The following is a 136,150-nucleotide window of genomic DNA, read 5'->3' as shown; positions in this document are numbered from 1 at the left end:
TTTTGAAACTTATTTTATTTCATAGTTAGTGGTTACAAAAAGAGTTGAGTGTCTTTGTAGTGAGGTTCATTGGGTTAAGAAACATTGCAATCACCTTAAGTAGTGAGATTTCACCATTAGAAGGATAAAAAAGCTTTCTTTAGTGTTTCCTCTTGGGATTTATTAAGAGAGTGGGAGAAATTAGACTATGTGCCATTTTATCCAGCGATTGATATTAGAAAAATATTGATCCTGCAGCTTTAATGATATGTTCAGATACAGCCATTGACTAATCATTTATTTCTCAACATCTTTTTTTCATATAATTTTTTTTGAATTGTCATCAGAAACATATGTGTAGCTGTGAGATTTTAATTTTTGGGTTAATTAAGTTTTTAGTCCCTATAAATATTCAGAATTTTGTTTTTAATCCCTATAAAATAAAATCACACTTTTTAGTCCTTATAAAATTTTCCTTTAACATTTTTAGTCCTTATAAACGAGGGCATCAGAAGATGTTTAATCTTATCTTCTTTTTGAGCTTTGTGAAGATTGATATTTCTCTTACAACAGTAGCTCCTTGAAGAAAGTTACTCTTGAGGTATCATAGGTAAAAATATATAAAAGAATTACTTACATGAGAATTTTTTTTATTGTTTCTTTCAAATTCAGAGGTTCCTCACTCCTAACATTTATTTACTCAAAGCAGTACTGATATCCTCTATACGTTGCAGAAGCTTGTGGTCAAAAGGAGAAAATAATAATCAGAATACTAAACTATTTAATAGTGTAGACTCCTATTTTAGAACTTTTCAACATCATATTATTGTCACTTCTGTTAGTAACTTCTATTGATACTGCAAAAGATTTTTTATATTAGGAAATTAAATATACAAAACAAATCTTTGAGGAGAAGCCTTGATGAGACCATATCAATTTTTGGTATAACTTCAAATCATACGCACCAAAGAAAATTTGCATTCAAGTTACCATGGATGCACTATGATGTGAGTAACTCTTGTACTGAACCTGCCATAGATTACTCCCTCGTACTCCCTCCGGTCTAAAATGTAGGGAAATTTTTTTTTTGTGGTCTCAGTATAGTAAAAGCAACCTAATAAATGCTACTATTCCAATTTTACCCTATTTCCATGAGTTCAAAAGTCACTTTCATTAATTATTACTAAAACATGACAAGGGCAAAATTGAAAAGTTGTACATTTTTTAACATGACTTCAATGTAATCAATTCATTTTCTTAATTGGTGTGCTTTTTTTTTTCCCTACATTTGAGACCGGAGGGAGTATTAATTAATGGTCGTTCAAATATTGAGGATTACTCTTGCGATATCATGGTAAAAAAGTATATACAACAAATAACATGTGAAAGTGCTTTGATGTTTCTTTCAATAGGCTTGAGATAGAATGTTTAACTTTTGTATGACATAAATTGAGAAAATTAAAACTTCATAAATTCTTTAGTTATGAAATGAAAATATAATATTAAAATGATAAAGTGAATCTAATAGTAAGAAACAAGATCACTCAACAAACTCAGGTGTCTTGGAGACCCCTGGCTACAAGTTGGTAACTACAATTAGAGTTACCTGCCAAAAACTAGATATCAATGGAAGAATTACAACAAAACAGATTATATTTTTAAGACCATCCGGTGTTATGTTATCCGCAGTGGCAATGCACATCAATGACTTTAAGTTATGCTCTTCCACTTGAGGGGCCTTAAAAATTACAGAAGAACCGTCACATTTGAAGCTTAACCAGTTTGGATAACTATCACCTGGGAGAACACAACCACCACGCATACTCTGTGCAAGGACAAAAGGGTCAGAATTTAATCGAACAATGTATTCGTTGGATCAAAAGTGGAACCTAAAAATCAGAGGGTCATCACATTGGACTAAACACAACCACATAAGTGGATTAAAGACATATGTTCAGCCCAAACCTTAAGGCATGGGATATATGGTCCCACCACTTATATGTAGCTCAACTATCAGTCACATTTTTATCCAATATGAGACTTACTTACATTTGACAGACTAACAATATTAACAATTAAATGCACAAAGGAGAATGAGTGAAACCTGTAAGATTTGATCTTTCAGAATATTTGCAATTTGACAATTCATTCCCATTTGAATGAAAAGAGATTTGGAGGGATTTCTTGATACTTGTGTAGATGGTTCCAATTCTTTAGAATTTGCGGCATATAAGGCTTCCAAAATAATTGCAGCATCATGAGAAACTTGAAGTTCCGAGCTACACTTCACCCAAAGACTGCGAATACTTGGAAGGTACTTGGAAATTGATGATAGGTCATGGGAACTACTACGTGGTACATCGAAAGGAACATGAGATGACATGATAGCTGATGTTTGAAAATGGAATGGGAGATTATTTGTTGAGGACATCCAAGACTTAATGATGGATGGAAACACATCACGTGAGAATCCTTCATGGCCGCACAAAGAAATATATACAATACTTTTTGACCTTAAAATTGAAAGGGGAACTCTTGTTATTGCAGTGTTATCTGCAAGCAAAGTAGTTAAAGATTCCATTTGTTCTATGTCCTCTTCCAACTTGGTAATCTTTAAACAACCAGAAAGAATGAGAGTTTTCAGAGATTTCAACTTATAAATGCTTCTTGGGAGGCTACATAGGCTAACACAGTCTTCCAAATTAATCAGAAGAATTTTCTTGAGATCTCCAATGCTAGGAGAAACCTCGGACAACCTCGGACAATCTGCGAGTACTAGCTTTTCAAGATTAGGCAAATTTGAGAAGTCTGGGGTCTGCACCAGGTAATGAGAATGACTAAGGTTTAGGATTTTCAGTATCTCCATCCTCTGCAAGAACATAAATATTATAAAGAGAATTTAGAGAAAAAACATACAAAATAAATGGAAGTTTTTACCATGAAAAGTGAAAATAATGTGAAATGCAAAAAACAGAAATCATAATTAATACCTGGGTCTCTTTCCACACAGATATCATTTTACTGTTTTCTAACTCTATGGAAACTAAATTTCTTTGACAAAAGTTTGAAGGTATGAATGATAAAGGAAATCCTTTCCAACACAGTCATCTTAGTTTTCCTGAAAGATACTTGAAATCTCCATCAAGTTGTACTCCAGCAAGTTGAAGCAATCTTAGTCTTTCCATCTTCTTAAATGTTTTAGTGTTAAAACATTTTGAACTAGTTATTGGTAACTTCAAAGCTAGACCCTCAACAGCTTTTGTTCCCTATGAAATATAATTGACCAAAATGTAAAACAGATGAAAAAACATGTGACTAAACCGACCGTTTGTTAGAAGTCATAAATCACAATAAATCTAAATTATCAATGAGACTAATTAATATTCGAAGTTCTTGTGTTAATCAACAAACTATATTCATGTTAACAACTAACTCATAAATTATTTTTTCTTACTTATGTGATATATATGTGATAAATATTCGAAGCAATGAGGTGCTTACAATTTGTTGAAATAAAACACCAAGGACATCCTCATGAAACCATAACCTGCTACGCTCCTCAGGATCCTTTGGTGATTTTTCACGAATGATTTCTCTTCCCATATCCCTTAACAAATCATGCATTCCAAGTGTATTCTTATCATCGACAGTTACAAGGCTTCTCTCAACAAGGACACTTATTCCGATATCAGCAAAAAGCCCACACCCATTTAATATTTGTGTAACATCGTTTCGGTCCATCCAATAAAGAAACAAGCTATGTCAAGGAATATTTCTTTTTCGCTATCGTCATTTAAACCATCATAGCTTATTTTTAACTTCCGTTGTACTTCATCATTGGGAATTATTTTGATTTTCTCCAATACACACTTCCAATCTGCTACTCCCCTTTCAAACAAAAAAGAACCAAGGACTTCTAGAGCTAGAGGCAATCCCCCAGAGTAGTCAACTATTTCTTTACAAATTTTAAAAAAATCTTCTGTAGGCCTTGGTTGCTTGAATGCATGCCAGCTAAAAAGCTCAATTGATTCACAATCATCCATTGCTTCCAACATGTATACCTGATCAACTCCATTTGCTCTAAGTATACGTTTATCTCTGGTTGTCATGATTATTCTAGTCCCTGAACCAAACCATTTACGACTTCCACACAGAGCATTTAGTTGGTCCAAACTATCCACATGCATGATCAAGTACAAGAAGTACTCTCTTATCACGGAGCATATCCTTTAATGTATTTTTCCCAGACTCGATGTTTGGTATCTTTGTAGTTGTTTTTTTGAAGACATCAAACAGAAGTTGTTCTTGTAAAGACACTTTTCCATCAGTATGCTCCCATGTTTCCCTAATATTTGCAAGGAAAGTCCTACCTCTGAAGTTGCGACAGATTTTGTTGTAAACGGCTTTTGCAATGGTTGTTTTACCGATCCCCCCATACCCCAAATCCCTAGTAGCAGAGAAAAGATGAATATATACACAGGAAGGACCACGCAGACATAAAGTTGTTGTCCAATAGTCACTAAAAATTAAATTGTACAGAATTCAGACACTTTCATATTAAGTTTTAGACAATACAAAATGCTTTTTTTTTTTTTTTTTTTTTTTTTTTTAAAATAAATTAAGCGTGATTGAAGTATTATATACTCATACCATCTTATTTCATTTTTTAAGAAAACATTAGATTATGTCCGTAATTTAAAAAAGAAAATTAAGCCCACCTCACCTAAACACTCTATCCAAACACACCCTAAAAGAAAAAAGAAATATCGAGGAACTTAATGTAAACAAAAGGTCGGAAGCATATGAAAGTCAAGAGAATGCATACATGACTTTTTTTTTTAAAAAACACAATCTTTGTTGGGTTCATAGAGAAGTTGTTAGATCCAAGTCAAAACAAACCAACGTTTGGAAGGTTTGTTCCACAAGGAAAAAAGTTTTTGAGAGTTAGATAAAACACTTAAGCCTTATATCACTATATTCAGCCACACTTATCTATTTACCCCAGTGTGAGTGTGGGTTTGTAAACAGTAAATTGAATATTTAGGTCACATTATTTTCCAAATATACTTATGATGAGACACTATTTGTTGAACTCTTAGAAATCGTGGTTGGAGCCAACACAACCTCACAAAACACATGTACATTCATCTTTTTGTTCGATATAATACTCTCTCTATTTTGCATAATTAACAATTTAGTTATTCGATTCTAAATCCACGAGTTTTTCCCCCTAGTAGGACTTTTTCTACATATAACCAATTTATTTCTTTGCATATTGAAAATTACCTGGAGTTTAGAACTACAAATCCAGCAAAGGCAGCAGCCCCATGAAGAGCCTCTCTCCATTTCAGCGTCTTATCTTTCTTCTTCTTCGAAAGTTTGCTCAAGAGACTTTCAAAAGCTTGTCCAAACTCACCAGTTTGGTGACGTACCTCCAAGGGATCAACATCATAGAACACCGGTAGCACTATCTGTGCTATGGTTCTGTGACACTCATTATCTTCACCAACTCATCAAGACACCATCGTGAATCTGCATAATTTCTTGAAAAAACAATAATAGAAATTTTAGAATGTTCAATTTCTTGCGGTAACAATGTTGAAATATGATCTCCTCTTTGAAGTGAATCTTCATCCATGAAAACTGTAATCCCGGTGTTTCGAAGTGAAGTATAAAGATGTGAAATGAAGGAAGAGCGAGTATCTTCACCTCTAAAACTTAAAAACACTTCATTGTTGTACCTATCAGATCTAATTAGATTGTCAACCAGAGATATTTCTGGCATGGATTTTGTTCTTTTGATAGATTGTTCTGACATGGATGAATATGAAAGTGACGGAATTGTTGGAAGGTAAAACCTTTCTAACAGATCTAAAAATAATGACGAAGAAGAAGAAGCAGCTAGCTATATCAACTTAAAGTCGTCGTCGGTTTATTTATAGTCTTCGGTCAACCTTGAAAATGCCACACTACCAAATTATTGAGCTACTGGTTGTCAAGAAGAACCACACCTTAACCTTATCCCATTGTGAGAGCAACTACCAATCAAGTCCCTTCCTATACAAATTGAGTACAAGAACCATACCATCAACTCATTAATAATAAATAAACATTATAGAAAATATCCCCCTAACCCGTTTCCTTTTCATCATATTAGTTTCAAATGTTTAAAATAGATTATAATTTATGAGGTATAGGCCTTTCCAAAGAAGACAAAGTCAATGCATATGCTTTCCCCACAATAATACAAACATAAAAAAATCTATAATGTATAACATACACTCTTATTGTTGGATTTAAATAAAAGATTCCTTCTTTATGCCAATATAGATTATTGTTAATAAGAATTCAACTCAAATCTCACAAATGATCTGATTAAAAATTTAGTAGCTGATATAAGAATCTCGTTAGTGGATAATATATGCATATAAAAAAGATTTCCCGGACTCAACTCACTTAGATTTTTAATGATGTATATAAAAAAGATTTCTTCATTATTTTATCAATATTTTATTACAAATACAATACAACTTATTGGTGCTATTCAAGTGAACAACCAAAAGTCTTTTTTCTTGGTGAGAAGAAAAAGTTGAGTTCCAAAGAAGGAAATGATGAACAAGGGTGTTTCACTATTGTTCCATATCTTATTGATCCAATTACATCTAAGCAAAACAACTTCATTGAAGATAAAGGGTTGTACCTCAGAGGATTGTCTCATCAACAATGATTTGGAATCGGAAGAATTTTCTATGCATTCTCATGCAGCAAGAATGCTTTTGGATTTGAGTCAAACACAAACTGGTAGAACTGGTAACAACAATGGTGTTGCTGTTTAGTGTCCAATAGTTCAAGGCTATCGTACTTGCTTGCCTTCTCAAAATGGAGGTGGACCTAACAATAGGTGTGGTACTTACAATAGAGTTTGCTAAGAAAATTATATCTTGATTTCCTTTTCATTAATTCAAGATATTGGTGTTAAGAATCATGGAATCATAGGGAGAAAAGTCATAGATGTAAGCAAGATAGCAAGCATAAGAGTACTCATGTGGGAGATACTCATAGAAACTCATTGTAGAAATGAATAGATTGATAAAAGATATTGAATGAGTACAATAGTGTTCCTATATATAAGAGATTAGTTTGAGTAACTAACTCTAACTAACTTCTAACCAAACTACTAACTCTAGTTTACTTATCAACTAACTATAGTTGATTACAATTACTCTAGTCTAACTACCTTAACTAACTACACATGACTTCCAACTACTTTAACAGCCTCCCTCAAACTCAAAATGGGGAAATTCACCAATTTGAGTTTGGAATACAATGAAAGTACAATTGGAATTTATATAGTATAAAGACTAAAGGGAAACAGGGGTGTAAGCTAGTAAAAGACACGAAATAACAGTGAAAAAACAGCAAATCCCATATTGAAGCCTAATGATGTTGAGGAATCCCATGCCTAAATGAAAATTTTGCCTTTGTTGGGAAACTAATGGCAGCACCACCCATTCATCTTCTGCTTTGTAAATTCTGGAACACACCTCACTAAGCAATGAAATAACTATCTGCAAAACACGCTTCTGAACAGCTTATACAAACGTGGTTTTGCAAAACGCGTGTTTCCAATAAGCGCTTTTCCAAATCAACATTTCTAAGATGCAGTTTTGCAAGGACTTTGAGACTAACTTGTAGCAAATGCGATTCTGATAAAAAAGTTCTGCAAATGCGATCTTCCTCTGAGAATTGGAACAAGACTTTCTTTCCCAAACGCGCGTCTCCAAAAGTATTCTTGTGTAATCGCGATTCTGTCAAGTGATTCTGCAACTGCAAATATGAAAACATACAGAAAGCACAGTTCCATCCAAAATTGCTTGTCGCTACCAAACACGATTCAAACGTAATCATGCAAACCCAAACGCACTTCTGTAAATGTAAAGAGAGCCAGAAATTCAGACTGAGACCACAACAAAATCGGCTTCTTCCAAAGACACGCTTCTGGAACAGAATTCGGAAAATGCGAATGAGGAACCTCAGATGATTGGAAAACACGCAACTAAAATGGCTTTTGTTTCTTGGCATAGCTGTGACTTTAGAAAGTTTGAGAATTAAGGTAGGATTTTGGTTTGAAAAGAGATTATGAAGAAGGAGTTTCATCTGAATCCGTATATGCCTCCCTCGATTCCAAGGTATCCACCATAAACGCGAACATGTGTGAAGAAGTACTTTGAGAACAACACATACCATAATCAAGGAAAACGCACCGCCGGGATCGAATACGAAATCAGAACAGCATAAGCTTGCTGCAGAAAAATCTGAAAGAAAAGTTACCATGGCGTTGGTTGTGCACGCATTCGTCTTCTCAGACAATTGCATCACCATTGCAGCAAGTTGCACTCTTCTCTTGATTTTCTTACGATGCAAGAATTGATCAATGTTGTTTCCATGTTGATATACGATTGAAGAAGATGAACCTTGAAATTCCACATTCGAGCTTTGTTGTTCAGCCACTGTAACAGACTCAGAAACCAAAAGAAAACAATCAATTTCACCAATCTTGAACAATTTTCCTTCAATTAAAGGTGTAATCATCGTGATCGGAGACACTGGAATAGCATCGGAAGCTTGACCGAAACTACCAAAGATGATGTTAGAATCTGGAACTGTGACGAAATCAGAAGAAACAAATTCTGCTGAAGAAGCTTCATCGGGATCTTCATCAGAAACTGCAATTGCAGCGGAATCTTCAACTGAAACTGCATCCTCATCAAAATCATCAACGGAAGCGTCATCTTCATCTTCCTCCCTAGGGTATCGCTCTGATACCATGTTAAGAATCATGGAATCATAGGGAGAAAAGTCATAGATGTAAGCAAGATAGCAAGCATAAGAGTACTCATGTGGGAGATACTCATAGAAACTCATTGTAGAAATGAATAGATTGATAAAAGATATTGAATGAGTACAATAGTGTTCCTATATATAAGAGATTAGTTTGAGTAACTAACTCTAACTAACTTCTAACCAAACTACTAACTCTAGTTTACTTATCAACTAACTATAGTTGATTACAATTACTCTAGTCTAACTACCTTAACTAACTACATATAACTTCCAACTATTTTAACAATTGGAATAATATTGGACACGTTTCCATTTGTGTTTATATATATGTGATTGTGTAATCAAATTTTAATGTGAAAATGTAATTGTTATTGGTTATTTAAAGTTTTATATTAATTATTATCTGAATTTTTGTTGATGTGAATAATTCCATGTGAGATGGAAAAGATTGTGAGTAATTAAACTCTTTTTGTTAATTGGATTAGTATATGCTACAACACATGTTTCTATGGTTTGAATGAATATCTCTTATGTTTGTTTTTCATACATATTTGAATAATTTTTGCATATTATGTTTTTTTTCTTTTCGAAATTAAATCATATCTATCCATCTGGATTTTCTAATTGATCTAGTTCTGTAAATATTGAGAATAAAAAATGGAACTTTTGTTGAACAACTAGAATTCAGACCAGTATCTAAAAAGTGGTTTCATACTTCATATTAAGTTTTAATTTTTGAATAAATGGGATGTCTGGGGTTCAATTCCCGACCCCTACATGTATTCTACAATGTCCCTACCAACAGAGTTAAGCTTATGGGGATACTTTCATACATGTTTTTATTTATTTTTTATTCTATTTTACTGTCTCAAGATATAAATTGTAGACTGACTTCAACTTCCAACCTCTGTTTTGATTTGATCTCTTAAATCTTAATAATGTTTTCCTCAGCGATTAATAAAAATGTAGACTAAATTAAAATTAAAATGAGACTACTGTAAGGATGATATACTTTATATCGCTTTTAAAAAAATCAATCACATGATCTGCATCTAAGAAACAAGCAACCTTCCTATAACCAAAATCCCAACATAATTGGAACCCATGAAAGAGGGTCAAAATCTTGGCGTGAATAATAGACGAGTCGCCATTACAACAATAATAACCATGCAGAAAGTCACCATGATGATACCGAATGAGACCTCCAAGCCCCTAACACTTGAAAAGACACTACCATCCACCAATTCAAACATACCCCTCGTTAAAAAAAGGAGCAAACAGGTTTTATTGTTAGGAGTCAAATGTTAACCTTTGAGACAAAGGCCATGGTGAATGAACTCGTTGAATCCAATACTACACAAAATGGAAAAGAGATTTAGTCTTTACCTGTTTCAACTGCTATGTAGCTCAAATAGAAACAACTTTATCCATTCTTCTACCTGAGTTTAAATGCCCACATCCAAAAAAATCACAAGTTTTGTACTACTTGAATCTCACAAATAAGATGGCTTGTTCTACAAGCAAGACCATTTATACAAATATTCCTTTACCAGACAGTGCTCTTTGACATTTTAGGCTTGGCCACCTTTCTTTTTCTAGAATGAATTTGTTGCAATCCAGTTTCCCTTTTGTTCATGTTGATTCTAAGGCAACCTATGATGTATGCCATTATGCTAAACATAGGAAACTTTCATTTCCTGACAGTTATAATAAGGCTCAAAGCCCTTTGATCTAATACACTTTGATATTTGGGGCCCCATTTCTGTTCCTTCTATTCATAATCATTCTTATTTTTTGACTGCCGTAGATGATTATAGCAGATATACTTGGTTAACTCTAATGAAAAATAAGACTGAAACCAGACAACATGTCATTGATTTCATAAATCTCATTGAAAACCAATTTAATTGTAATGTGAAAATTGTCAGAAGTGATAATGGTCCTGAATTCACCATTTCTCAATTTTATGCATCAAAAGGCAATTTACATCAAACTAGTTGTGTTGAAACACCTCAACAAAATGTTAGAATTGAGAGAAAACACCAACACATTTTAAACTTTACTAGAACTTTACTCTTTCAATCTCATTTGCCTAAGAATTTTTGGTCTTATGCTGCAGTTCATGCAGTTTCTATCATGAATAGAGTGCCTAGTTCTGTTTTACAAAATCTTTCACCATATTTTTTATTGCATAAAACACAACCTGATTTACACTAACTCAGGTTTTTGGTTCATTAGCATATGCTTCTACTTTACAGGCTCATAGAAGTAAACTTGCTTCTAGAGCAAGAAAATGCATTTTTCATGGTTACAAAAGTGGGATGAAAGGAGTTGTTCTCTTAGACATACGTTCAAAACAAATTTCTGTTTATATAAATGTTACTCATCATGAATGCATTTTACCTTATCAGTCAAATTCTTTAAACATTTCATGGAACTATCACACAAATATAAGTCAAGAGTCAATCCATGACAGCGTTTATAATATTTCCCCTCTTCCTACTACTGAAAGTGTTTCTGATATTTCTCCTCTTCCTACTGATTCTCTTCATAACACTCCCATTGACATATCCACATCATTTGCTACTTTACCTACATTTCATAAATCCACTAGAATCAGGTCTACACCAGCTTATTTGAAAAGACTATGTATGCAATTCATCTACTCAGTCACCACCAGCTGTCAACTCAGGTGTTTCTTACCCTATAGCACCATTTCATTCTTTTCATCATTTGTCACCTACACATAAAGCTTTCTCTATCTCTGTCACACAAAGTACTGAGCCAAAAACCTATAAGTAAGCATGTCAGTCTGAGCATTGGTTAACTGCAATGAATTTGAATTAGAGGCTTTAGCTAAGAATGGCACTTGGTGTATTGTTGAAGCACCACCAAATGTCAAACCCATTGGTTGGAAATGGGTGCATAGAATCAAGTACAAGGCTGATGGTTCTATTGAAAGATACAAAGCAAGATAAGTGGCTAAGGGTTATAATCAAATAGAAGGTCTTGATTTTTTTGATACATTCTCACATGTAGCCAAACTAACTACAGTGAGAACCCTTCTTGCTATTCCATCTATTCATAACTGGCACCTGCACCAACTATATGTGAATAATGCTTTTCTTCATGGTGTTATAAGAGACTGTCTACATGACAATTCCAGAAGGTGTTCCCAATTCACTTGACATGGTTTGTAAATTGAAGAAAAGTCTTTATGGTTTGAAACAAGCTACCAGAAAGTGGTATGATAAACTGACAACATTACTTTTAGCTGAAGGTTACTGTCAAACCACTGTTGATTATTCTTTGTTTACTCTTCAGCAAGGAAGTGATTTCACAGCACTTTTGGTGTATGTGGATGATATTATTTTGGCTGACACATCTCTCCCTGAATTTCATAGAATTAAGTGTATCCTTGATAATCAGTTTAAAATCAAAGACTTAGGGATTCTAAAATATTTTTTGGGATTAAAGGTTGCTCATTCTAAAGAAGGAGTCTCTATTTCACAGAGAAAATATTGTCTTGATTTGCTTGAATCCTCAGGTCTTCTAGGTGCCAAACCTACTTCTACACCTCTAGATACTTCATTAAAGTTGCACCTAGACACTAGTAAGCCATTTACAAATGTGTCTTGTTACAGGAGGCTCATTGGAAGGTTGACGTATTTAAACACTACAAGACCTGACATTTCACTAGCCACTCAACAGTTGAGTCAGTTTCTCAATGCTCCTACTACTAGTCACTACAAAGCTGCATGTAGAATCCTAAGATATCTCAAAAATGCTCCTAGTCTTGGTCTTCTGTTCCCTAGAAAATCAGAAGCGCAAATCTTAGGTTATGTTGATGCAGATTGGGCAGGTTGTGCGGATACAAGGTCAACTACTGGATTTTGTTTCTTTCTGGGTTCTTGACTCATATCTTGGAAAGCACAGAAGCAACCAACAATTTCAAGGTCTTCTTCAGAAGCTAAATATAAGGCTCTATCTGTTGCAACATGTGAGCTTCAATGGATATTGTACTTGCTAAAAGACCTCAACATCAAGATTGTTAAATAACCAGTACTTTATTGTGATAGTCATAGTGCTATTCACATAGCATCCAATCCAGTTTTTCATGAAAGAACAAAACACCTTGAAATTGATTGCCATTTGGTCAGAGAAAAGTTACAAAAAGGTGTACTCAAGCTTCTACCTATTTCAACTAATGAGCAATTGGCAGACTTCTTAACCAAAGCTCTTCCACCTCCTAAATTCAGTTCAATCATATGCAAGCTGGGAGTGATCAACATATATCATGGTCCAGCTTGTGGGAGGCTGTTGAAAGATAATATAAAAGAGATAGAGACACAACTACTCAATATAGAAGAAGAAGAAGAAACAAGTAGAGTTTCAGTAACTTGCAGCACAAGTTACTAATTTGCATAGTTTCTTAGAGTTGTTATAGCTTGTAACTAACTTGATTAGTTGTCAAATAGTTAGTTACTATATAGTATAGATGAGTACACAATATCTTATCTTGTTCCCTCATGTAACAAACTCTATATAAGCTGTACTTCCTTATATTACAAGTTAATAAAAATCTCATTCCCTTTTTCACATTTTTCTCTCTTTCTTTCTCTCTTTACATCAAAGTTCATCTTCTCAACACTCCTCATCAGTAGAGAATCTCTTGACATGATACAACTCCATTGTTTTGGAAACTGGTTCATCGTATACGAGATAAATTGTTGTCTTCTTCACAATGAAATCATTCTCGAGAACAAAATGGATCTCCACTTTGTTACCAGGTTCTAGACTTGATACTACCCTCTGCCCCTCTTCATCTTCAAAGGAGACTAATGCTTCACTCTTATAAAGCTGAATGGTGGCCTTTGTGTAATTTTTCAATAACATGTTTTTAAGGCCACTAGATGTTACATTATCCGGAGTTGAAGTACAGACATTGCACATAATTGTCTTCAAGTTACGCCCTTCCACTTGAGGAACTTCAAATTTCACAGAAGAACCTTCAGAACTATAGGTTAACCAATTTGGATAACTATCATTGGGGAGGAAACAACCACCACTCCCGTTGCCATCCATATTCTGCTGGAAAAGTAAAGATAGGCTCAAAATTTAATTGTAAAGTATCAACAATTTAAGATATAATTTTCCTTATAAGGTAATTAATCATATTTTGTTGTTACAAATAAATATTTTCATTGACTCGTAAAACATACAATCAGTCCCACTTAAAAACTCCATACCATCCAAAATAGTGAGGGAAGATAATGATACTGACATAGGTTACCAATCTAAAATGTGCTATTTGAAGACTGTAAGTTTGTAACAGTTTTTGCGTAAGAAGTCTTGTGAGTATATAACTGGCATGGAAGATGCATACTCATGTTCTTCTTATGAGTAAGAAGTCTCAGTTGTTAACTTGAAAAACAATTGGTAAAACTATTAATTAGCCAGTTTCAAATTGATAAATATTTTATTATCTTCAATAAGAGTGTCTTATTGGCATTATACTATGAGACTAGTATCAGAGATGTACGCTTCAATAAGAGTGTATTATCTTCATATTTTTTTCAATGTACGCTCTATAGCCTCATCCGAACAAGTATCAGTTAACAGCGGCACTTCTTGTGTATCTGTTGAGGTTTAATAAAAAAAAATTGCTTAAAAAAACAAGCATTGCAATTATAGATATCAATTATGTAAAAGTATGCAAAATAGGATGTGTCCAGTAAGCTGTCAATGTTTGATAGCAAAAAGTGTGAGAATTTGGAAGACATTTAAAAAAAATGTTAAGGATTTCATTATTATTAATTTTTAAGTATTTTACACCTATGGTCAAGTAAAGTATTTTATACCTATAGCAAATAATCATATACACTTACAAGTATTGGTAGAGACTTATACACTAAGGAGTTCAAATCTATGAGGGGATACACACACACAAACAAGGGGGAGAGAGAGTATGTCAAACCTGTAAAATTATCTCTTTCAGAATATTAGTTATTCGGCAATTCATTCCAATTTGAATTAAAAGAGACGTTGAGGAATGTTTTGATACTTGTGATGTAGAAGTAGTCTTATTTGATACTTGTGATGTAATTGCAGTTGGTTCCATCTCCTTATAATCTATCGCATATAAGACATCCAAAATTGTTGCTGCATCATGAGAAAGTTGAAGTTCCGAGCTACATTCCACCCAAAGACTTCGAAGAATTGGAAGGTACTTGAAAATTGATGATAGTTCATGGGAACTACTATGTGGTACATCTAAAGGAACAAGAGATGACATCATATTACATGTTTGAAATAGGGGTGGGAGATAATTTGTTGGTGACATCCAAGACCAAATGATAGATGGAAAAACATCATGTGAAAATCCTACATGGCCACACAATGAAATGTATCCAATGCTTTTTGACCGTACTACTGAAAAGGGTACCCTTTTTATTGCAGTGTTATTTGCAAGCAGAGTGGTTAATGATTCCATCTGTTCTATATCCTCTTCCAACTTCTCAATCATTACACACCCTGAAAGAATAAGAGTCTTTAGAGATTTCAACTTATAAATGCTTCTTGGAAGGTTACGAAGGCTAACACAATCTTCAAAATCTATTAGAAGAATTTCGCCGAGATTCCCAATGCTAGGAGAAACCTCAGACAGCATTGAACAATCTTTGAGTACTAACTTTTCAAGCTTAGGCAAGTATGAAAAGTCTGGGGTGTGCGTCAGACAATGAGAATGACTAAGATTTAGAATTTTTAGCTTTTCCATCATCTGCAAGAACAAACAAGTCAAAGGGAAACTTAAGGAAGACGCTTTGAAAAAAAAACTGGAAGCAATAACAATGTCTCACTAACCATAAGAGTGCAAAGTAAAATATTTAAAATAATACAATAGCATTTCCTTAACACCAATATTAGTGTAAAATTTTGAAACAAGGCTAAATTTCTGTATATAATGTTGCAGAAATTATAAAAAGCCATGTCTGAGCATTTTCCGAGAGATAGAATGTTTTAAATGTAAAGCTTCTTTAATGAGTGAATCAATGTGACAACCATCTTCTTTCCCTCCATTTTAGTTTTTACTGTATCAAAGTTTATGCACTTGAAAGAGAATCAAATTTAAAACCATCTCCTAATTCCTTAAGTTTTTTTTTTTTTGTTTTTGAAAAACAAACAATTTTTTACTTCAAAATTTAGACAAACTAATGTTCCATAACAAAAACAACATGCTTCACAACTTGAATATTTGGAATAGTTTCACTTAAGTACTTATACAATTTGAAAGGCTGGCAAAAATAAAATGCAAAAATGTTTAAAAGTACGATGTAATAAAATAGCATTACAATTTGAAAATTGAAAACAACTCATGAAATGCAAGAAAACAAAACAAAACCCATACCTGGGCCTCTTTCCATAATAGTTTGACATGGCTATTCTCTAACTCGATGGAAACTAAATTTTCTCTACACAAATTTGTTGGTATATGTGCTAAACAAAATCCATTCCAAGACAGCCATCTCAGATTTCTGGAAAGATATTCAAAATCTCCATCAAGTTTTACCCCAGCAAGTTGGAGCAATCTGAGTTTGTTCATCTTCTTGAATGCTTTAGTGCTAAAACGTTTTTCATTAGCTCTTGGCAACTTCAACGCCAGCCCCTTAATAGCTTTTGTTCCCTTTGAAAGAAAAAAAAATACAGAGCTTAAAGATACAAGGCAGATAAACTTGTATCAAAGCCAATCATTTGTTACAGTTTGATCTTGTGAAAAAATTCATTACCAGACTAACTTCTCAAAGTTCTTGTGAAAATCAACAAATAAAGCATATGAAGATCTTACAGTTTGATCTGATAATACATGAAGCACATCCTCATGAAACCACAACCTGCAACGCTCCTCGAGCTCTTCTGGTGATTTCCCACGAATGATTTCTCTTCCCATATCTCGCAACAAATCATGCATTCCAAGTTTGTTCTTATCATCAACAGTGACAAGACTTCGCTCAACAAGGATACTTATTCCAATTTCAGCAAAAAGTCCACATCCATCTAATATAAGTGTAACATCATTTCGGTCCTTCCCAATAAAGAAACAAGCTACATCAAGGAATATTTCTTTCTCATAATCATCATTTAAAGCATCATAGCTTATTCTTAACTTCTTCTGTACTTGATTATTAGGAATTCTTTTGAGTTTGTCCAATGCACTTTTCCATTCTGTTATCCCTCTGTCAAACAAATATGACCCAATAACTTCCAAAGCTAGTGGCAATCCCCCAGAATACTCCACTACATTTCTAGAAATTTTAGCAAAATCTTTCGCAGGACTCGCTTGCTTAAATGCATGCCAACTGAATAGCTCAATTGATTCACTTTCATCCATGTGTTTCATTTTGAATACTTTATTAACCCTATTCCCACTAAGTATATGTCTGTCTCTTGTGGTGATGATTATTCTGCTTCCCGAACCAAACCACTTACGACTTCCACACAAAGCATTTAGTTGGTCCAATGTATTAACGTCATCGAGTAATATTAATACTCTTTTATGGCAGAGTCTATCCTTTAATATGATTTTTCCGCATTCAATGCTTTGAATTTTGGTTGCCATATCTTTGCAGATATCAAAGAGAAGTTGTTCTTGTAAATTCACTTTTCCAGCATTTTCCTCCCAAACTTCCCTAATATTTGCAAGGAAGCTTCTACCTTCAAAATTGCGGCCAATTTTATTGTAAATAGCTTTGGCAATGGTTGTTTTACCAACTCCCCCCATACCCCACATCCCCAGTAGAAGAACATCATTTGATTGTTGGATATCTTGCTCCATTAGTTGAATCATACCTTGCACTCGAGATTCAACTCCCACTGGATTATCAGCAATAAACAATTCTGTCTTGTCAAGCTTACGCGTAACATTTTCAACAATATCCTGGATAGCCTTACTTTCATTCCTACAAAAAATAAATCAAAGAAAAGGTACATAAATACATACCTATGTTTTTTGGGTTTTCTACGGATTCACTCCCTCAAGGTAATCAATCTTGTTTGTGACACTGTCCACCGTTGAATGTGGATACGTATCTAGTTAGAATTTGAGCCTTGGTTAATCACGTCGTGAGACACTTTTACACAGTCATGTAATCATTTTTAGAAAGTGATCTTCACTGGTCCACCGTTATTCTTGTTAACCTGAGTTTTAAATCGGATTACAAATGCGTGCTTACATGTGTTTGTTTGAGTTTTAATTAAACAACCAAATATTTAAGTGCTCAACGAGCTTTGATACCTGTTACATTGGTTTGTCTCCAAATCCAACTTATCTAAACTTTTTTCTAAAAAAAATAAAGGCTTAATTAATGATTTGGTCCTTAAGTTATTTGTTGGTTACATTTTGGTTCCATAAGTTATTAACGTTACAATTTGGTCCCTTAAGTTAGTATTTGTTAGCCAAATAAATCCTCACCGTTAGTCTTTTGCCAAAACGTTAAATAGGCACATGTGAACGGTGACGTGACAACTTGCAATGTGTATCCACCTTAGACATTGGGTTAACGGTTTTGACGGTGGAGATTTATTTGGTTGACAGAAGATGACTTAAAGAGACCAAATTGTAATGTTAATAACTTATGAGACTAAAATGTAACCATGTAACCAACAAATAACTTAAGGGACCATATCAGTAATTAAGCCAAAAATAAACAACCAAATATTCAATGAGTGAATCACAAAAATCAGCTCATTTACACTGCTATATTGATCCCTACTTCTTAGCAAACCAATAATATTCAGTCCCTACACTACAAAAATATAATAAGAAGTCCTTAAACCAGCTTCTTCACAAAAAAAAATGTCCTTAAACCATATGAATTTAGTCCTAAAGTTAAATTATATGAAAATTTATTTAATTTAGTCTTTGAAATTTTAATAACTGGGATTGAATTGACACATTTTATATACTTGACTCTTGAGGGACTATTTATTATATTTGCATAGTTTAGATGCTAAATTGGAGATAATATTATAGTATAGAGACTAATTTAATAGTTTATTCCAAGTGGAGATATGTTAGATCGAGTTAGGTTTTGCAAGACCTAAATCTGGCCTGCAATGGCATGTACTTATTTTTAAGTATGCCGGTCTGATAGACATAAGGTTTATTTTTAAGTATGCCTGCAATGAACTGTTCTATTACAGTTCTTCCCGTGATATCTAGACTTTTATTTACCTAAATAGACTTCAAAAAAAGCACAAGACCTCTTTATTTCTGAAAAAAATTACCTGGAGTTTGGGACAACGAACCCAGCAAGGCCAGCTGCCTGACGAAGCGCTGTTCTCAACTTCATCTCCAAGTTGAATTCTATCAACTCAGGTTCTTCCTTCTCTATCCTCCTATTCAAAAGAATTTGAAATGCTTTTCCGAATTCACCGGTTTGATGACGGACTTCCGATGGATCTACATTGAAGAACACTGGAAGAACAATTTGTCCAATGGTTTTCTGACACTCCATTATCCTCAACAACTCATCAAGACACCATCGCGATTGGGCGTAATTTTTTGAAAAAACGATGATAGAAATTCGAGTCTGTTCAATTGCTCGCAAGAGTGATGTTGAAATGTGATCTCCTCTTTGAAGCGAATCGTCGTCCCTGAAAACACGAAATCCGGCGTTTTGAAGAGAAGCATAGAGATGCGAAGTGAAAGATGCACGCGTCTCCTTTCCACTAAAACTTAGGAACACATCATGCATCCATGTGTCGTTTCGAAGAGATGCATAGTATTTGAAGCGAGCAAGTGCACTAAATACTATTCTAACTTTTCTCCAATTAGAAATTGCTTTCGCAGATTGTCGAAAATTATTGGTGGAAGACATGAATGGATGGAATGAAGTGAAGTGAATGAAGTGTGTGGATGAATGAAGTGTGTGAATTCAATTCAACAAAGAAAGAAAGAAAGAAACCGAAGGGAGCAGGAAAATCAAGATAACGTAACTTTCTCAACCGAGTCACCAAGTTCACTCGTTTGTATCGTCAACTTTGGCATTCAGCTTCAAAACAAGAAAAAGATAAGTATTTTTTATCGTCAATTGGGTATAAAAACTTTTATGCCTATAAGAACTTTTATAAACGTTTTGCTGTCTCTATTTATAAGACAATTTTCAAAGTTTAATTAAGATGCATTAATTAATTGTTTAAAAAATACCACTAACTAAATGAGGGCAGGGCCGTCCTATGATGAATCTGGAGCCATGAATACTATTTAAAAGACAACATTAATATACCCGCGCCTCACATATGTTATCGTTGCCCTTTTAACCTTCTCCTTTTTTTCTTCTGAATTTCGTAAGTAAATTCTCTGCCACCACTTTTCAGCAAATTTCCATTTTACACTTTTTCTATGAAATCCCACGACACCACTTTCTGCAGGTACCAACTCTCTTTTTTATTATTATTTTTTATGCTCATTTATATATATGAAATCCTACGGTATGCATTTGTATATATAAATAAAAAACTTCTTGTCTTTTACGTTTCAAACTTTAGGTACTATTCAAGGTTTTTTTTTTTTATTTTTTTTTTACCTTCTTGTTTTAATATGTTATAGTGTTTATATCTTGTCTTTATGTTATTGGTTTATATGTTTTTGTTTTTATTTGTAGATGATAAATAACATAATGGATAATATTAGTGCTACAAAGACAAACAATAAAATAAGTTTTGATTTGAATGAATATCCAAAAGAAGATATTTTTATAGATAATGGTTGTTCATAAATAGTTAGTGAGCAACTTGATCATGATTTAGTGGAGAATGTTGAGAAAGAAAACTCTTGTTTTAAGTCTGAATAATGCAACAAATGAAGAAGTCGATAAAGACGGAATTGAGACAAATTGTGTTCCATTTGTTGGAAGGTATGATGCATTAGTGTTTATTCCCAAAACTCCATATTAATTCATTTATATTAACTTTAGGTTGATGTAGCAATTGATGATATTAAGCAAAAAGAAGACCACGATATAATGTTAGAGAAGTGCAAATGATCAAATATGAAGTTGATGTCACCTTTACAAGAGCAAGCTCATAGTGTTCTCACTCGTTTTTCTTTTCAAAAGTTTCAAGAGGAGTTTGCGAGGTCCTCACAATATTCAATTGATTATGAAAATGGTAATGTGTTTGTGGTGCGGTTTTATAAAGATGTTAATAGTAGGAAACATGTAGTGTTTTGGGATGGTAAGGTAGCTACATGTAGTTGCAAGCTCTTTGAATTTTGGGGGATATTATGTCATCATATTCTTAGTATTTTTCTTCATAAAGATTGTCATGAAATCCCTTCTAACTACTTGCTTTCACGGTGGTTGCTTCAAGTATCATACGATGATAATGATGTGGAGTCTCAAGTTAATGTTGTTGGTGAGGAGCAAGTACTAGATTGTAACAATGAACCTCAACCACAACATGTTGTTCATTGTCCTCCAAAATCAAAACCTAAAGGTCGTCCCAAACGACGACGACTTAAAGGTGGAAAAGAGCTATCACATAATATGAACACTTGTGGATTATGCAGAGGTTTAGGACATAACATTGCCAAATGCCCACTTAAGGAAAAGAAGAAGGCAAACAAGAAAAAGAAAATTTGTGACAATCCAAATTTAAATCCAATTCTCCTTCCAAAAGTTTAGGTACACATATTTATTATTCATTTTGTTTATTAAATTCTCTATATTTCTAATTTTTGTATGATTATGTTTATTTGTTACTAATTAAAATTAATTTATTTGGTTATATTGTATGTTCTTTTAATAGGAATATGCATACCATCTGGAGTGGAATTTCTACAAGTTTTGAAAAGGAGGTTGACTATACAAAGCCTGAAATCGTATTTTGTTTTGAAGAGAATTTAATTACACATTTGAAAATTTTATATTTGATATTTTAATTGGATATGTTTTATCTTTGAATATTTTTTATATGTTTTATCTTTGGAATTGTTAATTTATTTGGATATGTTACTAATTATATGCATAGGCTTTCAAAAAATGATTAAAATAAAATCACGTAAAACAAATTTCCTTGAGTAAAATTGCTGGAAATTTTTTTATTAAAAAATGAAGGCATGAATACAATGGGAGTGGGACATTCGTGAAACTGGAATAACAAGAAGCACGCGCGCGTTGTTGCTGTCTAGGTCCTTAAAGGAAAAGAAATTTGACCCATTAAATATAATTGTTTCTTATTTTAATTAGTTGATTTATTTTCTATTTTAATTGAAGTAAATCATGTAAGATCTATTCATTTATTGTCTATTTAATATTCCTTATACAGTGCCCCCGAGGCACTGGTTAGCAGCACCCTTAAATTTTTAGTGATGCTTTCACTATATATACTCATGTCACTCGAATGTTTTATGTACTTTTTCTTTACTTAGTCTTTCTTCACACATCCAATGAATCAATTTATTTTGTTTTTTTTTTCTTTAGATGATCAATTCTTTCATATGAAGAAAGACTAAGAATGGTTGTACCCAAAAAAAAAAAAAAAAGAAAGACTAAGAATGATTGATGCGAGTGACAATGAAATTAACATTTTTTTTTCAACAACATAAGCAAGATTTGAATGTCTATCATATTTCTCTATACATCGCTTTTTATTACAAATTTCGTGTAAATTTATTATTCTTTTCATTGGTTTTTTTTGAGAGAATTCTTTTCATTGTTATTGTGCTATCTTTTTATAATATATTGATCCATGTAGTAGGCTCATACTTTTAACAAATACAAAATAAATTTTGATTTGAAATTTCTACCTAAGACATGAGTTAAAGGATATGAATAATATTTATTTTTTCTGGCATTTGTTCTTCTACTTTTCGGACTTCCTTTTTTTTCAAATCATTATAATATATCATTGATGAAATAGTTCTTGGATGATCACAAGGATTTAGACATTTCGTTTAGTCGCACACAAAAGATGCATATCATATAATCATTTAAAAACTAATGATTCTTTAATTATTGTTTTTCTACTACGGTTTGTCTAACATGTGCAATATTGCACATGTTAAGGTAACTAAAAGTAGTAACTTTTCATTGAAAACCAACAATTGTTGATTAAAAGCTACATATTTAATATAAAAAACACAAGTTCCAAGTTAAAGTTACTACTTTAAACTTCTTTATTATTTAATAGAAAAACCCTTTCTATTATTTTTCTTCTTTATTTGTGTGTGATATTTAAAAAAACGAGGCGACCAAATCTTTGTGTTTGCGTAATAATTTCTCTCATCGATGTCATTAAAAAGCATTAATAAAGTATTGAAGTCAAAATTCAAAAAAAAATTCATATTTACTTTCTATATATTTAATTTAGTTGTCATATTTACTTTTTTTATGTTGATTTATTTTTTATTTTTTAAAAAGGTATTCGTTCTCATGTGTTCTTATCTCTTTCGATTATTTTTCGTTATCTATACCTTTTTTACACTATCAATTTAAATAAAATCCACACCTTAGAGGAAGGAGAATAATACTCAGTAACATATATTCTTAATTAATAGGAAATGAAATTGTTTTGTTTTTCATTTTAGGATTGGTTGAATTTTTTTTTCTCAGTTGACTATTAACTTCCATGTGTATGATGGATGATTTCTAGGTATATTGTTTTTAATTTTTTTAATAGTCTATTTTTTGTTGAAATTAGTAGCTTAATGGATTTGATTTTGAACCCACCATTATTTTTTTGCATTTCCTAATTATTCGGTGTAAGTTGGTCCAAAAGAAGTTGTATTTACCGGATAATGTTAAGTTGTTTCCGGTTTATAATCCTATATGATAATCCCTTCAATAATGATTATTCCTTCATGTATATTTGACTTCTTCAAGATTCTTTTTCATAAATAAATGGTCTTTTGAAATTTGAAATTTGCCTCAAAAGACAACAAGTAAGATGTTGAAAGTGTTTCTTTCTCGTATGATTAACCAATTCTCATCTGATGAAATTTTATTTCACAAATATGAGTTCACTATTTTTTTTTTTCATGTGTTAGCGAAGGTAGTGTGTAGTGATGGGTAAAGGTTATAGATAAGCAACCAAAAGTAATAAATAAAATTAAAATGATAGAAAAAGAGTATTCTTTTTTAACAATTAAACCAAAGTTTTTAGTAACTTTGCTCGGTATTTCTCCTAACCATTTTCTATAATTTAAATATTAATAATTATTTTATTATTTTTTGTTTGGGCTCGAGGAGAGCGAGAGGTTAGGAGTGAGATGCTAATGTTACAAAAATTTAAGTCCAACAATGTTTTATATATATATATATATATATATATATATATATATATATATATATATATATATATATATATATATATATATCGAGACAACGAATATATTGACTCCAATAGTGTTTGGTGTACTCACTATGACTAGAGGCATATGTGAGTGCTCATGAATCATGATTACACTATGTTGGACTATTTTACTTTGTAAATTTTAGCAAACACAAATTTGTTTTATATATGTTATTTTTAACATTTACATTTGTGCTTCATTTATCAAGTGATAATAATTATATAAATTAAGCAGTATGTGTTTTTAGAACATGTGGCGACTTTACCCTAACATAAAGATGAGGATTAATCAATAATGGTAATGTGATGAGATTTTAGGAACAACAAAAAAAGAGTGAGTTATCAATGATGAATATTTATATACGAGTGAGTTATGATGAACAAAAAGTTGCGAATGTGGAAAATATCTACTTATAGCAAAATTTTAGTGTAACAAAAGTTTGCGTCAACAAATTCATCAATCTATAATTTTTCTTTTTCTTTTTCGTTGGTCATTTTTTTTTTTTAAGAACAATCAAGTCATATTGGAAAGAAAGTCAACAAACAGGCAGAAAATAAGAGAAAACAAATCAAGACAATGTGTTTTATTATTCATAACTATGTATTAAATATATTGTCATGAAAAAACTAATATCATTGGCTAAAATTAATTTAAAAAACCATTAGAGCACGTCAAATGCTCTTTATATATATATATATATATATATATAACCTACTTTAGATTTCATATACTACTAAAAATGGTCCTTCTGTATCACATTATATTGTTGAGACTCATCCATTTTGCTTCTATAAAAAAAGAAAAAAGTTATACTTTGTGGTAGTCATTTTGCTTTATGTAAGCTCTTATATGATGTTGAGATGTGATATCCTCTATGAAGCTCACCATCGTCTTTAAAAACTTTAATTCCAACATTTTGAAGTGCAGCGTAGAGATGTGAAGTGAAGGAAGAACGAGTATCCTCTCCCCTAAAACTTAAGAACACGTCGTGAATCCCTATAGATTCTGATATTGGTTCTGGATATGATTTCGGATCAGGATCAAGATTAGGCATGGATGAAGAAGACTCGGAGTGCTTTTCTTCACCATTTAGTTGGATGAGAAAATGGCATAAAAGAGTGAATGAAACCTCTTTAACAACGAATTTAGAAAACCAAATCAGAGGTCGATTTCAGAACCTTTGTAACAATTGTCGTCTCGTCAGTTACTACTAGAAAAAGCAAAATTAGCGAGGGAAATTAGTGACGGAAAAAATAAAATTCCTCACAAATTTTTTGGTCGCAAAATTTAGTGACGGAATTAGAGAGAGATTTTACGTTTTCCCTCGTTAATTTTTATTTTTTTAGTAGCGAGTCAATTAGTTTAGTTTCAACATTGGCTAGCTGTGCTGTGGGACTCCATAATCTTGACTTGGTACAGTAGATCAATCAATAATACAAATACTCTTACTAGAAGACAATTCAAAGATTAATACATGAGAACCCATTTGGAGTTGGCCTGGTGGTTGGCTTGGGATCTTGGAGTTTGCTTCTCAAGAGGTCTCAGGTTCGATTCCCTCTAATGCCAATTTCGGTGGGCTAAGTCCATACAGAGCTTGCTCTGACTTTAAACGGAACCCCCACAAGTGGGCGGTGGGATTGGTCCCCTCGAATTAGTCGATTCTTAGATCGGATACCGAGTTTTGAAAAAAAAAAAGAAAAGATTAATACATGTGGTCCACTCAAAATAATGGAGGGTGAGAAGCAAGTCGTACTACACGTGATATTAAAGTGGGGACCTTTTGACATGGTAGAAAACAATCTTTTTTTATTTTATTTTAAAGGGTTAATTAAGTTTTTGGTTTCTATAAATATCTACAGTTTTGTTTTTAGTCCCTATAAAAATAAATCACACTTTTTAGCCCTACAAAATTTTCCGTTATTGTTTTTAGTCCCTGTTAAATTAAAATTTGTTTAATTATGCTTAAAATTTTAAATTTTTTATTGATTTTTTACATACTTGTTCATAACATCGTAAGACACTCTTTTGTAAAAAAATTTAGTTTTTTAACATGTAATAAATTAAGTATGAATTTTTCTAAAAGCCAAATTTTCAATATTATATTAATGAAAATTTGGACCTAATCATAAAATTTTAAGTTACTTGTTTGCGGATGAACTTTGTATAATATTCTAAGTAAGTATATGAAAAATACGTTACAAATTTAAAAGTTTAAGCACAATTAAGCAAATTTTAATTTTACAAGGACTAAAAGTATTCGTTGGTCCCTGTTAAATTGAAAATTGTTTAATTATATTTAAACTTTTATATTTTTAAATGATTTTTAACAGATATGTTAAGAACATTATAATAATCTCTTTTATAAAAAATTATAATTTTTTAACATGTAATGAATTAAATATAATTTTTTTAAAATGCCAAAAATTTAAGAAAAAACTAACGAAATTTGGACTTAAAAATAAAATTTTGAGCTAATTTATTGTGGCGGAACCTTTTATAATGTTTTAAACAAATATGTAAAAAATCATTAAAAAATTTAAAATTTTAAGCATAATTAAACAAATTTAATTTAACAGAAACTAAAAACACTAACGGAAAATTTTGTAGGGACTAAAAAGTGTGATTTATTTTTATAGGGACCAAAAACAAAACTGCAGATATTTATATGGACCAAAAACTTAATTAACCCTGCAAATTAGTCATTCAAAATCTAATTGAATGAGATCTTATCTTTCAATCATATGAGTTTTCACATCAATACCGATTCAAATTGCATCTTGAGCAGAGCTAGTCTTCTACCGTCACACAACCAAATGTGTAGTATTTAGACACACATATAAAGACATATTTTCTAGAGAAAGTCTTGTATAAGCACAAGCATTTAGACACAAAATTTAGGCACACACACATAAATCAAAAAAATTAAAAGATAAATAAAATAGTCACATCAATCAATATCACTTTAATCATTTTCTTTTTAATTTTTTTAGCTTATTGTATGTGTGCCTAAATGTGAGGTGTTGGTCTTGTGACCAAGTAAGAGTTTCTCTATTTTCTAATAATCAAATATTTTGGGGATAAGTGCATGATTGTGTGTATGCCTAAACATTATACATTTGATCTTGTGACCAAATAAATATTTCTCTCTTGAGCAATTTAACTAGATTAGCTCTTTATTTCTTTCTTTGTTGAATTGCACACTTAACTTCACTTCACTCTCTCATAGTTTTCTGATTCAACAAATAGTTAGATTATTCTCTTTCACTCGTCTCATCCATCCATGGTTTCTTCCGGTGACTCCTCCCAACATGCCCAATTAATTTTGGGTGATGAAGATTCAAGAAAAACCGGCACAAGGATCCATGATGTGTTCTTGAGTTTCAGAGGAGAGGACACTCATGCTTGCTTCACTTCACATCTCTATGCTTCCCTTCAAAATCTCGGAATCAACGTTTTTAAGGATGATCATTCACTTCAAAGGGGAGATCACATTTCAAAATCACTAATGCAAGCAATTCAAGATTCTCAAATTTCTGTTATCGTTTTCTCAACAAATTATGCAGAATCGCAATGGTGTCTTGAAGAGTTGGTGGAGATAATGAAGTGTCGCAGAATTCAAGGCCAAGTTGTTTTGCCAGTGTTCTACGGTGTAGATCCATCTGAAGTACGTAATCAAACTGGTGAGTTCGGAAAAGCATTTCAAAGTCTATTGAAAAGGATTTCAAAAAAGGAGGAGGAAGATGATGAGTCCTTAGATTTGAAATTGGGGTTAGGTTCTGTAAACTCGCTTCGTGAATATCCAGAGCTTCGTGAGGCTGCTAACCTTGCTGGGGTTGTAGTCCTAAATGCCAGGTAATTTCAAAGTTACAGAATCCATTTTCATAATTTTTTCTGACCTCAATTATTATTGTTTTACTATGAATAAGTAATCTCTGACACAGCAACACAACACGGATAATGAAATTGACTTTTTTGTAGTTACTATTGTCAAATTCATTATTCCCTGCACTCTAGAGGTTGTTTATTTTATAGAGATTTGAACTTGTACATCAAAACTTTTTGTATTTTTCTGCAATGCATTATATGGGTCTATCTGGTCTTAGCAGTATGCTATATCAATCATACACAAATAGTGCGAAAAACTATTCTGCATAGATTTTAAGAAGTAATACAAGTTCTTAATATGTGAAAATTTGTACAAGATAGAAAAACTATATATATATATATATATATATATATATATATATATATATATATATATATATATATTAATGATTTATGAGCTTTTATTGAACAATGTTAATCTTGGTGGGTCCTAAAAATATATCAAATGATTTTAGATTTGTAAAATTTTACATAAATGACTTATATGATATAAACTTACAATCTAATTGTACAATTTAAAAAATATGTATGAGTAAAATGATATTGACTAGTCAAATTTTACATAGATGATATATATATTTAAAAATATTTTAAAACGAAGTTTTTTGTCCATCTACTTTTATATTTGTTGCAATCTTAGTCTCAACCCATTAGTTGTGACAAAAATTGCATTAAATGTGAAAATACAGATGCCAAAAAGTTCCATTTAAAAATAGAGGGACTATTTTCGTAAGTTTGACACAATGGGAGAACCAAAAATACAATTAAGCCAAAAATATAACAATGATAATGAAATCTAGTACATGATTTTCTAAAAATGCTATGCAATAAACATAGTCGTTGGGATTTTTTTAAATGATGTTTTTAAAAATATTTGGCAAGTTAATCCAAAATTTTGGTAAAAACTAGATGTTCTTTGGTTTATTTTTTGTAGGAATGAAAGTGAAGCTATCAAGGATATTGTTAAAAATATTACACGTTTGCTTGACAAGACAGACTTATTTGTTGCTAATAATCCGGTGGGAGTTGAATCTCGTGTGCAAGATATGATTAAGCTGCTAGAACAAGATATCCAACAATCAAATGATGTTTTCCTTCTAGGGATGTGGGGTATGGGAGGAGTTGGCAAAACAACCATCGGAAAAGCTATTTACAATAAAATTGGCCGCGATTTTGATGGTAGAAGCTTCCTTGCAAATATTAGGGAAGTTTGGGAGGAAAAAGCTGGCCAAGTGAATTTACAAGAACAACTTCTCTCTGATATCTGCAAAGACACGACAACCAAAATACAAAGCATTGAAAATGGAAAAATCATATTAAAGGATAGACTTTGTCATAAAAGAGTACTAATTGTACTTGATGATGTTAATACTTTGGACCAACTGAATGTTTTGTGTGGCAGTCATCATTGGTTTGGTTTGGGGAGTAGAATAATTATCACAACAAGAGATAGATATATACTTCGTGGGAGTAGAGTTAACCTAATATATGAAATGAAGCATATGGATGACAGTGAATCAATTGAGCTATTTAGTTGGCATGCATTCAAGCAAGCAAGTCCTACAAAAGATTTAGCTGGAATTTCCAGAAATGTAGTTGAGTATTCTGGAGGATTACCGCTGGCTCTAGAAGTCCTTGGGTCGTATTTGTTCGACAGGGAGGTAGCGGAGTGGTACAGTGCCTTGGAGAAACTCAAAAGAATTCCTAACAACCAAGTACAAAAGAAACTAAAAATAAGCTATGATGGTTTAAATGATGATGCCGAGAAAGAAATATTTCTTGACATAGCTTGTTTCTTTATTGGGATCGACCGAAATGATGCTACACTAATATTAAATGGATGTGGACTTTATGCTGAAATTGGAATAAGTATTCTTGTTGAGCGAAGCCTTGTAACTGTTGATGATAAGAATAGGCTTAGAATGCATGATTTGCTACGAGATATGGGAAGAGAAGTCGTTCGTGAGAAATCACCGGAGGACCCTGAGGCACGTAGCAGATTGTGGCTTCATGATGATGTGCTTGATGTTTTATCAGATCAATCTGTAAGAACTTCATATACTTGTTTTTTAATTCTTTATTAAAATATCTAAAGCTTGAGAAAGGAAAACAAAAAACTATAAGCCGTTTACTCTCAAGAAATTATTTTGTGCTTCCTGGCTTCTAGCTAGTAAGAAATTATTTTTTTGAATACGAATATTTGTGCCTTGTACCTATTATATTAAGTTGTGTTTGGTTTAAATTAATAGGGAACTAAAGCTATAAAGGGATTGGCTTTGAAGTTGCCAAGAGTTGATGCAAAATGTTTTAGTACTAAAGCATTTAAGAAGATGAAGAGACTGAAATTGCTTCTACTTGCTGGAGTAAAACTTGATGGAAATTTTGAATGTCTTTCAAGAAATCTGAGGTGGCTGTCTTGGAATGAATTTCCTTTAACACATATACCAACAAACCTTTTTCTAGGAAATTTAGTTTCCATAGAGTTAGAGAATAGCAATGTCAAACTTATGTGGAAAGAGGCCCAGGTAGTAATTTTTATTTTATTTTTTTGTTTTATTTCATGAGTTTTAACACTAAATATGCGTCTCAAATTGAAATGCAATTCTATTATATTGGACTTTTAGACATTGTTTTTGTCTTTGTTTTAGCCAGTCTTTTTCATTTTCCAAGTAACAAAAGTTTACTAAATATTCAAGTTGTGAAGAATATTATTTTCTTGTTATAAGACATTAGTTCAGCTAAATTTTAAAATTATAAATTACATATTGTTCTACAAACTAATTTTCCACTCTTACCCAATCATGTATTAACAAATTATTCATAACCTCATATTTCAAGTAAAGTGGATGAGATAATACAACTGCTTCAATTATATTTTGAAGCTTCTAACAAAATTTCTCTTTAATATGTATGTTCTTGCAGAGAATGGAGCATCTGAAAATTCTCAATCTTAGTCATTCACATTGTCTGACACATACCCCTGACTTTTCTTACATGCCTAATCTTGAAAAGCTTGTACTCAAAGATTGTCCAATGTTATCTGAAGTTTCTCCAAGCATTGGACATCTCAATAAAATTCTTCTGATAAATTTCAAAGACTGCATTAACCTTTCTAGCCTCCCAAGAAGCATCTACAAGTTGAAATCTTTGAAAACTCTCATTCTTTCTGGTTGTAAAAAGTTAGACAAGTTGGAAGAGGACTTGGAACAATTGGAATCTTTAACCACCCTGCTTGCAAATGACACTGCAATAACAAGAGTACCCTTCTCAATAGTTAGTTCCAAAAGCATTGGATATATTTCTTTATGTGGCTATGAAGGATTCTCACGTGATGTGTTTCCATCTATCATTTGGTCTTGGATGTCACCAACAAATAATCTCCGATCTCCATTTCAAACATCTGCTGCCATGTCATCTCTTGTTTCTTTTGATGTACCGAGCAGTAGTTTCAATGAGTTATCATCTTTTTCTGACCACCTTCCAAGACTTCGAAGTCTTCGGGTGGATTGCAATTCCGTAGATCAACTTTCTCTAGATGCAAAAACAATTTTGAATGCCCTATATGCCACTGTTTCTAAGGAATTTGAATCAACTGCAACTACATCACATGCACCTGATATGAAGACTTTTACATTAATTCAACGATGCAGTGAAGTGCATGTTTCAGGATCACAACATTCCTTCAAGTCTCTTTTAATTCAAATGGGAATGAATTGCCAAGTCACTAATATTCTGAAAGAGAAAATTTTGCAGGTTTGTCTGTCTGTATGCCTATCACCTCATACATTTGAATTCTTTTTGTGTAATTCTGTAACAACACAAGTAAGTGTGCGGAAGAATGATAGGTTTAACATATTTGTTAGCAATGACAGTTTACATGACACATGCGTAAGCATGCGGATTCTCTCTTAGTTTTGCATACTTTTACATAATTTTTACTGAATAGCTAATCTATGTAATTGAAAAGCTTATTTTTTATAATCAAATTTTTCTATTAAACCTTCACAGATGCACAAGTAGTGCCACTGTCAAGTGCAGAAATAACATAATGGCTGGGTTGGGAGGTTAGACTAGAAAAAAGACATTCATTGAAACAGCATCTTGGTTAGTAACTGGTCATGATCTTATCTCTGATACTACACTCCCAGTAGTAATGGTTGTATGGTACATGATAATTCCAATTCAATTATTAATTTTTTTTTTTTGAGAGGCATTATTAAATATTTTTGTTAGTCAAAAGAAACATTTATAAAATAACTGTTATGTGAATTGTTTTTCAAATTAACAACAAATAATTCTTACTTGTAATAACATGAGTATGCATCTTGAAATGTAGAACTCTGAATTGTGACATCATATATATGAGATTTAATTTTTTTTATTATTTTTATGAAAATCTATTGCAAACTTACTGTCTACACATAGAACATTTTAGAGAGTGGTACAATTTCTCATTTTCATAATCATCTTCCCTCACTATTAATCTGCTTAGCTTAAAAAAATTTAACAACCAAAATATTCTTAATTACCTTATGAGGAAAAATATATGTTTAATCGTCGAATAAATGATAAGATTATATTAATATGCTTGTCAATTAAAATTTTGAGCCCTCTTTACTTTCACAGAATATGGATGTTAATGGAAGTGGTGGTTGTTTCCTCCCTGGTGATAGTTATCCAAATTGGTTAACCTTCTACTCTGAAGGTTCTTCTGTAACTTTTCATGTCCCTCTGGTGGAAGGGCGTAACTTGAAGACAATGATGTGCATTATCTATACGTCAACCCAAAATAACATAACTTCATATGGCCTTAAAAATGTGTTGCTAAAAAATTACACAAAGGCTACCATTCAGCTTTATAAGAGAGAGGCATTAATTTCCTTTGAAGATGAGGAGGGGCAGAGAGTAGTATCAAGTATGGATCCTGGTGACAAAGTAGAGGTGGTTATTGTTTTCGAGAATTGTTTCATCGTGAAGAAGACAACAATTTATCTGGTATATGATAAACCAATTGGAAAGACTTTGGATTTATATCATTTACCAGATTTGAATGTCCTTGCTTCTAGTGATGATGAAAATGAGCACCCTGTCAAGAGATTCTCTATTGAAGAGGAGCACACTGAAGATGTCAATCAGAACAGAAAGAAGAAAAATCGAATGGAATGAAAGATGGTAAGAGCAATGACTGGAGTTTCTAGATTTTATCTGTGGTGGTTTTTTCAATCCTTAAGAGAAGCGAGATTACAATTTTTCTTAAATTTTCCTGTCTTAAATTTAAAGCAAAATTATATAAATAATCTCTTAACTTAATTTTAGATAACGTTTTAGTTTTTATCTTTTTTTTTCCCACTTTATTCCTTTATCTTTTTAAATAGTTTCAAATTTATCTTCCGTTACACTTTATTCCTATATTACAGCACTGCTAGATGCCACGAAAACCACTATGAGACACAATGCAACAGTTACAAAAGTTTTTTTTTTTTTTTTTAAATTTTAAAATAATATAATTTGGGCTTTGGCGGCAATGATGGTAGGGCTTGTGTTATTCTTAGTTTTCATGGAATAAAGCATTTCTAAAGAGTAATTGGGAAAGGAAAATAGAAAAATAAAATAATAATATAAAGGAAAATGCTGTATTCCACGAAAACTAAGAATAACACAACTCGTGGAGAGAAATTTGCCAAGAACTCGTCGCACAAAGTTGGTTAAAAATAAATGTGGTTGCAGGATTTTTAAGCAAATTAAATGAGCTTTGAGAAAGATAATCATTGAGTCTGAGAATGAGGATGTGGTAAAATTGACAAATCAGAGTTTCTTCTTGGCAGTCATATATGCTATCATTCATGAGTACAGAAGCTTTCTTAACATTTAAATGCTGTAACTATAAAGCCCATTTTGTTAAAAGACTTTTAAATAGTACATGACATGGAACAATTGTAACAGAACAAATTAGAATCTTTCACCACTCTTTGTGAATAAAAAATTCAACATGGATAAAATCAAGAAACTACAGCCAAAAATGGAAAACAATTGTTAGCCGTCACCATAAAATTGATTTTTGCTCCGCCATTGCTTTACTATCTTTCAATCCACTCAGTTTTTCTTCTTTCTGTTCTGATTAAGGTCATCAGTGGGCTCCTCTTCAGTAGAGAATCTCTTGACAGATGGTTCATCATATACGAGATAAACTACTGTCTTTTTCACAATGCAATCATTCTCGAAAACAAAAATGACCTCCACTTTGTTACTGGGTTCTATACTTGATACTAACCTCTGCCCCTCCTCATCTTCAAAGGAAACTAATGCCTCACTCTTATAGAGCCGAATGGTGGCCTTTGTGTAATTTTTCACTAACATGTTTTTAAGGCCACTTGATGTTACGTTACCAGGGGTTGAAGTATAGACTATGCACATCATTGTCTTCAAGTCACGCCCTTCCACTTGAGGAACTTCAAATTTCACAGAAGAAACTTCTGAAATAAAGGTTAACCAATTTGGATAACTATCACCAGGAAGCAAACAACCACTACTCCTATTGAGATCCATATTCTGCAAAATTTAATCGAAAGTATATTAATTTAACTGTTGAGGTTTAATAAAAAAAAATTGCTTATAAAGAAATAAGCGTTTCAATTCTACATTAGAGATTTATGATCAAATTATGTAAAAGCAAGCAAAATAAGAAGTATGTCTTGAAAAAATTGTAAAGACTATAATTCTTCCTCATGCTTGCACATGTTTCAAGTAAGCTGTCAATTACTGATAGCAAACTTTGTGAAAATTTGGAAGACAATTTTCATTATTTTGATTTTGAAGTATTTTATACCGGTATCAAATTAAATAATTGTATACACTTACATGTGCTGTTATAGACTTATAAACTAAAGAATTCAAATGTTTGAGCGGATACATACACAGACATATACAATGGGGCAGAGAAAGAGAATGTCAAACCTGTAAAATTATCTCTTTCAGAATATTAGTGGCTTGGCAATTCATTCCAATTTGAATTAAAAGAGACTTCAAGGAATGTTTTGATACTTTTGATGTAGCTGTAGTTGATTCCAACTCCTTATAATTTGTGGCATACAAGGCATCCAAAATTATTGCTGCATCATGAGAAAGTTGAAGTTCCGAGCTACACTCCACACAAAGACTTTGAAGACTTGGAAGACACTGGGAAATCGATGATAGTTCCTGGGAACTACTATGTGGTACATCTAAAGGAACAAGAGATGACATGATGTCAGATGTTTGAAATGGGGATGGGTGATTATTTGTTGGTGACATCCAAGAATGAATGATAAACACATCACGTGAAAATCCTTCATAGCCGCACAAAGAGATGTATCCAATGCTTTTTGACCTTACTACTGAAAAGGGTATTCTTTTTATTGCAGTTTTATGTGCAAGCAGAGTGGTTAAAGATTCCATTTGTTCTATGTCCTCTTCCAACTTGTCAATCATTATACACCCTGAAAGAATGAGAGTTTTGAGAGATTTCAACTTAAAGATGCTTCTTGGAAGGCTTTGAAGGCTAACACAATCCTCCAAATCTATTAGAAGAATTTCACTGAGATCTCCAATGCTAGGAGAAACCTCGGACAACATTGGACAATCTTTGAGTACTAGCTTTTCAAGATTAGGCATGTATGAAAAGTCGGGTGTGTGTCAGACAACAAGAATGACTAAGATTTAGAATTTTCAGCTTTTCCATCCACTTTAAAAACAGAAATGTCAAAGGGAAACTTAAGGACAACTCTTCGAAAAATAAATGGAAGCAATAACAATGTTTCACTTACCTTGAGAGTGGAAAGTAAAGCATTTAAAATAATGCAGTGCCATTTTTTTTTCAAATACCAACATTAGTGCAAAATTATAAAAAGCCATGTCTGAGCATATTAACGAGAGATCAATAATTTCAAATGATATACTGTTTTAATGAAAGAGTCAATGTAACAACCATCTTCGAATAATAATATTTAACACCTGAAAGAGAAACAAAGTGAAAATCATCTCCGAATTCATTAAGTATTTTTGGAAAAATAAACAATTTTTAACTTCAAAGTTTAGACAAACTAATGTTTCACAACAGAAAACAATATGCTTCACAACTTGAATATTTCGAATAGTCTCACTGAAGTACTTAAAAAATTTGAAAGGTTAGCAGAAATAAAGATGAAAAATTGTTTAAAAGTACAACGTAATAAAATAGCATTACAATTTCGAAAGTGAAAACAACTCATGAAGAGGGCCAAAAAAAGAAATCAAAACTTATACCTGGGCCTCTTTCCATAAAAGTTTGACACGGCTATTCTCTAACTCGATGGAAACTAAATTTTCTCTATAAAAGTTTGCAGGTATATGTGGTAAACAACATCCGTTCCAAGAAAGCCATCTCAGATTTTTTGAAAGATATTCAAAATCTCCATCAAGTTTTACCCCAGCAAGTTGAAGCAATCTGAGTCTCTTCATCTTCTTGAATGCTTTAGTACTAAAACATTTTTCATTAGCTCTTGGCAACTTCAAAGCCAGCCCCTTAATAGTTGTTGTTCCCTTAGAAACAAAAACAAAAACATGCAAAGCTTAAAGATACAATGCAGGTAAACAAGGAAGCGACACACAATCCAAAACCAGACTAATTTTTCAAAGTTCATGTGAAAATCAACAAATAAAGCATATGAAGTTCTTACAGTTTGATCTGATAAAACATGAAGCACATCCTCCTGAAACCAGAACCTGCAACGCTCCTCGAGCTCTTCTGGTGATTTCCCACGAATGATTTCTCTTCCCATATCTCGCAACAAATCATATGCATTCCAAGTTTGTTCTTATCATCAACAGTGACAAGACTTCGATCAACAAAGATACTTATTCCAATTTCAGCAAAAAGTTCACATCCATTTAATATAAGTGTAACATCATTTCGGTCCATCCCAATAAAGAAACAAGCTATGTCAAGGAATATTTCTTTCTCAGTATCATCATTCAAAGCATCGTAGCTTATTCTTAACTTTTCCTGTACTTGATTATTAGGAATTCTTTTGAGTTTGTCCAATACACTTTTCCATTCTGTTACCCCTCTATCAAACAATAATGACCCAAGGACTTCCAAAGCTAGTGGCAATCCTCCAGAATACTCAACTACATTTCTGGAAATTGCATGTCAACTAAATAGCTCAATTGATTCATTTTCATCGATATGCTTCATTTCGTATATTTGGTTCACCCTATTCCCACAAAGTATATGTCTATCTCTTGTGTTGATGATAATTCTACTCCCCGAACCAAACCATTTACAACTTCCGCACAAAGCATTTAATTGGTCCAATGTATTAACATCATCAAGAACAATTAGTACTCTTTTATGGCAGAGTCTATCCTTTAATATGATTTTTCCGCTTTCAATGCTTTGTATATTGGTTGTCATATCTTTGCAGATGTCAAACAGAAGTTGTTTTTGTAAATTCACTTTTTCAGTAGTCTCATCCCAAACTTCCCTAATATTTGCAAGGAAGCTTCTACCTTCAAAATTGCGGCCAATTTTATTGTAAATAGCTTTGGCAATGGTCGTTTTACCAACTCCTCCCATACCCCACATCCCTAGTAGGAGAACATCATTTGATTGTTGTATATCTTGGTCCAGTAGTTGAATCATATCCTGCAATCTAGATTCAACTCCCACTGGATTATTAGCAATAAATAAATCTGCCTTGTTAAGCCTATGCATAACATTTTCAACAATATTCTGGATATCCTTACTTTCAGTCCTACAAAAATAAACAAAAGAAAAGGTACATAAATACATAATGTCTGTTTTTTGGATTTTCTACAGATTCACTCCCGCGAAGGTAAATCTTGTATGTGACACTGTTCACCATCGAATGTAGACACCTTATCTATCAGAATTTGAACCATGGTTAATCACGTAGTGAGGATTATATATACGTGATTGCGTGTGTTTGTTTGTGTTTTAATTAAACAACCAAATATTTAAGTGCTCTATGAGCTCTGAGGCATGTTACCTGTTTTTGGCTCCAAATCTAACTCATCTAAACAACAAAAAATTTAATGAGTGAATTATGAAAATCAACTCATTTACACTACTATATTGGAGTCCTTGCTTTGTTGGGTTGAATAGGACTAAGCACATTTGCAATATTTCCTTACAAATGGAAGAAGAATGAATGGCCCTAAAACTCATTACTTGTCAATTTTCATTATCTTAGCCTTCCTGCTTGATCTAAAATTGTCTCAAATGTGTTGATTTGTCCTCTTGTAAACCAGCAAAAGTTACGAGCTCAATATTACTATATGATAAATTATGTATCATCAAATCATTGCAGCTATCAGAAACTTCCAGAAAAAAACATCATGTATGTTACATAAAACAGAACATTTTGCTTATTTTGTCTAGAATCAAGAAAGAAATGTCGAAGCTGACCAAATTAAGTAACTTACTTTGATTTACAAAAACAACTCTTCACCGTTAATCATTGCAGAATACAGATATACACTTATTCAAGGAATTTCCTTATATTTGATAAATGCTTCAAAAACAAAAAAGGAGCAGAACCACATGTATTAGACAAATTAAAGCATGATTGATAAATAATACCAAAAACATCTATAGATGATCAATCATTTGATCGACTACCAGAAAGAGTGCAATGTTGCAAGTTACCTTGGTGGCATTGTGTACAATCATTAGGAGAATATGAGGCATGTCTTAGACATAGTCACAGAAAACTATACTTAAAATGTGCCTTTAAAAGATGGCTTCCACCTGCAAATTACATTTGAAATTTGAGCATACTTATCTTTTTCTTGATCAATTGCAAAGTATCTAGGTTATTCGTATCTCTTTCCTCTTGAAGAATTAGTAACAGGGATTTAGAATAATATCATGTTAGATTCTTCCAAAAAAATCTTTAATCATGAAATATAAAACTAATAAATGATAAAAATAAATTAATTCATAAATAAACAATGGTATGACATGATATAAGTAGAAAGGACAATAAAATTAAAATGAAACAATAATTATATGGCTCTCGTATGACATAATAACCTAGTTTATCCTCACACTATACTTTAGATTTCTCATTCAGACAACTTTTATCATTTTTTTTAAGTACACTGGTAATGAATGTTTAAAATTTCTTTATCGATGATTTTACAATGATATAACCAATAAATACATATGGAATTTCTACAGCCTAAAAGAAGAAAAATGAACAAAGGCAGATTGCAGACTGCACGTTTACAACAATAAACAGAAGGCTGCAAACCAGACTGCACATAAAACCTGTAACTGTTGAAAACTTTATTTGATGGATCTAACACAACTTGCAAAACTTTACCATGCCATTCTTTAACCGTCTTTAACCGAGGATTCCAGCCAACATAAGGATTTATTTTTACCACACCATTCTTTAACCGTCTTCCATCTCCACTTGAAAAATTTCTCCCTTCTGTTATGTTGTAAGTCATCCATGGGAGTTGCTTTAAGAGAGTCCTTTCTGACCAAGCATTCTTTTTCATCATATATGAGATAAATTGCTGTCTTCTTCACAATGAAACCATTCTCAATAACAACGACAACCTCCACTTTGTTACCAGGTTCTATACTTGATACAACTCTCTGGCCCTCCTCATCTTCAAAGGCGGCTACTGCCTCTCTCTTGTATAGCTGAATGGTAGCCTTTGTGTAATTTTTCACCAACAAGTTTCTCAGGCCATCAGATGTTATATTATCCGAAGTTGAAGAATAGACAACACATATCGTTATTGTCTTCAACATTCGCCCTTCCACTTGAGGAACTTCAAAAGTAACAGAAGAACCTTCAGAATTGAAAGTTAACCAATCTGGATAACTGTCACCAGGAAGCAAACAACCACCACTCCCATTCTCATCCATATTCTGTTGAAGTGAAAATAGGCGTAAAGTTATTTTACAAGTATATGCATAATGTCGCTTACTAATTAAAGATATAATTTTTTTGTCATAAGATAATTGATTATATTTATATTGTTAACATAGAGTAGGAAAAAATGTTTGGATTCTTAAAACAGTCTGCCGGCCTGGCTTAAATACCATACAAGAATAAAACTGATGGTTTCTTATTTCCTTTTGATATTTTTGCCATGATAATAATAACTTGTACCACTCACTAAAATTTGCGGTGTATGTTTGTTGGCAAATCATTTAAAAATAATATGTATGGAATTCCATGATTTTAATTTCTAAATATTGGATACCTATAGCAGATAACTGTATATAGTATACTTTCTTCACATGTAATTCTTTAACATTTATAGACTTACAGGAAAGAAATCAAATATAATATTAAAAAATTAAAAACAACCAAAACAATGAGGTCATAAACAAATACAGTGGAGAGAGAGATAGAGAATGACTAACCTGTAAAATGTTTTCTTTTAGATTATTGGTTACTTGGAAATTCATTCCCATTTGTATTAGAACAGACTTTAAGTAATCTTCTGATCTGGAACCGTGCAATTGAATGCAGCGTTGAATTAATGCAGAAGTTTTCATATCTGATGCTTGTGAAGTAGCTGAAATCGATTCCATTTCCTTAGAAAATGTGGCGTATAAAGCATCCAAAATGATTTGTGCATCTTCAGAAAGTTGTAGTTCTGAGCCACACTCTACCCATAGACTTCGAAGCCTTGAAAGGTGGTTGGAAATAGTTGACAGATCTTGGGAGCTACTATGTGGTATATCTAAAGAAACCAGAGATGACATCGCAGGAGATATTTGAACTTCGAATGAAAGAGAACTTGTTGGTGACATCCAAGACCAGATGATAGATGGAAATACATCGCGTGAGAATCCTTCATAGCCACACAGAGAAATATATCCAATGCTTTTTGACCTTACTACTAAAAAGGGAACTTTTGTTATTGCAGTGTTATTTGCGATCAGAATGGTTAAAGATTTCATTTGTTCTAAGTCCTCTTCCAACTTGTCAATCTTTAAACAACCCGAAAGAATGAGAGTTTTTAGAGAATTCAACTTATAGATGCTTCTTGGCAGGCTACATAGGCTAATACAGTCTTCCAAATTAATGAGAAGAATTTTCTTGAGATCTCCAATGCTATGAGAAATCTCACACAAACTTGGACAATCCACGAGTACTAACTTTTCAAGATTAGGTAAGTAAGAAAAGTCCGGGGTTTGTATCAGGTAATGAGAATGACTAAGATTGAGAATTTTCAGCTTCTCCATCATCTGTAAGAACATAAATGTTGTAGAGAAACTTAGGGGAGAAGCGTTATAAAGTATATAAAAACACTTACAATTCATCAATCACAAACCTCAACAGTGGAAATAAAACCTCGAGAGTGGAAACTAAACATTGGTTATATTTTATTTATAATATTGTTGCAGAAGTTATTAAAGGCCATCTAAGACCATTATACGGATAGTTCAAAAATACGAAAAGATAGATAGGTTTGAAATTTAGATTTAAAGCCTTTTCGATTAGTTAGTCATGATTGCAACCTTTTCATTTAATTTATTCTCCTTATATCACAAGATTTTAGGTGGTAATTGTATATTTTGTCTGCATAAGTTGAAGGAGCTTTCTAGATCCTGCAGACTAAAAATATAAATAAATCCCATTTAATTATATTGGGAAAAACCAATTTCTCACATGGATTAAAGATAATGCCTGACTAACGTTTAGAAAGAGTGGCATCCCTTGCTTAACAAGCCACTTTTGTAAGGAAGAGTTAGACCCAATATGATAAAGCTAATAAATTATGATTAACATTACTGTTGGAATTGGCTTCAAATTTGTGGTTTGGGAGAACAGAGAAATCGTGTCACGATTTGGTCATCGTGACACGATCAGGGAGGCAGTGAGCCAAGTCTTCTGAAAGCAAAATCGTGACACGATCTTGGGAAATCGTGACACGATTCAGAAACTTGCTGGTTAAGTATCTCTGATAAGGACTGGTCAACTTGGGGACCGTTGCATATCGTGACACGATCTAGGGAAATCGTGGCACGATTTCTTCAGGGCTGGACTAGTATATAAAGTGTTCTTGTGCTCATTTGAAGGTTAACCTTGAGAGAACTTAAGAGAGAAAACTTGGATATCAAAGATGGGATCCTTTGGGGTGTGTTCCTTTGATGAGAGTGAATCTTAGGTTGGGAAAACAACATTGTAATCACCTTGGGATTATGGGTTCATAGTGTGAGGTTGGGAAATTGCCAAAGGGTAGATCTAGGGTTTTGTCTTGTGTAAAGCTTGATAAGCTAGATTCTTGTAACTCTTTTGTAACACATTCACATATTGGATTGGAGAGCTGCTCTCTCCCCCAGATTAGGCCACATTGGCTGAACTGGGTCAACAATCTTGCTCGGTGTTTGTTCGTTTTCCTTTATCGTTTATCTTGTATGCTTGTTAGCTCTTAGTGTGGTTTTTGCTATACTTTAGGCTTAGGCTGTTTTGTTGTTGTTAGCTTGGAGGCCATTTGCACTCATAGATTATCTCTATCACTTGCTCCACACATCATTGACTTATTCTCATCGGTGTGAAGGTTCATTAGTTGAGCCGGATTCACAACAATTGGCGCCCACCGTGGGGCATAGGCGTGATTGATAGGAGGTATCATGGGGTCAAAGTGGGACATCGAGAAGTTCACCGGAAGTAATGATTTCGGGTTATGGAAGGTTAAGATGCAAGCGGTATTGACACAACAAAAGTGTGTAGAAGCATTGAAGGGTGAAGCGGCGATGCCGGCATCCTTGACACAAGAGGAGAAGCGTGAGATGGTAGACAAGGCAAAGAGTGCCATTGTCCTATGTCTCGGAGATAAGGTCTTAAGGGATGTCGCGAGGGAAGCCACCGCGGCATCAATGTGGGCGAAGTTGGAGTCATTGTATATGACGAAATCTTTGGCTCATAGGCAACTCTTGAAGCAACAACTCTATTCATTTAAGATGGTGGAGTCTAAATCGATCTCGGAGCAACTAACGGAGTTTAACAAGATTCTTGATGATTTGGCCAACATTGAGGTTAACGTGGAAGATGAGGATAAGGCTTTGTTGTTACTTTGTTCATTACCAAAGTCCTTTGAGCATTTCAAGGATACCATCCTTTATGGTAAGGAGGGCACTACTACTTTGGAGGAGGTCCAAGCGGCTTTGAGAACCAAAGAATTGACCAAGTTCAAGGACATGAGGGTTGATGAAGGTAGTGAAGGCTTGAATGTTACAAGAGGGAGGAATGAGCATAGAGGAAAAGGCAAAGGGAAATCAAGATCCAAGTCTAGGTCCAAGGGCTTTCACAAATCAAAGTATAAATGCTTTCTTTGTCACAAGCAAGGTCATTTCAAGAAAGATTGTCCGGATAAGGGGGGCGATGGTAGTCCTTCGGTTCAAGTTGCGGAGGCTTCAAATGAAGAAGGTTATGAGAGTGCGGGTGCGCTAGTGGTAACAAGTTGGGAACCGGAGAAGAGTTGGGTTTTGGACTCGGGATGCTCTTATCACATGAGCCCTAGAAAGGAATATTTTGAGACTTTGATTCTAAAAGAAGGAGGAGTTGTTCGACTCGGAAATAACAAAGCTTGCAAAGTCCAAGGCATGGGCAACGTTCGTCTAAAGATGTTTGATGGCCGTGAATTCCTTTTAAGGGATGTGAGGTATGTTCCCGAACTTAAGCGAAATTTAATTTCCATAAGCATGTTTGATAATCTAGGTTATTGCACTAGAATAGAGCATGGGGTTTGTAAAATTTCGCATGGTGCATTGATTACGGTAAAGGGGTCTAGAATGAATGGTTTATACATTTTAGATGGTTCCATAGTAATTGGTAATGCATCGGTAGCTAATGTTGCATCTCATAATAATTCTGAATTGTGGCATTTGAGATTGGGGCATGTTAGTGAGAGGGGTTTAGTTGAACTAGCTAAACAAGGTTTGCTAGGGAAAGATAAATTGGATAAGCTAGAATTTTGTGAACATTGCATACTAGGCAAACAACATAAGGTGAAGTTTGGAAGTGGCATGCATCATTCTAGTAGACCTTTTGAGTATGTGCATTCGGATCTTTGGGGTCCTTCTAAGACTCCTACTCATGGGGGAGGTTCCTATTTTCTTTCTATCATTGATGACTATTCTAGGAGAGTGTGGGTATTTGTTTTGAAAAACAAAAGTGACACCTTTGAAAAGTTCAAAGAATGGCACACTCTCATAGAAAATCAAATGGGAACTAAACTAAAAGGTTTAAGAACTGACAATGGCCTGGAGTTTGTTTCAGAGCAGTTTAATGAGTTTTGCAGGTTTAAAGGAATCAAGAGGCATAGAACCGTACCAAGAACACCACAACAAAATGGTCTTGCGGAACGCATGAATAGGACACTTTTGGAGCGTGTGAGATGTATGATTCTAGGAGCTGGGTTACCTAAGAGTTTCTGGGGTGAAGCCGTGACAACGGCTGCTTATTTGATCAATAGATGTCCATCAACGGGAATAGACTTCAAGACACCTATGGAGGTATGGAGTGGGAAACCGGCAGATTACTCCTCTTTGAAGGTTTTCGGAGCTTTGGCATATGCGCATATCAAGCAAGACAAGCTTGAGCCTAGAGCTTTGAAATGTGTCTTCATTGGTTATCCGGAAGGTGTGAAGGGATACAAGTTGTGGAAATTGGAATCTAGTGGAAGATCAAGAGTCTTGATAAGTAGGGATGTTACCTTTGATGAGACCCGGATGGGGATGAAGTGTAAAGACTTAGAGACTCAAGTACCGGAAACTATAGTGGAGAGAACTCAGTTTGAGGTGGAGCTTCCAAATGAAGAAGAAGATGTAGAAGATGAAGCTTCAACATCGGATACAAGTGGAACTCAACCGGTAGTGGATCCTGAGTATCTATTGGCAAGAGATAGAGAAAGAAGGACCATTACGGCTCCTAAGAGATTCGGTTATGCGGACTTGGTGTGTTTTGCTCTAAATGCGGCGGAAGATGTGCAAGACTCGGAGCCTAGAAACTTCAAGGAGGCATTTGAGAGCAAAGAGAGCAAGTATTGGTTGAAGGCGGTGAATGAAGAAATGGATTCATTGGAAAGGAACCAAACTTGGAAACTTGTGAAGCTACCTAATCACCAAAGGGTAGTTGGATGCAAGTGGATCTTCAAGAAAAAGGATGGCATTCCGGGTGTTGAAGGTCCAAGGTATAAAGCAAGACTTGTGGCAAAGGGTTTCACTCAAGTGGAGGGGATCGACTACAACGAGATCTTTTCACCGGTGGTGAAGCATTGTTCCATAAGGATACTTATGGCTATTGTGAATCAATTCAATCTTGAGTTGGAACAAATGGATGTGAAGACCGCTTTCTTACATGGTGACCTTGAAGAGACAATCTACATGGAGCAACCGGAAGGTTTTGTAGAGGACAAGTCTAAGGTGTGTCTTTTGAAGAAATCTTTGTATGGGTTGAAGCAAAGCCCTAGGCAATGGTATCGTCGGTTTGACGAGTTTCTTTTGAAGACCGGTTTTGTGAGAAGCGGATATGATTCTTGTGTGTACATGTTGAAGAAGAATGAGAAAGTCATTCTCTATCTTCTTCTATATGTGGATGATATCTTGATGGCAAGCTCTAGCAAGGATGAGATTATGAAGCTCAAGGAAAGGTTAAATGGTGAATTTGAGATGAAGGATCTTGGTCCGGCAAAGAGAGTTCTTGGGATAGATATCAAGAGGAATCGTGACAAGGGCGAACTTTTCTTATCTCAACTTGGTTATTTGAAGAAGGTGGTGGAGCGGTTTAGAATGTCAAACTCTAAAACCGTAAGCACTCCCTTGGGTCACCACACAAAGTTGTCCATACAACAATGTCCTCAATCCGAGGATGAGAAGCAATTGATGGAAGGTACTCCCTATGCAAGTGGGGTTGGAAGCATCATGTATGGAATGGTTTGTAGTAGGCCGGACTTGGCTTATGCGGTTAGCATTGTGAGTCGGTTTATGGCAAATCCGGGAATTGTGCATTGGCAAGCTTTGAAGTGGGTTTTGAGGTATTTGAATGGGTCGTTGAAGGGCGGTTTGAAGTACACAAGGGCAGCTCAAGATGAAGACGCTTTGGAGGGGTATGTTGATGCGGATTATGCGGGCAACGTGGACACTAGGAAATCCTTGTCGGGTTTTGTGTTTACTCTCTATGGCACGGCGATTAGTTGGAAGGCAAATCAACAATCCGTGGTGGCATTATCTACAACTCAAGCGGAGTACATCGCACTTGTTGAAGGTGTGAAGGAGGCCATATGGTTGAAAGGGATGATTGGTGAGTTAGGAATTACTCAAGAATGTGTGAAGATACATTGTGATAGTCAAAGTGCCATTCACTTGGCAAATCATCAAGTGTATCATGAAAGGACAAAGCACATTGACATTCGCCTGCACTTTGTTAGAGACATGATTGAAGCAAAAGAGATCGTGGTTGAAAAAGTGGCATCGGAGGAGAATCCGGCGGATGTGTTCACCAAGTCATTGCCTCGATCAAGATTCAAGCATTGCTTGGACTTGATCAAGTTTGTCGAAGAGTAATTCCCTTTTGGAGAGAGCAGCATGGTGGTTGATGGGTAAATTGACATCACCACCAAATTAGAAGTCAAGGTGGAGAAATGTTGGAATTGGCTTCAAATTTGTGGTTTGGGAGAACAGAGAAATCGTGTCACGATTTGGTCATCGTGACACGATCAGGGAGGTAGTGAGCCAAGTCTTCTGAAAGCAAAATCGTGACACGATCTTGGGAAATCGTGACACGATTCAGAAACTTGCTGGTTAAGTATCTCTGATAAGGACTGGTCAACTTGGGGACCGTTGCATATCGTGACACGATCTAGGGAAATCGTGGCACGATTTCTTCAGGGCTGGACTAGTATATAAAGTGTTCTTGTGCTCATTTGAAGGTTAACCTTGAGAGAACTTAAGAGAGAAAACTTGGATATCAAAGATGGGATCCTTTGGGGTGTGTTCCTTTGATGAGAGTGAATCTTAGGTTGGGAAAACAACATTGTAATCACCTTGGGATTATGGGTTCATAGTGTGAGGTTGGGAAATTGCCAAAGGGTAGATCTAGGGTTTTGTCTTGTGTAAAGCTTGATAAGCTAGATTCTTGTAACTCTTTTGTAACACATTCACATATTGGATTGGAGAGCTGCTCTCTCCCCTAGATTAGGCCACATTGGCTGAACTGGGTCAACAATCTTGCTCGGTGTTTGTTCGTTTTCCTTTATCGTTTATCTTGTATGCTTGTTAGCTCTTAGTGTGGTTTTTGCTATACTTTAGGCTTAGGCTGTTTTGTTGTTGTTAGCTTGGAGGCCATTTGCACTCATAGATTATCTCTATCACTTGCTCCACACATCATTGACTTATTCTCATTGGTGTGAAGGTTCATTAGTTGAGCCGGATTCACAACAATTACGTATAAAACTTTTACTGACAAAAAAGATTCCATTTTTTATTATTAGAATCTTTGCAATTATTATTAAGTTCAATTTTTCGGCATATCTTATCACTCCTTTTTAAGCATTGTTTTCTATTTTGAAATAATACAATTGCTTATGTCATATTAATTCCTAAATTAGAAGTACCGTATAATAACATACTAAGAAAATATTACAACTTAAGAGGCTTAATTTAAATTTCATCATTGAATATGAAAAGTGAAAAAAAACTCATCAAATGCAAAAAAAAAAAAAACTCAAAATTAATACCTTGTTCTCTTTCCACAGAAGTTTGACACTGCTGTTTTCAAACTCCATGGAAACTAAATTTCCTTGATCAAAGTTTTTAGGTATGCATCTTAAAGGAAATCCATTCCAACATAGCCATCTTAGTTTTCTAGAAAGATAGTCAAAATCTCCATCAAGTTGTACGCCAGAAAGTTGAAGCAATCTTAGTTTATTCATCTTTTCAAATGCTTTAGTTCTAAAACGATTTGCATCACCTTTTAGCAACTTCAAAGCCAGTCCCTCAACAGCTTGTGTTCCCTTTGATAAATAATGGACCACAAAGTAAAACATGCAAATGTAAATATACAACGCAGATAGAAAACAAATGACAAAAATAATTTGTTACTAGAAGCTTAGAAGCACAACAAAATTCATAACCAAACTAATATTTAAAGTTCTTAGGATAATCCACAGGTCAAGTGAATGACTAATATCTAAATTCATAATAACTATATGAGATTCTTACGGTTTGTTCTGATAATACATCAAGCACATCCTCCTTAAAGCACAACCTGCTACGCTCCCCAAGCTCCTTTGGTGATTTCTCACGAACGATTTCTCTTCCCATATCTCGCAGCAAATCGTGCATTCCAAGTTTGTTCTTGCTGTCAACAATTACAAGGCTTCGCTCAACAAGAACACTTATTCCAATTTCTGCAAAAAGTCCACAGCCATTTAATATTTGTATGACATCATTTCGGTCCATCCCAATAAAGAAACAAGCTATGTCAAGAAATATTTCTTTCTCAGTCTCGTCATTTAAACCATCATAGCTTATTTTTAACTTCTTTTGTACTTGATTGTTAGGAATTCTTTTAAGTTTTTCTAATGCACAGTTCCATTCTACTGCCCCTCTATCAAACAAATATGAGCCTAGAACTTCCAAAGCTAGCGGCAATCCACCACAATACTCGACTACATTTTCAGAAATTCCAACAAAACCATCTCTTGGACTTGCTTGCTTGAACGCATGCCAACTAAATAGCTCAAGTGATTCATTTGCATCCATTTCTTTCATCACATATACCTGGTCAACTCTATTCCCTCTAAGTATATTCATATCTCTAGTTGTGATGACTATTTTACTCCCTGAACCAAACCAATTACGCTCACCACATAAAGCTTTCAGTTGGTCCAATGAATTCACATCATCTAGTACAAGAAGTATTTTCTTATGACAGAGTCTATCCTTTAATATAACTTTTCCCGACTCAATGTTTTGTATCTTTGTTGTTGTTTCTTTGCAGATATCGAAAAGAAGTCGTTCTTGTAAATGCAACTGTCCATCCGGTTGCTCCCAAACTTCCCTAATATTTGCAAGGAAACTCCTACCTTCAAAGTTGTGGCCAAGTTTATTATAAATGGCTTTCACAATGGTAGTCTTACCAATTCCTCCCATACCCCACATCCCTAATAGTAGAATATCATTTGATTGTTGGATATCAAGCAGTTGAATCATATCTTGCAATCGGGATTCAACCCCCGCTGGATTATCAACAACAAACAAGTCTGTCTTGTTAAGCAAGCGCGTAACTTTTTCGACGATATCCTTGATAGCCTCGCTTTCATTCCTATAAAAAATGAATCAAAGAAAAGTTGAGTATACGCACACACATACGTTCTTGTCTCTTTGTATGCATATGCATACTTATAGGTAGGAATCTATGTACATATATGTACGTGTCAAAAACTAACATTAAACCTTTCAAAATTATAATTTGGGGAAAACTTTATTTTCAAAATTTAATAATAAGTTCTGTTTTAAACCTTTCAAAGAATATTGTTTTTTAAAAAAAAATAAGTAATGTAAATGGAATCTATTTTTCAACTTCTGTAAAAAAAAAAAAAAGAAATAATCTCTTATTCAATTAGTGGTAGATATAAAATCACTTTTTATTTTGGATGACAGATAAAAATATAATTTTTTGAAAATATGAAATGAAATTTTAATTCTCTTTAACTCAATATTTAAAATTTCCCTAGAAAACATAAAAAAGTAACATTAAAAAACCAAAAGCTTTAAAATACAAGGAAGAATGAAGAATATCAATGCAGTGCTTTTATGATAAAAAAAAATATTAAAAAAAAACTACCTGGAATTTAGGACTACAAACCCTGCAAGACCAGCCACTTCACGAAGCGCCTCTATCCAAAGAGGCACTAAATTCATCGAATCGTCTATCTCATTTGAAATTCTGATTCTGTTCAAAAGATTTTGAAATGCTTTTCCAAACTCTCCTGTTTGATGACGTATTTCTGAGGGATCAACATCGTAGAATATCGGTAGAACAACTTGTCCTGTAGTTCTGCGACATTTCATTATTCTCACCAATTCATCCAGACACCATTTTGAATCGGAATAATTGCTCGAGAAAACAATCACAGAAATTTGAGTTAGTTCAATTGTTCGTAGTAGTGATGTTGAAATTTGATCACCTCTTTGAAGCGAATCATCGTCTCTAAAAACAGTAATTCCAGCATTTTGAAGTGCAGCATAGAGATGTGAAGTGAAGGATACACGAGTGTCCTTCCCTCTAAAACTCAAAAACACTTCATGAAGTTTATTTTCCTTCACGAGGTAAACCACCTTGTTAATTTTACGCTGCAATTTATCTCGCACTATTTCAGGGTCCACGTTTCCAACAATTTTTAGTTTGTTATAGGATATATGTGTAACTTCCTGCACACCTGTATTGACAACGAAACCAATTAAATCAGGGTCAACGTTCAATTGAGTTCCCAAGTATTAAATTTTTGTTTTATATTAACTCCAACTCATAGGGAAAAAATACCTTTTTTTTTTGTTGTGGTATCCAAAGTTCAAAACCCGAACCTTGCATATATTATACATTATCCTACCAATTGAGTTAAACTCACGAGTAGGGAGGACATTTTGCACATAAGTGCAAAATTTCAGGGGAGTATTTGATCATAACCGTAAACAGTCAAATGTCACTAACAGAAAAATTTGACGGAGGGGGTAAATTGATTAACGTTATGCAATTTCAGAGGGTGATTGAAGTTTTGTTAATTTCACGGTGGTAATTGACGAAACTTACAATTTCAGAGGGAAATTGTCTATTTACTCATTTATAATTTGTTCTTTATGTAAGTATGTCACTAATGGTTGCTTTATTTACACCCAACTTCAATTGAATATCATTTATAAACGGTGTGCTAATATATGGGTTTTAAGGTGGATAGGGGATATATAATTTATTTAAAAGGAGTAATAATGTCATCCTCCTACTAGCATGATACACTAATATTACGCCTTACATTTCATTATATTTGATTAACTTCTTATAAACATAATGCATGGTAACTGTAGTAGCTTAATATGTTAATAACAAATTAACTATGAGTTGTTAACGAATATTAAAGAATTAGGTTGATAATCAAAAAAATATGTTAATATATAACAAATTAACTATGAATTGTTAAAGAATATTAATGGAACGGAACTAGGTTGATAATAAAAAAAAGGGCGGATATGTACTTGAAGAAAAAGTGACTATCATTGACAATATCTTATACAAGAATTCCATTTAAGTTTCAACGTGTAGCAATATCAAGAGTTATTTTAAGGGATCGTCTGAAAATTCTGCTAATAGATGAAGATGGTCTTTGCATTGATAGTACTTTCAATATAGTGTTTAAAAATTGTACCAAAAAAAAAATATAGTGTTTAGAAAAATATTCCGTAGTTTTCAAAAATAAAATAAAAATATATTTTGTAATTTGTAGGAATGAAAAAACTCCGATTATACATTGAGATTTTCTTTTGTATTCTACATCTACATATGACCTGCTGCCCGCACAGGTGGAAAATCTAGTTAATAACTAAATAACGCAAGTCGAAGGGTCGGCACAAATTCGCGATCTATCTTTCGTTATATTGAGCATTACCGTTATAAAAATAAGAAAAAAGCCACATGTGTATTGATGAATTAAAAAAATAAAAAAGAAAAGAAAAAGGGAAGGAGCACGTATGAAGACTTTTTTCCAGCAACTTCATCCGCCAATCCTTCTTTTTCATCTTCTTAACCTATTAACTTCAACAAACCCGGAAGAATTTTTTTCCCAAAATCAAACCAAAAACTTAAAATCAATTTAGAAACCATATTAAATCCTAAAATAATTTCTGGATTTTCATTCAAACCCTATCAAACTCCAAAAATCAATTTTATGAGTATGGGTAATTTTCATTCAAACACAAACTTCAATCCATATCCAAATCACCCTTTTTTTTCTTCTGCAATCCAGACCCAAACTCTTCAATCCAGAATCTTAAGAACGTTGGAAAAGGAAAAAGCGAAATTGGATATGCTTCTCAAGAACTAATCTTTTGTTTGTTTAAGCAAAAACTAACGATCCAATTTTACTTAGCACTAGTTTTCCATCCAAAAATTTTAGTATCTTATTTGGATTGGTCAAAATAGCATTGCTAATATTGGATGGATCAAACAAAAGCGTTTGCAAAAGCTACATACTCGTTCAAGTTTATTTTGATTGGTAATAGGCTAATACCATAACAGTGTTGATATTTTGTGGCTTGAAGATGAAGTGGATGTTTTGTTCTGTTTGTTCAACTTGTTGCTGGGTTTTTGGTGGTGTCGGGATTCAAACCCCAGACATTGCATGTATTATGCATTGTACTTATTAACCGAGCTAAGCTCACGGGATATTTGTTGTTGGGTTTGGTGAAGGTTTTTGTATGCTGGTTGGTGTTGGTAGAGAGAAAGAAGGGTTTAGTCACTTGCCCCTTCCCTTTTACTTTTCTTTTTTATTTTTTTAAATAATCAATACATATGTGGTTTTTTTCCTTTTCTTTATTAATTAGCTATTACAGACGTGGCATGCCACATAGTCAAGTAAATGGATAAGTAGACGTTGATTGCAAAAGGGCTAAAATATTGAGTACTAAATTTTTCATTTTTTATTAGGAGGTCAAACTCGCAACATTTTAAAACCTATGGGACGATTTTAATTAGTAAGTGTATTGTAGCCTTTTTAATTTAATCAAGAGTCACATATTTAAACTCAAACATGAACATGGATCAATTTTAAAGCTCTTGAAAAGGGTTTGATGCCAATTTGGGTTAAACAAGGCTGTCTTGGTAGTTTCGCTTCTCAATTTAAAAAATTAATATCCAAAATTCCAAAATATAGAAAAGTTATAGTAATGGTACCATCGAAACGGTGAACAGTTCTTAGGATCTTCTTGGTGCATCCATGACAGTGCATGTCCAGTTGCAAAACCACAGAAGCAGAAGATGATGAAGAAGAAGCAGCAGGTTCGTCGTTTTTCTAATTTTAATATTAAAATCAGCGTCAGCGAAAAACTTGAAGAAAAAAAAGTTACAGTAAATAAGCTGAAGTCAACGAAACTAACCTTTCCCATCTGCCACCGTTGGAGTATATTGATTGATGAATAGCAGAATGTTTAAACTTGAAGATTGGAATCTGATTTTGAACCTGAATTTGAATAAAGGATGGAGTATTGTAAATGCTTCCCCTGCTAAAAAATGTCACCTACATACATAAAGAAAATGGAAGTCAACGAGTTTGGTGTATTATTGCCGTATCTGTTTGGTAGCATATGTCTTTGCATACCTCAGTGTATATATAAAACAATCATGTCCAATATAACAAATCATTTTTTTTTTTGCTGATATCCTCATGAATATATATTATAAAAATTTCTTTTTAAAATAATTATAATATTTTGCTTAGGTTTCCAGCCTGAATTTCACATCTAAAAACATTGCCTAACAACTAGAATATGTGCAATATAAAAAATCATTTCTTTTTTGGTACAAATGAAAAATCATTCTTATTACATGCAATAGCCAACTTAATTATTTAAGCATGAATTATGTGTGAGAAAGTCCATCTAGTTATTTCCGTATCTGTTTGATAGTTGGTAGTAGTATATCATGTCTTGCATACCTCACGGGTTGAACTTAAAGCGAGGGTTATGTGTTAAAACATATTTCTTACTAGACAGTATGGTTAGATATGTTTTTTGTCTCTATGTAATTGGCATTAGTTATTTAAAGTTTTATATTAGTTATTTTCTGTGAATTTCTTGTTGATGGGAAAGATTGTGAGTAATATAACTCTTTTTGTTAATTCGATTTGTATATGCTACAGCACATGTTTCTCAGGTTTGAATGAATATGTTTGTTTTTCATATATATTTGATTAGTTTTTGCATAGTACGTTTTCTGTTCAAAATTAAATGAAACCTATCCATCTGGAATTTCTGATTGATCTAGTTCTGGAAATATTGAGAATAAAAACTGGAACTTTTGTTGAACCACTAGAATGCAGAGCGGCATCTGAAGTGGTTTCATACTTCATACATGTTTTTCTTTTTTTGGTCAAAGAGCCTAACGAACCAAGTGATGGAGGTGCACAAAAGTACTTCGCACCACAACCATCTCTTTTTAATACGTTCTACAGACCGATACATGCTGCTTAAACATTTTTTGTATATTAAATAAAAGAAACATCCTTTAAGCAGAATTGGAGTCAGACGACGAAGCAACATTGATAACAATGAAATCTGAGTTTATGGTGGTCAGACTCCAAAGTCCGGATATTTGGTTGCTCTGTATTCAACCCATGTGATGTGGAGCCCATACCGCGGTGGGGTCTTCGACTAGGGCGAAGTCATAACATGGTAGTCGTAGGGGAACCTATGGCTGGATGGTATCCGAACAAACGATAGACTTTATTGAGATAGGTAAACCAAAGGACACCCTGAGAACCGTATATGAGAATATAATCTCGTACGGCTCATACAAAAATACTAGTTATCTGGGGGATTCTGCTTTGTCGCCTGGTAAGAAAGAGAGAGGACTGAATTGTCTTGAGAATGGAGCTCTCCTAGGACAGGAATTTGAGTTGAAGATGGGGTAGAGTTTTCCCAATCTGTATTTGTAAATCCGTTCTCGAAAGAGATATCCTAAACACCCTTCATTCTCTTGAGTTAGAAATTCACTTTTTTAAGGTGAATTAATGGGATGTTCGAGTTTCAATCTCCGCCCCTGCATATATTCTACAATGTCCCTACTAACTGAGCTAAGCTCACAAGGACATTTTCATACACGTTTTTATTTATTTTTATTTTGTTTTACCGTCCCAAGATATAAACTTTTTGCCGACTTCAACTTCCAACCTCTGTTCAATTTGATCTTTTAAATCTTAATAATGTTTTGCTCAGCAATTAATAAAAAAGTAGACTAATTTTAAATTAAAATGAGACTACTGTAAGGATGATATACGTTATATCGCTTTTAACAAAATCAATCACATGAGCTGCATCTAAGAAACAAGCAACCTTCCTATAACCAAAATCCCAACATAATTGGAGCCCATGAAAGAGGGTCAAAATCTTGGCGTGAATAATAGACGAGTCGCCATTACAACAATAATAACCATGCAGAAAGTCGCCATGATGATCACAAATGAGACCTCCAAACTCCCGTACCAACGTTAGAAAAGACACTACCATCCGCCAATTCAAACATACCCCTCCTTAAAAAAAGGAGCAAACAGGTTTTATGGTTGGGAGTCAAATTTTAACCTTAGCGACAAAAGCCACGGTGAATGAACTCATTGAATCCAATACTATACAAAATGGAAAGGAGATTTAGTCTTTACCTGTTTCAACTGCTATGCAGCTCAAATAGAAAAAACTTTTTCCATTCTCCTACCTGAGTTTAAATGCCCACATCCCCAACAATTTATATTGTCCGAAAGTGTACTTCCAGACACATGTTTTCTTTTAGTAGCGAGGGCGAGGAAAAATTAGTGTCCGTTCAAAATTGTCAATACTCCCATGACTTCAAGAAATTGAGCTTATTTGTCATTGGGAGAAAAACAGTTGATTAATCAATTTGATAAATTAACTAAGAAACTATCTCCATATATAATGTTTAAGCAAATGAAATAAGCTTGAGCAAGATAATCATTGAGTCTGAGATTGACTTTTTGGAAAAATTCACAAATCAGAGTTTTTACTTGGGAGCATATATCCTATCATTCAGGACTATATTTTGCATTAGCTCATAGTATGGTTAGAATAGCTGATCATTTTGGGACTATAGTGAGAGCACTTCACTCAAAAATAAAGTTATGATTGCTGTAGCAAAGGAAATGAGCTTCAGCAAGATAACTATAATGCTGATATTAGGGGGGTAAATCAAAACAAAAATATTTTACAAGGGGTAAATCAAAATAAAAATTTTACAGGGGAGATAACTGGAAATGACTTATATTACAGGGGGTAAAAACCTATTAACCCAGATTAGAATCTTTCACCACTCTTTGTGAATACAAAAATTCACCATGGATAAAATCTAGAAACTTCAGCCAAAAATGGAAAACAATTGATTTGCTCAGCCACCGATGACTTTTACCATCTTTCATAGATTCATTCCACTCAGGCTTTTCTTCTTTCTGTTCTCATTGAAGTCATCAGTGGGCTCATCTTCTTCAAAATGAAATCATTCTCGAAAACAAAAACGACCTCCACTTTGTTACCAGGTTCTAGACATGATACTACCCTCTACCCCTCTTCATCTTTGAAGAAGTTAGAAGTCTAATGCCTCACTCTTATAGAGTTGAATGGTGGCCTTTGTGTAATTTATCACTAACATGTTTTTAAGGCCACTTGATGTACATTATCTGGGGTTGAATTATAGAAAATGCACATCATTGTCTTCAAGTTACCCCCTTCCACTTGAGGAACTTCAAATTTCACAGAAGAACCTTCAGAATTATAGCTTAACCAATTTGGATAACTATCACTGGGGAAACAACCACCACTCCCATTGCCATCCATATTCTGGAAAATTAAAGATCGGCTCAAAATTTCAATGACGAGTATATTAATATTTGCTTATCATTTATTCAATAATATCACCACTGGGGAGGATAACTTTCCTCATAAGGTACAAAGAAATACTTAAAAACACCATTCCAACCTAAATAGTTGCCTGAGAAGAGAATGATAGTGACAAAATTTACTACTCATGTTCCTCTTAAGAGCAAGAAGTCTTTGTTGTTAATTTGAAAAAACAATTTGTATAAAAGTTATCTTATTGATGTTAATTTTCAAAAATGAAAATATTTTATTAGCCAATTGAAATTGATAAATATTTTATTTTCTTCAACAGGTGTGTATCTTACAAGCATTATACTATGAGACTAGTATCAGAAATATGACCATAACCAATTTTACTAACCAAAATGTCCTTTCAATGAATATTTTTTTCAACGTACCCTCTCAAATTTAATTCCAACATGTATTTCAGCTATAAATGTTCTTTCTGCTCTTAACAGTAGCACTTCTTGTGCATCTGTTGAGGAATATTAATAAAAAAACAAGCATTTCAACTATAAATTAGTGATTTAGTATCAATTATGTAAACGTGTGCAAAATAAGAGAGTATATCTTGAAAAAATTGTAAAGACTATAATTCTTCCACATGCTTGCACATGTGTAAAGTAAGTTGTCAATGACTGATAGCAAACTGAGAATTTGGAAGACAATTTAAACATATGTTAGGATTTCAGTATTTTGATTTCAAGTGTTTTATATTATAAAAAAAAAAAACTCTTTAATCTTATTTAATAATGTTATTTTGATTCTTTAAAAAAAATAATGTTATTTTGAAAAATCATTTTTATAAAAAGGATAATTCTACTTATTATAATAAATTAAATGCAACATTTAATTTGTTCTCTCATTTTTTACATGACCAATAATCAAGGAGACGACAAATACAACCACACTTTAAAATATTATATTTTGAGTTTTTTTTTTTTGCTTTTGTATCGGTTTTCGGCCCACTAAAGATGAACGACTAATCTGGCTCATGTGTAGAGACATGCGCACTGGACAAGTGTTGTTCCGCCGAGAATCGAACCTGATATTCCCCGGATAAGTCCTTAGAAGGAGATATTAGTTTTTTTTACGTATAATTTAAGACTGATGATGTATTCTAATTTCAAATAAAAAGAAATTTTATGCTGTATTGTACCATGTCAAAAGTGATAGTATTTGTTTAGTGGAAATTATGATGATATCCACAAAGTACTAACAAACAATGTTGATCCAAGACACTATACAACGACTTTAATTTCACGTGTAACGACTTGCTTCTCACCCTCCATTATTTTTTGAATGGGACCACATGGATTAATAATTTGAATTGTCTTGTAGTAAGAGTATCTTATTCTTATAGTATCATACTATCATTGATTGAAACTAAACTTATGGTGTCCCACAGCTCGCAAATGTTGAAACTAAACTTGAATAACAACCTTAAATTGACGACACATATGCTTGCTTCTCACTCTCCATAATTATTTTGAATAATTGTTCTGAAATCGATCTCTCATTTGGTTTTCTAAATTTATAGTTAGAAAGGTTTCACCCTCACCATTTCATTCCCTCTTCTCTGCCATTTTCTCATCCAACAAAATGGGGAAGGAAAAGAACTCCGAGTCATCCTCATCCATGCCTAATCTTACCTCGGGAACAATATCTCCTTCGCTGCAACAAAGTATTACATGAATTTAGTTTCAAGTCGCACATTTACTTTAAATTTATATGCATTGTCCTTATTAGTTGAGCTAAGCTCACGAGGACGCATTTTTGTTTATAATGTAGAGCTTACATGACTACATAGAATTGAATTGAGGGACTAAATTTTATTTTATTTTTTAAAATAGGAAAAATAAAGTGCTTTCAAATCTTTATTTTTTTAAGGATTAAATCTTTGATTTGTTTGATCATCTTTTTTCTTTTATAGTGGATCCGCATCCGCAGCTGTTTGATCCAGAACCAGAACGGGATCCAGATCCGGAACCAGATCCAGAACTAATATCGGAATTTGTAAGGATTCACGACATATTCTTAAGTTTCAGGGGGGAGGATACTCATTCTTCCTTCGTTTCACATCTATATGCAGCTCTTCAAAATGCTGGAATTAAAATTTTTAAAAGATGACAATGAACTTCACGGAGGAGATCACATTTCAAAATCGTTATTACGTGCAATTGAAGAGTCCAAAATTTCTTTAATTGTTTTCTCAAAAAATTATGTCAATTCGAGATGGTGTTTGGATGAATTGAAAAAAATAATGAAGTGTTATAGAACCATAGGACTAAAGGTTGTGCCAGTGTTCTACCATTTAGAACCATCTAAAGTGCGTCATCAGACAGGAGATTTTGGAAAATTATTTCAAAGTTTTTTGAACAAAATTTCAAACGAGGAGCAATTGGTGCAAAGTTGGAGAGAGGCTCTTCGTCATGCAGCTAACATAAAAGGGTTTGAAATACTCAAGTCACGGTAAATTCATTCAACAGTTACTTTTCAAATATTTCAATCTTCATTTTCTTCGACAAAAAAAATATATATATTAATCTTCATTGCAATTATTTTTAGAAATAGGCTAGGCCGAGATAGACTTTGCAAGGCCTAAGCCTGGTCTGCCAAATTTTTTTAAAGCCTAAACCTGGCCTGCGGCCTGTCATAGACCTACTTTTAAGGCCTGAGTCTGGCCTTCTGAAAGCTTGATACGGCCTGCTAACCTGTTTAAAAACCTATATCTTATGAATATCTTTAAATAAGCAATGTGACCTAAGTTTAAATGGACTAACGAACTAATAGTTTAATTAGATTAAATTCTTTTTTAATATCAACACAAGGTTTTAGGAAATTCAACTATATATTGTATCATATTTCTATTCTAGCTTCTAATAATACATTTATATATGCAAAAAATTAATGTATACTAATAAAGCTTGAGTTATAGAAAAAGTTTACAAGTTTATATTTTAATTCAAAGTACAAAATATAATATAATAATAAATAATTTAAGTAACAGTGTAACTGTAAGATTTATTTCAACTGTTGAATAAAAAAACAATGGAGTGGTAGTATAGTATTTTAAGAGACTGTCTTTCCCTTAAAAAAAAAAAAAAAAAAAAAAAAAAGACTTATTGGAACAATAAAAAGTAGACCATAAGTATTGATATGAAAAACCAAAATATTATGCTAAGGACGTTAAAAGAGTGTCTTTAAAGACATTGGTAAAAGTATAGAAAAGAATATTTTATTGTTACTTTTGTCACCCCATTGAAATTTTTCTCAAAATAATCTCAACCATCAAATATGAAAGAGAAAATGAGAATTAAATTATAAAGAAAAGTGGTTAGTGGGTTTTAGTGGTAGAGATTAAAAATGGAGAAAATTTGAAAAAAATTTCAATGGAGAGAATCCAAATACGCTCAACTTATTTTCCTTTAATCGTTAGCATTCATTAAATATTTTTTTAAGAACACTCATTAACATTTTTTAATTGTTAAGAATAGTAGTTTTTTTGTTAGTTCGTCTGAAATTAGAGTTCCTTAAGTAGTCAAATTATGAAAACCACATGCATCTTACAACCAAAGTGACCTCAAGAGAAATACACATATGCTTATATGGAAGTAGTACTTGATTGCATAATGTACATGGAGAAACATCTTTTACATTAAGTTTGAAGATTGCGCACAGGCCAAGTGGTTACAATAATATTATGAAACCCAAATGTTACTCAATGAGTTTGAGACTCAATAATGTACACAATTGTCAAAAGATGGCAAACTTTATTAGTTTTTTTTTTTAAAAGGAATAACAATAACAATACTCTCTTTAAGCCTCCAACTTTACAACTCTTTGTTTTTGAAGGTCACGTAACAAACACAATTATCACTTCACCAGTGGAAGCGGAACTGTAAGCACAAATCAAATAAAGTAAAGTTTGTGAACAAAAGAACTCGAGAGTCTATAGAAGAATCTTTATGAAAATGCACAGCAGATGTAACGTACCAACTTCTTCTTCTTTTTCTTCTTGTCAATTTGACCTTCAAGTTCCACTTGTCTAGTAAGGTCATCTCCTAGTGCCTAAAGTCCAATTAGGGAGTCAAATTTAATTACATATAACATAACATTTGTATTTTAGTGAATGTTTCAATTCTCTAAAGCATATAAAAGTAATGTTATGCTACATTTTAGTGTATGTTTGAATTCAGTGAATTTGTCAGAATCACGACCAACCACTTCTATTTTGCAAAAGCTACATTTTGTAGTTTTAATAAGGTAATGATTCTAAACATTCAATCAGCATCTAAAAATGATGAAAAATCATGTATTAGTCTCTAGCAACAAAGAATAAATTGGAGAGACATTGACAATTTGAAGACTAAATTGATGGTTTATTCGTTTATTTCCCAAAATAAACTAAAGAAGCATTACCAGTACCTTTTTGGTTGCACCCAACTCCTGTTCAAGAGTACTGACTCTGGTTAGAGCATTATTAAGCATTTCCTCTTTTTCTGGAGGCATGACAGGCTTAACACTGAGAACAGTGACTTTCTCTTCAAGTTCAGCCATGCGCTTCATCATTGTTTGAAATTGCAGCTGCTTTTATCATGGAGCCATCATAATACACTGAGTTGCCACCATAAAGTGCTGCTTCTGTGATTTTCCTTGGCATGCTACTTGTCATGCGAATTATGGTCACAATTCCCATAACAAGTGCCATTATTCCACCAACAAATTGTTTGCTAAATCCACTAGAATTCATTCCATTATTGTTGGAGAAACAATCTGCAGCATAAGGTTTTTTTTTTTAATTTTTAATAATAGTAGAAATGAAAGAACAAAATGGTCTGTTTGAATTGACTTTATCTACTGATATAAACACTTGCGAGACTATATCAGAGAGTTTATGGAAATAACTTATGTTATGTCCATAAGCTGCTTTCATCTTATTTTCATAAACTCTCCATGATAACTTACGAAAACAGCTTATAATTATATAAAAATGGTTTGACTTTATTTTATCTTTTGTTATAGAAATAACTTAAACGTAAGCACTTTTATGATAATCATTTATGCTATATGTGGTTAATTAAGCTGTTTATTCAAACGTCTACCTTTCGAAAGCGCGTATTTGTCGTTTTGGATTGTTTTCTTCCACGAAGAATCAACTGCTTTGTCAAGTACTAGAACAAAGGAATCATACTGATAAACCTGCAACACACAATATTTATAAAAAGGTAGCAATGGAGTTGGAAATTTTTTACTTTAATTTCATTAACTAATGATATTTGGTCTTAATTCTGCTTGAAAAAAGGTCCAATTGTGCCATATATCTTAAGCATTCATCTACATTGTCTCAAATTTAAGACAAGCAAACAAGGAAGGTAGTTTCCTAAATCTTACACCATAGGATTTGGGTTGATCCAAACAATGAACATCAAGTGTCTCTGGAAATGAATCTTTGAATCCCTTCTGATATGCAGTTTCTTCTTGTTTGATTGTTTTCTCCTCAACCCCGGATAAAGCTTTTATATATTGTGTATCTGCCAACACCATTTTGAGCCATCTAATTCATCCAAGGAAATATAATTACCTTATTGTTTTTCTTTGCTTTATTAAACAATTATTATGTCACAAAGGAAATTCATCATTTTGACAACAAAACTACCTTCAAGATCTCTGGATCATTCCATGGACCCTTGTCAGATAGCATGCAGCCACCTTTATCAGCACAAGTACAAGTACCACCCAAGAACTCCGGAAGTTCACTGGTAAATAAATTTAAATTAACATATCAAGTGTTATTCATTGTTATAATTAAGTAGTCATCATAAATAAAAAATATCAATGAATTTTATAAGGAAGAATTAGCTTTACTGACTTCTTAAATAAGTCACACTAATTTTCAATGAGAAAGGAGATAAATTTTACCTGGCATCAATTACTTCAAGCAACTTGCTCTGGTATTTGTTACCTAGGACCTGGTCAATGAATCATTAACATGTTCATTTCCTTGCTTAACAAGTTAACTAAAAATGAACCATTAGTAGAAATGTGTAAGTAGTCTGAAAATGCTTACATGGATTTTTGAGGTGGTCTTGGGATCTAGGAATGACTTTACAGTGTTCCACAATAGCCTAAATCCAGAACCAGCATTGATGATGAACATACGGTTCAGGGACTGTGTGGAAAGAAAAGTTCAATTAGGGTAAATTTGGAAGTCCATTTAAACTATTGACATGACTATGATAGAAGAGAAATGATTTTTCTACAAAAGTTTTAGACAACTTTCATGAAAGAGAAATGATATTTGAACATCCATTTAGTGACAACTTTTGTAACAACTTTTTCTCTCATACTCACATTATTTTTTACTTTATCTCTCTCTTGCTATGGTTTCCGTGTCAATACCACTTTTTTCTTTGTAAAGTATGGTTGTCAAATAAGTTGTCACCAAATTGGTTGTTCAAATAACACTCCTCTTCATGAAAATGTAAATTGGACGCGGTCAACCATTGTTTTTAGGTTTTAAACTACGTGTGGATTTGAACACCTGGTAATTGTGGTTTATCGTGTTTAAATTTGTGGTTAATGAAACACTATTAATGATTGATGAGATTTGATACCTGATATATTCATTAACTAACTATTTGAACTACGTTAACCACTTAGACGGTTGTCACAAAAGTTTTGTCTAATTTATGTTCTTATAACACAACTTATGGATAAATCAGTATACCTCAGGATAGTTGTCACCATCAATCTTCTGAAGCCTTTGGAGGAGATCCCTTGCAGCTTTGTTCATACTTCTAAGACCCTAATTACCAATCATGCCAGTCAGTAGTTATGTGAAACTTATGTCCATATGAACATAATCATTGAAATGATATCCATAATAATATTTTATAATAGAACTTATTATCATTCTGGATTTGAACCTGGATCCTCTACCACTGCAGTATCATACTGCAACGGTAGAGGATCCAATTTGGTTAGATTTATGATGACTATCATTTAAGGTGTTAAAATAGTTTTTCCCTCTTATTGGTTATTTTTAGGCATTGAAGAATTGAAAAATAAATTAGTGAGAATTTTGTACACACCACTCCTTGCACATCCAAAATAGTTGTGCTTTGGTCAATATGCTTCTTTGCTGCAATTGAACATGCAGGCAACTTAACAGCAAAAGCCCTCTCAAACTCTCGTACATGGTACTTGAGATAACGTTCCACTGAGGTTACTTGCAACAACTTGTTACAATCAACTTGACCCAATCTTTCAATGTAAACAGGTCTTCCATCCTTATCAACTCCATGATGTCCTTGTGGATAGTATTTTAGAACTTCATCTAGTTCCTCGAATTCAAAATCCTTATACAAAAACAAAACAAGCAATTTATGATAAGATGCATAAATAAAAAAGTTATGTTAAAGTACATGCCATGAACATTATTTATTTATTTTTCATTGGACTATAGCTCCATGATAGTGTCAGCACCAAATTCCTTCCTCCACTTAAGCATATCTGTCCACATTTGTTTTGTTTTCTCTATGTCATACTTTCTTGCCCTCAAAAATCTAGACCATGGTACATTAACATTACAGGTCCATTATAGCGTTGAAATCAAATAAAGGGATTAAAGAAAGCTCATGCGATAACTATAATCTGAAAAATACTTTATGCTCATGTTCGTGTTCGGTTATGTGATGATATTGACAAAAGTTGATTTTGATTGAATTGAATTTGTAAAGTTTATTTTGGTTGAAATCAAATCAAGGTATTAAATAAAGCTACTCATGAGATAACTATAACTATATAACTGAAAAATACCCTATGCATTGGTATTGATGACATAATACGAGCAAAAGTAATTTATCCGGTTGCAATATAAGGGAAAGGGTGTTTTTGTAGAGCAAATAAACCAAACCAAATGCTTTTAATAGTTATATGACATCATCGTAGTTAGTTATGGTCATTTAGTTCAATAAAGTAATTTTAGGACAACTTTTACCCTCAATTGTGTGATTTGTCAACCAACCAGCATAGGGTAATAATAGATTTTCCACAACATCTTCTCTTCTTATATTACTAGTAACATACCCGTGCATCCGCACGGGTACTGGTTAGTCGAGGACGAATTTATGTAGTATATACTTGACATTAAGTATTTGTAAACAGTTGAAATGTATACAAATTAAACAAATTATTATTATTATTTCTGTAATGTAGTATATAATTACTTAATGTTTTTTTTTATCGATGAGAACATGTCTAATGTATAGTGACGACTCGGCCCGTGTACAATAATTATTTTAAAATGTATATCAAATGACAACATGGGCCGTGTATTATAATTACTTTAAGTTTTTTTTATTAATGAGAACATGTTTTTTTTTTATTGTGGCGACTCGTCCCGTGGATAATAATTATTTTAAAATTTATATCAATGACAACATGGCCCGTGAATTACAATTACTTTTAAATTTTTTTATCAATGAGAACATCTCTCGTGTATAGTGACGACTCGTCCCGTGTATAGTTATTATTTTAAATTTGTATTTTTCAAGTGTAAAACAATCATTTAAAAAAAAATTGTGACAACCTGACAGGAGTATAATAATCATTGACAACATGTTCCGTGTATAATTATTAGTTTTAACTTTTTAGCATTAACAACTTATCCCTTTCTTATATTGTGTAGAATTTTTTACATTGTATAGAATTTTAGCAATGACAATTTTTCAAGTGTATAATTATCGACTTATACAATTTTCGAATATGTTTGCCAACTTTTCGATTAGCGATGTATAATAATAATTTTATAATGTGTATTAGCGATGACTTGTCGCAGGTATAATAATTATTTTAAAATTTATATCAATGACAATATAGACCGTGTATTATAATTAAAGTTATTTATCAATGATAACATTTCACGTTTATAATAACCTATCAAGTGCATAGTAATTATTTTAACAGTTGTATTAGTGATGACTCGTTCGGTATATAATAATATTTTTTATGTTTATAGCGGCAATAATTTTTCAAATTTTTAAATTATTAGCAGCAATAATTTGTTAAGTGTATAATTATCATTTTAAATTTTTTATCAATGACAACTTGTCGTGTGTATAGTAATCATTTTAAAACTTTATCAATGAGAAAATAACAACTTCTCTCGTGTATCAAAGTTAGTTTAGTCGATGACAACATATTCCGTGCATTTGAGTTACTTTTGAATTTTTTTCGTCAATGCCCACTTCTCCCATGTATTTTAGTTATTTACAAAATTTTAGACAATGCCAACTTATCATGTCCATTATAGTTGATGAGGATTCAATATCATTTTAAAATTGAAGTGAGATGATACTCTAAATAGTATAAACGCTTTATCACGAACAAATTTTGTAAATGACAACTTATCCCGTGTATCGAAATTAGTTTAGTTAGTGACAACTTATCCCGTTTATTAGAGTTAATTCTGAATATTTATTAGTGAAAATTTTTCAAGTGCATGATAGTTTAATTTATTCAATGTCAACTTCAGTTGTGCATTTTATTAATTACAACTTGTCTCATGTATGATTGTACTATTTAATCAATGACAACTTCTCCTATGTACTTTGGTTATTTATGAAATTTTAGTCCATGGTCACTTATCGCATGTATTTTAGTCGATGAAGGTTCAATATCATTGTAGAATTGAAGTGAGGTCATATTTTAAATAGTATAAATGTTTTAGCAGGATTTTTTTTTTATAAATGACGGTTTGTCCCGTATATCAAAGTTAGTTGAGTTAGTGGCAACGTATCCCGTGCATTTGTGTTAATTTCGAAATTTTACTCAACACCCATTTCTCCTGTGCATTTTTTTCTATTTTCAATATTTTAGACAATGTTCATTTATCCCGTGCATTTTAGTTAATGAGAGTTCAATATAATTATAGAATTAAAGTGATGTGATGTTCTAGATAGTATAAACGTTTTCGAAAGAACAATTTCTTTTTAAATAACAGCTTGTCTCGTGTATCAAAGTTAGTTTAGTTGATGACAACTTATTTCGTGCATTTGAGTTACTTTTGAATTTTTTGTCAATGCCCACTTCTCCCATGCATTTTAGTTAGTTACAAAATTTTAGACAATTCCCACGTATCCCGTCCATTATAGTTAATGAGGATTCAATATTATTTTAAAATTGAAGTGAGGTAATATTCTAAATAGTATAAACGCTTTATCATGAATAATTTTTGTGAATGACAACCTGTCTCGTGTATCGTAATTAGTCTAGTCACTGAGAACTTATCTTGTTTGTTTGAGTTAATTATGAATATTTATTGGTGAAAATTTGTCAAGTGTGTCATAATAATTTATTTAAAGGTCATGTTAATCGGTGCCTCCAGGGCACCGGTTACGCATACCATAAAAGGGAATTATTACCATAAAAGGAAATTGTTTTTGACTTTATTATAAATTAATTACATAATTTTAATGCTTTAATTACTATATAATTTCCTTTTTTATATTCTTAATCAGTGCTCATAGGGCACTGATTAGCATTTCCCTTTATTTAATGTTAACTTCAGTCGTGCATTTTATTAATCACAACTTGTCTCATGTATGACTGTACTATTTAATCAATGTCAACTTCTCCTATGTATTTTGGTTGTTTATGACATTTTAGTCCATGGTCACTTATCCAATGTATTTAAGTCGATGATGGTTCAATATCATTGTAGAATTGAAGTGAGATGATATTTTAAATAGTATAAACATTTTAGCTGGATTTTTTTTATATATATAAATGACAATTTGTCCTGTATATCAAAGTTAATTTAGTTATTGACTACTTATCCCGTGCATTTAAGTTAATTTTGAACTTTTAGTCAATGCCCGCTTCTCCCATGCATTTTATTTATTTATGATATAGTAAACAATGTTCATTTATCCCGTGCATTGCGTAGACTTTTTTATATTGCATGTATTTTTAGAAACGACAATTTCTCAAGTGTATAATAATTATTGACCTATACAATTTTAGAATATGTTAGCCAACTTATTATGTGTATAATAATCATTTTAAAAGAGGACTTTCAGAATGAAGAATATGATTAAAGGACCCCTAAATATATGATTAAAGGACCCTAAAAAATATGATTAAAGATAATATATCAATCAATTTTCAAAATAAAATTATAGTTAAAACAAAATAGGAGTCTAAAAAGCAATTTAAAAAATAGAATAATTGTCATGGTTAGGCCCAAACCGTGTAAAAAATAGTCGAAGTCCAACACATTTCTGAAAAAAGCCCAATAGATAACTTTCCATAACAAACCCTAATTTTCATTTCCCATTAACCAAAGACTGAAGAAATTCTTCTCTCTCTCTCCGCCGTATCTTCTTCTTATCTGCCCCCACAAACCATGAAAACCTCCTTCTACCTTCATCTGCAACTAACTCGGACCACTGTACATATAAATAAAGCCACCATTATTTTGAGATCGAGGAAAGTATGAATATTGAGTCCAATTTCTCTCCGATTCTGCAGCCACCGTCAGACTCCTCTGCAAAAATCAAAGTGATATTTTGCTTACCCTAAACATCCACAACAGAAAATTACGACCGGAGCAACTTTTTTTGGAGACAACCGCAACATCAATAGCTTCAGTTTCGTCATCAAACATGCAACAACAAAAACATTCAAGAGATGAAATTTGATGTGATTCTCTTATATTTTCAAGAGATGTAAGATTTTTTTTTTTGTGATTAATGAATCTGTTTTAGGTTTTTTTAGATCTAATACTAATGTTATTATTTTTGTAATCCTTTTACTGGATCTTTGATAAAGAAGCTTTTATATTGCAATTTCCTTGAAGACTTCGTTTGAAGTTATTTTTTGATTCATGCCGCAAAAAATTATCATTTTTATTCCAATTTTGAATTAAAATTAAAAATTGAAACTTTTGTTCAGGAAATAAGGTTTTTTTTTTTTTTTTTTTTACGGTGAATGATATTTTTTTTTTGCAAATCAAAAATGTTTTTTTTTTCTTCTATATACGATCCCTGTTTTTTATTTTTGAAATTGATTTCTTCATCACTATTTATTTATTTGATACATGCAACAACCAAATCACATTTATTAAAGGAAAAGAAAAGTTTCTAATTGGTTATAAGTCAACAAAAAAAAAATTATGTTTTGCTGGTAAATATCGTTTTGTAAATAATTTTGTTGATTTTTTCAAAGAACTTTTTTTTTTGATTTAATCTCATATCTACATTAATATCAATGATTTTGATTATTTACATGATAGACAAAAAAAAATTATGTGTAAACCTTGTTTAATATTTTTTTTTCTATCATTTAAATGATTTATTTATCTACATAGGAAAAACAGATTTTAAACTTATTTTAAAAAATAATAATTCATTTTAATAATTCAAAAGAGTATTTATACCCTGATTTCATGTGATGTTTGTTTGTTTGTTGAAAAATATTAATTTTATTTATATTTTACAGAAAATTGGTCACCCTTGACTGGAGAAAGGAGAGAAACTTTTAACTTTCTAGAAAATGAAGTGGAAGAACAGAATTTGAGCTTAGCAAAAGGTAAAGAGGAAAAAGTGTACAAAAACTCTTATCCATTGGTTTAAATCTTTTAAAATTTTGTAGTTTGTTGCATAGAACCAAACCTTATCCGTTGGTTTAAAACTTTTTATTTTTTATGTTTATTTGTTGCTATGTGTATTTTCGTTTTCTTTCTTTATTTTTGTCAATAAAAAGAAGGAAAAAGTAATAGAAAAGAAATACAAAATTATGAATGATGTTTTGTGTACCTTGGATATAGAACATGGCATGTTGAATGATCTGGAAAAAAAGTGTAGTTAGTTTTACATGATATTAAAAAAATTAGGAAAATACTTTTTAGCAAAGAAAAAAAAAGTTTTTGTTAAGAAGAACAATGAGTGAAATGCAGTATTGAATATTGGATAAAAGTGTGTTGAATCTTGTATAAAAATGTGTTGCTACAAAGATTATTTATCTTTTGCCTTGTTGTATTGTGAAATAGTTTGTTAAAAATGTTCAAGATAATAGTTGTAGAAAGGTGGGAAATTTTGTTTTGGTACGATATGTACTGAAATTGTTTGTATTTGAAATAGAGTTTGTTATATGTTTGTGCAGTTGAAAAAAAGAAGAAAGTGAACTTAGTTTAGTTTAACATGATGATATAAAGGACATAAAGAAGGAAGAAGACATGTTTGCAAAGAGAATGAAGAAGAAAGAAGAGTTGTTTTTGTTACCTTACATTTCCTTTACATTTGCTGCAAAATAAGAAAGTGAGAGAGGAGAAAAATGAAAGAACAGATTTGTAAAAGTATTGAATCTTATAGAAAAGAATTTTGAAATTTGAAATTCAAATGTGAGAGTTTGCCCCCAAAATTTTATGGAGCAAGTTGGCGTGGGAACTCTTAGATGTATTGGTAGAAGCATAGTTGTCAAAGCGGAAACGCGGCGCGGCCACCCCAAAAATTGACGCGGCGCGGTATGTGGGCGCGACGCGGGCGCTATTACATGACGCGGACACTAATATATTTAATACTAAAATACTATAATGTTGAAAAAGAAATACTAAAACAACTTAAATGTTACTCAAAATTCATAATGTATACATAATTTGAAATAAAATATCATAATGTTAAAAAAAAGAAGTATTAAAATACCTTAAATAATATACTTAAACAATATACCATAATGCTAAAAAAATTACTAAAATACCTTGAACAATGTATTTAAGAAACAGATTAAATATATATACTTATTAATTTCAAAACTATATATCATACTATATTTTTTTGATAAAGACAAATAATATATCATGCAATAATTTAAAAACAATATACTATACTATGTATTAATTATTATTCCTTTGAAACATGTATTATTACTATTAATTTAGTAATACAATTTTTTTTTTTAGAGAATACAAATTATTATTAATCATTATTGAAAATAAAAAACGAAAATGAGCAGAGAAGATTTAATTAAATAAAATAAAAAATTGATAAGGGATAAGAAAGCAAGCTGACAAATAATAGTATGTTGTAGTGGAGTGGATGTGTTACAGCTGTGGAGCAAAAAGTGCTGTACAGCCATTCACGTGACTGAGACGTGATTTTTTTAGATCAATAAAATAAAAAAAAACACGTCTTTCTATTTCTCTTTCCTCTTCTTTCTCCTTCTTCTTCCTTCTGCTTCTCCTTCCTCCCCTCGTCTCTCTCTCTCTCCTTCAGATCTAACCGGAAAACAACCTCTAAAAACCAAAACACAGTCGTTTTGAGCTCCGACCCGGAAAAGCGGGCGATTTGACCCGCTCCCGCTCCAGGTAAAGGCGGCCGCGAAACCCGCTATGGACCCGCTTTTCCCTAACGCGCGAATCGGTGGCGCTTGGACGCGGTAGGCTGTTTTTGGCCGCTCCGCACCGCGATCGCGCCGGGAGCGGCCGCTATTGAGTGCATATTGAATTGACATTTTGGGTCAGACTTAGGAATCCGAAAAAGTGAATACTATTTGGTCTTAGTAATCGGCATGAAACCGGGAAAAGAAATTTGAAGTGCAATGAAACAAAAAATAACATAACTTGGTAGTTACATGACATCATTTTTGTAAAGATAGGTCATTTGGTTAACAAAAGCAATATTTAGACTTGTTTTACCCCTCAATTTAGGACGTGTCATTTGTAGAGGATGTCCAGTTTGGATTTTTCCACAACATACTATCTTCTTATATTAAGGAGGAAGAGAGATAGCATATGTCAGAACAATACCATTTTATTCAAATTCTGCTACGCTATTTGACATCACTGCTGTATACATTTAATCTCATTATGTTTTCTATATGAGTAGTGACAATATCATTATTAGTTTTGGCTATTAATTAATTAATTAACTCTAATGTTTGGTTTTCAGATTGCACTGCACTTCCAAAAGAATTGGTTGTGCAGTCCTTATTTTCATCCGAACCAATCTTTAAGTCTGTGTCGTCGGTTTCTTAGTTCTATTATGGCTGGTGATTCCTCTGCAATCTTCAATGGAAATGGCAATGGCAGCATCAACCTACAGAGGACTTACCAAGTGGTTGTGGCTGCCACCAAAGAAATGGGCATTGGTAAGGATGGGAAATTACCATGGAGACTACCTACTGATCTCAAGTTTTTCAAGGAGATAACTACTACAACATCCGAGCCTGGGAAGAAAAATGCCATTGTTATGGGAAGAAAAACATGGGAGAGTATCCCTCTTCAGTTCAGACCTCTTCTTGGTCGTCTTAATGTTGTTTTGACTCGCTCGGGTACCTTTGATATTGCAGCAGCAGAAAATGTTGTTATATGTAGAAGTATGTCGTCTGCGTTGGAACTCTTAGCAGCTTCTCCTTATCACACTTCGATTGAGAAAATATTTGTTATAGGGGGTGGTGAGATATTTAGGTATTTCTTTGTTTTAATTCTCCTTCATTTTCATGTTAAGCTCTTTCTCTGCTCTAGACTTATAGATTATTATTTCCATGTACAGGGAGGCTCTCAATGCACCTGAATGTGAAGCTATCCACCTCACAGAAATTCAATCAAACATTGAGTGTGATACTTTTATGCCTCCAATTGACACCACTATATTTCAGCCATGGTACTCGTCCTTTCCTAAGGTGGAAAACAACATCCGATATTCATTCACCACTTATGTGCGTGTAAGGAGTTCTGCAGCAGAGTACCCGAGTCAGAATACTGATTCACTTTTTGATAGTAATTCGGCTTCTAAAAAATTTGAGGTTCAGAACTTTTCTTTTCTTCCGAAAATGATTTTCGAGAGACATGCGGAGTACATGTATCTTAATCTGGTTCAAGAAATCATATCTCAAGGTACCACTAAGGGTGATAGGACAGGGACTGGGACGTTGTCAGCATTTGGTTGCCAGGTAAAATTTCAGTTAGTGTGTTGTGGGTTGATGCAATTTATATGCTTATGTCGTCTGTAATAATTCCACAGATGAGGTTCAATCTGCGCAGAGGCTTTCCTCTTCTAACAACTAAGGTATGTAGCAAGATTATTGTTTAAGATGTGTTAGTATACTGTGCAAACTAACCTGTTATTGTTTACTCATTTTTTTTGTTTACTACTCTCGGTCTTTATTGGGGAAGTGAAATATCTATTTGTATATTTTGATAAAGAAGTTGAAATGATCTTTGCATTTGGTTGCTAGAGAGTATTTTGGCGAGGGGTTGTTGAAGAGCTTCTTTGGTTTATCAGCGGCTCAACAAATGCAAAGGTAATTATCTTTTGCCAATCTTATCCACACGCATATAAATCCTCACCTTTCTAAGTTTGGTCACTAACCAGCTGACTTGAGCCAAATACTGCGGAACTCAGGTCTGGGGTACCTCATTTTACCCGAGCTTAGGTTTGACTAGCAGACCTATTGCCAGCTTAAGAGCTTCCAATCCAAGCCAACTCAAATTTCTGTTATTATTTTTAAAATTTCTTTGCCTCTTCGTGTATTTATCAGAAATTTGTAATATGCATGGATTCTTGTTAATCTACACAGAATTAACAGCTCTAAACTTGTATGCTGCTGGGTCATATCTTTCACCATTTTGAAGGATTCCTAGGCTGGCTTTCTGCCTGGTTGCAACATTAGATCCTAATGGTCGTTCAGGAAGTTAATGAAGATGACTTATTCTTGTTGACTGAAATATTAATCTTAACTGTGATGCTATGGATTATAGAACAGAAGACAATATGATGATAATAAAGTTTGCGATTGTTTCTCTGCCATTTCTTTGTTAGCATTGAAATAATTAATAATTACTTGAAGTTTTATTCAATCATAATACTTAACTTGCATGAGAAGTTTTATTTTTTGTTGGTATAGTGAATATGAATTATTATCAAAGCATGTTATATAACATCTATTTATACTTATATTGACAGGTGTTGCAGCAAAAAGGCATTCATATATGGGATGATAATGCATCCAGGGAGTTCCTTGACAGGCGAGCATGTTTGTTAATTGTTGTAACTTTTAAATACAAATTGTACATTTCTCTTCTTCTGTTTATTGACTGGCTTTACATTTTATTACAGCATTGGTTTGTCAGAGAGGGAAGAGGGTGATTTAGGACCTGTTTATGGGTTTCAGTGGAGGCACTTTGGTGCCAAGTAAGTGGATTTGTACCTTTCTCTTGTTAGGTCAATAGATTATTATGTTGTAGTATGCCCTTCATTCCCCATCCTAAATTTTATAGGTATACTAACATGCATGGTGACTATGCCAACCAAGGACTTGATCAGCTTTTAGATGTTATCAACAAGATAAAGCATAATCCCGATGATCGACGGATCATTCTCTCTGCATGGAATCCAGCAGATCTTAAATTGATGGCTCTTCCACCCTGCCACATGTTTGCACAGGTATGCAACTTTATTTGGGTTTCTCTTTGAAAACTCCCCCTCCCCCCCTCCCTCTCTAGTCTTTCCATCCTTTTTTAATTTATATTCTGAATTTTAACTTTTGCAGTTCTATGTAGCAAATGGGGAGTTATCATGTCAAATGTATCAGCGATCTGCTGACATGGGCCTGGGTGTGCCATTTAACATTGCATCTTATGCCCTCCTGACATGCATGATTGCTCATATTTGTGGTATGCAAATCTATCTAAGTACAGCTGTAAAGTAAAATATGTTATAATATGTATGGTGTTGGTGTTCATAGATTTAAATTACACAACTATTAATTTCCATATGAGATAAACTTTTCACTGAACAACTTTAACTTTTTGGGGAAGTAGGTTTATGAGATAAACTCTTCATTTCGTTTTTACATGAGTCATTTGTGGAGGTTGATACAACAACAGTTCTATGTATCCTTTTTTAGTAACATGAATACGTTTTTGAATAAAGCTCTTAATTTTCTGTTGTTGCTCTTTCCAATATTCTATCATATGATTCACTTTTGAAGTTTTAACTTTTTTATAGCCTTTTGAGTAGAATTGCTTTTAGACAAAATGTATTAAGCAGTTTTTGCTTCACTGGTTAAGGTTGGATAAAAAAGTTAGGGGTACAGAAATGAGAAGTTAAAAGTGTGGAGTCACATTGTGGAAACACACAGTTTCGGCTGAAGTAGAAGTAAAATAGAAAATATTGAATGCAAGTTTATCAATAAGCACAAATCTTTATGTTAAGGCGAAAATTGGAGAACAAATAATGCCGCAAGTCTCGTTTTCTAAAAAAGTTAGTGATGTGGACATAGAGTGAGGTTTCAACCATGAGTTCAAAAGGGAATTGATTAAACAAAAAATGCTTCAAGTTTTGTAATAGAAAATAAGAACTCTATATTGGAGGAGTTTTTTTTGGTTTAGATATAAGATTTGTAATTTTGTTTGCATGTGAATGTTGAGCAATAAGCAAGAAGTAAATTTAGTATTGTACACGGAGAATGTTAGATGGAAGAGTAGCAGCACAAGAAGGTAAGTGTTGTGAGCCCGACATTAGATGTAATATGGTTTGAAATTGTGTTTATAAGTGAATGATATCCTTTGTCTTTCAAGCTGGTTTTGTTGGGTTGAGTTAGACCTAACCCAAATTTTAAGATGATATTAGAGCCTATTAAAGATCTGTATTATCCGTTATCAAGCCACATGGTTCATGCTCTAGATGTCCATTCAGAGTCCCACATTGGATATTTGTTTTTTTTTTAAATTATGATTAACGTGACACTAATGACCATTTTACAACTATCCATGAGGGGATTTGAACTCCATTCCTTCCGGTTACAAGGTCCCACATTTGATGTAATATGACCTGAAAATCTTCCTCCATTGTAGAATAGACTACAGTCTTGTCTTAAGTGGTTTGGGTATGTATGGAGAAGGCTTTTGAAGAGGGTTGTTTAACAGATGGAGGATAGTTTAATAGCTAGAGTTAGATCAAAGAAAACTACTGGCCAGACCATTAAACCATTAAGAGACAAATTTAGGGGGTAAATGGTCTTCGGATCTAATACTTGGCAGTGTTTTATGAGATCTATTGATCCAATCAGTGGTGTTTTTTTGTTTCTGTTGAATTATGTTGGGTGTTGTTGGACTTTGGATTCAAAGTTTATTGGGTTGATAATATCGTTAAAGATATCAAGAAGTAATTTGAAATTGAAACCATCAATTCTTATATTGTCTTTTTCTTGTCAGAACTTGTTCCAGGTGATTTTATCCATGCTATTGGGGATGCACATGTGTACCAAACTCATGTGAGGCCTTTGCAGGAGCAGCTTCATAACCTACCAAAACCTTTTCCAGTATGTGTAATGTTTAAGAAAATGATTGGTTTTAATGTTGTTAGCCCTACTTTAGATTTGTGTTTGATTTTACTCCTTTACTTGCTGACTAAACTGACTCTACTGCAGACTTTGAAGATCAATCCAAAGAAGAAAGATATAGATTCTTTTGTGGCTACTGATTTCAAGCTCATTGACTATGATCCTCACCAGAAGATTGAGATGAAAATGGCTGTTTAAAATATGGGAGAGCTTATGCCCTGCTTCAGGTTGTTTCTGCTGTTTGAAATGAGGCAAGTATGCAATTTAGTTCTGTTGGATATCATTAAGGTGATTCAGTTTTTATAGAATGCAGAATGGTGCTTTCTTTCTAGTGGTCCGTGAGCTCAAAGCCTTGGTGATCATGTATGCTCAAGTGCTATATTACATGTTTAGAACTTTTTGTATTTAAAAACGGCTTATATAAATCTATATTAAGTTTGAATGGATTTAAAATTATTCTTATTCTGTATCAAATTTTGTCTCAAACTAGTTTATCATCAAATGTTATTTAGAATATCTTGTAAGTCTCAAACTTTTGATTCAAGTAGTTATATTTATAGGCTAGTTTCAAAACTTTGTTTTTAGATTTATTTTGAACACATCAGAATTGTAGAGTGATTGCATTTATCCTGTGAAGCATGGACTCTGATGCAGACCCTTGACACACACACACACACTGCAAATGTAAAAACCATAGACTCCAACACCAACATGTTATCTAATCAATATAAGGTCTTTCACCTCTTACTGATCATTATCTCTGAAAAGACATCTAAATCTAGTGCATTCGAAGACAAATTAGCAACTTCAAGAATTAATTATGCAATCATCAAGTGATTCAAAATTATCTCCTGCATCACCCACATTTTAGTATCCTCTTGAAAATATTGTGGAGTATTTTTTGAAACAAGTCGAAGGTTGCTATGGACTTTCTTAATATTGAGCTCTGTGGTGCCATCTTGTTTCTCTTTAAAGAATGGATAAATGGATATGCACTTCAATTCCTCTCATTGATGAAGATGAACAAGGTTGTGAGAAATCTCTAAAATAGTGCAATCAAACTATGCACTTTGAGAATCAAATGGATCACTTTGAAACATGAAATATGACTCAGACAGGTTATTGGATTGTAAAAAGAGAAGGCTTGATGCAAGACCCCTGAGCGCAAGGTGCACCAACTAGCATTTGGCATCTGCCTCGTGACAGATACAGGGTTTTCGGTTAGAGGCTATGCAAATTGTGTTTTTATTCCAAATGTTGTCTCTCTTCAAGGATTTTAAATTCAAATTATTACGATATTATTCTTTCATGTCTCATGTCTGGGATGTGTTTATCCATGAATCAGTACAGTTTTTTTGTTTGAATTACTTCATGAAGAATCAAAACTTTGTATGAAGAGTAATTTCTCGTCATCAAATGGCGCATCATGTTCAATCAATAGAACTCAAACATATGGCATGTGAAAGCTTATTAGGGTGCCTTGATTTTGTAAAATATTATTGAGAGGGGATTCACTTTTCTTCTCATTGCATCCGGTTTGCTTAAATTGGTGGTGGTGACACGAATATAAAGCTTACCTGTGTCTCCACACTTTAAAATATATGTGCAACAATTGCGATCGTCATGAACTTGCCACCGAGCTTATGGTTAATCCTACCTCAATCATTTAAAGAGTAAGCAATGAAGATGTGTACTGCTCTTAGTCTCTAATGTTCAATTAATGTATAGTGCACACCTTAACGGAAATTTGATGCTGGAATATCCCTTTCTTGCATGTTGATATTTGACATTTTTCTCACTTTCAATCATTGAAATCCCACATTTCATGTACTAGGTGGAGATGTAAAGTTTTCGTATTTGTTCCTTTCTATACTTTATAGATAGGGCTGGCGAAAGATAGTATATAATCAAACCTTATGCAACCAATCACAAACCAATAAAATGTCATTCACAAATTTAACATAATCTATTAATACAATTGTAAACAAGATTAATGCAAAATACAATAACGGATATGTTTGAAACATGTAAAATAGTAAAAATATAGATTAAATTAAAGTGTTAACGACCAAAAAAATGATAAGATCCAATGTAGTCCCTTAGAAAATAAAAATATTTTTTAGTCCCTGAAAATGGGGTTAACTTAGTCCAACTCTTTTTGGTTACAGTCCAACTCTTGTTTATACTTTATTTGGTTGATTGATGAGTGAAAGATAGAAAAAAATTAAAATAAGAAAAAATAATAAAAACTGAGATCATCATTTAGTGGGGGATTTTAAGATGATGGTTCAACTAGGTCCCTCATCGGTGGAACATGAGCAAAATACCCTTAAATTTAATTAACGGTTGATCTTGATTGAAAATAATAATGTAAACATGTATACATTTCCGCATACAATCCTGCCTCTATCTCATCCCATGGTCATTATTGGTGACTACTAACTAAGCAGGAGTTGAATTGAAGTATCTGTATCTGTAACTTCTCCATCGACGACAAACTCATTGGAATTGGTAATTGGATTATCAGAGATTGATGAATGAATTTTTCGAAGAACTATTATATTTTGTTATTGTTCAGCAGTTAAGTTGCTTTTTGATTTTGGAAAATGCTTTTGTTTTTTTTTTTTTGAAGGAGGGAAATGCTTTTGTTATCTTCTCCATGGTAGTAACTGTCACCTCATGTCCCAATCAAAGAGAGATGTAACAAAATAGTGGTACAACAGATTTCAGACGATATGTAATTCCATATTTTAGTTGTGCCTTTAATTAAATCTTGAAGCCTATGTTGGGCGTTGGAGTGTGTCTTTGGTTAAAATAATCTACCATGGCTTGTAGTTTGATGCATCAAACATTATTTTGTCACAATTATTTTGTACAGGCAACCATCTTGTTTTGATTTTTGTTGGAGAAAAAATCAGACAAAGAAGATGATCAGAGGATTGTGTATGGAAATGAACACATATTCTTAATTTTATTTTCAACTAATCTAAACCTTTGATTAAATCCAACGTTATTTTTCTAATGGACCACTGGTGAGGGACTTAATTGAACCCTCACTGTAGAATTCACCTATTTAGTAGATATGAAATCCTTACAAAAAAAAAAAAAATCAGTAGATATGAAAAGAAAAGGGAAAAAACGATGATCAATAACAAAGATGTATTTATAAAATGACATATACATCCTTAAGTAAAAATTAGATACGATAAAAATAATTTTATTACATTAAAATTATCATTTCATCACAATCAACACAAAAAAGTGACATAAAGGACAAACTTTGTCGATGGAAGATTTTGCGAGTTCTATTTTAGCCAAATGAGAGGTTGTCAATTATTTTCTGAGTCAATTTGTTAGTATGTAGATCTTGAAGACATCAAATTAAATCAAAGTTAATTAGAACTGGATAATGAGTCGTTAAACCCACACTCTCTATTTATAGCGTCATTGACCGCAAGAAACCATAAGTGAAGAAGAACATTTAAGGAAGGACTGCACACTATGGACCTTCCAACGGATCACACCATGAAGTGGGAAGCTGGCAGCCTAATGTGGGACACCACGAACTCCTCAACAAGGGAAATACCACACACTATCCGCGAAAATAGCCGAGCAAGGTTAGAAGCTGTAAGTCATGTCATTTTGCCTAATAGGAATAGTTTTACCAATAAAAATTACTTTGTACAATGTATTTGACGCGGTCAATCAAATACAAGATATTTTACACTATTTTATTCTTTTGTCGTTCTATCTTTATATCTATTTACGTGCATTTCTTAGTCTAGTGGAAAAAACTCCAAAATAATCGTACTTAACACATTATTGGAGCAGTTAAGGAATCCACAGTCGTGGAACATAGTTTTTTTTCTCAGCGTCAATTGCTTAAAGAAAGAATTACAATTGAAATATAGGACCAAATTATAGGACCAAAATAGTAAACGACATAAGATTTATAGGACCAAATTGAGACACTTTATAGTTAGGGGACTAAATTGAAAACCAAAAATAAGTTAAGGGACCAAATGATGTATTAAGCCTTAGTTACCTTTTTGGTCCTCTAACTATTTAGTTGGTATCAGATTGGTCCTCTAACTAAAAATTGATTTATTTCGGTGCTCTAAGTTTCTCATCGTTACTACATTTAGTCCTTTATGTTAGTTTTATTCAAATAAACGTTAGAGTTTGTGTTATGTGGGTACCTGACCTCCTGTTTCACACATACATATGAACCATAATAGTTACCAATAATATCAGTCACTATTTAATCATAATACCTTAACAATGAATATGACCAAAATGATACTAATAAATAAAGTTAGAGGACCCACATAACACAAACCCTAACATTTATTTGAATAAAACTAACAGAAAGGACTAAATGTAGTAACAGTGAGAAACTTAGATGACCGAAATAAATCAATTTTTAGTTATAGGACTACTCTGATATCAATTAAATAGTTAGAGGACCAAAAAGATAATTTAGCCAATAATATATACAAGGAGGGCTTCAATCGTGGCCCCTAAGATGTCACATAGTATTCTAATTTCCTCTCTGTGTTATGATCCTTCTTAAGTTCTTTGTATTTTTTTATTTTTTTTTAATTCAATTGGGTTAAGTAATTCTCAACTTGCAAACATTGAGGAAAAAAATTTTAGAGAAAAAAAAAGTCCATTTTTATTTGCAGAAAATGTAACCATAAACATTAGTGAGAGAGATATGAAATTTGGTGGGGAAGAGAGAGGAACATGATATCCAGTGCGATAATGAGTATGGAAATCGTGTGAGCTTCTTTAATATAAAAGTCAATATTAATGGTACATCGATGAGGGACTTATTTGAGCCCTCATCCTAGAATCCACCCATAAAATTATACATCATTTATTAATTTCAAAAATATTCATTAGTTGATTTTTTTTTCTTTTTCTAGCTTTTCTCATTTACGTGTGTGTCCCTAAACAGATAAATGATATTTGTGTAACCATTTTCTCACAATTCTCTCTCATACTTACATTGTGGTCTTACTCTCTCTCTTCCTCCGCCCTCTCTATTGTTTTTGTCTCAAAAAAAGAGGAAAAAAAAATACAAAAATATCTGCCAATTAGCTTCATTGTATATATTTTTAAATTGTTTTCATAAATTCTCTTAAACAGTCTAACAAAAATTACGTTAGAGGGTAAATTCTAAACAGGTCCAAAGACTTCAAATATCACTATATAGCTATATATGGTAGTTTTTTTTTTTTTTTTTTCTAAGAAAAAAAAAAGGAGAGGGGTTGACCTGATTTGAGGAGGGCATAGTCAATTGCTAAAACAGAATGAACTTAAAGAGTTTTAGGTCATTTTTCAAATATAAAAAAGGCCTACCTGAATAAAGAAGAAGAAAAAGACCTACCTATAATCGTTAAAAAATAAATCGGATACCTGAAAATGATGCTTATGAATTAAAAACTTTTAGCACCTAACAGAGAATATATTCTTCGTTTTCCCCCTTATTATTTTTCTATTCTCGGAGAAAACTTGTAAAGTGTGCTCATTGTATTTTCAAATAAAATAATAATCTACACCAATATATGGGAATACATAGTTTTGGTGTTGTATTTTTTATTCCAACTATACAATTTATGTAAACTATTGCATTGATAATTTTATCAACTTTATAATATTATTAAACTTTTAAATTAGTTAAATATCGTTGTAATAATATTTATTACAGTTAAAACTCTATAAATTAATAATGTCAGGATCGGAGAAATTTATTAATTTAGAGAGTTATTAATTTATCGATAAATTAATAATTATTAATTTAAAGAGTTTAGAAGATATTATGGGTACTATCATTGAGAACAATGCAGAGGATTACGGCGAAGATGATACGGTGTCTTTGGAGCCTGTTACACGAAAGGAAGCACTTATGGCGTCGAACACTCTTCACAACTTTATGATATAATACAAAAATACAACACCTGAGCTATTGGATGCAATAAGAAAAGTTAGAGATGAGCTCCAAACAGACTTGAACTTTAAAGGAAAACAGACAACTATTGAATCATATTTCAATAGTGTAATATAATTTTTTTCAGTTTCTATGAATTATTAATTTATGATTTTCTTGGGACCGAAAATTATAAAGGGATCTTCCGAAAAATTATTATCTTATTATTTTATCGAGTTTTTCAATTTCTTACATTGGCCTAAATCGGAACCGGACAAATTTATTATTTTAGAGAATTTATTAATTTACCGAGTATTAATTTAAAGAGTTTCTACTGTACATGATAATCAAGTACAACAACAAAAATATATGATCAAATGCAATATAAAATTTAACAGAAATCACGTAAATGCACGTACGTATTTCCGCTGGTAGTAATAATTAAAGTGGTTGATACCCTTCAAAAAATAAAAGTGGTTGATAAGTTTATGTTATTTTTGATTGAATATATTCATTGATTTTTGGTATTAGACCAGTAATAGATCACTAGTACGTAGTGTAAAAAGAATAGTGGTTGAACATTTATATAATCTTATAAGATGCAGTTGTATAATCATTGATTGAATATAATAGACTATTTCTTCCTTTCAACAATGAGCATTACTTTCATTTAATGCACATTAACTTAAACTAAATTCAAATCCAAATTGATGGTCTACCTAATAAACGATTTTTTTAAGAAAAAAACTTATAGTATTTCATTAGGTATCAATTTAAAGATAAATGGTGGAACATCAATGAAGATATAAGGACAAGTTAAAAATGGGGTCTCTTTAGTTATGTTATGAGCTGTCTCATTCGTTTGCAAAATATAAATTACAATATTTTTTGCATTCATCTAAAATAGAATTGAATTATGTGATGTCACTTTAGTCTTTGTATTAGTAATCCACATTTTTCTTTGTATCAAGCTCAAAATCAACATAGTAAGTTGTAGATCATGCATATACAATTGATGACATATAACAATCTCAATGTTTCACCTTCTTCCGTGGAACAAACCAAAGTGGACCAAATAATTTCAACAAGCACAAAACTCCCCTCATCTTCATGAATACACATCCCAAACTCCACACAATTGCAAGTGGTGGAGAAGGATGCGTCTAACAAACCACTAGTATACCAATTTAGAAGTAAACCAAACAGGAACAATGGACAAACATCAAAGATACAAAGTCAACAATGAAAAATGACCAGGATCATATGCAAATCGTTCAAAACCAGAGCATTGTATCAATCTATATTGCATTTGAGTTGCCCTGTCGTAGTTTTTTCCAACCTGTCTCTTGTTGGACTACCTAATAAACAATGATGTTGTTAGAAAGGAAATAAAAAAAAATGGATGTGAATATTTTTTATTTAAGTAGAGATGTCAACGAGTACCCAACCATGAGTTGCAGTCTTATGCTCGGTTAGATAAATGTCATTCGCGCCAATATATATCCTTTAGATTTTAATTAATTTTAGATATCAATAGGTATCCGTGAGTATAATTAAATTTAAAAAAAAATGAATTTTGTAAATATATCGTATCTTCACTCAATAATTAAAGTTATTTATCAACTAATTAAGAATCTAAAATTTGTTCGCAAATATTAATATGCAATATAAAAATACATCATAATATTAATATAATATATTTGTCAAAAAAAATAAATTAATATAATATATTAAAAACTCACAAAGACAACCTAGATGATTTTCTCTCTCTCTCTCTTGGCTAATAAACTCGCACGTACTCCATGGATAAAACCCAATACAGGTAGATAGAGAACTACCAAAAAAGAAAATTATGCTTCATAAAACAGTTCACTCCAAACTTAAAATTTCGAAATAACAAATTAAACACTTACATCAAATTTCATGAATATAATAATAACGACATTTAAAATAGAAAATTGTTCATAGAAGTCAACTCTTTGATGATGAATGCTTCAAGTACGTTTAGTGATGTGCATGACTAAATTTGCAACCTCCAATTTCTCAACTCCATAAAGTTTAATAATCTTATTTTTGAACCTAATGAATAATTCATCCATTATTTCTTCTCCAAACTCTGACTTCAAAATTGGTTCTGCAACAGCTCTTATAAACTTTGCTACACCCTCAGCCCTTGTTTCTTCATCAACAACAGTGTACTCATCATCGATCACATCGACGTTTTTCACCCAATCCGTTCTAATTGTCTCTAACCTTTGAACATCAAAAGACCCTTCTTCTTCAATCACTTTTCTAATCTCATCAGACGTAGGGCAATAGGATGGTATGTTAAATGAGTCCAATTTTGATTGCTCCACCAACTTCTGCATATACCAAATAAAATAACACATACATACACGGTTTTGTTTTGTTAGGTAATTAACAAAGAAAACATTAAGCTACATTCACACACACTTTGTAAATAGATCTAATCAAGTGATCAAAAATTATATGACCGGAGTATACATTATGAACAAATTAAAGCTTGTTTTAATCAATCAAGTGAACTTTCTAAAGTTGAATGTGCGGCCATGTCATTGAGTGCCATGCCAATGACAACCCATGCATTCATAAGTTCATTTTGCTCATCTCTGCCAATAAGTGTTAGGACCATGGCACCACCAGGAAGCAGTTCAGACGAACGTGATCTTAAAAATAATGAGAAATCTTGTTGAAATTGTTCAAAGTATGTTTTTTGCACTGCTGGAGGGCTTGCTCTTGTTAGGTAAATATTCCCTTTGTTCAATGGTTCTATAGCAGCATCTTGCAATGCATCTGGAGTCTGTTGCCAAATTAATTAAATTAAACAATTAATTATCAGTGCATTGTTCTATATTCTCTACTCTTTGCAAGGAATATCATATACGTATATTATTATGGATATAATTAATATACATACATTTTTTTTGGTCAAAGAAAATATTTTTTTTATTGCAGCAAATAAACACAAAATAGCTTCCATTTTATTTTTGTTGAAAATCTTTAAACTATTGAATATCAAAATTATATACCTTGGAAAGCCAGTGTAGACTATAGGAGGAATGAAAAAAGTGAATGGAATTGTCAGGGAAGAGTCTCCCATAATTAGTTAGGTTGCCTCAATGGGGAGAAGCTAAACACACTCTTATTTGGAATTTGGAATGGTGCTACACAAGCCAAAATACATTATTATTTTAACTTTTTTTTGGCTCTAGGTCTAAATTTGATGTTTTAGCTTTTGCTTTTTATATCTTTGCTTTTAATTAGCTAGGAATTGTACAAGATTCTCAAGAGAAAAAAGATATTATGATAACTTTCCCTCTTTGATGAGCTTCAATTCAACAGTTAAATGGCTCAATCCACCTTCCTCTATGATTGAAAATTAAGTTAGGGAGGGGAGAAGGAAGTACTGGTACTCATGATTTCAGTTCAAATTAAAATTAAAAGTTAGCATAGGAATGAAACCCTAAAACAAAAAATGTGAGTTGAAAGTAATTTACACCGAATAATATCAACATTTTCTGTAGCATTACCACTCTTTTTTCTTTGGTCGAATCAACATCACCACTCTAACAAAGAAACACGATAGCTTCACGGCCCATTACTTTTTGTTGGGAGTTCATATTAGCATTTAGCACTCTTCTTTTTCCTAACACACCCCTGCAAGTTCATGTATATCTATTATCTATACAATAATATTTAAAGGAAATAAAAGATTTTGAACTATCTTTTTCATTAATGATAATTTGTTATTCAGAAGAATTGCAATTGCAAAGACGAGACCGCACAAGACTGGTTTGCTTATTGGCAGTCTAGTTTTGCATGATCTGTGCTTGTTTCCAACTCTGCATAAGCTGGCTGCCACAACTCCAAACCTGCTAAGATATTTCAGTGGTGTGCTCCAAACACTGACGGATCCAGAAATTTTAATAAGTGAAAGTGGGGTTAAGTTAAATCATAAAAATTTATAAACGCGTAAGCGTGCGAAAATTATACAAGTTATATTTATAGTTGCCCTAAAATGTTGATTTTTTAAAGAAATATTTGTCCATTTCTAGCAGAGTGTAAAAAATATAACCATAATTAATTATTTTTTCACCACCAACGTAGCGTCAGTCACAACCTTTTTCAACAAATATAAGAATAGTTTATATTATAATAGTAGTTGTATGGTCTTGCCAACGATATGCTCTGAAATAATTGGTTAAAGTTTTCATAAAAGAAAATTTTATCTTAAAAATAAGCATTATTTGTATCAATATAATAATTATAACAACTTTTTATGAAAAAAATAGCATGGCTGCAAGTTTGCCTTCTTTCAAAAAAAAAAAAAAAAACTTTTTATAAAAAAAACTACTTCTTTTGATTTATCAACTAGTGTTCTTATAACACTCATTATGATCCTTCTTAGTTTTGTAACTTTTTATAGTGTAATAAATAAACTATGTGAAGACAATGATACTATATAAAGAGGGGTCAAACTAGATATATATCTAATTTTGGGTTAAAAATACAATTCACATGTGGAGGCAAGTGGGGTCGCTTGACCCATTGCCCCCACACTAGATCCGTGCCTGGCTCCAAAACCTTCCTTTTCTTTGCGTCCAAATCCTACATTGAGGCAACCTAACTAATTAAATAAGAGTGTGTTTAGCTTCTCCCCATTGAGGCAACCTAACTAATTATTTTCCATTGAGGCAACCAAATAAGAGTGTGTTTAGGAGACACGAAATTTCTGCGTGAAGCACATAACACTACCATAAAAACCAAATTGGAAAACACCACCATGTTTTCTAACTAGAAACCCAACAAAATTAGATTAATAGACTCAAATGTTATTTACTCACTTGCCCTAATCTTTATTCACATAGTTGTTTGTTCATTAAACAGAAGAAGACACATATTAGCTAGGAATAAATATGGTTTGTGCTTCATTTATTCGTAGCTTCTGTTGTCTTGCAATGAATGCCTCCACGGTGCGACGAAATTCGTCGCTGCTCATTCCATCTTCAGGATATAAACTCCATTTTTTCTCTTTATCAACTTCAATGTTTTTCCTCTTACTCTTATCATTATCACTCTCACACCTTTGCAACACTCTTTGATCCTTCGCATCATCACTATTCACACCCCTCACCAACTCAATTTCCGATTGACACCTCCTATATCCCTTCACTTCCAAACCCATCTCTGTTTCTATCTCCTGTTTCTCTTCCAACTTCATTTTGTTATCATCTTCACTCTTTATACTCTCTTTTTGAGATAATTTCACCATGCATCCATCGTTTATTCTACAACCCTTTACGTTGCTCTCAACTTTTACGCTGGGTTTTTTCTGATCAAAACCTTGGATTTTCTGATACATGTTGCTATTCTTGAGAAACTCGAGATAAAGATCATGTTCTGAACTTCTTTTTGCAGAATCATGTTGTGAGAAGTGACCAGATTGAGCAATGAGTGTGATGATGATAATGTTTCCAACAAGAAAAACAAAAGCAGGACTAACCGCGAAACCTCGAAAATATTCGCTTGAGTTCTTCAAAGCCAATGGTAGTTGTTGGAATGAAAGCCTTGAAATCAAAATCAACACAACACACATCTCTGCATACCGAAATTTTTTTGCAATCATTCTAAGATGACGATGTTTTTGAACTTTGTTGGATTTCTCTGCTTTGTGTTTGTGTAAATTGATTGTACCCATTTTTTCTTAATAAAAGAGCAATGAAACAGAACAGGTTCTGTTTTTGTTTTCTTACTCTGTTATGTTTTTAAATAAAGGGAACTGAAAATTTGTGCACATATAAAATATATGTGAAAACATATACCAATAGAGAAACTGCAGCTATAATAGACACTGCAGTAGTATTTAGGTTTAGAAGCATGGAAATTGAGTGAATGTTTTTAATATGAAAAAATTGGAGGCTAAGTGAAAATCTGAGAATAGAGTTTCTCTGTTTGTTATGTATTTCCTTTAGGTTTTGGTCTTTTTTTCGGAAATGGGTGGTTTTGTGTTACTCTAATATATAGAGATTTGAATCAAAAGCATGCATAAATGAAGCGGTCATTGACAACAATAAATTAATTTAGAGACACGAATCTAGTCCTTTTACTTTTCCCCAATATTCCATTTCCTTTCCTACTTTCGTTTTTTAGTTTTTCTTTTCCTTTTGAACAATGCTTTTTCTTTTCATTCTTTTATTTTAAAATATGCAAACATATATATATTGAATGAATTGACAACTTAGTGCTCTAATTATATTTGTGTATATGAGTTGGCAAGGAATTCTTCTAACCAATTGACGACTGTATCGTGGAATTTTTCTAACCAAATGGTGAGAGATTCTTCGTCATTTGGTTAGGGATTCTTCTAACCAAGTGACGATTGTAACATGCGAGATTTCTCTTGCTTGCACCCGTTAGCCTAACCCTTCCTTAGATTCATTTGTTTTCTTCAGACAACTCAAATTTTAAATAATCAACACGGTTCAACTTGTTTACGCTCATATCCTATCTTTGAACTTTATTTTACATGATTCCTCATACGATTTATTTATCGTGATATTTTCACAATACCTACTTTTTTAGGTTCCAAAATCTGTTTGCCTTTCCTTCAACCAATATATGATCTTCATTACTTTAAATAATTATTTTATGAATATACAATATTTTACATATACAGCATTTGGTTTACAATGTGTGAATAAATAAAATAAGTTCCTGAAAGAACACCTCAAAGAATATAATGCAATTTTTTTATTTATTTTTACATAATACAACTAGTTGTATTAACCTGGCAGTAGCTTATTGGAGTCCATGACAGTTGGTCAATATAGAAACCACAAAGATTTGCAACCCATTCCTTACTCTATAAGAAAAATATGCCACCCACTCTCTTTGCTTAATTGCTTTCTCCTTCATCTCTTTTTTGTCAACCCTCCAAAGCCTTCATGGTCCCTCAGTAACTTTTTGTCCTCAATGGACCCATGAAATGCAATGATAGAGTTAATCAATTGATACATATGTGGACACTTTCAATTTGTTACGTTTGCTCTTTAGAATTTGTTAATGTGATTTAATTTGTTAGTCGTTAATATAAGGTTTGATACCTGTACTGGCACTGGCATAATATAAAAATCTTTCAATTATTTCTTGTGACAATGACATTTAATGTCCAGTTTTATCATGGATAATAATATTCTATTGACGAGTGTCTCAAGAGCAATGATTGAATAAAAGATTCATTAATAAAAACTTTGTTTAGAAAATACAAGTTTTTACTTTTATCTTAATAATAATTACATCATTTTATGATGTTTTTTGATGCAAAGTTATCTATTTAAAATACAAGCCTTAAGGACACTCATAAAATGTAGGAGAAATCACAAATTCACAATGTCTTAAGAACACTCATTAACATTCTCCATAATATAATAGGATTGGAGAAGCTAAATTCTTTTCCTATATTGGGAGAAAAATAACTGTCATTAGAGAATAGTTTAGTGATTTATGTTATTAGTTTGTAAATTTTTGAACCATGTTTATAATTTTATGTTGTGGGGGTAAAATTATATATAAATTTGCAATATTAAAAATATAACATGATTTTTCAAGTATAAATATACATGTCACAAATTTTCTCTATATTCATTTCATCGAAGGTAATTATATTTGAGACAGTGACATACACTAAATGTAAACATTCTTACAGAGTGAGATTTAAATTTTGATTTGTCAAGTTCTGAAGATTTAACTTAATTATGCTAGATTTAACCAAAAACCGTGAAAGGAGACTAAGTTATCTTTTATATTGACATTGTTCAAATTATCTAATGTGAATCATGTTTTTATGATTCAACTTGTAAAATTTGAAAAAAGAAAACGAGAAAATTATAAGACACACGAGAAAAGTAAGGATGAAAAAATTTAACCAATCGTAAACCATCTTAGCCCAAATTAGTGCGTTGTGGCCCGAATTAACACATAATCGGACCATATTATATTGACCCAAAAAATTTGCTTTTTCATACGGTAACATTTTTTTTTTTGTAAAAGATAGGTTTGTGATTGTGAATTTGTGATCACTTATCTGCGTACTTTCTCTTCAAACTTGAATTCCTTAGTTTCTCTTCAATTTTTTGCTACTAATTTTCGTTCTGTGTATGTTTTGATGGCACTCTAAGGCTCCAAAGAAGGACAAGGCTCCTCCACCTTCCTCCAAACCCGCCAAGTCCGGTGGTGGCAAACAGAAGAAGAAGGTTCACATTTTTCTTCTTAAAGTTCTAATTAATTTTTTTTTGCAAGTACTTGTCATTATGCAAATTGGATAGCACTAGATATAAGAGATGAATGATTTTGTTGTGTGTGATTGTGATTTTAATGTCAAATTTTGTGAATTTATAGAAATGGAGCAAGGGTAAGCAAAAGGAGAAGGTAAATAATATGGTGTTGTTTGATCAGGCTACTTATGATAAGCTCGTTACTCCTTCTGTTCTCTCTGATCGTTTGAGGGTAAATCTACTTTTACCCTTTTTATCTTTATTAATGGATTAGTTGCATTTGGAAGTAGTATTTTGATACATTTTATGTATATTGCAATATTAATTGTTGGAATTTTGATGCTACTAAGGAGGTTTACGGCTGTTTCTTGATTGGTAATCTTGTATAAGCTCTAACATTCCTTGATGACTTGCTAAGCCCAAAGACACAAAACTAAGAAACTACAAGTCTAGGAGATGAAACTCCCAAAAAATCAGCATAGAAAACAGAAATAAATTTAGCAGGGGACTGCGGCGCCAATAGATAATAAAATGTCTCTATTTTGATTATATATATAAGTTCATTTTGATTTCTCAATTCTTCAATGCAAATGTGTTCATGTTGTTATATCCGTGTTGTCTACTTTTACTGTCATGTTATGCTTGCATGCATGTAAATTGTAAACATATATTTTCTTTGAAGTTATATGATGGGATGGGATGGGACGGGACAATGTTAGCAATATTTCAGTATTTGTGGTCATCTTTTAGTTGTTTATAATTTCTTATGGATATAGATGAATGCAAATTAACCAACATTGTATGTAAAACAAGATTCTCATTATTTGTACAATTGGACACATCTTGCAATTAAGGAGAGCAATAAGAAAGAGATCTGATGGCTAAAGGTCTGATCAGGTTGGTGTCTATCTGCCCATGCAAGCGAACAGATTTATACCAATGCTACAAACACCTAAATTTTATACCACTCATAGTTTATGTTGTATTGATCGATATTTGTCGAGGATGACTCTGATGAAGTAATTTTCTTATTGCTAAATTGATGTCTTAAATGTTTTCTTCTCTTTTTGGTTGCTGGTAATATATTTGACTTACATACATCTCATCATTTTTCTTTATTCAGCCACCATCTAATTGCTTCACATGTCCAAACCAAATCATCTAAGTCCAAATTCATTAGTATTTTCTGGGTGAAGTTGAGAAAACTTTTAGTTCAACCCACCTAAATTGAAATTCAACTGTATTTTTTTAGTAAGAGGTTTTTAGACCTATCGTTGCCTCAGTATTAGCTTCATCTTTCTCCAGTTGATTATCTCTTCCCACACCCACAGCAGCACTATAGCCATTCACAAATAATGCCACAACAAGGACAAGCAGAACAAGTGAAGCAGTAGTTTTTTGTCATAGTGTGCAATATATGAATGAATATTATCAAGATCTATATTAATTAACGTGGCCTTGATGGTTATAGATATTGGTTTTCATGGAATGGAACTGGCTTCATATATATCAATTCAATTTATAGCATTATTTATTTCCTTAAATTGACGAGAAATTAAATTAATGTGACTTTGCGTGAGAAAAATATTTTGTCAAAATTAAGGTATAGTTTAACCGTGTGGGAAGCATGCATGGTGTTAAATACTATGAAGGTTAATTAATTGCATGGTGTTAAGGTTGATGCACGGTTATTAAGAAAATGATTAAATGTGTTGATTTTGATGGTAAAATTAATATAATTTACCAAAACATCCTTATTAATTGTAGTTAATGGAGTAGTTAAGTTGGATGAAGTTCAATAAATACGGGTATTATAATGGAAAAAAATAATAAATGCTGCATTAGTATTCTAAAGTGACAATTATTTTGAGAAAAAATAAAATGAGTAAAGAGATAATTATTGTAAGACAGAGGGGTCAATGCTCCAGTGCTATTGAGGGTCAATGCTCTAGTTTTCAAGGGGAAAATGTCTTGGTAATCTAACAATCAAAAGGGATAGAGATACATATTCCCTCCGTTTTTAAAAAATAATCCAGCTTTTAAGGAGAAAATGTCTTGGTAATCTAACAATCAAATGGGATAGAGATACATACTCCCTCTGTTTTTAAATATAAGTAAATTTTGACTTTTAGATTCATTCAATTAATTAATGATATATGTGATTTATAATATAGACCACATATATTATTAATTGAATGAACCTAAAAATCAAAATTTACTTATATTTAAAAACGGAGGGAGTAAACCATAATTTTAATCATGGTCCATGGAGTTGAATTAACCATAATTTGAGTCTTGAATTCAATAATAATGACAATTTTTACATAAACGGGACGTGGAGCGGGTGTAAATTGTTGATGTCCATATAACATTGATGATTCTATATAAGGTCTGTTTGGTAAGACACATCAATGAGCTTATAGCTTATAAGCTCGTATGACAAAAAAAGTTCTGTTTGGTAATGTTTTTTCACCATGAGCTTATAGCTTATTTCACGAGCTTATAAGCTATTTTTCAGAAGCTATTCCAAGTAGCGTTTAAGCTTATAGCTTATAGCTTCTCAAAATTTCTTCCATTTTTACCCTTAATATTTTATCTAAAATCCATTTTTATCCTTTATAATTTATTATAATTTAACTAATAGATATAATTACCTTATAAATATCCATTGCATTCCTTTGTTGTAATAATAGATATAATTATGTTTTTATGCAACTGCAGTATACCTACATCATAATATATATATTTTCATAAATAAAAAGGATCATTGCCTTCCGTTTAAATAAAAAAAAAAATCATGAATTACGTTATAATTTTTCATATAAAGGGCAAAAAGAAAATAGTGACGTTTAAATTCTTTTGGTTAGGCTTACATTATTTTTATTACTTAAATTCACTAAACTCGTTATATTTTATTTCCATACTTTTTTTTTACGTCCAAATTTTTTACTCTTTATATTTTGTTTTCTCTGTAGATACTCTTTATATTTTTCTAAATATAATGCATAAAAAATATATTAAATTAATAAATTATAAATACTTAAATATTAATGAATATAAATTTTAATATGAAATAAGAATGTCCTTTTATGCCATTTTACATTTATAAGTCAGTTGAACCGCTAATTTTACCAAACACTTCAACTAACTTATCAGCTATAAGCTATCAGTCATCAGCTATAAGCTATAAGCTAGCTTATAAACTATCCGCTATTTTTACCAAACAGAGCCATAGTATTAAGAAATACTACACTGCTAGCTGAAGGGTCGATTTTACTACCTTGTACTCTCTCCGTCTCAAATTATAAGCAAAAAAAATTCATTTTCTTTGTCCCAAATTATAAGCAAAAAGATCAACTTTTATCATATTTAATTATGTTTTTTCAAAAAATTATCTTTTCCAAAAGAAAATTAAATACAAAGTGCATTCAATTTGCTCTTTTTTTTATTTTCTCAATAACCAATGAAAATTGTTTTTACATCTTCCTATAAAACTTAACACAAGAAACAATATTACAAACTCCTATGTTTTAGTTTTTTTAATAAGTGTGATTTTTTTCTTCTTCTTATAATATAGGACGGAGGAAGTACTCTTCATCTACCATTAACTATTTATCAATTCATACATCTACCAATCAAAAAGGATTGAACGACACGCACAAACTCACAAAAAGAAATTTATCAATTCTGACGCATTAACTATTTAACTCCTATTTTATTATACTTTACCATTTAAACTATGTTGGATAAATATGCTCAATTACCTGGAAAATTAGTAGGGGATACACTATTTTAGCTAGGTTGGATTTTTTCTTTTATTTTTACTCTTCTTCATTTAAACTAACTTATCATTTTCATAATATTATTTAAATTATCGATTAAAAAATGAGTTAAATTTTATTAAAATAAGAACAATTCACAACAACATAAAGTACAATAGAACAATATTGGACAATCTTATTTTGACCTTATATAAAAATATATATTGTATTTTGGTATAATATATCTTTTCTTTCAATTTTACACTTCACTTAATTATTTTTTACCATTTCATCGTTACTTGTCAATAAAAGCGGAAAGACGGACATGTTAATGTCTATCTTGACGCTGATATATTCTTTAACAATATATAAATGAGATATACTTTTTTAGGCTGAATTTTTATCTCTATAAAACATACCATCTTTTGTTTTTAATCCGTCTATACAACATCACATTTAACTGTGAAGTTTAGATAGAAAGACAAAAATATTTTAAAACTTATTGTATGAAGAAGAAAAAATAGTATATATTAATCAGAACAAAAAATAGTAGTCAACAACTAGTTATTTCTATACATGAATTATACTTATAAATGGTTAGAATACTTCGTTATTTAGGTTATATGTATCACTTCAACTAACTTTTTTTCATAAGTAAAATTAATATGATGCTTTTTAAGACTGGATTCGGTATTTTGTAGTTAACTTGAAAATATCTACTTAGAGTTAATATGATGCTTTATAAGTGAATATTGCTTTGATTTACGAAGTCGTCTTTTTTCTTGAATAGATAGTTGTTAGATTAGTATTTTTTTTTCAAGGTTAGGGAGGGATGACAAAATTTATTATTCCCTTTAAGATTTTTTCTAGATTACTTTTGAAGAATAGTGGATAATTTACCCACCAACCAATGAAAATGAGCAATTTGTTGGTGGGATCAAGATAGTTCATGGATACCACTTAAAAATGTGCTTATGTGACTAATGTATATTGATTGAGGTAAATTACTCACCATTCTTCCATGAGTACCCTAGTTGTCACCTTCAATTAAACTCAAAAGGTGGTTACAGGGGTATTGTTACTATTGACACTAGTAGCTATTGTACATGCGTCAATGTAACTTTACAACAACAAACTATTACAACTCTAACAAACTAATTGGAATTCTTCCAACCGAGCAATTAACGTTTCAACAACGCCTAAACATAAAGCCTTCTAACACAACTCTCTTTTCTCCAAGTGATTCTAGAGATCATTGAAGGCGTCACAAGCATGCTACTCTTTTTGTCTGAATTACTTTAGCATGAAAATGGAAATCTATTAGTTTGACTTTGACTCATTGACTCTAAAAGTAAATATTTAATTTAGAGTTATTCTACATCTTTTTTTGAAGACACTAAATAACTCATTCAAATTGAAACCGGAAAGAATGGAACCTAAGACCTTGAAGATGAACAAACTTCAAGCTTCAAGCCGACACCACTAGGCCAACTTAAGGGGGTTGAGTTGCTCCACATCTTAACCCTTGATTTTATAATAATCGAACAATTCGAAATGTATTTTAATTGCCGTAGCGTGAACACATTTTGTAACTAAAAAAATCTCAAATTCGCTTCATTCAAAAATCAGAGGGTTCAAAGCATTTGGTGTCTCTCATCCCCCTTTTCACGTTCTATTGATCTTTTTGACGTTTACCCACTAAGGATATTTTCTATTTCTTCACATGGGGCATGTCTATTGTCTAAAGAGTTACGTAGCCATGCCATGGCGATTAGTTGTAAAGCATAAGGGTTGGTTTCCTATCGCCAGGGTTCGGATACCTAAGTTACTAATTAAAGTTTGATTTACAATGTGTGAAAAGTATAGCATACACTCCATTGATGGAGGAAGAAAGCTCAAAGGAGAAGAAAACTTTATTCTCATTGTAATATTTCACACAAAACAAAAATACAAGTAGAGCTAGCAAGAGTATATATAGAACTTGTAACTTCCTAACGGTCAACTAATTGTGGTTACTTCTATAGGTAATCATGGTTAGAAAACGGTTACAAGGAGTTAAGATCCTAGTTAACTTGTAGTGCAAGTTAACTAACTATGTGTGTCTACACTAGCTTTAAATTTAACACAATGTAAAAGCTAAAATTTGGTCCTTACTACAAAATAAATTTGAAATTCATGGGATTCAATCATGAATTCTTAATTAATCCAAAGTTGATTGACGTTTGTGTTTATTCATTAGATTAGAAATACACGAGGATCATTGAAATACATTTCAAACTATTGGATTATATTAAAATAAGGGTTCAGATGTGTAGTAACTATTAAAAGGAATAAAGTACAAACAAAAATAAAAAATAAATAATGAATATGTTTCAAGAAAAAAAGAAAAAAAAAGATGCGACAAATTAATTGTGATGCGCTCCAAGACACAAGAGATACACATGTGAATTTATTTCAATCAATCAATATACATATATACTTTCATACTCATTGTGTTCATCCTTCACAATGCCTGGTTTCAAATCGAGTATCGAAATGGTTGACATGCATGCATCAAACCACAAATTACTCGAGAATCCGGCAATAAAGTACAGATATCATCACACATACACACATTTATTTGATACATATATAGATAGATAAAAATAACACACAAACCATGGCCGCAATCTCTGATCAAGGAAGGATTTCAGCGTTAGGGTTACCGCTCTTAGCCACAATGGATTCGGTATGTATATTTCTACACAAATTATTGTACTGAGAACAGTAGCTTTTATCGATGCCACATAACTTATTATAGTTAATACAAATGATGAAAATAAGTTTTATTATTATCTTTTTGCGAGACTTATGAGATTTGTCATCATCATCATGAAGCTGATCAGCTTCATCTTTCACTAGTAATTGATTAACTCTTCCATCACCCTCAGCAGCAGCACTATTCAGAGTACCAGATTCATCTTTCACCAGTTGATTAGCTCTTACTTCACCCTCAGCAGAAGCACTATAGCCATTCAGAATTAATGCCACAGCAAGGACAACTAGAACAAGTGAAACAGTACTGGTTTTTGCCATAGTGTACATACCAGCATAAAGGAGTCCTACACCTCCGACCATACAAAGCTTCGAACGGTGCCATACCAATACTCGAATGGTAACTGTTGTTGTACGTGAATTCTATCAACGGTAGGTGACTATCCCAGCTCCACCTTGCTCAAGCACACACACTCTCAACAAATCCTCCAATGATTGGATCGTCCTCTCCGACTGACCATCTGTCTGAGGATGATAAGCCGAACCCAACCTCAATTTCGAACCCAAAGCGTCCTGTAAACTCTTCCAGAACCTAGAAGTGAACCTCGGATCCCTATCCGACACAATACTCGAAGGAACTCCATGTAGCTTCACAATGTTTTGAATATAAATCTCAGCCAACTGAGCTACCCGATAATTGATGTTAATAGGAATGAAGTGTGCCGACTTCGTCAACCGATCGACAACAACCCAAATGGCATCATGCCCTCTCGGAGTGTTTGGTAAACTAGTCACAAAATCCATAGAAATGCTATCCCATTTCCACTCCGGTACATCCAACGGTGTCAACAACCCTGCAGGCTTCTGATGCTCAACCTTAGACTTCTGATAAGTCAAGCATGCATACACAAACTGAGCAACGTCACGTTTCAAACCGGACCACCAAAACAGTTTCTTCAAATCATGGTACATTTTTGTAGCCCCCGGGTGAATACTCAAGCTACTCTTGTAACTTTCTTCTAAAATCAACTTTTTCAATTCTTCATTGTCAGGAATACAAATTCTACCTCTGAATCTCAATACACCCTGATCATCAACCTTGAAGTCACTATCCTCTGTTTCATTACCCGCAAACATTAAATCAACAAACTTTACATCCAGTTGTTGCGCTTCTCGGATACTATTCAAGAAATCACTGTTAATTCTCAGCATCCCCAATTGTATACTCTGAGGTGATAACTCACAAACAAGGCTCAAGTCTCTAAACTGCTCTAGCAACTCAAATTCTTTTACCATCATAGCAGACATGTGCAACGTCTTCCTGCTCAACGCATCAACAACCACATTAGCTTTACCCGGATGGTAATTCAAGCCAAAATCATAATCCTTCAACAGCTCTAACCATCTTCTTTGCCTCATGTTCAATTCTTTCTGATCAAATAAATATTTCAGACTTTTGTGATCACTGAACACCTCAAATCTGGAACCGTACAAATAATGCCTCCAGATTTTCAAAACAAACACCACCGTAGCCAACTCCAAATCATGTGTAGGATAATTCTTTTCATGAATCCTCAACTGCCTAGAAGCATAAGCTACCACTTTGCCATCTTGCATCAGAACACCACCTAAGCCCAACTTGGACGCATCACAATAAACAACAAAAGGTTCTTCCGGCTTCGGTAAAATCAAAATAGGAGCAGTCGTCAATCTTCGCTTTAGTTCATTGAAACTACTCTCACACTGAGCATCCCACACAAAATATTTACCCTCGCAGGTCAACTGAGTCAACGGAAGTGCCAACTTCGAAAATCCTTCAATAAACCTGCGGTAATAACCAGCCAAACCCAAAAAGCATCTGATTTCAGTTACTGACTTCGGAGTCTCCCATTGTGATACTGCATCAACCTTTGATGGATCAACTGCTATACCATTACCAGAAATAATGTGGCCAAGAAAACTTACTTCACTTAACCAGAACCCGCATTTGGACAACTTGGCATACAACCTCTTTTCTTTCAACACTTGCAACACAATTTTCAGATGCTCTGCATGCTCTTCTTCAGGAGAGAAAAATACACCGACTTACTAAAACAATTAACATGAACATGGTTATACTCCAACCAGTTCTCTACACAATAAACAACAATCAGGACAACAACAAGACAGTATTAACTGTCACACGACACTACGTGCCTCAACACGACTCTACTACTTGGCCGGACGGACCGACCTGCTCTGATACCAATTGTAACACCCCGTTTCCCAAAATCAATTAAATAATAATTGTTCAACATCAGAGTAAAACTCAAACGGGCATGTCACACTACAATTTCAAATTTCTTAAATAGAATATATAAAAATCTATTTAATTAAACATCCTTCAAAATTCATCATTAAACTTGCAGCGGAATAATTCAACTTTAATTAACAACCATCTCCAATAAATATTCATGGCATAGAAGCCTCAACAAGCAAAACCAATCATCAATAGGGGTACAACAACAATATTCAAAATTTAATACATAGGAAAAGAAATTAAGCAATAAAATCCCATCCCACGTATCAGAGCCCTACACACTTTGAGCCACCACCAAACTACTCAGGATCACCTGCAAGTTACCCATAGGAAGGGCAACATTTTCAAGCAGAAAGGGTGAGATTCACAACAATAATATAGATATTGAAATTCATCAACTGAATCTGACACCCTAAATATAATCAGATCATCATCATCAAATCATTTCATCATAATATATGTATAAATATATACTCATCAAACAACATCATCATCATCAAATGGCAATTACAACCAACAACACTGACTCATGCAAATGACATGATAACACCGACTCATGCAACTGACATGACAACACTGCTAAGACAACACCTTAGACTCCTCAATAAATGCAAATATGCATGTGGTACCATATTCAGGGCCGTAGCCCTCACCGCTGTAGAATGGTTAAAGCATTCATCAGAGCATAAGCTCTCACCGCTTTGAACAACAAAGTGTTCCAGAACATGAGTCCTCCCGCTTTGAACGACAAGGCGTTCCCGGACCGAGGCCCTCCCGCTTTTATGCTCATGCAACTGACTCCACTTGTGTATATCTACATACAACTCGACAATGCATATATGTATATATGACTTATGACTCCACTTGTGTATATCTACACACAACTCAACAACAGCAACGACAACAACAACTGTGCATAAATAAATATGACTTACTCCACAACTTGGTCAACTTAATGATATTAATAATCAACAACAACAGAGACAGCAACATAAACAACTTGCAACATAGCAACGGTAATAATAACAACTCGAATGATATAAACAACAATATACATTTTCCACATAATATATGTAGCTTGAATTAACCAACAACATCAATTATATTAATTAGCTTAGATTCACTGAAAGGCTATACCTTTATAACCAACTCTCATTCTTACCCCAAAAACCAACCCAATAACTCCTTAGACCCTTTATACAAGGTTATTTCTTTCCTAAAAACATCTCTAGATAGTTAAGATAAAGTCCCTACACTTAGGAAGAAGTTTGGAAGCAATTGGAGTGAAGAAAAATGCATTTTAAAAGTTTCTGGTCAGGCAAAATCGTAGCCCGATTTTTCCCCATCGTAGTCCGATATTTTTCGTGCTGAAACACCCCAAAACCTGGTCAAAATCGTAGCCCGATTTCTGCTCGACAGACAACATCAGATTTTCTAATTTTCACGTTTTCGCGCGTAAAATCCAAACCGTTAACCCGTTTTCGATGCCGTTTTCGCCTACGCACTCCTGACACTTAGCTCTATCATAATCTACAGAATTCAAGTTTCAACCACCCAAAACTCGATTTCCAGAACCTCGCATACTCTGTTTGCAAAAACGTTTAGACACCGAGTTTTCAAGCGAAAATCCAAATTTTCTCACATTCACTCCCCAAATTAGTTTACAGAAGCAAGAATAAGTACTATATGCAACCAGAACCTAATTCTACCATTAGAACATCAATTTCTACACTCAATTCACTCAAGAAAACATAATCCAACATAAACCCCAGAATCCCTAATTCTATCATAAACCTGTTAAATCCAAAATCCGAATTCAATAAGTATATTACTGAAACAAATCTCACCCTTACCTTAATTCAGAAGAATAATTCCAACAGAAATCTGATTCACTTGGCTCTCCCTTGGTTCTCTTGCTTTTCCTCTCCAAAACTTGTTTTACGTACAACTGCTTCTTTTCCTAACTCCCAAAACTATAACTCCCCCTTATTTCATTAAACTCCTTTAATTATTATTAAATCCTAATTAACCCTTCAACCTCCAAAATAATTCTAAATTCCCACTTATTATTATTATTATAAAAATAACTATATAATAAAATATAACACACCATAAAATCCACAATATTATTTTAAAATCCGTAAGCCCCTGTAGGCCTACCTGACCTATTCCCATCTCTACTCACACACATATAGACAAAACGAGGGATCAAATTAGACAAACATTATGTTACAACAATGTTACACCTATCAGTATAAGTTTTGAATACATATTTTTTAAATTTGATTGTTGATATCAACAAAGTTTTAAATAATGATTGCGGTCGTGCTAAGGATTTCGGCGATTGTTGGATATTGTGTTATAAATTGTGGTCTCCGCAATATTTATTATCCACAACATTAAACAAATTTTATTCAACTTATTTATACCGTCATGTAATTGATACTAACTTAATTTTTCACTGTTTCTTAATAAGTTCATAACTATAACGTTCCGTGAGCATAACTCAGTTGGTAGGACAATGCATTATTATATGCAGGGGTCGGGGTCCGAACTCCGGACACCTCAATTATTCACCTTATAAGGTGAATTCTAGCTACTAAATTACCTGATAAAAAAAAAAAAAAAGTTCATAACTATAACTCTTTTCATAATTTTGTAATAAATATGTTTTTCTAAAGATCAAATTAGCCATTAATAAATTCAAATTTTAATTTATACCAAAAAAATAATCAAATTTTAATATTTTTTTAAGAGACTTGAGCATACAAAATCACATTAGACAATAAATTTGTTCCCTACCGCGTGTTGCGGTTGTAAGAACGTTTCTTCACGGTATAATGTGGTTTTGTCGCAGACGTTTTATGATTTTTGTTCATTTTATTAAAATTAGAGGTGTTCGCGGTGCGGTTTGGTTCGGTTTTGAGCATTTAAGTCATCCAAACTGCGAGATAAATAAACATGCAGTTTGGTTTGGTTCGGTTGATTTTTAAAAAGTCATCCAAACGAAACCAATACGGCTTGGATTGGTTCGGTTAGTGCGGTTTATCGCAAGATAAAAAAAAAATTACATTAACTCTAATATTGCCAACTTATAACAAAATAAACATATGTCATTTTATTTTTCTGTTTATATGATAAAATACGACTATACAGGAATTGCATAAATCCTTTTGTCAAAAAAAATAAAAAATAAAAAAGAATTGCATAAAGCCTAATTAAAATGGTGAAAAACGGTATTGGACACTACCTATACCTTTTTGTTGCGGCCGATTTTACTGAACATGCTTTTGAATAAAACCTTGTATATCATATAAATCTTGCAGATAAATTTTTACATAAATCTAATGATTTAATATATTATTGAGATCCGTATTTTTGGATTGAGGGTTTAGAAGGTTGGGGGAGAGGACCGCTATATTTTATTTTTTAAATTACGAACAATATAAAATGTTTTTTTAAATAAATTAATTATGAAATAATATATTAAATCATATTGTTTGTAATTTAAATTAATTTTAAAAAAATTATAAAATTAATTTTTTAGACCTATCATGTTATTTTTTTAGACCTATCATGTTTTTTTTTTTTTTTTGAAGTTTAGACCTATCATGTTATTTCAATTAAAAAAAAAAAGTTATTGTATGTAAAAAAAAAGTAAGTCATCTCGTCCATTCCCTTCCCTTCCTAAACCCCATCCAAACACATCTGTCATCCATCTTTAATCTTGATAGGTCTAAAAAATCTATCAAATGATTTTTGATTTATGTAAAAAATTATTTGAATGATATATATGATACAAACATACAATCCTACTGTCAAGTTTCTAAAATATGTATCAAGTAAAAAGATATTGAGCAGTGTAACATTGCCCTTAATTTGAGCCCTCCTACACTCTCTCCCTCCGTAAGATAAAAAAGAGTTGTATATGAAACAAAGAAAATGTTATTTTACAACTTTCATAAGTATCTGAATAGACTGTAGCCTAAAATATGGTTTTAGTCCCTGCAAATATGCCTCATTTTGGTTTTAGTCCCTGGTAAAAAAAAAATTGTTTTTGGTCCCTGCAAAATATTTTGTTTTTGAAAATAGTCCCTCCAGGGACTATTTTCAAAAACTAAAAATTTTGCAGGGACCTTTTTTAAAAACAAAATATTTTGCAGGGACCAAAAACTACAAAATTGGTTCATTTATAATGTGCCGCCACATATGCAAATCATCACAAAAGTGGGGCCAGGGACTATTTTCAAAAACAAATAATTTTGCAGGGACCAAAAACAATTTTTTTTTTACCAAGGACTAAAATCAAAACGAGGCATATTTGCAGGGTTTAGCCTAGATTGTAACTTTCTTTGAGCATAGGTATTGATACTTGCTTTTTGTAAACATTTCTAGCTTCAACTGTGACACATCCAAAAATTAGTTTCTTACTCAAGTTTCCCATCTACTTTTGACATATCTGAGCATGTATGTGTATATATACGTATACATTCTATTTTTGTAGGAATGAAAGTGAGGATATCAAAGGTATTGTTAACAGCATTTCACAGTTGTTGAATAAGACAGACTTATTTATTTCAAATAACCCTGTGGGAATTGAATCTCGGGTGCAAGATGTGATTAACCGTCTAGATTTCCAATCAAAGGGTGTTCAACTACTAGGGATGTGGGGTATGGGGGGAATTGGAAAAACAACCATTACAAAAGCCATTTACAATAAGATTGGCCGCAATTTTGATGGTAGGAGCTTCCTTGCAAATATAAGGGAAGATGGGGCAAAAATTGCTGGACAGGTGGGTCTACAAGAACAACTTTTATTTGATATCTGTAAAGAAAGAACAATCAAAATACCAAACACTGAGTTAGGAAAAAACACATTAAAGGACAAACTTTGCCATAAAAGAGTACTTATTGTACTTGATGATGTGAATACACTAGACCAACTGAATACTTTCTGTGGAAGTCGTGAATGGTTTGGCTCAGGGAGCGTAATAATCATCACAACTAGAGATTTGGATTTACTTTCAGGGAGAGTTGACAAAATATACAATATGACAACGATGAATGAAAGTGAATCAATTGAGCTTTTTAGAAGTGAGTCCTACAAGAGATTTTATTAGAGTTACCGAAAATGTAGTTGAATATTGTGGAGGATTGCCGCTAGCTCTCGAAGTCCTTGGGTCTTATTTGTTTGATAAGGCAAAATATAAGTGGGATCTTGTATTGGAGAAACTCAAAATAATTCCTCACAATCAAGTGCAGAAGAAGTTAAGAATAAGTTATGATGATTTGAAAGATAATGATGAGCAAGAAATATTCCTTGACAGCTTGTTTCTTAATTGGAATGGACAGAAATGATGTTATACTCGTATTAAATGACTGTGGACTTTATGCAGAAATTGGAATAAGCGTCCTTGTTGAGAGAAGCCTTGTGAGTGTTGATGATAAGAACATGCTTGGAATGCATGGTTTGCTGCGAGATATGGGAAGAGGAATTGTTCGTGAGGAATCACCAAGGAGGCCTGAGAAACGTAGCAGGTTGTGGTATCCGGAGGATGTGATTGATGTATTATAAAAAAAAAACTGTAAGACTTTGTATAATGTTTTTATTTTTTTTTTTGGATTTAAAGCATTTAAAGCTTAAGAATTTAAAAGAAACATTTATAGTTGTCATCATCCATTTGTTTTGTTGATTATCATCGAGAATAATTTTGACTGTTAATTTTTTGTGCTTCATAACTTCTAGCTAGTAACGAATGATTGGTTTCATGGCTAGTTTTATATCCACCTTTGTTGCTTTAATTTGTGCATGTTTTTGCTTCTTGTCCATTATATTTCACAGGGGAAAAAAAGTGTTATAGGACTGTCTTTGAAGTTGCCTAAAGCTAATGCAAAATGTTTTAGTACTAAAGCATTTGAAAAGATGAAGAGTCTCAGATTGCTTCAACTTGCCGAAGTAAAACTTGATGGGGATTTTGAATATGTTTCAAGAGATTTGAGACTGCTGTCGTGGAATGGATTAAGTCATATACCTACAAACTTCTATGGAGAAAATTTAATTTCCATTGAGTTAGAGAACATCAATGTTGAACTTTGCACTAATGTAAATGTTTTACTTTCCGTTCACATGATTAGTGATACTTTGTAAGTTGTAATTGTTTTCATTTACTTTTTGAAGCCTCCTTAAGTTTCTCAATAATATTTATGTTCTTGCAGAGGATGGAGAAGCTGAAAATTCTCAATCTTAGTCATTCCCATTATCTCACACGAAGCCCTGACTTTTCGAACATGCCTAATCTTGAAAAGCTAGTGCTCAAAGATTGTCCAAGGCTATCTGAGGTTTCACCTAGCATTGGAAATCTCAATAAAATTGCTTTGATAAATTTTGAAGGTTGTATTAGCTTATGTAGCCTCCCACGAAGCATCTATAAGTTGAAATCTCTAAAAACTTTCATTCTTTTTGGGTGTTCAATGATTGACAAGTTGGAAGAGGACTTAGAACAGATGACATCTTTAACCACTCTGATAGCTAATAACACCGCAATAACAAGAGTGCCCTTTTCAGTAGTAAGGTCGAAAAGCATTGGATATATTGCTTTGTGCGGTTATGAGGGACTTTCAAGCGATGTGTTTCCATTAATAATTTTGTCATGGATGTCAGCAACAAATAATCTCCCATTTCCATTTCAAATTTCTTCTTCTGAAATGTCATCTCTTGTTTCTTTAGATGTACCGAGTAATAGAATACATGAACTTTCATCTTTTTTGTACCGACTTCCATGGCTTCAAAGTCTTTGGGTGGATTGCAACTCCGAAGATCAACTTTCTCTTGATTCAACAATGATTTTGGATGCTTTATATGCTATGAATTCTAATGCATTGGAATCAATTGACACTACATCACAGGAATCAAATACGACTACTTCCATTAATTCAAATGGGAATGAATTTCCAAGTCACCGATATTCTCAAAGATATTTTGCAGGTTTGACATCCCCCTCTTTTATGTCTGTATGTATCACCTCTTAGATTTGAATTATTTTAGTGTATACAATCATTTGCTATAGGGGTAAGTAAAATATATAAAAATAAAAATTCAAATCCTGAACATATTTATTATTAAATTGTCTTCCAAATTCTCACAAATTTTGTTATCAGTCATTGTTATTATTAGTATCTTCCATCACTGATAGTCTGTTTTATGAATCCAAGCAAATATTTATTTGTAACATCAAAATATGATTAACTACCTTATAAGGGAAGTTATATCTTCAATTGTTGAATAAATGATAAAGTGATATTTATATACTTGTCAATAAAATTTTGAGCATACCTTACTTTTACAGAATATGGATGTCAATAGGAGTGGTGATTGTTTGCTTCCTGGTGATAGTTATCCAGATTGGTTGACCTTTAGTTCAGAAGGTTCTTCTGTAACTTTTGATGTCCCTCAAGTTGAAGGGTGTAACTTGAAGTCAATGATGTGCATTGTCTATACTTCAACCCCTGGTAAACATAGCTTTAGAAACGTGTTAGTGAAAAATTACACAAAGGCCACCATCCAACTCTATAATAGTGATGCATTTTCCTACTTTGAAAATGAGTGGCAGAGGGTAATATCAAGTATCGAACCAGGTAACAAAGTGGAGGTCATATTTGTTTTTGAAAACAGTTTCATTGTGAAGAAGACAGCAATTTATCTGGTATATGATGCACAAGATTTGAATCTCATTGCTTGTAGAAGTGATGAAAGTGAATGCTCCGAAGAAGAACCCACTACTTATGACTTCACTCAGAACAGAAAGAAGAAAAACCGAGTGGAATGAATCAATGAAAAATGGCAAGACAATGGTTGGGCAAAAACCAATTCTTATGGTGCCTATGTGTATAGGCAACAAGTTGTATCTCTTTTTTGGCTGAAGTTTCTAGATTGTATCAATGCTAAGTTTTTGTAATACTCTAGAGATGTTAATTGAAGTTACAAACCTCCTATTTTATATCTAGTTTTTGGCATGTGACTCTAATTCTGTTAGTACTCAGTTTTGAATTATTATCGAAACATCTTCATCGAATATATTTGTGTGTTTGGATTCTCAGGTGATAGAGTGAAAGTTGATTTTCCCTCATTGAAAAAGTGATTTAAAATTAAAATCTTAATGAAAAAAAAAAGTGAATTGATACTTTATAAGAAAATGTGGTTGACAGTTGTACATATATAATGAAGGACTTGTTTAACTGCAAATAGTTATTCTTACCATACCATGAGCTATAGCATTTAAGAAAATCAATACATAAAGCTTGTTGAATTTGGGTTGGAGCATTTTCCTGGTTGAATGATTAGCTATTCTTACCATACCATCAGCTATAGCATAAATTTAAACGTATTTCTAAAATTTGGACATAACTATTTTCAACCTTGCTTAGCAAACTTCTGTAGTCCTAAATAATATAAGATATATGGATTCCAAGAATAAATTTATCACAACATTTGTTTTTAACTATCTTGCAGCCAGCAGGAGTAGTTGAGTGGTCTGATTTCATAATTTTGGGTTGGCCTGAGTGAACTAAGAGCACTAATTTTCCCCTCACCTTCGTTGCTAAGAAAACCGAAGTTTAAAGAAGTGTGCTTCCGGACAACATAAATCGCTCGTTAGTGTACTTGTATTTGCACAAAATTCATGGTTTTTCTAAATTTGTACGTCCGAGCTCTTCTTGAGAGGTGGAGGATGCTTTTCAGAGATATTGGATCAAAAACTTGTTTGTTGTAGGCAACATTGTTTATACCACATCAGATTTTTCAGACGGTGGTGCAGAATATTTGGCTTGCATATGAGTCGTCACATGTTAGCTAGTGTCATTGATAGTGTTATGTGATTCTACGAGTTCATTCACATGTCTCTCAGGTTAACACTTGACTCCTTACAATAAAACCTGCACCTTCATACAACAGTTCATATATATGATATGGAAAATGTATTTAATTGTATTTTTGGTCTCGCTAATAACGTATTTTATTTTTCACTTACATTAACAAAAATTAATTTGAATTTAGTCTAAATTTTTTTAATTGCCGAGCTAAACATGACTAAGATGTAAAAGATCAAATCAAAACAGAGGCATTTTATTATTGTTACGTCTACTAATCAACTTTATTCTTGTCGCAATTCATATTTTTCTGAGATAGACATGTAATTAAGTAACTTGTGCTCATACTTGCACAAGATTTTTTCTTACACAAATTTAATATACAAAGCAAATCTTTGAGGAGCAACCTTGATGAGAAGTTCTCTAAGGTAAAAACTGAAAATCATATGCAGTAAATAAAACTTATTCAATAGAGACAGCAGATCAGTTATAAACATTGCAACTGCTGCAAAACAAGTAAATGACACCTCCCATTCCCATAAAAAAAAGTGTGACATAAAGAGAACAATAGATTCTTCTGATCCAAGACCGAATGATATATGGAACTACATCACGTGAGAATCCTTTATAGCCGCAGAAAGAAATATATCCAATGTTTTTCAACCTTCCTACTGCAAAGGGAACTCTTGTTATTGCAGTGTCATTAGCAATCAGGGTCGTTAAGGATTCCATTTGTTCCAAGTCCTCTTCTAACTTGTTAATCATTGAACACCCAGAAAGAATCAGAGTTTATTATTGTTTACACAAGTGAGTACCAGTTCTTTATATGTTTTTTTTTTTTGGGTTTTCTACAAGTTCCCTCCAACCATCTTGTTCATGAAATTGTTGACCATTGAAAGAGGACACTTTATCTAGTCAGAATTCAAGAAATTTTTTCCTTTGTAAAGAAAAGAGAATATTAAATGCGTGGTTGAGATGTAACAATTGAGAAAAATTGAGAGAATACACTTGAGAGAATCTATTAAAAGAAACGAATTGAGAGGATTATAATTCCTTTGTTTTCAAAAGACTGCAATATTAATTATAATTGCATGATAGAACACCAGCAAAACAAGTTGGCCCCCATATCTATGACATTTCATTATTTGAACCAACTCTTCCAAACATCATCGGGATCCAGCATAATTAGTCGAGAAAATGATTCTTAATAGCGTTTCCAAATCGAGCATGGTGAAAGCAGATTACACCAACGTAAACTGCATGATTTCCCTGACCGGCCTGGTATCGATTTGCTTAGAATCGATGAGTTTCTCGCACCATGCTTCTCCACGAGCTTTTGAAGTGCTTCATCTTCTTCTGAACTCCATCGACCTTTGATCCAATCCATTTCTTTTATCATTGTCGCATCTACTTACTAGTATACTTTATTCAAAAGAGCTATTAATATTTCCTTGAGATAGATATGTTAGTAACTTCTGCAAAACAGATTTTGTCATGCCTTTTTATGTGCACTGCTAATGAATGCTCAAAACTTTTTCATCCATGATTTTACAATAATGTAAACCACAAACACATTTTACAAAACAATGGAATTTGTAAAGCCTAACAGCAGAAAAATGCACCAAAGGCACACATTAAGTAACAAAACCAATTATTACATTAAACAGAAAACTAGAAACCTCTTTGGTAGATTAGAAGGCATATGTCTTTGACATTGTCTAATAGATAAACTCTTGAAGCAAATTTAGATTTCCCAATTTGTCAGCAAATTGAATGGCTTACCTACAACCATGGATGATTTCCACCTTTAAGCATTAAGATCACAAATTTACAATCAAGCTGAAGCTTTACCTTCCCCAAAACCTATGTTTCAGAAGCCAGAGTATTAGTAGCTACCAACAAACAGCACCAATAGAAGGTATCCAGAAAACGGCGTTAACTTTTACAAAACCATTGTTTAACCGTCTTCCATCTCCACTTGAAAATTTTCTTCCTTCTGTTATGTTGTAAATCCTCCATGGGAGCCAGAACCACTTGAGGAGAGACATTTCTGACAACACATTCATTTTCATCACCACTACTACTAACAATGACATTGTATTCTTGTGCATTAGAAGAGACTTCTCTGACAAAGCATTCATCTTCATCACCACTACACACAATTTCTTCTTGTTCTTGGCAATATTGCTCCATTTTTTCTCCAATTGGTTCATCATATACGAGATAAACTGTTGTTTTCTTCACAATGAAACCGTTCTCAAAAACATCAACAACCTCCACTTTGTTACAAGGTTCTATACTTGATACTACTCTCTGACCCTCTTCATCTTCAAAGGAGGCTAATGCCTCTCTCTTATAAAGCTGAATGGTGGCTTTTGTGTAATTCTTCACCAACAAGTTTGCAAGGCCATTTGATGTTATATTATCCAGGGTTGAAGAATAGTCAATGCATATCATCATTGTCTTTAAAGTGCGCCCTTCCACTTGAGGGACTTCAAACATTACCGAAGAACCTTCGCAATTGAAGGTTAACCAATCTGGACAACTATCACTTGGAAACAAACAACCACCACACCCATTCTCATCCATATTCTGTAACAGGAAAACAGGCTCCGTTTTTTTTAGCAATATATTTATGTCACTCATAGGATAATTAATCATTGTATTATTAAAAAATTTAAGAGTTATTGAGGAATAAAAAATGCTTTCTTGGGCTTTTAGAACACTCTGCCAGTCAGGGTTTCTGAGTTCTTTTGATAGTAACAACTAAAGAGTGCATTGTGTGTGTGGTCACAAATCATTTTTAAAATGTTTAGGTTTCCAATATTTTACTCCTATAGCAAATAATTGTATTCAGCAGAATTACATTAGCTGCAAGTTTTTAATTATAGACCGAAACAAACCTATAAAATGCTTTCTTTCAGATTATTGGTGACTTCAGAATTCATTCCCAGTTGTAGTAGAACAGACTTCAACAAATATTTTGATTCGGAAGCACGCAATTGACTGCAGTGTTGAATTAATGCAGAAGTGTTCATATTTGATACTTGTGAAGTAGCAGAAGTCGAATCAATTTCCTTAGAAATTGTGGCATATAAAGCATCCAAAATGATTTTTGCATCTACAGAAAGTTGAAGTTCTGAACCACACTCTACCCATAGACTTCGAAGCCTTGAAAGGTGGTCGGAAATAGATGACAGTTCCTGAGAACTACTATGTGGTATATCTAACGAAACAAGAGATGGAATATTGGCAGACGATGTTTGAAAGGGGGATGAAAGAGAACTTGTTGGTGACATCCAAGACCAAATGATTGATGGAAATATATCACGTGAGAATCCTTCATAGCCGCACAAAGAGATGTATCCAATGCTTTTTGACCTTACTATGGACAAGGGCACTCTTGTTATTGCAGTGTTATTTGCAAGCAGAGTAGTTAAAGATTCCATTTGTTCCAAGTCCTCTTCCAACTTGTCAATCATCGAACACCCAGAAAGAATGAGTGTTTTCAAAGATTTCAACTTATAGATACTTCTTGGAAGACTCTGAAGGCTAATACAATCTTCCAAGTTTATCAGAAGAATTTTATCGAGATCTCCAATGCTATGTGAAACCTCACACAACCTTGGGCAATCTATGAGTATAAGCTTTTCAAGATTAGGCATGTTTGAAAAGTCTGGGGTCTCTGTCAGATAATGAGAATGACTAAGATTAAGAATTTTCAGCTTCTCCATCCTCTGCAAGAACAAAAATATTAAATAGAAGACTTAGGAATTTTCAGCTTTCTTTCCTTTTCTTCAACTACATTCAAAGTTCTTGCACAATTTATAGGTAGTAATTAATTGAAAAGTTTAGAATGCAGTACTTCAAGGAAATTTAACGATAGTGCACACTAATATATGAACAAAACCCAATTGTTTAATTAATCTCCTTGAAGTTTAATTTTGATTATGCTTGGTGCAAAACTTCTTTTGCTTAAGTATAATATGACATGCGAAAAACTAAAATCATAATTAATACCTGAGTCGCTTTCCACACAACTTTGACATTGCTGTTTTCTAACTCGATGGAAACTAAATTTCCTTGATAAAAGCTTGAAGGAATGCATGATAAAGGAAATCCATTCCAAGAAAGCCATCTCAGATTTCTTGAAAGATACTCAAAATCCCCATCAAGTTGCACACCAGCAAGTTGAAGCAATCTGAGTTTCTTCATGTTCTCAAATGCTTTAGTACTATAACATTTCGCACTATCTCTTGGCAACTTCAAAGTCAATCCCTCAACAGCTTTTGTTCCCTAAGAAAATAGATCATACCAAAAAATTAAAACATGCACACATTGTAGATACATAGAAGCTAAAAAACTTTTGATGAAAACTATCTTTAAATTTCCTTGTAAGAAACCAGAAAGCTTAAGCTCAAAATGGTCAAGAACCAATTTTTTGAAGTTCTGATAATTAACAAAACAAATGAATGCTAATCATTGACACAAATATGTTAGTTTTTCTTCTTTAAGCTTTAGATATTTTAAACACAAAATATAAAGGTATAAGAAGTTGTTACGGTTTGTCCTACTAACACATCATCAACATCCTCAAGAAACCACAACCTGCTACGCTCCTCAGGCTCCATTCGTGGTTTATTACAAATGATTTCTCTTCCCATATCCCGCAACAAATTATGCATTCCAAGCTTGTTTTTATTATCAACCGTTACTAAGCTTCGCTCAACAAGGACACTTATTCCATCTTCTGCAAAAAATCCACAGCCATTTAATATATGTATAACATCATTTCTGTCCATCCCAATAAAGAAACAAGCTACGTCGAGGAATATTGATTTCTGGTAATCATCGTCTATACCATCATAGCTTATTTTTAACTTCTTTTGTACTTTGTCATTAGGAATTCTTTCTAGTTTCTTCAATACACAATTCCATTCTGTTACCTTCTTCTCAAACAAATAGCGCCCAAGAACTTCTAGAGCTAACGGCAATCCCCCAGAATACATAACAACATTTTTGGAAATTTCAACAAATTCTTCTATGGGACTCACTTGTTTGAATGCATGCCAATTAAAGAGCTCAATTGATTCATTTTCATCCATTTCTTTATTAGAGTATACTTTGTCAACTCTATTCCCTCTAAGTATGTCCTTGTTTCTGGTAGTGATAATAATTCTACTTCCTGAACCAAACCAATTACGACTTCCACACAAAGCATCCAACTGCTCCAACTCATCGACATCGTCAAGTATGATAAATACTCTCTTATGACGAAGTCTATCCTTTAATATTACTTTTCCTGAATCAATACTTTGTATCTTGGTCGACGTTCCTTTAAAGATATCAGATAGAAGTTGTTGTTGTAAATCCACTTGCCCCCAAACTTCCCTAATATTGGGAATGAAGCTCCTACCTTCAAAATTACGACCGATTTTGTTGAAAATATCTTTGGCTAAGGTAGTTTTACCAATACGTCCCATACCCCACATCCCTACCAGTAGAACATCATTAGATTGTTGGATGTCTAGCAATGGAATCATATCTTGCACTCGAGATTTGAGTCCCACTGGATTATCAGCAACAAACAAGCATGTCTTGTCAATAAAACATGAAACTTTGTCAACAATATTCTTAATCGCTTCACTTTCATTCCTACAAAAAGTGTACCAAAGAAAAATTAAACATACAAATTAAAAAGTGTAATTCCAATCATTTCCAGCATTGATAAAAACCTGTTACCCAAGACAATTGGTATAACATCTCCAATATAGAAGTATTGTAACGGTTGAATTAAATTACCTGAAATTTGGAACTACAAAGCCAGCAATCTCAGCAACCTCACGAAGTGCATCTCTCCATTTCAGGGATGTGCTTTTCTTCTTTAAAATTCTGCTCAAGAGACTTTGGAACGCTTTTCCATCTCTCAATTTCAGGGACGTGCTTTTCTTCTTTGAAATTCTGCTCAAGAGACTTTGGAACGCTTTTCCAAACTCACCTGTTTGGTGTCGTACATCTGAAGGATCAACATCATAGAACACCGGCAACACTATCTGCCCTATAGTTCTGCGACATTTCATTATTTTCACCAACTCATCCAAACACCACCATGAATCTGCATAGTGTTGTAGTATGACTCAAAATTTGATGGATGGAGAATATTGTTGCTAAAAATATAAAAGATTTATTTCAAATATATTTTGTGCTGAAAATATATTTATGGACAATAAATATATTTTTGTATCGTATGAAGAACGATTTGATGCAAATATATTTTGAAAGGGAATATTATATTTTTGATGCAAATATTCTTTCACTGAAGGAGAAAAAAAAAAAAGTATCTTCAGTGTCGTATTCGTTCCAAATTTATGAGTTATACTTTTACTATAAATATAGACCTTGTATCAGGCTAAACTTTGAGAGAGAGAGAGAGATAGAGGGGGCTGAAACAAGGGTTTAGAAAAGCAACAACAAAACTAGGGTTTGTATAGAGTTTGTCTCTTAGGAGCAAACACTAGGGTTTGTGGGTTGATTCACCTTGGGAAACACTATTAGGATTGGAGTCTCTTGGTTACGGGAAGAGATTGGGACTTTGGGTAGAATTAGGCGGGAGACTTATTCTTGTAACCCATTGATTTCTCTTTGTAACGAAACTCATCGTATAGTGGATTGAAGGGCTGCTCTCTCCTCTAGACTAGGTCAATTTGGACCGAACTGGGTCAACAAATTTCTGTGTTCTTCTTCTTCTTTTGTTCTTCTCGCCGTTGTTTTCTACTTTTGGCTTGTATTTATAACTTTCATACACTTTGATTTTGGTTGCTTGATTATCCTTTGCTCCACACATCAAGTTGTTATTAGTGTGATTTTTTCATCGAATTCACAACAATTGGCGCCCACCGTGGGGCAAGGGTCGAAGGATAATTAAGTATCATGGGTTCAAAGTGGGATATCGAGAAGTTTACCGGAGATAACGATTTCGGGTTATGGAAGGTAAAGATGGAAGCGGTGTTAATACAACAAAAGTGTGAGAAAGCTTTGAAGGGTGAAGGTTCGTTACCGGTCACCATGTCACGAGCGGAGAAGACCGAGATGGTGGACAAGGCCAGGAGTGCCGTTGTCTTGTGCCTCGGGGATAAAGTTTTGAGAGAAGTAGCAAAGGAAGCAACCGCGGCATCGATGTGGGCAAAGTTGGAATCTTTGTATATGACAAAGTCTTTGGCTCATCGGCAATTCCTAAAACAACGACTCTACTCATTTAGGATGGAAGAGTCAAAGGCCATCATGGAGCAACTTACGGAGTTCAACAAAATCCTTGATGACTTGGAGAATATTGAGGTGCAACTTGAGGATGAGGATAAAGCTATCTCTTGTTGTGTGCTCTACCGAAATCTTTTGAATCGTTCAAAGATACCATGCTCTATGGCAAGGAAGGCACTGTTACCTTGGAAGAAGTTCAAGCGGCTTTGAGAACCAAGGAGTTGACCAAGTCCAAGGACTTGACTCATGAACACGGTGAGGGCCTAAGTGTCACAAGAGGGAATGGTGAAGGTAGAGGTAACCGGAGAAAGAGTGGTAACAAGTCAAGGCTTGAATGCTTTAACTGTCACAAGATGGGTCACTTCAAGAAGGATTTTCCGGAGATTAATGGTAATTCCGCACAAATTGTCTTTGAGGGTAATGAGGATGCGGGTGCTCTGATGGTGTGGTGTTGTTTGGAGGATGAAGAAGGTGATGTGTCTCACCTTGGGAATGATGCCTAGTGGAGCGGTGGTCGTCTAGAGAGACGTTAAACACTCAACATCAGCCTGGAGAGGCGGTGGTAAGAATACTCATGATCTACCTGTTGAGGTGGAGTTTCAAGGTTGAAGACAAAGTGGGATGTACGCATTTGCTAGTTGAGGTAGAGTACGCTCAGCGTGAGGTGGAGTTGAACACACCGGTAATGGTACGGCTATGAAGACCTTGGGTGCTATGCTCTATGGTGAGCAAGGGATTTCTTCATGAAGTTGGAGAATGTATAGCACGGCTTGCGAGATTACTCTAAAAGAATACCAAGAGTGATTGGATGCAAGTTGATCTTCAAGGAAGCAGAAGATGTTATGTGTTAAAGATGTTATGGTGAATGCTTGTGGGACTAGCTAAAACTCCTAGTGTAGTTGGACTGCAAGGACTCTTCGAGAAGGCGGAAGATATTCCGATGGCTGAAGGGGTTGAGGTGTATACTTGTGGATTACTCTAAAAGCCAAGGGTGATTGGGTACAAGTAGATCTTCAAGGAAAGCGGGAGATATCTCGTATTGAAGAGGTTATGGTATAGTCTTGTAGAACTACCTGAAATTCCTAGCGTAGTTGGACTACAAGCATCTTCGAGAAGGCGGAAGACATTCCGATGGCTGAAGAGGTTGAGGGTGTAAACTTGTGGAGCTACTTGGAGTAGTGGGAAGCAAGGGAAAGAGCAGCAAGAAGGTTGATGATTGACATCATCACTAATTTAGAGTCAAGGTGGAGAATGTTGTAGTATGACTCAAAATTTGATGGATGGAGAATATTGTTGCTAAAAATATAAAAGATTTATTTCAAATATATTTTGTGCTGAAAATATATTTATGGACAATAAATATATTTTTGTATCGTATGAAGAACGATTTGATGCAAATATATTTTGAAAGGGAATATTATATTTTTGATGCAAATATTCTTTCACTGAAGGAGAAAAAAAAAAAGTATCTTCAGTGTCGTATTCGTTCCAAATTTATGAGTTATACTTTTACTATAAATATAGACCTTGTATCAGGCTAAACTTTGAGAGAGAGAGAGAGATAGAGGGGGCTGAAACAATGGTTTAGAAAAGCAACAACAAAACTAGGGTTTGTATAGAGTTTGTCTCTTAGGAGCAAACACTAGGGTTTGTGGGTTGATTCACCTTGGGAAACACTATTAGGATTGGAGTCTCTTGGTTACGGGAAGAGATTGGGACTTTGGGTAGAATTAGGCGGGAGACTTATTCTTGTAACCCATTGATTTCTCTTTGTAACGAAACTCATCTTATAGTGGATTGGAGGGCTGCTCTCTCCCCCAGACTAGGTCAATTTGGACCGAACTGGGTCAACAAATTTCTCAGTGTTCTTCTTCTTCTTTTGTTCTTCTCGCCGTTGTTTTCTACTTTTGGCTTGTATTTATAACTTTCATACACTTTGATTTTGGTTGCTTGATTATCCCTTGCTCCACACATCAAGTTGTTATTGGTGTGATTTTTTCATCGAATTCACAACACATAGTTTTTTGAGAAAATGATAACAGAAATTTGAGACCTTTCAATTGCTAGTAGTAGTGATTTTGAAATGTGATCTCCTCTTTGAAGTAAATCATTGTCCTTAAAAACGTTAATTCCATTGTTTTGAAGAGAAGCGTATAGATGTGAAGTGAATGAAGTGCGCGTGTCCTCGCCTCTGAAACTTAAGAACACTTCATAGCTCCTTGATGATTCTGCCACTATGCTTGCGATAGCATCAATTGGAAAATCCTTTGCTGTTGCAGGAGTGACTTTAGAAATCATTTGTATGATAGCTTCAAAATCAGGTCTCGCCATAGCTCCAACACCAGGTCTCACCATGACTATAGATAGTTTAATTAGTAAGTATCAAAACTAAGCAACAATGAAATTATTCTTCTGTTTTGCTGATACTTGTTTAAGAAGAAAGAAAGGGAAGCTGTTGTTTTTTTCGACCACTATCCTTGTTTTGAATGAAAAAGAAATGAAATTATTTATTATTCTTCATTGACTTGCGTTGTGAACACTGCCGCTCATGTCACGGGTGTAGCTACCTCCACGTTATTACTCCGTTGACCAATGCAGTCAACATAGCATATGTTCTTTCTTTGTCACGTCATGGCTGGTTGGATTTAAATCTTTTGTAACAATTTTTATATTATATTATTTATCACTCTTGTGTGTTACATGTATAAATCACTCCTACTACTACTTTGTTGCTGTCAACGGCGTATTATTATTATTATTATCTTATTTTAATTCAGCTTATTATTACTTTTTTTTTTTACTGTTAATTCACCTATTCATGTCTTGTTGTGCAAAATATGAGTCAATTTGAGATAAAATAAGCAGCTTAGATGTGTGTTTATCTTTCGTCGATCTCTGAAACCGTAAAAATAAGTAGTTTCTTTTATGTAATTAAGATTAAGGGTAAAACGGTAAAATAATTTTAAAATCCCTCCTCCTCCCCTCCCCTTCATTTCCCTTGCGAACCAAACATGTTTTTAATTAAAATATCTCCCATTCCATCCCCTCCGTTAAAATTCCTCCCCTCCTAATTCTCGAACCAAACGGACCATTCAACATTACTCATTAATCATTTAAATTCTTGATTAGTTTGAAAATAATTTTTAAAAGATAAATTTGGTGCGAATGCGGTCAACGTAACATATGCTTCTTCCCCGTCACTCCATGGCTTGTTTGAATTTAAATCATTGTTCCCATAACGACAAAATTCTTTGCTAGCGACAAATAAATTTCCATGTCTTTCCTTGTTATTATTACATTTATTTATATAAATTTTCTATTTATCATTTGTGCTTGTATTGTATATCTATAAAAAGTTTCTCGAGATTCATTGGTATTGAGTTTATTCCGCATATATCGTGAAGCAAGGTATGAACACCAAGACCTTATTTTGTATTGATTTATTTTGAGTTTGGATTTATTTTTTTATTTTATATTTAAATGTTGATTGTTAGTAAATTGGTAGAGTAAATGAGAAAAGATGATCAAACCCATACCTCCTTAAATTTTCTTTAACATTTTTTTAGCTCATCAATGGAGCTATCTACCCGAGTCAATTTTTTTTTGTGGTGGCTAAGGTTTGAACCTCGGATTTTCTATATTTTATGTATTGTCCATACCAACTGAGTTAAGTTCACGAGGACTATCCAAATTAAATTTGAACTTACGTGAACTTCTACTAACATAAAAAAAATTATCTTTGTTAAAGTGTTTGGATACATAAAAAAATTAGTTTATCACAGTTTCATGTCATATTTCAATATGCTCTCACTATAAGCTTATGGATCAGCTTAACACGGAGCTTGTGAACATTATGGATCAGCTTCGAATATTTTACACCATTATTATATTACTTTTCTTTTTGAAGCACCATCATTATATTACTTCTTAAATTGTTTTTAGGATTAAATGTATTTTTGGTTTTTATAAATATATCAACTTTTCATTTTAGTTCCTCTAAAATTTTCCTTCAACTTTTATTTTCTATAAAATTTTTAATCACTACTTTTTGTCCCTATTTTTAAATAATTTTTTTTTTTTAGTGAAATTATGCAGAAATGTATAGAATATCGCAAAAATCACTCCCAAAAAAATTAGAATTTATTAACAAAACATGAATTAAATATGATTTTTTTACCGCAAAAAAAATAAAAATTCATATTTAATTCATGTTTTGGTAAAGAAAAATCTAATTTCTTTCGTGAGAGATCCTTATAATATTATAAATTTTTCTACAAAGTTTTATTCAAAAATATGAATTCTACATATGAGTTTACTTTAAAGGAGAGACCAAAAGTAAAGATGAAAAAAATTTGAACTAAAAGTTGAAAAAAAAAATTAAAGAAACTAAAATGAAAAGTTGACAAATTTATAAGGACCAAAAGCATATGAAAAATGCTAACTAATGCCCATTAATTATGAAGATTAATATAGATATTTTGCATTGGAAAGTAATGAATTTTAGAGAAGTCGGAGAATTTGCAATCTTTATCATCAAATAGTTCTGACATGATGAAATATGCAAGGAAAATTTGTGATGGAAAAAATAAAATTTCTCACAAATTTTTTTGATCGTAAAATTTAGTGACGGAATTAGAGAGGAATTTCACATTTTCCCTCTCTAAAATTCCCTCACTAATTTTTACTTTTTTAGCAGTCGAAGAAGAAGAGAAAATATATAATTTCAGTCAACCTTGGCGGTGAACTTCATCATTTCCACTCAAATATACATACTTAAAAATATTTAGGAAAATATTTTATCATTTATCAACTTTTTTTTTTTTTGAATAAGCCTTTTATCACCTTTTTGATAATACTTAATGTAAAACACTAACACTTTAAAAATCTTCATTTATTTATTAAATTTTGGGTTATATTTTTTTGACAAAAAAAAATTATACTAAATTCCATATGCATTTTATTTTATTTTTGAACGGATAATTTTTAAGGACTATGGTTTCACAAGAAAGGATAATTTTTATTTTATTACCATATGCATTTTTTTTCATGTCATTTATATTACTAAGACCATAGAATGTATCTAGGAACAATGTAAATCCATAAATGAGAATATTGCACCAACACACATTTATTTATCCCGCTTTATGTCAAGACTTTAACCAAGACCAAAAATCAATCAAGGACAAATTAAGGACTTAACATCAAACAACTAATAATTTTAGTTTTTTTTTTTTTTAGCAAACTAATAATTTTAGCTTAAATCCAAGGAAAAGGGACTTATTTTGGATCCAACATCCCAGTAAAAATCCCTCGCGCTTTATTTTAATCACTCAGACTTTATTTTATTCCGTCACGCTTAGTTGCTTAGACTTTAATTAGCTCGCTTTAAATTTCCTAAAAAAAAAATTCAAATATACAAAACCCAAAAAAATATTTTATTAACAAACCTTGGATTTTAACCCAAATGATTACTATTTTCTCTTATCTTTCTCAATCAAATTTTAATCAACATTAACCATATTTAGACTTGGTTTCTTTTTTAATTAAAATCAATCAACCTCATATTTTATTCTTCTACGCCGCTCCGGCTTCCTATCCTCTTAAAAAACTTTTTTTCAAAACTTTAAAATCAATCTAACCAATCACTCGGCTTTTTAACCCGAACTACATGATTTTGATCCCGCTATTGGGAAAATTTTAAGTCTCACATCGGATAGATAAGACTCTTGAGAAGAGTTTATAAAGAGAAGGCAATCCTCACCTTACAAGCCGGTTTTGTAAGGATGAGTTAGACCCTAAATTACAACACCTGCTTCGGGTATGTAGGCAAAAGACTATGTCTTTCCTAATTAAATAAAAAATAACAAAAATATTTCTTTTTCTTTATTCTTCACACTTAGACTTCTTTAGGCATCTTTACAAGCAAATTAATTTAGCACAAAGATAATTAAAAACAAGAGGTTCCTATAGAATATTATAGACGTTTAGGAGGCTAACACCTTCCCTTAACGTAACCAACCCCTGAACCTTTAATCTCAATATAGGGAATTCAAACTTTTCCCCTTCCCCTAGGAAAATAAAAGATCCCTGGTGAATCCAAACTTGAGATTCAATGCTAATCTAATAGCTTGACATCTAAAAATCACCGCGATAAAATTAAACCTTAGCTTAATTAGTTGATGAATAAAAAACAAGCATGACAGTGAAATGAGAGGAAAAGAGAAGCAGTGTTGCTTAATTTGCAGTGTGTTTGTTGTAGAAGTGTATACCTTCCTTCCTTGTCAGTTCATGGCTTGTTTGGATTTTAATTATTGTTTCCATCACGACAATATTTATACATAATTAAAATACTAGTCTCGATTTCCTTGAAAAAAAAAAAAAAAACTACTCTCAATTAACATGGTCTTTTAAAATTGCTCGGTGACGACTAGAATGAGAAACATTGACAAAATCACCAACAACAGACAACAATACATGTTCCTTCCATCTTACATTTATATATATTTCCTGATCGCATATCTGTTCAAAGTTCAAACATTTATTTTATTCTCAAATACTACCGAGGTTTTGGGATTCATGTCATGTGTTTTAAAAAATTATTCTACTTCATTTATTTTGTTTTGGGATTCAAATGGAAATTTTATTTTCTAGAAATTTTAAGTGTGAGCTTCAATCATTAGCTATTTAATAAAAAAGAAACTACATGTCCCCTCAAAAAAAAAAAACACTACATGTAACTCTTTTTTTTTTTTATACATAGACTAAAGAAACCGTAAGGGCTAAGTTTAAAGTTTTTACTTTTATAAAGACAAAAAAATATATTAATTATATGTAGTCTTTTTGCATATACATCGGAATAAGTACCATTATTGAACAAAGTCTTGTTATGTAAACTTTGAATAATGCATGATTTGTTGTGAGACATGAGAATGTGAAGAGAAATCATTCTTGAGACATCACATCACCAAAGGAGCTTGAAGAGTGTGGCAGGTTGCCCGGGTCAGTCAGTCATTCCCGTGCAAGTTCACTATTAACAAGGGCCTCAAAATTTTGAGATAACTGCTCTTTAGGTATCTTTTAATTGCTCATAGGAACCTATATGGAAATTGTCATTCAATATTTTTTAATTGATAAATCCACTTTTTAAATTAATTACACCGATTTAAGAAGTGTGTCGAACGATAGTTAATTGTCGTTCAGCGTTTATTAATATTAGATGTTTAAAGAGAAGTTTTCAAATTCTGAGGTTTAAAATACATGATAGTGGCACAATAGATATGAGATTTAAGCAAGACAATTGTTGATAAGATCAAAGGGATTTAATTGATTCATTAAATGTTGAAAATTATACAATATTGCCACTAAATTACACTATTTTCTACTTAAAAAGTTATTAGATATCATGCCAACCCACTAATATCTGCTTCAACTTTTGACTATGTACACAAAAGTAGATTAGGTGATCTCCGTCCAAAAGAAAAGGTAGACTAGGTGATGATTACTGTTTGTTCTTTTCTATTTTAAATAGTAAACAGAAAAATATAAATTCATTTACCAAAATGAAAGAGAAAAAGGTTTGGACACCTAGAAACTTTGAGTTGGTTTATGAGATGTGATATAATGCAATGTATCAGAGTTAGATTAATTAAGAATTCTATTGTGAAAGTTGAATCCAGATCCACAATAAACATTAAGGTGAGTATTAAAATTGTATTGGAGATTCCCTCAAAAAAAAATTGTATTGGAGATACACTTAATTGGTCACAAATCTATATAATATTCATTTAAACATACACACATAAATAAAAAATATGAAAAAAATAATTAAATAATATCTATTTTTGAAATAACATAATCACATGTGTTTATGAAAGTGTTTTGATTTGATAAAAAAAATCATTTCCACTCTACTCACTCTCGCTTGCCCTCAAAAATCTCCACTCCGCACTCGTTTGAATTATATAATTTTTTTTTGTGGTGGTCGGGGTTTGAATTCCGGACCTTGCATATATTAATGCATTATCCTTATCAACTGAGTTAATCTCACTAGGATTCAAATTACATAATAGCACTTCTATAATATTTTGAATTACATAATATTTCAGATTATATAATATCAACCCTCTAATAACTCATAAAACACCTTCAAATTACCACCGTTCTTCCAATTCATGTTTCAAAACAATTCAGAAAAATATAATATGAAAACAATATTAATAATTCAGATTATATATCTGAATTGTGTCAAACATTTAAAATTATTCAAATGTGTAAAATATGTCCTTGAATTTTGTAATTCAAACTGTATCAACATGGATGCCGAACTTGTTTGCGACAATGAACACACTTTTATGCAAAGTTACGCTGATTTTGCGACACAAATAAGACCATAGTAGTGGCACAAATCAAACTGTAGTGTTGATATTGGCTTCAAATTTGTGGTCTGGAAGAACAGAGAAATCGTGACACGATTTCGAGGTGCCGTGAGCTAGTTTGCAGGACGCCAAATCGTGGCACGATCTTGGGAAATCGTGACACGATTCAGAAACTTGCTCATTAAGTATCCTTGATAAGGACTGGTCATACCTTGAAACGGACGCAAATCGTGACACGATTGCTTCAGAGGAAGACTAGTATATTTTGTGTTCTTGTTCTTGTCCTTTAAAGTAAATTCATATGTAGAATTCATATTTTTGAATAAAATTTTTTGCATAAAAAATTCATAATATTATAAGAATCTTTGCTAAAAAAAATTAGAATTTTTTTTCAAAACATGAACTTAATATGAATTTTTTAATATGTGACAGTTAAAAATTCATATTTAATTTATGTTTTGTTAAAAAATTATAATTTTTTCTGGAAAAGATTTTTACAATATTCTACATATTTCTGCACAATTTCATTAAAAAAATACAAAAAATATCTTAAAAATAGGGACCAAAAGTAGTGATTGAAAGTTTTATAGGGACTAAAAGTTGAAGAAAAATTTTAGAAGGACTAAAATGGAAAGTTGACATATTTATAAGGATTAAAAACATATTTAACCCTTCAAATTAAAACAAAATTTTATTACAAATGAATTACTCGTTATAAGACGAAAGAAATATATATTATGATTAATTGATAAATTTACCAGTAAATGAGATATCAAGTAATTGGAGTAGTTTTAGTAAAAAAAAAAAAAGTAATTGGAGTAGTTTTACTCCAGTACAATTAGCAATATTTTACAAGTGATGTGGGCATTTAATTGGTATCATAATAGTATTAATATGAAAAATGAATTTTTTTAGTGCACAAACAAGCCTTCATAGTGCTTGTTGCAGTTCCGCCACAGTTAGGGATCTAACTGATATTAAATATGTACAGTTAAGGATCTTAATGACCATTTTAATGTTTTTTATTTGTTTATTCTATATGTTCAAGACAAATTTATTGAGAAAGATGATTAAATCTTTGACGAATGACCAACACTTCGTTGGGACCATTTTACACCGACACCCATCATCATGTGATTCAAGTTTGATGTTTCGTGGAAGATTTGATTTTCATCAAAAGAGGGAATAAGATAAGATTTAGGGATTTGGGGAATAAAATCGGAATATAGGGATTTAGAGATTTGAGATTTGGGGATATTGATTCTAAGTTTAGGGATCAAAATGATTATTTTTTACTTTCACTTTACTCCATGTGACACCTCATGCACCTTGTTAGCACAAAACATTTGTCACCTCATCAATTAACAGATGTTTTTAACGTCAGGACTAAACTGATAACGGAAGTGCACATTCAAAGGCTAATTTGCATTTAATCTTGAATCAGAGACCATTGTAACAACGAGGTGCAGAATCAAGAACTAAAATGACTATTTACTCTTTTAAAAATATATTCACATAAAGTTTATAAAAAATTTGACAAGAAAAAATATTTAATTAGGCAATTTCAATTAATAAGTATCATGTCAGCATTACTATTATGATATGAGAATACGAGTTGAGATCCTCTCTATTTCTCGAAAAGAAATTGAGGTGTCTATTACAATAGTTTTGGAATAAATAAATTATAGAAAATGCACTCTTTTTTAAATTAGTATCATTAATTGGATATTTACACATTAAAACTATAATAATGGATACCTCTTTTTTTAATAAATGAAAAGGATGTTGACTCATTTTATGATGGAAATCACGATGATGTTCACCACGAATGTTGATCCAAGACACTATACGACGACTTTACTCTCACCTGTAGTAAGAGTATCTTTCAGTATCCAAGCCATGATTATGGTGTCCCACATCCCTGCTAGCTAATGTTGAAGCTAAACTCGACTAACAACCTTAAATTGACGACACATATGCTTGCTTCTCACTCCCCATTATTATTTTGAATAATTGTTCTGAAATTGATCTTCTAAATTCGTTGTTAGAAAGGTTTCACACCTTCCACATTTCATTCACTCTTTTCTTCCATTTTGAATAATGGGGAAGGAAAAACAATCCGAGTCTTCCTCATCCATGCCTAATCTTGAACCAGATCCAGAAGCAATATCAGAATTTGTAAGGATTCATGACGTGTTCTTAAGTTTCAGGGGAGAGGATACTCGTTCTTCCTTCGTTTCACATCTATATGCAGCTCTTCAAAATGCTGGAATTAAAGTTTTTAGAGACGATAATGAGCTTCAAAGAGGAGATCACATTTCAACATCATTATTACGTGCAATTGAAGAGTCCAAAATTTCTTTAATTGTTTTCTCAAAAAATTACGCCAATTCGAGATGGTGCTTGGATGAAGTGAAAAAAATAATGAAGTGTTATAGAACCATAGGACAAAAGGTTGTGCCATTGTTCTACCATTTAGAACCATCTGAAGTGCGTCATCAGACAGGAGAGTTTGGAATATCTTTTCAAAATCTTTTGAACAAAATTTCAATCGAGAAGGAATTGGTGCAAAGTTGGAGAGAGGCTCTTCGTCAGGCAGCTAGCATAAAAGGGTCTGTAATAGACAACCGCGGGTAATTTTATTCAACAATTACTACTTTTCAAATATTTCAATCTTCATTTAATCTTCTTTGCAATTTTTTTAGGCAACAACAATTTATTCTCTCACACACGCACTTGTGTATGCGTGTGTGTAGACACACAAAATGAGGGATCAAATTGGAATGTGACATTGTTCAATTACAATCTGACACATAGATTTTTTGTTTTCTTCTTTATCTTTCACAAAGCCTTTTTGTTTTCACATGTTACATTGTGGTCAGACAATGTCATCTGACATGTCACACAAGTGGAATCTCAAATTGCACATATGATTACAGCAATGTTACACCTTTCAATATATGTTTTTTACACACATGTTTTAAATTTGATGATTAAATTGTAAGTTTATATCATCAAATTTTAAATAATGGTCGCAGTCTCGTTAAAGATTTCGGCAATTTCGACTGTTACAGATATTGTGTTACAAATTGCGATCATCATCCACAACTTTGCACAAGTCTTTTCATAATGTATACTAACTTAATTTTTCATTGTTTCTTAATAAGTTCATAACTATATCTCTTTTCATAATTTTGTAATGAGTTTTTTTTTTTAAGATAAAATTAACTACTAATAAATGCATTTTTTTATTGTTTTTTTTAAGAGACATGAGCATACAAAATCAAACGAGACAATAAATTTGTCCCCTACCGCTTGTTGCGGTCGTAAGAGCGAGTGTTTCGTGCGAGATAATAGGGTTTTGTTGCGGTTGTTTTTATGATTTTTCTTCATTATATTAAAACGGTGAAAAGCACAATTGGACACTACCTAAAATCATTTCATGGTAACAAACTTTTGTATAAAACCTTGTATATCATAAAAATCATGCAATAAATTTTTACACAAATCTAAAATAATTTGATATATTATATTGAGATATGTATTTTTGGATTGAGGGTTTAGAAGGTTGAGGAAGAAGACGACTTAATTTTATTTTTTTAAATTACGAACAATATAAAATGTTTATTTCAAATAAATTAATTATGTGTTAAGTATTATATAATCAATAATCATGTTATTTCAATTTTTAAAAAAGAATTATATAGTTTGTCAAAAAAAGTAAGTCCTCTCCTCCATTTCCCTCATAAACTCTCGACCCAAACATATCTGCCATTCATTGTTAATCTTGATAGGTCTAAAAAATCTATCAAATGATTTTTGATTTATGTAAAAATTTATTTGGATGATCTAGACGATACAAACTTACAATCCAACTGTCAATTTTTTAGAAATTATGTATTGAGTAAAAAAATATTGAGCAATGAAAAATTGCCTTAATTTGAGCCCTCCTACACTCTCTCCCTCAGTACCTTAGTAATTGTCGCATTTGACAATTTTACTAATTAAGATAACAAAAAGAAGTTGTATATGAAACATAGAAAATGCTATTTTACTACTTTTAAAAGTATTTGAATAGATTGTAGCTTTCTATGAGCACATGTCTTGATACTTGCTTTTTGTAAACATTTCTAGCTTCAACAGACACACATCCAACAATAATTTTCTTACTTAAGTTTCCCCTCTACTTTTGATATATCTGAGCATGTATGTGTATATATACGTACACATTCTATTTGTGTAGGAATGAAAGTGAGGATATCAAGGATATTGTTAACAGCATTTCACAGTTGTTAAATAAGACAGACTTGTTTATTTCAAATAACCCTGTGGGAATTGAATATCGGGTGCAAGATGTGATTAATCGTCTAGACTTCCAATCAAAGGGTGTTCAACTATTAGGGATGTGGGGTATGGGGGGAATTGGCAAAACAACCATTACGAAAGCCATTTACAATAAGATTGGCCGCAATTTTGATGGAAGGAGCTTCCTTGCAAATATAAGGGAAGATGGGGTAAAAATTGCTGGACAAGTGTGCCTACAAGAACAACTTTTATTTGATATTTGTAAAGAAAGAACAATCAAAATATCAAACATTGAGTTAGGAAAAAACATATTAAAGGACAAACTTTGCCATAAAAGAGTACTTATTGTACTTGATGATGTGAATACACTAGACAAACCGAATACTTTGTGTGGAAGTCGTGAATGGTTTGGCTCAGGGAGCGTAATAATCATCACAACTAGAGATCTGGATTTAATTTCAGGGAGAGTTGACAAAATATACAAAATGACAACAATGAATGAAAATGAATCAATTGAGCTTTTTAGTTGGAATGCATTCAAGAAAGCGAGTCCTACAAGAGATTTTATTGGATTTACCAAAAATGTAGTTGAATATTGTGGAGGATTGCCGCTAGCTCTCGAAGTCCTTGGGTCTTATTTGTTTGATAAGACGAAATCTAAGTGGGTTCTTGTATTGGAGAAACTCAAAAGAATTCCTAATGATCAAGTGCAGAAGAAGTTAAGAATAAGTTATGATGATTTGAAAGATGACGATGAGCAAGAAATATTTCTTGACATAGCTTGTTTCTTAATTGGAATGGACCGAAATGATGTTATACTCGTATTAAATGACTGTGGACTTCATGCAGAAATTGGAATAAGCGTCCTTGTTGAGAGAAGCCTTGTGAGTGTTGATGATAAGAACATGCTTGGAATGCATGGTTTGTTGCGAGATATGGGAAGAGAAATTGTTCGTGAGGAATCACCAAGGAGGCCTGAGAAACGTAGCAGGTTGTGTGATCAGGAGGATGTGATTGATGTATTATCAAAACAAACTGTAAGACTTCGTATAATTTTTTTTTTTAAAATTTGGATTTAAAGCATTTAAAACTTAAGAATTTAAAAGAAATATTTATAGTGGTCAGCATCCATTTGTTTTGTTGATTATCATCGAAAATTATTTTGGCTGTTAATTTTTTGTGCTTCATAACTTCTAGTTAGTAAGGAATGATTGGTTTCATGGCTAGTTTTATATCCACCTTGTTGCTTTAATTTGTGCATGTTTTTTCTTCTTGGTTCATTATATTTCACAGGGAAAACAAAGTGTTATAGGACTGTCTTTGAAGTTGCCTAAAGCTAATGCAAAATGTTTTAGTACTAAAGCATTTGAAAAGATGAAGAGTCTCAGATTGCTTCAACTTGCTGAAGTAAAACTTGATGGGGATTTTGAATATGTTTCAAGAGATTTGAGACTGCTGTCGTGGAATGGATTAAGTCACATACCTACAAACTTCTATGGAGAAAATTTAGTTTCCATCGAGTTAGAGAACATCAATGTCAAACGTCTGTGGAAGAACACCGTGGTATTACTTTTGATTTTAGTTTTTCACACTTCACGAGTTATTATCACTTCTCATTTTTATGGTTGAAATATAAATTAAAAAATCACAACATTTCACGTTAAATCTCTAAATAAATTTATTTACTTTTAGACCTTGTTGGGCCGGACAACATACCTATCGAAGTGTGGAAAAGTCTTGGCGATAGAGGAATTGTGTGGCTCACAAAACTTTTCAACGAGATTATGAGGACAAAGAAAATGCCGGACGAGTGGAGAAGAATCACCTTAATTCCAATCTATAAGAACAAGGGGGATATACAACAATGCGCGAATTATAGGGGAATTAAGCTAATGAGTCATACCATGAAGTTATGGGAAAGGGTAATTGAGCGAAGACTTAGAAAAGAGACTCACGTTACGGATAACCAATTTGGTTTTATGTATGGGAGGTCGATTATGGAAGCGATCTCTTTATTTCGACGCCTGATGGAGCGATATCGGACGGATAAAAAAGACTTACACTTAGTTTTCATCGATTTGGAGAAGGCGTATGATAGAGTACCTAGAGAGATTTAGTGGAAAGCCCTAGAAAAGAAAGGGGTGATGATTGCTTATATTAGAGCTATATAGGATATGTATGAGGGAGCTTCAACTAGTGTGAGGATGCAAAATGGGGATTGATAGACTTTTAGCAAATGTACTAAAACTATCGAAGTAATAAAATTTATAAGTTCGTATCCACAAGGACTATGTTAATCTCAATTTAGCAATAAGGTTAATATCTAGGATGTGTAAATTATTTTAGTGCCCGAGGCAGTAGTTTTGATTCTCTAGTTTCACGATGGTTAACAAAATAGCCCTAATCAATCCCTTGACTTAGGACCCTCTTCTTAAAATACCCCTATTTTCTTAGGTGGTCTAATACTCTTTGAAGGTTTTAAGAACGTTAACTTAATATCACAAATAAACGATTACCCATTCCTAGACTAACCCTGTTTATTTGAACAATTCAATTAGGTCTAAGTTGAAAGCTATGGTCAGTAGTCATTCATTCTTACAGAATCATGTTTATATGGTGTCAATATCTAAAAAGCATTAAGAACAATTGAATTGAATAAAAACTAGATTGTCATTCACAATAGATAGAGTTTCACAACAACATGTTTCAATTAGGGTTACACAGAATCATCTCAGGCCTAATCTCTAAGAGATTTAGCTACTCATAATCGAGTTTACATATAGCATAATCAATATAGGAATCAAAACATACATGAACTGATAGAAGGTTGAAGAAATCGCCCTCCTAGTCGTCTTTAGGTCTCAAAATCGCACTTTGTTCTCTCCATTTCGTAACCATTGTCTTCAGAATAGACTTCAGCTTAAATAAGCTCAGAAATTCGCCCAAAATCGTGTCACGTTTTAAGTAAATTATGACACGTTTTTACAAACAGCTGGAGAAATCGTGTCATGTTTTTGCAATCGTGACACGTTTTTCCCCAACGTCGAGAGCATGTTTTTCTGGTCTGGTAAAATTGTGTCACGTTTTGGAAAATCGTGACACGTTTTTGGCGTTTTTTCAGCATCTTCAATTTTTCCTGTTTTTCGCACTTTATCATGCTCAAAATAACTGTGACTTTTCATGCTATTCTTCAGAAAATTACTTTCCTTAAAATCTTCAACTTTTCACACTTTCCTTGTTGTTTAAGCTTGCTTCTGAACTCAAAAGATCATGAATTTACAATAAAAATAACAAAATGACTACTGTAATCAGGGATACCGTAGACTTTCCCATAACAATAGGATTGCACCAAGGGTAAACCCTAAGTCCTTATCTTTTTTACTTTAGTTTTGGATGTACTGACGGAACACATCCAAGAGTTAGCACCGAGATGTATGCTTTTTGCAGGTGATGTAGTCTTGCTTGGTGAGTCGAGGGAGGAGTTAAATGGGAGGCTAGAGACCTGGAGGCAAGCCTTAGAAGCGTATGGCTTCCGCCTGAGTAGAAGCAAGACAAAGTATATGGAATGTAACTTCAGCAAAAGGAGAAGTGGGTCTACCTTGGAAGTGAAAGTTGGAGATCATATCATACCCCAAGTTACACAGTTTAAATATCTTGGGTCCATAGTACAAAATGACGGAGAAATAGAAGCTGATGTACATCATCGTATTCAAGCTGGGTGGTTGAAATGGAGAAGAGCCTCATGTGTTTTTTGCGATGAGAAAGTACCACTTAAGCTGAAAGGAAAGTTCTATCGGACAACAGTCAGACCGGCAATGTTGTATGGTACGGAGTGTTGGGCGGCGAAGAGCCAACACGAGAGCAAAGTAAGTGTAGCGGAGGTGAGAATGTTGCGTTGGATGAGTGGTAAGACTAGACAAGATAGGATTATGAATGACACCGTTAGAGAGAGAGAGTGGGGGTAGCACCTATAGTAGAAAAGTTGGTAGAAAATAGGCTTAGATGGTTTGGACATGTAGAGAGAAGACCCGTAGATTCCGTTGTAAGAAGAGTAGATCAAATGGAGGAGAGTCATGTTAAAAGAGGTAGAGAAAGACCTAAGAAAACCATTCGAGAAATCATTAGACAAGATTTAGAGGTCAATGAGCTAGATCCAAATATGGTTTTTGATTAAACACTATGGCGTCATTTGATCCACGTAGCCGACCCCACTTAGTGGGATAAGTCTTGGTTGTTGTTGTTGTTGTAGTCCTTGTTGTGATAATGAAACTTTTGTAAACATTTAGCAATATATAATTGGACGATTGTGTAAGGAAGTTTAATACTAAGCATGAAACAAAATAAAACGATTAGCTAATCAAAAGGGTTTTATCTTTATATTTAGTGTACACCAACCATTACGAAAGCTACTGCAACTACTGCAGATCAAACATATAATTTCAAATTATAGTGCAAAAAGGGGGGTGTGAATGGTTGATTAAAAAATCTTTAGATTTGTATTTCAAATTAATGATCTCCGAGTAGAATTCTCAGACACGTCACCTTGTTTCATAGATTTTACACTGCTATTGGTAGTTTGAAAAAAATTACTTTGCATTAATGTAAATGTTTTACTTTCCGTTCTCATGATTACTGATAGTTTCTAAGTTGTAAGTTGTAACTGTTTCCATTTACTTTTCGAAGCCTCTTGCTTAAGTTCCTCAATAATATTTATGTTCTTGCAGAGGATGGAGAAGCTGAAAATTCTCAATCTTAGTCATTCCCGTTGTCTCACAAGAAGCCCTGACTTTTCCAACATGCCTAATCTTGAAAAGTTAGTACTCAAAGATTGTCCAATGCTATCTAGGGTTTCTTCAAGCATTGGAAATCTCAAGAAAATTGTTTTGATAAATTTGGAAGATTGTATTAGCTTATGCGAACTCCCAAGAAGCATCTATAAGTTGAAATCTCTAAAAACTTTCATTCTTTCTGGGTGTTCAATGATTGACAAGTTGGAAGAGGACTTAGAACAGATGACATCTTTAACCACTCTAATTGCAAATAACACTGCAATAACAAGAGTGCCATTATCAGTTTTAAGATCAAAAAGCATCGAATTTGTCTCTTTGCACGGTTATGAAGGATTTTCAAGCATTGTGTTTCCATTAATCATTTTGTCTTGGATGTCAACAGGAACTAATGATCTCCCATTTCCATTTCAAATTACATCTTCTGTCTTGTCATCTCTTGTTTCTTTAGATGTACCGAGTAATAGAATACATGAACTTTCATCTTTTTCGAACCAACTTCCAAGGCTTAAAAGTCTTTGGGTGGATTGCATTTCTGAAGATCAACTTTCTATTGATTCAACAACAATTTTGAATGCTTTGTATGCTAGAATTTCTATGGAATTTGAATCAGCTGCTAATACATCACAGGAATCAAATCCGACTTCTATATTAATTCAAATGGGAATAAATTGCCATGTCACCAATATTCTCAAAGAGATTTTGCAGGTTTGACATTCCCCTCTTTTATGTATGTATGTATCACCTCTTAGATTTGAATTCTCTTTGTGCAAGTCTATAACTATTATTTGCTATAGGGGTAAGTAAAATACATAAAAATAATCATTCAAATCCTGAACATATTTATTTTTAAATTGTCTTCCAAATTCTCACAAATTTTGTTATCAGCCATTGTTACTATTAGTATCTTCCATCACTGATAGTCTGTTTTATGAATCCAAGAAAATCTTTATTTGTAACGCCAAAATATGATTAACTACCTTATAAGGGAAGTTATATATTCAATTGTTCAATAAATGATAAGGTGATATTTATATACTTGTCAATAAAATTTTGAGCATACAGGTTGAAGTCTCTTGGAATTTGGTTGAAGTCAACTGGAATTTGCTTCCTGGTGATAGTCATCCAAATTGGTTAACCTATAGTTCTGAAGGTTCTTCTGTAACTTTTGAAGTCCCCGAAGTTGAAGGGCGTAACTTGATGTCAATGATGTGCATTGTCTATACTTCAACCCCTGATGCCATTACATCAGGTCCCTATAGAAACTTCGATACTGAGATAATGACAGTATATGGCTTTAGTAACGTGTTAGTGAAAAATTACACAAAGGCCACCATCCAACTCTATAATTGTCAAACATTTTACTTATTTAAAAAGGAGTGGCAGAGGGTAATATCAAGTATTGAACCAGGTAACAAAGTGGAGGTCGTATTTGTTTTCAAGAATGATTTCATTGTGAAGAAGACAGCAATTTATTTGGTATATGATGCACAAAATTTGAATCACATTGCTTGTAGCCGTGATGAAAGTGAATGGTCTGAAGAGAGTTTTTCTACTGAAGAGGAGCCCACTGATGATTTCAATCAGAACAGAAAGAAGAAAAACCGAGTGGAATGAATCAATGAAAAATGGCACGACAATGGTTTGGGTCCTGCATACCTTTGTATAGGCAACAATTGTTTTCCATTTTTGGCTGAAGTTTCTAGATTTTATCCATGCTAAGTTTATGTAATCCTATAGGGATGTTAATTTAAGTTACAAACCTTCCATCTTGTATCTAGTTTTTGGCATGTGACTCTAATTCTATTAGTACTCAGTTTTGAATTATTATTGAAACATCTTCATCGAATATATACGCGTGTTTGGATTCTCAGGTGAGAGAGTAAAAGTTTATTTTCCCTCATAGAAAAAGTGATTTAAAATAAAAATCTAAATGAAAAAAAGTGAATTGATGCTCGATTAGAAAATGTGGTTGACAGTTGTATATATGCTGAAGGATTTGTATAACAGAAAATTGCAATTTTCATTTTATAGAAAGAAAATCAATACATAAAGCTTGTTGAATTTGGGTTGGAGCATTTTCCTGGTTGAAGTTCTAAATGCTGAATGATTGACTATTCTTACCATACCATGAGCTATAGCATTTAAACGTATTTTTACAATTTGGACATGATTATTTTCAACTTTGCTTAGAAAACTTCTGTACTCTTGGATAATATAGGATGCCATGAACAACTTTATCACAACATTTATTTTTAACAATCTTGCAGCCAGCAGGAGTGGTTGAGTGGTCTGATTTCATAATTTTGGGTTGGCCTGAGTGAACTAAGGAGTAAGGGCCCTATTTTTCCCCTCACCCTCACTGCTAAAAAAACAGAAGTTTACAGGAGTGTGCTTCCAGACAACATATATTGCTCGTAAGTACTTCTATTTGACACAAAATTTGTGGTTTTTCCAAATGTCTACATCCGAGATCTTCTTGAGGGGTGGGGGATGCTTTTCAGAGATATTGGATCAAAAACTTGTTTGTTGTAAGCAACATTGTTTATACCACATCAGATTTTTCAAAGGGTTTAATTTGCAGAATAGTTGGCTTGCATATGAGTCATCACATGTTAGCAAATCTAGCTGCAAATGACTTGCAAAGAGTTCATTCACATGTCTCCGAGGTTAACACTTGACTCCTTACAATAAAACCTGCTTGGTCGGAAATCCACAAGTCATGCACACCTTCGTACAACAGTTCCTATTAATGAATTTTATTTTACCCTTACATTAAAAATAATTAATTTGAATATAGTCTAAATTTTTTTAATTGCCGAGCTAAACATTAGTAAGATTTAAAAGATCAAAACAGAGGCATTTTATTATTGTCACATCTACTAAATATTACTTTATTCTAGTAGCAATTCATATTTTTCTGAGATAGACATGTAAGTAACTTGTGCTCATACTTGCATAAGATTTTTTCTTTGGTAAATTAATATACAAAACAAAACTTTGAGGAGCAACCTTGATGAGAAGTTTTCTAAGGTAAAAAAAACTGAAAATCATATGCAGCAACTAAAGTTTATTCACTACAGATAGCAGATCAGTTATAGGCATTGCAACTGCTGCAAAACAAGTAAACGACCCCTCCCATTCCCATAAAAAAAAGTGTGCGACAAAGAGAACAAAATATTCTTCTGGTTCAGACCACAAAGTGCAATTCATTGTCAACTTACAATGGATGCACTGTGTCATATTGTGTTATGGTCGTTAATATATTGAAGATAGTTACTCTTGTGGTATCACATAAATAACATAAACAAATTCTTGTGATTTTTTAAAATTAATAGATAAAATTTCAGGACATAATTATACAAATACATGAGGAAAGCTTAAGCTAGAACATTTGATATTTTGAAACATAAATTGTGAAATACAAAACATACAAATGATAAAAAATAAT

At 32.8% G+C, this 136,150-nt stretch overlaps 11 protein-coding genes, 2 long non-coding RNA genes and 5 pseudogenes across 20 annotated transcripts; 7 read left to right on the top strand and 11 right to left on the bottom strand.

Annotated features, from left to right (window-relative positions):
- Positions 1 to 1,481: 1,481 nt before the first annotated feature.
- On the bottom strand, positions 1,482 to 6,149 carry LOC25495399 (disease resistance protein RUN1-like; annotated as a pseudogene).
- Positions 6,150 to 13,267: 7,118 nt separating this feature from the next.
- LOC25495396 (disease resistance protein RPV1) lies at positions 13,268 to 19,883 on the bottom strand. Of its 2 annotated transcripts, none has more exons than XM_013595617.3 (5): positions 19,108 to 19,883; positions 16,670 to 17,780; positions 16,232 to 16,507; positions 14,801 to 15,604; positions 13,268 to 13,914 (listed from the first exon to the last, which is right to left on the bottom strand). In XM_013595617.3, the coding sequence occupies exons 1-5, from the start codon at positions 19,698 to 19,700 to the stop codon at positions 13,468 to 13,470; spliced, it is 3,231 nt and encodes a 1,076-aa protein (XP_013451071.1). In that variant the 5' UTR covers positions 19,701 to 19,883; the 3' UTR covers positions 13,268 to 13,467. The 2 variants fall into 2 exon arrangements, with proteins under 2 accessions (XP_013451071.1, XP_024641389.1); XM_024785621.2 differs by having other exon boundaries at positions 13,268 to 13,911.
- Positions 19,884 to 27,298: 7,415 nt separating this feature from the next.
- LOC25495394 (disease resistance protein RUN1) lies at positions 27,299 to 33,394 on the top strand. 2 transcript variants are annotated; one of them, XM_024786083.2, is made up of 5 exons: positions 27,299 to 28,027; positions 28,995 to 30,105; positions 30,310 to 30,585; positions 30,983 to 31,813; positions 32,069 to 32,653. In XM_024786083.2, the coding sequence occupies exons 1-5, from the start codon at positions 27,456 to 27,458 to the stop codon at positions 32,078 to 32,080; spliced, it is 2,802 nt and encodes a 933-aa protein (XP_024641851.1). In that variant the 5' UTR covers positions 27,299 to 27,455; the 3' UTR covers positions 32,081 to 32,653. The 2 variants fall into 2 exon arrangements, with proteins under 2 accessions (XP_024641851.1, XP_013451069.1); XM_013595615.3 differs by lacking the exon at positions 32,069 to 32,653 and adding an exon at positions 32,687 to 33,394 and having other exon boundaries at positions 27,300 to 28,027.
- A 759-nt stretch (positions 33,395 to 34,153) lies between these two features.
- Positions 34,154 to 35,950, bottom strand: LOC25495393 (disease resistance protein TAO1). The gene is made up of 2 exons (XM_024786088.2): positions 35,015 to 35,950; positions 34,154 to 34,609 (listed from the first exon to the last, which is right to left on the bottom strand). Exons 1-2 carry the CDS (start codon positions 35,708 to 35,710, stop codon positions 34,154 to 34,156), a joined length of 1,152 nt encoding a protein of 383 aa, XP_024641856.1. The 5' UTR covers positions 35,711 to 35,950.
- A 296-nt stretch (positions 35,951 to 36,246) lies between these two features.
- LOC25495392 (probable WRKY transcription factor 19) lies at positions 36,247 to 37,220 on the bottom strand. The gene is made up of 2 exons (XM_039826826.1): positions 36,754 to 37,220; positions 36,247 to 36,616 (listed from the first exon to the last, which is right to left on the bottom strand). Exons 1-2 carry the CDS (start codon positions 36,853 to 36,855, stop codon positions 36,335 to 36,337), a joined length of 384 nt encoding a protein of 127 aa, XP_039682760.1. The 5' UTR covers positions 36,856 to 37,220; the 3' UTR covers positions 36,247 to 36,334.
- Positions 37,221 to 39,065: 1,845 nt separating this feature from the next.
- LOC25495391 (disease resistance protein RPV1) lies at positions 39,066 to 53,481 on the bottom strand. The gene is made up of 7 exons (XM_013595612.3): positions 53,223 to 53,481; positions 53,020 to 53,137; positions 49,921 to 50,515; positions 48,294 to 49,398; positions 47,810 to 48,085; positions 40,485 to 41,315; positions 39,066 to 39,983 (listed from the first exon to the last, which is right to left on the bottom strand). Exons 1-7 carry the CDS (start codon positions 53,229 to 53,231, stop codon positions 39,435 to 39,437), a joined length of 3,483 nt encoding a protein of 1,160 aa, XP_013451066.1. The 5' UTR covers positions 53,232 to 53,481; the 3' UTR covers positions 39,066 to 39,434.
- A 4,647-nt stretch (positions 53,482 to 58,128) lies between these two features.
- On the top strand, positions 58,129 to 60,784 carry LOC25495388 (disease resistance protein RPV1-like; annotated as a pseudogene).
- LOC120576139 (uncharacterized) lies at positions 60,328 to 60,794 on the bottom strand. The gene is made up of 2 exons (XR_005642234.1): positions 60,720 to 60,794; positions 60,328 to 60,622 (listed from the first exon to the last, which is right to left on the bottom strand). It is a non-coding gene; the product is annotated as an uncharacterized lncRNA (long non-coding RNA).
- A 321-nt stretch (positions 60,795 to 61,115) lies between these two features.
- LOC25495387 (phosphatidylinositol/phosphatidylcholine transfer protein SFH3-like) lies at positions 61,116 to 64,553 on the bottom strand (annotated as a pseudogene).
- A 3,385-nt stretch (positions 64,554 to 67,938) lies between these two features.
- LOC112422691 (uncharacterized) lies at positions 67,939 to 70,131 on the bottom strand. The gene is made up of 3 exons (XR_003013206.2): positions 70,010 to 70,131; positions 69,545 to 69,575; positions 67,939 to 68,372 (listed from the first exon to the last, which is right to left on the bottom strand). It is a non-coding gene; the product is annotated as an uncharacterized lncRNA (long non-coding RNA).
- LOC25495385 (bifunctional dihydrofolate reductase-thymidylate synthase) lies at positions 68,318 to 76,643 on the top strand. 6 transcript variants are annotated; one of them, XM_024786085.2, is made up of 12 exons: positions 68,318 to 68,455; positions 69,228 to 69,317; positions 71,675 to 72,192; positions 72,278 to 72,677; positions 72,749 to 72,793; positions 72,963 to 73,028; positions 73,691 to 73,752; positions 73,844 to 73,918; positions 74,005 to 74,170; positions 74,277 to 74,400; positions 75,943 to 76,049; positions 76,158 to 76,602. In XM_024786085.2, exons 3-12 carry the CDS (start codon positions 71,768 to 71,770, stop codon positions 76,266 to 76,268), a joined length of 1,581 nt encoding a protein of 526 aa, XP_024641853.2. In that variant the 5' UTR covers positions 68,318 to 68,455; positions 69,228 to 69,317; positions 71,675 to 71,767; the 3' UTR covers positions 76,269 to 76,602. The 6 variants fall into 6 exon arrangements, with proteins under 6 accessions (XP_024641853.2, XP_024641854.2, XP_013451060.2 ...); XM_024786086.2 differs by lacking the exons at positions 68,318 to 68,455; positions 69,228 to 69,317 and adding an exon at positions 70,927 to 71,162 and having other exon boundaries at positions 76,158 to 76,643; XM_013595606.3 differs by lacking the exons at positions 68,318 to 68,455; positions 69,228 to 69,317 and adding an exon at positions 70,927 to 71,349 and having other exon boundaries at positions 76,158 to 76,643.
- A 7,268-nt stretch (positions 76,644 to 83,911) lies between these two features.
- On the bottom strand, positions 83,912 to 85,440 carry LOC25495384 (probable caffeine synthase MTL2). The gene is made up of 4 exons (XM_039826589.1): positions 85,431 to 85,440; positions 85,053 to 85,138; positions 84,554 to 84,823; positions 83,912 to 84,440 (listed from the first exon to the last, which is right to left on the bottom strand). The coding sequence occupies exons 1-4, from the start codon at positions 85,438 to 85,440 to the stop codon at positions 83,997 to 83,999; spliced, it is 810 nt and encodes a 269-aa protein (XP_039682523.1). The 3' UTR covers positions 83,912 to 83,996.
- A 1,039-nt stretch (positions 85,441 to 86,479) lies between these two features.
- On the bottom strand, positions 86,480 to 88,072 carry LOC120576137 (uncharacterized). The gene has a single exon (XM_039827157.1). The coding sequence runs from the start codon at positions 87,719 to 87,721 to the stop codon at positions 86,924 to 86,926; it is 798 nt and encodes a 265-aa protein (XP_039683091.1). The 5' UTR covers positions 87,722 to 88,072; the 3' UTR covers positions 86,480 to 86,923.
- A 1,570-nt stretch (positions 88,073 to 89,642) lies between these two features.
- Positions 89,643 to 91,252, top strand: LOC25495383 (40S ribosomal protein S25-2-like; annotated as a pseudogene).
- Positions 91,253 to 103,513: 12,261 nt separating this feature from the next.
- On the top strand, positions 103,514 to 104,699 carry LOC120576138 (disease resistance protein RPV1-like). Its single transcript, XM_039827158.1, has one exon. The coding sequence runs from the start codon at positions 103,580 to 103,582 to the stop codon at positions 104,228 to 104,230; it is 651 nt and encodes a 216-aa protein (XP_039683092.1). The 5' UTR covers positions 103,514 to 103,579; the 3' UTR covers positions 104,231 to 104,699.
- Positions 104,700 to 104,744: 45 nt separating this feature from the next.
- On the top strand, positions 104,745 to 107,171 carry LOC25495382 (disease resistance protein RPV1). The gene is made up of 2 exons (XM_039827156.1): positions 104,745 to 105,213; positions 105,327 to 107,171. The coding sequence occupies exons 1-2, from the start codon at positions 104,920 to 104,922 to the stop codon at positions 106,137 to 106,139; spliced, it is 1,107 nt and encodes a 368-aa protein (XP_039683090.1). The 5' UTR covers positions 104,745 to 104,919; the 3' UTR covers positions 106,140 to 107,171.
- Positions 107,172 to 109,549: 2,378 nt separating this feature from the next.
- On the bottom strand, positions 109,550 to 117,587 carry LOC25495380 (disease resistance protein RPV1-like; annotated as a pseudogene).
- A 7,855-nt stretch (positions 117,588 to 125,442) lies between these two features.
- Positions 125,443 to 134,572, top strand: LOC25495378 (disease resistance protein RPV1). The gene is made up of 5 exons (XM_013595598.3): positions 125,443 to 126,240; positions 127,851 to 128,949; positions 129,206 to 129,475; positions 132,637 to 133,407; positions 133,765 to 134,572. The coding sequence occupies exons 1-5, from the start codon at positions 125,708 to 125,710 to the stop codon at positions 134,314 to 134,316; spliced, it is 3,225 nt and encodes a 1,074-aa protein (XP_013451052.1). The 5' UTR covers positions 125,443 to 125,707; the 3' UTR covers positions 134,317 to 134,572.
- The last annotated feature ends 1,578 nt before the right edge of the window (positions 134,573 to 136,150 follow it).

This window comes from Medicago truncatula, chromosome 6 (assembly GCF_003473485.1).
Source record: "Medicago truncatula cultivar Jemalong A17 chromosome 6, MtrunA17r5.0-ANR, whole genome shotgun sequence".
In the NCBI taxonomy this organism is placed as follows: domain Eukaryota; kingdom Viridiplantae; phylum Streptophyta; class Magnoliopsida; order Fabales; family Fabaceae; genus Medicago; species Medicago truncatula.
Note: the sequence above shows the minus strand (reverse complement) of the source record. Positions and strands in the feature narration are given on the sequence as shown.

Coding starts and splice junctions, on each gene's coding strand:
- LOC120576138 (XM_039827158.1), top strand. CDS start 103,580: ATGTGTATATATACGTATACATTCTATTTTTGTAGGAATGAAAGTGAG.
- LOC25495385 (XM_013595605.3), top strand. CDS start 71,660: ATGTTTGGTTTTCAGATTGCACTGCACTTCCAAAAGAATTGGTTGTGC. Junction 73,029..73,690: donor GCGGCTCAACAAATGCAAAG/GTAATTATCTTT, acceptor TTATATTGACAG/GTGTTGCAGCAAAAAGGCAT. Junction 73,753..73,843: donor TCCAGGGAGTTCCTTGACAG/GCGAGCATGTTT, acceptor ATTTTATTACAG/CATTGGTTTGTCAGAGAGGG.
- LOC25495391 (XM_013595612.3), bottom strand. Junction 49,399..49,920: donor TTTGTAGTCCTAAATTCCAG/GTAGTTTTTTTT, acceptor CATTTTTTATAG/GAATGAAAGCGAGGCTATCA. Junction 48,086..48,293: donor ATGTATTATCAGAACAAACC/GTAAGAATCTCA, acceptor TATTTATCAAAG/GGAACACAAGCTGTTGAGGG.
- LOC25495382 (XM_039827156.1), top strand. CDS start 104,920: ATGTTTTTGCTTCTTGTCCATTATATTTCACAGGGGAAAAAAAGTGTT. Junction 105,214..105,326: donor ATGTTGAACTTTGCACTAAT/GTAAATGTTTTA, acceptor ATGTTCTTGCAG/AGGATGGAGAAGCTGAAAAT.
- LOC25495392 (XM_039826826.1), bottom strand. CDS start 36,855: ATGGGAAGAGAAATCATTCGTGGGAAATCACCAGAAGAGCTCGAGGAG. Junction 36,617..36,753: donor ATGTTTTATCAGATCAAACT/GTAAGAACTTCA, acceptor TTTGTTTCTAAG/GGAACAACAACTATTAAGGG.
- LOC25495394 (XM_013595615.3), top strand. CDS start 27,456: ATGGTTTCTTCCGGTGACTCCTCCCAACATGCCCAATTAATTTTGGGT. Junction 28,028..28,994: donor GTTGTAGTCCTAAATGCCAG/GTAATTTCAAAG, acceptor TATTTTTTGTAG/GAATGAAAGTGAAGCTATCA. Junction 30,106..30,309: donor ATGTTTTATCAGATCAATCT/GTAAGAACTTCA, acceptor TTAAATTAATAG/GGAACTAAAGCTATAAAGGG.
- LOC120576137 (XM_039827157.1), bottom strand. CDS start 87,721: ATGGGTACAATCAATTTACACAAACACAAAGCAGAGAAATCCAACAAA.
- LOC25495384 (XM_039826589.1), bottom strand. Junction 84,824..85,052: donor GTCTACACTGGCTTTCCAAG/GTATATAATTTT, acceptor ATTTGGCAACAG/ACTCCAGATGCATTGCAAGA. Junction 84,441..84,553: donor TGGCCGCACATTCAACTTTA/GAAAGTTCACTT, acceptor GTGTGAATGTAG/CTTAATGTTTTCTTTGTTAA.
- LOC25495396 (XM_013595617.3), bottom strand. CDS start 19,700: ATGTCTTCCACCAATAATTTTCGACAATCTGCGAAAGCAATTTCTAAT. Junction 16,508..16,669: donor ATGTATTATCAGATCAAACT/GTAAGATCTTCA, acceptor TTTCTTTCAAAG/GGAACAAAAGCTATTAAGGG. Junction 13,915..14,800: donor TGAAAGAGATAATTTTACAG/GTTTGACATACT, acceptor TTACTTTTCCAG/CAGAATATGGATGGCAACGG.
- LOC25495378 (XM_013595598.3), top strand. CDS start 125,708: ATGGGGAAGGAAAAACAATCCGAGTCTTCCTCATCCATGCCTAATCTT. Junction 126,241..127,850: donor TCTGTAATAGACAACCGCGG/GTAATTTTATTC, acceptor CTATTTGTGTAG/GAATGAAAGTGAGGATATCA. Junction 128,950..129,205: donor ATGTATTATCAAAACAAACT/GTAAGACTTCGT, acceptor TATATTTCACAG/GGAAAACAAAGTGTTATAGG.
- LOC25495393 (XM_024786088.2), bottom strand. CDS start 35,710: ATGCCTAATCTTGAAAAGCTAGTACTCAAAGATTGTCCAATGTTGTCC. Junction 34,610..35,014: donor TGAAAGAGATAATTTTACAG/GTTTGACATTCT, acceptor TAAATTTTGCAG/AATATGGATCTCAATAGGAG.